Genomic DNA, 144179 nt, shown 5'->3' on the forward strand with positions numbered 1-144179 from the left:
GTTGAAGACATGCCCGGAAAAACGGGCAAATCCTCAAATGTAAAAACTTGGAGATAAGGGTTTCCATCTGTTGCTTGGTACGGGAACTATCAAAATTGACGTTGATCTCATCCGTAATTTTAACACTTTAAGCTTTTACATTTGAAGGTTAACCCGTTTTTCCACGCATGTCTTCAATTATAGTCGAAATAATTACTATGTAGACACTTGATGTGAAAACGCCATCTTCTTCTTCTCTTGATTAGATTTCTATATGAAGACCACTCGTAGATGACGCAGATAATTAGTCGTAATGGACAATAAGAAAAACAGCACATTCACTCTTGCCTCTGTACTAGAAGCGTGTAATCATTTACGTGCAACAATTGAAACCGAAAATCTGTGGCCAGTGCCTTAAGTTTTGCTTATCAATCCAGAAATCACTTGAGCATGAACATTTCACCTCCAAGCTCATATTCAACGGCGAAGCAACCTTCATTTTGTGGGAAGGTTAATCGCTACAACGTGAGAGTGTGGGGCATTAAACTTCCTCATGGAACTGTGGCACTTGAACGAGATTCGACAAAGATTAATGCTTCCCGTGCAGTGTCACAGACGAAGCTCTATATGGCGTTTTTCTAGTGTGATAGGACGGCGACGGGTACCTCTGACCTTCATACGTTGCAGTCATGTTTGTTTCCACAGCTGACTAATTTGAGAATTTTTGCTTCCCAACAAGACAGGGTACCCCTTCACTGCAACACCGTTGTTCTTCGCAACCTATCCGACGGCCTTCCGCATCGCTAGGATTAGGCGTAATGATGAAAATGATAAGACTCTGTCCCTTTGCCGGCCCAGGTCCCCTGACGTAATGCCTTGTGACTTTTTTTCCTTTGCGGATACATTAAGGACCGTGTCTACGTACCACCACTACCAAGAACATGGGAACAGCTCAGAGCGCACATCAATAGTATTTTGATGACACTCGAACTTAATGAGTTTACCGTTCTGTCCTTCATCAATCATATTTGTACACGTAATGCTCCGGAAAATATAATGCTTTCGAAACGAATGAATCATTCATAAAAACTGAACTAAACTCCTTTCGAACAGGCCATGAAGGCCCAACGGTAACGACCGTCCGCCGTGTCATCCTCAGCCCACAGGCGTCACTGGATGCGGATACGGAGGGGCATGTGGTCAGCACACCACTCTCCCAGCCATATGTCAATTTCCGACACCGGACCGGCTACTTCTCAATCAAGTAGCTCCTGAGTTTGCCTCACAAGGGCTGATTTCACCCCACTTGCCAACAACGCTCGGCAGACCCGATGGCCACCCATCCAAATGCTAGCCCAGCCCGACAGCGCTTAATTTCGGTGATATGACGCGAACCGGTGTTACCACCGCGGCAAGGCCGTTGGCGTGAATCATTCATAGTAGCTCTGTAATTATCAGTGGGCCACAGAACCTCTTTCCGCCTCTGTTAGATTAGAGATTAGATTAGATTAATACTTGTTCCATAGACCATGAATACGACACTTCGTAATGATGTGGAACGTGTCAGGTCAGTAAAAGATGTCTGTACAAAGTATTACATTACACAAAATATTGCTTGACACTAATGTTTAAGTTTTTTTCTCCTTAATTTATATCTAAAAATTCTGCAAATGAGTAGGAGCTGTCATCTAGAAATTCTTTTAATTTATTTTTAAATGTTGTTTGATGCTGTTTGGTAGGTGACCAAAGACTTTTGTGGCAGCATAATTTACCCCTTTCTGTGCCAAAGTCAGATTTAACCCTACATAGTGAAGATCATCCTTTCTCCTGGTGTTATAGCTGTACGCACTGCTATTACTTTTGAACCGTGTTGGATTAATAACAACGAATTTCAGAAGTGAATATATATACTGTGAGGTTACTGTGAGGATCCCTAGATCCTTAAATAGATGTCTGCTGGATGACCATGGGTGGGCTCCAGCAATTATTCTGATTACACGTTTTTGAGCAAATGAATACTTTTCTACTCAACGATGAATGACCCCAGAATATGATGCCATACGAAAACAGTGAATGAAAGTATGCATAGTAAGCTAATTTACTGAGATTCTTATCACTAAAATTTGCAACAACCCTAATAGCATACGTAGCTGAAATCAGTCATTTCAGCAGACCATCAATGTGTTGCTTCCAGTTTAACCTCTCATCAATGGACACACCTAAAAATTTTGAAAATTCTACTTTAGCTACAGACTTCTGTTCAGAGTCCATATTTATTACTTGAGTTGTGCAATTTACTGTACAGAACTGTACATACTGTGTTTTATCAAAATTTAAAGAGAGTCCGTTTGCTGAGAACCACTTAATAATTTTTTGAAAAACATCATTTACAATTACATCACTTAGTTCTTGGTTTTTGGATGTTATTGCTATACTTGTATCATCAGCAAAATGAACTAACTTTGCATCTTCATCAATGTGGAATGGTAAGTCATTAATGTATATCAACAACAGTAAAGGACCTAAGACCGAACCCTGTGGGACCCCGTACTTGATAGCCCCCCCCCAGTTTGAGGAATCAGCTGTTATTTTAACATTACATGAACCACGCACTAAGGTGACAAAAATCCTGAGACACCTGTAGTGTCCTACAGTCGGCAGGAAAGAACTAACAGTCAATCTGAACACACTTTATTACAATTAAAGAAAAACGCGTTCTTGGCATTCACTAAGTTTTAAATGCAGAACAAACAAACAAAAAAACACATCTCTATGGTAGCAAAACAGATAAGGAAACAAGACAATGGAAGGAAATACTGACCAAAACTGCTCTACAAAATACAACGTGCTACTACAAGACTACAGTGAGCTATTTCATGGGTAGAGTGGGCGTAAGTACTGGCCGGAGTTGTTACTAGCAGTTTGTAAACACTGCCGGTCTGACGGTCCATGCGAACTTGTAAAGGCAGGTCGGCGGAGTGCTACAGCAGTCAGATGACTTCCGATTGGTGGAACACTGTCACATGTTGTCTGGCGAAGTAGTTCCATTTTTATTTTGAAAGTCTGTTATTGTATCTGTCCTCTGGCGATATTTCTCTCCGCGCTCCTGAGAGGGGGTTAGTAATCCATCTTGCGTGTCGGTTCTGTGGGCCTCTAACAATAAAGGGCCGCTACGACAGTTTCCCCCTGCGAAAAAAAAATTCACAATACCACAAACGTCCGTAGGCATAGGGGTGACCTGGTCGACGTCCATGCGATCGTGGCCGGCAGGAGCAGAAGGTAGCGACGCAGCACGGGCAGCTGGCGGTGGAGACAGTGGCTGAGGCGGAGGCAGAAGCGGAGGTTCCGCCACAGGGCGGTCAGCAACAGGCACTGGCAGCTCCCCCGGACATCGTGGCCCACCAGATGGGGGCGGAACTGGTTGAGGTGCCGGTTGGCAGCAGAACCGTCGGCCCACCGTAGAGACGCCATCGTCCGGCTGCAGAGCTCGGTGATGACAGGCTCCCAGCGCGCTTGTGAATGAGAGAAGGCTCGCACCCAAACCTGCTCGACGCGAAAGGAGTGCGTCGGCGTGCGGGCGGGAGGCTGAGAATCGTCGGGAACCAGGACAGACAAGGGGGAGCAGAATGGTCGACTTTGAAGTATGTCCGCTGGACTTTTACCGGCATTAAGGGTGGTTCAGTATGTAGCCAAGGAACGAAGCACAGCCTCCTCCAGTGGGTGATGGCTCACCAGCTTATCGAGCTGGGTCCTGAATGTCCACACAAATCTGCCCAGCCGTTTTATGCAGGGTGAAATGGGGCAGTATGGACGATGGAAAATCCATTGACAGTATAGAATTGCTTAAACTCAATCGAAGTAAACTGTGGAACGTTATCCATAACAATCGCTTTCGGGAGTCCCTCGACAGCAAAGAGGGGCCAGAGAATTTTTATAGTCTCAGCAGAAGTGGTGTTCATCATGTGGGAGACATAAGGGTATACCGACCCAGAGTCGATCAGTGTGAGCCACTGGGAACCACGAAATGGCCCTGCGAAATCCAAATGGAGACGTTTCCATGAAGTGGCAGCATCTGGCCACGAAAAATACTGGCAGGGGGGTGCTACCTGACGTGTTTGGCACGTGGTGCAGGGTGACATGAGGGAGACAACGTCTTTCTCCATACTGCGCCAATAAAGCTGTTGATGGGGTAGCTGTCTGGTGAGGATGATGTCCCAATGGCCAGCGTGGAGAAGGTCAAGGACACAGTGGTGCAACGCATGCGGAATGACCACCAGGGGAACATCGGTATCACTCTGCAAAAGTATAACGCCAGTGCGGAGAACGAGATTGTGCCGATGATCCCAAAAGTGCTGGACCTCTACATTGCGGACACTACGACAGCTGGTCGGCCAACCCGCAGTGATTCGGTGGCGGAGAGCTTGCAGTGTCTCATCCTGAGCGGCGGCAAGCCGAACCGCATCAGCATCCAATGGAAGGGCCTCCAGCGCTGCGTCCACCTCTGGGTCCACATGAAACCAAACCCAGGATCCACCCCAGCAGGCAGCTGTGACAGAAAATCGGCGTTTGCGTGCCGTTCAGAGGAGCGGTAGACAATATCAAAGTGGAACATCACCAGGAAGAGCGCCCAACGCTGGAGGCCGCGAGCCGTCCTGGTGGGCACTGCAGCAACCAGGTGAAACAAAGAACCAAATTTTTGTGATCGGTCTGCAGCGTGAAAGGACGATCATACAAGAATTAGCAGAACTTCGTCAGATCAAAAACCTGCTCCAACGCTTCCTTTTCAATTTGACTATACTTGGTTTGAGCGTCGGTCAATTTTTTGGACGCAAAAACCACCGGCCTTTCAACACCGTCGACCACTTGTGAGAGGACCGCACCCAGGCTGTAGTCCGAGGCGACGACGGCGACGACGAGGGGCAGGGAAAGATCGTAAGCGGCCAGACAAGGAAGGTGGGAGAGGGCTGACTTGGGACATGTGAATGCCTGCTTACACACCGTGTCTCAAACCCAACGCGCACCCTTGCGCAGTAACCCGGTCAAGGGCGCCGAAATCTCGGCGGCGTGGGGTTTAAAACAAGGATAATAGTTGATTTGACCAAGGACGGACTGCAGTTGCTTCACGTTGGTGGGAAGAGGTAGATTTTGAATCACCTCAACATACTTCTTAGAGGCTTGTAGGCCACGGTCATTAATCGTGAACCCGAGATAGTTTACCTCTCTGGTAAAAGGTCATACTTTTCTTTCCGACAACGCAGGTTAGCCACGGAAAAAAACGTGAAACAGCTGCTCCAACTTGGCGGCGAGGTCCACAGCGGACGAACCACAAACGATGACATCGTCCAGATAATTGGCCGCCCTTCCAAGTAACGTTGGAAAATAGCGAAGGCTCTGACAATACCAAACGGAAAAGGCGACATGGGGTATTGATGACTAGGATCTGCTGCAATTCCTCGTCCAACGGCAGCTGCAAATAAGCATCGCGCAAATCAATTTCGGCGAAAACGATCGAGCCCGCAAGACGTGAGAGTATGTCCTCCACCGATGGAACAGGATAGGCGCCGATGACGGACTGAGAATTGACGGTGACCTTAAAATCGCCACAGATGCGTAAAGCACCGTTTGGCTTCTCGACTATCACGGTAGGCATCACCCAGAGACTGTGCGACACAGGAGAAAGGATGCCTTCATTCTGTAAGTGCCGAAGTTCCACCTGGAGCCTGTCTCGGGGAGTAAAAAGGGGACCAGGCGGGCCTTAAAAACAGTAGAGGGAAGAAGCTGAACATTCATGGTGAAACCCTTCACCCCTGGTGTGGAGGATGAAAACAACGTGTCGTATTTTCTGAGCAAAGGGATGGTATCCGATGAGGGAATCGACACCACTTGTACCGCCTCCTGCACTGATAAACCCAGAAGATTAGTAGCTCCAGATGATCCGACCACCAAACACAGAGCGGTGAAGGGACGACCGTTGTAAGAGATTTGTGTGGAAAAAACACCTTCGACAAATATAGAGTGGTTACTGAAATCGCGCCTTGCGATTTTACGCGGATAAAGCTGGCGAGCCCAAACTTTGGTATGTGGCACCATAATAGAGACGGATGATTCAGTATCAATTTGAAAGATCGCCGGAATATGCGCGATCTCCAAGGTAATAAGAGAATTCTTGGCAGTTAATTGAATGCTAGGCTTCCAGCTTCTGAGGTGACGATTCGTGACGAGTCAGTGCGTCCGCAGGAAGCGTGGCATCAACGCGATGTTTTTCTGAATCCTGACACACCTCGGCGATATAGCCTGCTCTGCTGCAAGCCGTGCATCTCGCTCGCCGCTGGGAGCACTCCGACCGCTGGTGAGTCCGGAAACAGTCAGGACAGGATGGAAGCTGGGTCAAAGACTTCCTGTCACGGAGTGTGACAACGGATCGACGAGGCTCCCGCTCGGTGCTAGGCAGCTGGAACAAGACGCAGGGGTTGTAGCCGGTGAGACAGGTCAAACACACGAATGGGCGGCAGACAGATGTCGAGGGATGGGTCCTGTAACTTCAAAATATCAGCCCAAAGACCCTTATCTGGCGTGTGAAATACCACCATATCGCGAATCAACGAAGAGGCTTAAGACTGCTTGCAGGCCACGTTGGCGCATTGGAGTTTATAATCACGGGAGAGACCCAGCAGCGTCGTGATCCATTCCCGATAAGTCTGACCTGGACACTTTAGACAAGGAAAGAAAGTATGATGGGCGGAGGTGGGGTGTATTTATGCGTCAAAGTACTCAAAAAGGCAGCCCTTAATGTGAGTAAATGAGAGATCTCCAGGAGACTGCTCAGGATTAATTAAGCGATGCACTTGGGGCCGAATATCGTGGATCCCAAGTGACATGTGCCAGTAAAAGTTGTTCCAACCGCTCGACATAATTTGACCATGGTTCGACAGACCTATCGAAAGCCGGAAACGTCGGTGGAGCCATGTGCAACGTGTTCAATTTACCTGCAGTGGAATCGGCCCTATGGGCTAATTCTCGCAACTCTGGCGAGTGAGAGCGAATTTATGAACGCCTGAGCGTTGCCTGAATCTGCTGTAGAGTTTCCACCAAGGACCGAAGAAGCTCCTCAAAGGAGGCCAATCCATTCGAAAATGAAAGTTTTATCCTCGTCACCAACAACTGTAGTGTCCTACGGTCGGCAGGAAAGAACTAATAGTCACTTTGAACACACTTTATTACAATTCAAGGATAACACCTTCTTGGCATTCACTAAGTTTTAAACGCAGAACAAACAAAAAACAACACAGCTCTGTGGTAGCAAAACAGATCAGGAAACAAGGCAATGGAAGGAAACACTGACCAAAACTACCGTAAAATACAACGTTCTATTACAAGACAAAGGCGAGTTAATGCGAGGCTAGGGCCTGCATGGGTACTGGCCGGAACTGTTCCTAGCGGTTGGTAAACACTGCCAGACTGACAGTCTATATGTGCTTATAAAGCCAGGTCGGCGGAGTGCTACAGCAGTCAAATGAGTTCCGATTGGTAGAACACTGTCACATGTTGTCTGGCAAAGTAGTTCCGTGTTTATATTGAAAGTCTGTTACTGTTTCTGTCCCCTGGCGATATTTCTCTCCACGTTGCTGAAAGGGGGTTCGCAACCCCTCTTGCGTGTCGGGTCGGCGGGTCTTCTAACAATAAAGGGCCGCTTCCACAACCCTCCTAATGGCGTCTCGGACCTCCATTTGCCCGGCGTAGTGCAGGGACTCGATGTGACGTAGACTCAGCAAGTCGTTAAAATTACCCTGCACAAATATTGATCCATGCTGCCTCTATAGCAGTCCATTCTTGCGAAAGCGTTAGCAGTGTCCGATTTTCTGCACGATTTGACCTCTCGATTATGTGCCGTAAATGCTCAATTGGATTCACGTCCGACGATCTGGGTGCCCAAATCGTTCGCTCGAACTTTCCTGAATCTTCCTCAGACCAATCGCGAACAGTTATGGCCCGGTGACATAGCGCATTGTCATCCATACTAATTCCATTGTTGTTAGGGAGCAATTAGCCGAACATAACCATTTCCAATCAACCAGTTCATTTGGACCAGACGACCCAGTATTCCATGTAAACACTGCTCACACCATTATGGAGCCACCATCATCTTGCACAGTACCATGCTGACAACTTGGGTCCATGGCTTCGAGGGGTCTGCGCCACATTCGAATCATATCATCAGCTCTTACCAACTGGAATCGGAACCCACCTGACCGGGCCAGGGTTTTCTAGTCGTCTAGGGTCGAAACAATATTGTCACGAGCCTAAGAGAGACGTTGCAGGCGGTGTCGTGCTATTAGCAAAAGGCACTCACGTCGGTCGTCTGCCGTCATAGCCCATTGACATCAAATTTCGTCGCCCTCTCATAATGGGTACGTTCGTAGTACGTCCCACATTGAATTCTGCTGTTATTTCACGCAGCATTGCTTGTGTGTTAGCACAGACAACTCTACGCAAACGTCACTGCTCTCTGACGTTAAGTGAATGCCGTCGACCACTGCGTTGTCCGTGGTGAGAGGTAATGCCTACAATTTGGTATTGTCGTCACGCTCTTGACACTGCGGGTCTCGGAATACTGAATTTCCGAACGATTTCCGAAATGGAATGTCCCATTCGTCTAGCTGCAACTATTATTCCGCGTTCAAAGTCTGTTAATTCCCGTTGTACAGCCATCACCGCCTCGGAAACCCTTTCACATGAATCAGCGGAGTACAAATGACAGCTCCGTCAATGCACTGCCCTTTAATACCTCATGTACACGATATTACCACCATTTATATATGTGCATCTCGCTGTCCCATGACTTCTTTGTCACCTCATTGTCTTTACTTTCCGAGGGCCCATGTCCTAAACAGCAGTTCATAACCTTTCTAAGACCATTGGCTATGAGTGAGTGAAAAATTAGCTAGTAACATCATCCTCCAACCATTATCGACATTAACGGTGACTAAACTTTAGAGTGAAAAAGAATTTCCTCTGAACACTTCTACGAGGGTAAGTCAATTATTATCCGCAAAGTAGTTACAAAATTTTATTGTAATCATATAGGAAACTTACGAGAACATATTATTCGACATAGTCTCCTTGCGTTTCAACGCACTTGGTGTATTGTTGTACAAGCTTGTTGAGATGCGAGCCAGGAATGCACCGCTTCTTTCACTGCTTCGTCCGAGGCAGGTCGACGGTCCCTTAATGTCTGTTTGAGTGGACCAAACAATGATAGTCAGAAGGATCATGATCGAGGCTATATGGAGGATGATTCAGTACTTCAAATTTGAGTTTTTGGAGCGTTTGAGCAATGTAGACAGCAATATGCAAACGGGCATTGTCGTGCCAGAACACAACACCTTTTGACAGCAATCCTCAGCCTCTGCCTCGAATTACAGGATGTAGCCTGGCAGTAAGCACCTCACTGTAACGTACACTGTTTATTGTTGTGCCCCTTTCCCCATAATGTTCTAGTACTGGACCTTGTGCGTCCCAAAAAACCGCAAGCATCTGTTTTCCTGCGGACGGTTTGGTCCTGAACTTTATCTTTCACAGCGAATTCGGATGGTTCCATTCCACACCATGTCGTTTACTCTCCGGCTCGTAATGATCCAAGTTTCGTCACCAGTAATGATCCTGTCTAAGAAGTTGTCCCTTTAGTTACCATAGCGAACTAAATGTTTTTTGCAGATGTCCAAGAGTGTTTGTTTATGCAACTGTGTGAGTTGTTTCGGCACCCATCTTGCACTGTTGTGGATGATTTCGTAAGCAGAACCGTGACTAATTTGCAGACGATGTGCCACTTCGTCAATAGTTAATCGTCTGTCTAAGAGAATCATTTCGCGTGAACACTCAATGGTTTCTTCATTTGTAGTGGTAAACGGTCGTCAGATTCTTTCATCGTGCGTAACACTTGCGTGACAATTTTGGAATTTTTCAATCCATTCGTAGACATTCCGTTGTGGGCAAAACACTGTTCCCGTACTGTACCGAAAGTATTCGATGAATTTTAGCCCCTGATAGCCTTCCGACCACAAAAAACGGATCACTAAGCGTTGCTCTTCTTTTGTGCAAATAGACAGCAGAGTATCCATGATTAACAGCATGGTAGTGGTAACGAAACTAACCTAGCAGCTTGAAAACCGCAAAGATATAACAACAAATAAACAAAGCATGCGTCATCAACGTAAAACGACAATACCTACAAAATAAACAAACATATAAGTAAATTGCGGATAATAATTGACTTACCCTCGTACTTTTAAAGTAAAAATGAAATGATATTTAGTTTTTTCAGATGTTTTATTTAACCACGAATTAATGAGTCAGAGAGACAGTTGGTGCTGCTTCTTTCTAACAAACCATCCTTTAATAGAATGATGAAGCAGTTCAAAGTGAATTGAGTGCTACCTACAATTCCTCCTCAAAAAAGAAATCTAACTGCCCACATTGAAAGTAGACACTTGTTACAAAACATGCTTCCTCTGTATCATTGCTCTCCCTTGTGACACTCGCTTCCCCCACTTCCAGCACCAATTTAAAATCAACGTAGTCAACGTTGTGCATCAAACTGTACTACAGTCTGTAAATCACTTGAGTGCTGGACTCTTTTATTCTGAGTTGGCAGAAACTGTAAGGCTGTAGGCTGCCAATGCTTTATGTCTGACCACCGCCACTAACAATAATAATAAAGTGTAGGCAGTTTTATAGCCATTACATACTTTTTTCGTGCCGTGCAGTCACTTTATTCGTTTATTGTTGCGAAGTGCATAATAAAGCAATTTCTGGTCTCTTGTGGGAGCTACCTACAAACTCGAAGAAGTCATTTTCATGGTATATTCAAGCTAATGCAATACATATGTCTCAATTGTACTGTTATATATGCACAGTATGAAGTATTTGGGGGGGGGGGGGGGGGAGTGAGTGAACTCCGTTCATCCAAAATATTCCGACGCTGATTTTATTCCTGGCATACAAGCGACGTCTGTGCAGTAACTACGATGGCAGACAGAACTAACAACCAATCCGACCAATCAGTTGTGAGTAACCAGTGTTATGTAGTCGACGTGCGATCGCAGTGTGTCAAAACTGTGCCATACGTCGCAATGAAATGTTCTGTAGAAGAGACAAATATGTGGAAAGTTTGCTTCGCACGCCTTGACTCGCGAACGAAAACTAGATGCGGCTTAACTGAAATGCAAATATGATCAAGTCTTTTCTGGAAAAAAATCGTCACAGATGGCGAGACTTGGTGTTAGCAATACGAATATACCATAAAAAGACAAAATGCTGAAATTCGTATGAAGAGTCAGCACTTTGATGACAGAATCGACGTTCTAACCAATGTAACGTGCTAGTTTAACAACTTCCTGTACAAGCACGTTTCTGGCTATTTCGCATGGTTGTATGAACATTCTGTGCGATGTACTCAAGTGTGGAGGGGAGGGGAGGGAGCCTATGTAGAATACCTGGAGCATTAAAACCACCATATTAACGCTTCTCTATTTTTTTTATTAATCCAGTCTCGAAACTTTTTGAAGAGAGAGGATACGGCACATTAGTTTCACAAGCTGTTATCTCCGCTACATTGAGTCGTCTTAATGCCAGTATTTAAAAAAATTTAATTATTGATGTCTTTTGTAATCAGTATTCCATTTTTACAAAATAGTGACAATAGCTACTATCTTTAAAGAATAATTTAGTTTCCGTGACTGAAACTCACTTGAACCGACATGTTTTCACCCCTCCCCAAAAAAATTTCGTTTTACTCCTCGCGGGCGAGAGAGAAACTGAAATTGAAGGTAATAAAGCAAATGTAGGGCGACTTCACTCCATTGTCTAATGCTCCCTCACAAAGGAAAACCCAGGAGAACTGCCACAGTTTAAATATTTCTGTCAAGCGTGTTGAGAAACAGCTGAAATCTTTAAAATTGTTCAAAGCTCCAGGGCCCGATGAAATCCTCATCAGTTTCTGTACTGAATTTGCGACTGATTATCCCCTCTTTCATCTATAATCTACCATAGATTCCTCAAACAAAAATCGTATCCAGTAGTTGGAAGAAAGCACAGGACGCACCCACTTACAAGAATGGTGGTAGACATGATCCACAACGCTCTCGTCCAATATCCTCGACATTGATTTATTGTAGAATTTTAGAACATACTCTGCGCTCAAATATAATAAGATATCTCGAACAGAATGACCTCCTGCACACCAACCAGCAAGGATTCCGAATGCATCAATCATGTGAAACACAACTCGCACTTGTCTCAAGTGACATACTAAAAGTAGACAGCTAGATACAGTATTTGTTGATTGCTGAAAACCATTTGAACCAGTACCACATCTACGCTTATCTTTCCTTAATTCACTTTTTGTTGCTTCAATTTTACCACGTCTGTCAAAGTACTCATCTAAAAAGTTTGTGAGGTTTTCAAATAAATTGTTGTAATAATAGCGTAAAACTCATCAATTTTATCGTTTTGCTGTTCCCTTTTTAGAACTTTGCGAAACACACAAATAAAAAAATAAATCACACGACCTATCCACTGTTTTTGCTACGCCACAGAGGCAATCACAGTACTTTTCTCTTTTTTATGTCCACGATAACTTTGTCCCACAAAATTAATCCCATTCATTCACTTCATCACATTCCTTGTCTATTCGTGTAGTTACATTCCTAGCCCATGATGCTCTTGGTGTCGTCTATGTTAACAGTTTATAGAATTTGATTCAGAATTTCCCATGATGCATACGGATGTGAAAATTAATTGTATAGAATGTCTGTCCTTACCTTTTCTGCTTATCCCAGCTCCTCACACCATGTTAAAATGTTTCTGTGTGTCGATTCTTACGTACACATTGAACAACACTTAACTTTTATCCTGCTGTTTGTAATCTCCCCCTCCTTCTTTTTTCCATCTGTTGTCTACATTAAACAATTCCCAGTCCAAGTCGTTAATAAGCAAAATCTTAAAATCTTTTCTGAAGATCTGAGAGGAGCGGAGATTACAATAAACTTTTAGTTGGTTTGAACTAAAAAAGTTGGAAGATTGTTGTTGCAGAACTTTTTACGTAAATATATTTTCCACTGGTTTTCTCACATTTTAGTATCTCATACAGAATTTTGATTTTTCACATTAACAACGATGATTTTATATTGTTCACACCTATTACTCAAAAATACGTCCTATCGCATCAGGGGCAAGCTTACGACTCTCACACTCTGCGGAAATAACGATATCCCAAAGGGTTTACAATTTTTCATGACTAATGAATTCCTACTAGTTTTGTAAGTAGACTGTTTAGGTTTATATATTGGTAACGCCACGTAGCGCTCTGTATGAAAATCACTGACTGTGCTGTGTGCAGTCTGAGGCTGGTCGGCATTGTTGCAATATATGCTATTGTAGTGTTGGGCAGCTGGATGTTAACAGCGCGTAGCGTTGCGCAGTTGCAGGTGAGCCACCAGCAGTGGTGGATGTGGGGAGAGAGGTGGTGGAGTTTTGAGAGCAGATGATCTGGACGTGTGTCCATCATAGACAGTAAATTTGTAAGACTGGATGTCATGAACTGATATATATTATCGTTAATTCCCCATTAAGGAGAGCGTTAAAACACAATCAATATTCACAATGACAATATGGTACATAAATTGGTACATTTCAAATTCATTGCACTTTTTTCTGTCTCTTTCTTTTCTCTTCCCAAAAACCTCTCATAAATTCACTGTGTTTCTTCTTCCTCTCTTATGTCCACTTATTTCCTGATTTCTTCTCTTTTGGTGTTTGTTCGAATTTCTGTTTGTTGATTTTTTCTCTGTATTTTCCTCTGTTTGATATTTCTTCTGTGGAGATGTTTAGATTTTTGAGGTCTTCCATGGTTTCCTTTATCCAGTTAGTTTTCACCGTATTCGTCACCACTATGTTAAAAATCTTCTTGGTCAGCCTATTTTCATTCATCCTATGAAAGTGCCCATAGAATTTTGCCCTTCTATTTCTGATATTGTCTATATATATATATATATATATATATATATATATATATATATATATATATATATATATATATATATATCTTATGACTTTTGAACACTATTAAGGTAAATAAAGAGTTTGTTCTGTATCAAAATCTTTCATTTGCTAACTATGCCTGTCAGTAGTTAGTCCCTTCAGTAGTTAGAATCTTTTATTTAGCTGGCAGTATTGGCGCTCGCTGTATTGCAGTAGTTCGAGTAACGAAGGTTTTTGTGAGGTAAGTGATCATGATAGGTATTGGTTATTGTTAGTCAGGTCCGTTCTTTTGTAGGGATTACTAAAAGTCAGATTGCGTTGAAATATTGTGTGTCAGTTTAGTGTTGATCAGAATAAGTAAATAGAGTAATGTCTGAGTACGTTCAGTTTTGCTCAGCTGTTTGAAAAGCAAATAATGTAAGAGGTTTATCAGCATAGTCATTCATTAATTTTTCTAAGGGGACGTTACAGTTTTGGTTACATTGTTAATTTCGATTATTATTTCATAAATGAATCCAGAAGTGAACGGAGTAAACAGTACAGGATTGCGTAATTAATAATAGAAATTCTAAGTGTGCAAATAATTCGAAATTTCAAATGTTTCTAAAAATAATTTTAAGTATATTCAGAACTAATACTTGTCGATTATAACATAGAAATTAAAACATTTTATAAAGAATTCCTTTTCCTAAATTTTAATTTGAAATATAACATGCTGTGTATAAAATTATATGGAAGTTTTCAGGAAAGCAACTGAGGTAATACTGACCTGTCCAAAACTAGAAAAAAAAATAATACTCGTATCAACAACAAGTGTTGAGGAAAAGTAATGCTAGAGGAGGCTGTCCCGTTACATGTTGCTTGTATGGATGTAACTAAGATTCTCGAAATATGTAAATGATTTCATTTAAAAACTATTTGGTTCTCTCAAGATTGCCCAGACGATTTTGCTGGATTTTGATATTTAAGTCATGCACACGACACTGTTTTTCGTTTGTTAACGAATTTATTGGCATAGCGACACACACTGACGAAACGCCAGAAACCTAGAACCAAAACCGACGTAATGGCTTACCAACGTGGTTACTGCTGCTGGTGCTTATTGCAGCCGCGACTTAATATTTTGCCTGAAAATCGTTAGTTTTTGACAAAGTAAGGAGAAGTAGTGTGGAAGCGCCACACAGCGTTGCGTTAACAGTCGCCTGTCAGTAGCCGCCATTGCGGCGAGATGTGGGTCACAGTGACACACAGCCAGTAGATAGCCGAGCTTAGTGGTAAATGGAGCCGCACAGCGGTTACCCGTAGCATGTGGCGCAGCGTCACCATACGCAGGGGACTCTCATGTTACGGCAACCTAACTGGGCGCCGGATTTTAGAGAATTAAGTGGTGACCGGGGTAATATGCACTACTGGCCATTAAAATTGCTACACCAAGAAGAAATGCAGATGATAAACAGGTATTCATTGGACAAATATATTATACTAGAACTGACTTGTGATTACATTTTCACGCAATTTGGGTGCATAGATCCTGAAAAATCAGTACCCAGAACAACCACCTCTGGCCGTAATAACGGCATTGGTACGTCTGGGCATTGACTCAAACAGAGCTTCGATGGCGTGTACAGGTGCAGCTGCCCATGCAGCTTCAACACGATACCACAGTTCATCCAAAGTAGTGACTGGCGTATTGTGACGAGCCAGTTGCTCGGCACCATTGACCAGACGTTTTCAGTTGGCGAGAGATCTGGAGACACTGCTGGCCAGGGTAGCAGTCGAACGTTTTCTGTATCCAGAAAGGCCCGTACAGGACCTGCAACATGCGGTCGTGCATTACCCTGCTGAAATGTAGGGTTTCGCAGGGATCGAATGAAGAGTAAAGCAACAAGTCGTAACACATCTGAAATGAAACGTCCACTGTTCAAAGTGCCGTCAATGAGAACAAGCGGTGACTGAGACGTGTAACCAATGGCACCCCATACCATCACGCTGTGTGATACGCCAGTATGGCCATGACGAATACACGCTTCCAATGTGTGTCCACTGCGATGTCAGCAAACACGGATGCAACCATCATGATGCTGCAAACAGAACCTGGATTCATCCGAAAAAATGACGTTTTGTCATTCGTGCACCCAGGTTCGTTGTTGAGTACACCATCGCAGGCGCTCCTGTCTGGCATGCAGCGTCAAGGGTAACCACAGCCATGGTCTCCGAGCTGATAGTCCATGCTGCTGCAAACGTCGTCGAACTATTCGTGCAGATGGTTGCTGTCTTGCAAACATCCCCATCTGTTGACTCAGGGATCGAGACGTGGCTGCACGATCCGTTAAAGCCATGCGGATAAGATGCCTGTCATCTCGACAGCTAGTGATACGAGGCCGTTGGGATCCAGCACGGCGTTCCGTATTACCCTCCTGAACCCACCGATTCCATATTATGTTAACAATCATTGGATCTCGACCAGCGCGAGCAGCAATGTCGCGATACGATAAAGCGCAGTCGCGATAGACTATAATCCCATCTTTATCAAAGTCTGAAACGTGGTCGTACGCATTTCTCCTCCTAACACGAGGCATCACAACAACGTTTCACCAGGCAACGCCGGTCAATTGCTGTTTGTGTATGAGAAATCGGTTGGAAACTTTCCTCATGTCAGCACGTTGTAGGTGTCGCCACCGGCGCCAACCTTGTGTAGCAAGTCATCTTCGTGGTGTAGCAATTTTAATGGCCAGTAGTGTAGTTTAGACAAGAAGAGAATAGAAGCTTTCGAAATGTGGTGCTACAGAGGAATGCTGAAAATTAGATGGGTAGATCGCATAACTCTCCCCACTAACCTTTCTGACACTGCAAAAAGTGATACATCACCATTCATTGGTCTTTTGCAATATATTTAAGTGTTAGCCCACTCATCCCCTGGCTCCCATACCTACATGATCCACATCCCTGTAATAAGACACAGTAGCAATTCTCATCTCATATTAATCCAGACCTCATACTGCAGCCCCATCAGAGTTATTTGCAATGCCACCAAACATACAATCACCTGTTTAAGTAGCCACATCATTTCCAAGTTCCACTTAATCACTTCCATGTATCCTGCTTGCACATGAACACAAAATCAAGTATCCACCTAAAATCTACCAGATCCAGTCATCGAATATTCTCTCCCTAGTGTAATTGTGTAGTTGTGACACATTATGGACACAGAATTGGCAACAGATGATTTTACTGTTTCACCAATAACTAGCAGTTCTTAATGCCTATGTTATATTAGCAATCAATTTCTCCTTTTGTTTGATTATACACTCCTGGAAATTGAAATAATAACACCATGAATTCATTGTCCCAGGAAGGGGAAACTTTATTGACACATTCCTGGGATCAGATACATCACATGATCACACTGACAGAACCACAGGCACATAGACACAGGCAACAGAGCATGCACAATGTCGGCACTAGGACAGTGTATATCCACCTTTCCCAGCAATGCAGGGTGCTATTCTCCCATGGAGACGATCGTAGAGATGCTGGATGTAGTCCTGTGGAACGGCTTGCCATGCCGTTTCCACCTGGCGCCTCAGTTGGACCAGCGTTCGTGCTGGACGTGCAGACCGCGTGAGACAACACTTCATCCAGTCCCAAACATGCTCAATGGGGGACAGATCCGGAGATCTTGCTGGGCAGGGTAGTTGACTTACACCTTCTAGAGCACGTTGGGTGGCACGGGATACATGCGGACGTGCATTGTCCTGTTGGAACAGCAAGTTCCCTTGCTGGTCTAGGAATGGTAGAACGATGGGTTCGATGACGGTTTGGATGTACCGTGCACTATTCATTTCCCCTCGGCGATCACCAGAGGTGTACGGCCAGTGTAGGAGATCGCTCCCCACACCATGATGCCGGGATTTGGCCCTGTGTGCCTCGGTCGTATGCAGTCCTGATTGTGGCGCTCACCTGCACGGCGCCAAACACGCATACGACCATCATTGGCACCAAGGCAGAAGCGACTCTCATCGCTGAAGACGACACGTCTCCATTCGTCCCTCCATTCACGCCTGTCGCGACACCACTGGAGGCGGGCTGCACGATGTTGGGGCGTGAGCGGAAGACGGCCTAACGGTGTGCGGGACCGTAGCCCAGCTTCATGGAGACGGTTGCGAATGGTCCTCGCCGATACCCCAGGAGCAACAGTGTCCCTAATTTGCTGGAAAGTGGCGGTGCGGTCCCCTACGGCACTGCGTAGGATCCTACGGTCTTGGCGTACATCCGTGCGTCGCTGCGGTCCGGTCCCAGGTCGACGGGCACGTGCACCTTCCGCCGACCACTGGCGACAACATCGATGTACTGTGGAGACCTCACGCCCCACGTGTTGAGCAATTCGGCGGTACGTCCACCCGGCCTCCCGCATGCCCACTATACGCCCTCGCTCAAAGTCCGTCAACTGCACATACGGTTCACGTCCACGCTGTCGCGGCATGCTACCAGTGTTAAAGACTGCGATGGAGCTCCGTATGCCACGGCAAACTGGCTGACACTGACGGCGGCGGTGCACAAATGCTGCGCAGCTAGCGCCATTCGACGGCCAACACCGCGGTTCCTGGTGTGTCCGCTGTGCCATGCGTGTGATCATTGCTTGTACAGCCCTCTCGCAGTGTCCGGAGCAAGTATGGTGGGTCTGACACACCGGTGTCAATGTGTTCTTTTTTCTATTTCCAGGAGTGTAGATGGAGGAATGCTCAAGATATCTATGTGTACCAGCCAGAGACCATCTGAAGGAAGCTGACGTTAAGAAGCTCAGATATTACCACATTAATAGAGATTGTATATAAATGAATATCAGGGTTGTAACGCTGTATAATATTTATTACGTTAAACTTTCAGTTATAAATGATGTGTCAAATGAAAGAGCAACTGAAATAGTTGTGTTTGGCACCAGTGCGCATGCGCAGCGCGCAATGTTTCTGCCGCAATCTGCTAGACAGCAGTAGTAGCGAAGATGACGACTAGTGAACAGAAAGCGTTTCATGTTTTGCAGTTTGCAAAGGTTGAATCTGTAGTTACTGTGCGACGTGTGTTCCGGCTGAAGTTCGGTTGTGATCCTCCAAGTGATAATAACATTTGTAGATGGTATTATCAATTTGAAGACACTGGCTGATAGTACAGGACAACCAAACGTTAGTGAAGAGACTGTTGAGCGAGTGAGAGAGTCATTCACTCGTAGCCCAAAGAAATCAGTCTGGAAGGCTAGTCATGAATTACAAGTTCCTGTGTTGGCTGTTTGGAACGTTTTAAGAAAACGAGTACAACTACGTCGTTACCGTTTACAGGTTCTAAAGCTGGCAGACCATGGATTACGTGCCAACTTCGCAAACGAAATGTTGTTTCATGAAGATTTTCTGGATATGTTGTCTTCAGTGATTAATCGACCTTTCACCTTGGAGGACGTGTTAATACAACGTCCGCATCTGGGGCTCATAAAATCCTCACGATGTGGTAGAAATGCAACAAGACTCCCCTAAAGTGACTGTTTTTTTATGCCATCTCCCAGGGAAAGTTTATGGGCCTTTTGTTTTTGGTGAACCTAACGTAACTGTAGTCCAGTGCCTTGTATCAAAGAGGTCCTACTCTCTTTTTGTCATCAGTCCTCTGACTTGCTTCATGCAGCCCACCATGCATTCCTCTCCCATGGCAACCCATCCATCTCAGAGTAGATTTGCAACCTAGTCCTCAGTTATTTGCTGGATGTATTACAGTCTCTGTCTTCTTCTACAGTTCTTCCTTCTACAGCTCCCTCTGGTACCATTGAGGTTATTCCCTGATATCTTAACAGATGTCCCATCGTCCCGTCCCTTCGTCTTGTCAGTGTTTTCTATATATTCCTTTCCTCTCTCATTCGTTACCTTCTCAGTTCACCTCACTTCTGACATTTGTCTGTAACACTACATTTCAAATGCATTGATTCTCTTTTGTTCCTTTTTTTCCCACAGTACATGTTTCAATAGTAGAATTCTCTTGGCCGGGAATGCATTTTTTGACAGTGCTAGTCTACTTTTGATGTTCTCCACACTCCATCCGACATGGGTTATTTTGCTTAACTCCATCTACTTCATGACTATCACTCCCAAATTTAAGTTTCACCCCGTTCCATCCGACGTGGGTTATTTTGCTGCCTGTGTAGTAGAATTCCTTAACTTCATGTACTTCATGACCATCGTTCCCAAAGTAAAGTATCTCAGTGTCCTCATCTCTGCTACTTCTCATTACTTTCATCTTTCTTCAATGTACTCTCAGTATTCTGTACTAAGTAGACTGTTCATTCCATTCGGCAGATCCTATAGTTCTTCTTCACTTTCAATGAGGATACAATGTCATCTGCAGATCTTAACATCAATATCCTTCCACCTTGAATTTTAATTCCACTCTTGAAACTTTGTTTTATTTCCTTCGTTGGTTCTTTTATGTATAGATTGAACAGTAGGGGCAAAAGACAACAACTTCTTGGCTCTTGTACATGTTGTATATTACCCATATCTCCCTGTAGCTTACCACTGATTTCCTCATAATTTTGAACATCTCACACCATTTAACATTTTCGAATACTTTTTCCAGCTTGATAAATCCTACAAACATGTCTTGATTTTTCTTTAGTCTTTTTCGGTTATCAAACACAATGTCAGAATGTAAGGATTGCCTCTCTGATGCCTTCATCTTCTTTAAAACCAAATTAGTCATTTAACACATCCTCAATTTTCTTTTCCATTCTTCTGTATATTGGATGCATGACTTGTTAAGTAGATTGTGGGATAATTCCCACACTTGACAGTCTTTGGAATTGTGTGGATGATGTTTTTCTGAAAGTCAGATGGTATATCACCAGACTCATACGCACTGCAAGCCACTTTGAATAGTTTTTTTTTTTTGCCACTACCCCCAACGATTTTAGAAATTCTGATGGAATGTAATCTTTCCTTTCTGCAGTATTTGGTCTTAAGTCTTCCAAAGCTCTTTTAAATTCTAATCACATGGCCTGAACACTGAATCCCCTATCTCTTCCCTACTGACTTTTGTTTCACCTTCTATGACATCAGATAAGTCTTCCCTCTCATAGAGATCTTCAATGTACTCTTTCCATATGTCTGCTCTCTTCTCTGTGTATAAGAGTGCAATTCCCATTGCACTCTTAACGTTACCACCCTTGCTTTTAATTTCACCAAATAGTATTTCGACTTTTCTATATGCAGAGTCAGTGCTTCTGACAATCATTTTTTTTCTTTTATATCTTCACATTTTTCATGCATAGGCTAATAGAAAAATGCAGCAACTCGTTTCTGCTCCAGTTCATAGATAGTATCACAATGCTTGTGACTCAGTGTTGCATGGACATACTGGGTATTGAGAAAGGATATACTTGCGTGATGCCATATTTTTCATTGATTGTGGGAATGTGTTGTAGCTATAAACTACGTGATGAAACATGTAAATAATTAATTTAGTAAAATATGCACAAAGCAGCAAAAAGACTTGAAGGAGACAGTTTCGTTGAGCTATATCAGCATGTATAAATCAATGAAAAGAATGGCAACATGACAGATTAGCAACAAAAATAAAACAAAGGGTACTTCAAAACCTATTTACACAAATTTATTGTAATGAGAATATTTTGCAAATATCTCTCAACATGAGACTTATTTACTAAATGTGTTGAAAAAGAAATCCACTAGTGTACCTGTATAGCTACACTATTAATGACAAATCAGTGGAAACAGTATCTGCTGTAAAATATCTAGGAGTAACTATCTGGAAGAACCTTAATTGTAATGACCATATGAAGGAAACACTGGGAAAAGCAGATGCCAGACTCAGATCCATAGGAAAAATCTTAAGGAAGTGTCACTCATCCATGAAGGAAGTGGCTTATAAGTCACTTGTTTGACCCATTCTTGAGTATTGTACATCGATCTGGGATCCCTAGCAGATAGGACTGTTAGAAGAGATAGAGAAGGTCCAACGAAGAGCAGTACATTTTGTCAAGGGATCATTTAGTTGTACATGGGTGTTGCAGAAGTGCTCAACAGAATCCCTTGGCAGAGATTAGAAGAGACACATTGTGCATGACGGAGAGATTTACCACGTCTCGTGTAATGGCAATGAGGAGAAAATTTGAGAAATTAGAGCCAGTACAAAGATTTACCAACAATCATTCGTCTCACACATTATTTATGAGTGGAACGGAATTGGATGGCTTAGTTAATGGTACAAAAAGTACCCTCTGGCACACACCAGTAGGTGGCTTGCAGAGTATGATGTAGATGTAAGTGTAGATGAAAATATTCCATTCCATTTTGTATATCTACTGTGATGTTTCTTCATGTTTACTAACTAATTAACCAGAGTAAGCCCTGTAAAGTTCATTCACAGTTTGCGTCCAGGTTTTCCTATATTTGTACCTACCTCCCAACCAACACAAAAGTATTAGTTCTATCACTGGCCTTTTTTGTTTTACTTTCACTCCGTAAAAATCTAATTTGCATAATGACATATACTGTGAATATTGAGTTTGCTAAGGTAATTTATATAAAACAAATATACAGAAGATATGTCAGGTTCACAAAAAGTTTTTATTTCTCAATAAATCAGCATAAACTACATGCTATAGTACATGAAATCTCATAGTTTGTTCACAAGCAAATCTTCACATCACAAGACTTTTTCTATGGTTTCTGCTCACAGTCTGGACAAACCTACAACAGATAAAAGTAAAAACATTTAATTAGATACAAGAAACAACTTTTTGTATGCAGTTTTAGTTTCTTGACATGGTATATTTTTGCAATGCGACATGATGAAGATATATGTGTTGCACCTTCAGACAGGTACCGTTCACCTGCAGGATATGCAATAGAGAAGCTTGCGTCAGGTGGCAGAGTGGTCTGAAGAAAGGAGGGAAGGAATGAAGAATCAGAGTCTGACCACATATACAGCAGAATAGGCTTCGTCTCTTATGCATAATAACAGAGATATACAATTACAGATATACTTAACTGTAAATTTACCTGATTACAAACATACAGTCATGCATTTTGAATCATAAAATTTCATGTTATCACTACATATATAAAAAGTTCTGTTATGAGTTTTCAGCCAATCAGTTATAACATTTACTGTGAAACTGTTTCCAAGACATGGACCAAGGTAAGGATGGAAATTCATTAAAGATATTTATGGAGCTGACTCTGGGTGAGTTTGCTGCATTTATTGGTCTGTGTTGTGGAATATCAATTTTCATTTTTCCTCTAGTGTATTGCTGGTGAAGATGCCACAGATAGGAATCTGCATCCAGTCTAAATCTGTTTAAAATTTCACTATACAGTCCAGTTTTATGCCTTTCTACCACTCCACCAGCACCATCCTTCATCCCTAGCAGTACTAAGGGTGAGCTGCCATATTTTTTTTCAGGAAGTGCTTTGTATATAGAGTAAGTCTGGTTAAAACTGATCCCAGCACTCCAGGATTATACTTACACATCACACCTTCTTACTGCTATTTCCAAGCCCTAGCAGTGAAATAGCTTCAGATCTGTTACCAATCAGACCAACAGTAAAAACTATGAACTTGACACTAATACAGTTCATTTCCAATTATGTTAACATATCAGCAACATCAAAATAAAATCCCATTACTAAGAGTAATAGAGGTACTTTATGTCAACTGTATATTTATTTCAGATTTAAGTATAATATGTACCACCAGGTGCTCCAGAGATATAATTACATGTCACCAATTAGCCTGCTCCCTCCCCCTTCCATAAATACAATGTTGACCAATAACTATATCAAGGAGATGACATCCAAAACCTGTCAAAGTGGCATGAAGTGTGCTACATGTTTGGGTAGGCAAACGGTTAGTGTTTCAGGGCAATCACACAAACCATTAAGAATAATGCCATTTACATTCTTTATATAAGAAAAGGTTACATAAGCACATGTGCATATGTACACACACACACACACACACACCACCACCAATGTAAAAGTGTAGAATTCCACAGTCAGTGTCAGTATCACTAAAAGCACTCTGGATATATAGTCACATTATCTTACAATACACTGCAAGTACTAAAATGTACTGATGTTTCAACTTAGTTGCAATGGCTTTCCTCAGGACAAAGGCTGATTGGCTGGGATATGTTGGCACCAACATCTTGCCATTCGAACACTGTCACTAGACAACTGTTGTTACATTCATTAGATATTATTAGCCATCAAATAACATTTGAGTGGGAAAGGGAAGAGGGAGGGGATATCTGGCTCATTATTTGTGGGTTGCATGGCTTGCTGTCATTTGGTAGCCCACTGTGAATCAGTGACAAGCATCTGGGTGCTGGACTTTCGTGCTGCTAGTAGTGGAGAGACGATGTCAGCTGTGCAAATGCTGTTTGTTTGACCAATAGCAGCTGTATTCAGTAAAGCTGCAGCCTGGTGATCACACTTTGCTGACTGTACCAAAATTGTTGGCAGCAAGGACGCTGAAAACCTGTAGCTGTCTTTCCTGTTGGTGTTGCCAGGCTGCTTCAGGATTTCAGAAGCCTCTTATTCTTTGTGTGCCCATCCACAGCTGACTTGCCAGTACTCTTGCTTGTTGTAACTCAGTAGCCTACCCTGAGTTGTAATAGAGCACAACTAGTGCTGATCGCTCCAACTAAATGTAACACTTGTGTTCTGTTATATAAGTGTTAACAGGCCATGTGATTTCACCGATGTAGGCAGAACCACACTCACACTGTATCTTTTATACACCAGTGGTGTTCACAGATTTTATTGCATTCTTAGCGGATCCTGACAAATCCTGGATCCTGCAGCAACTCCAGAAGACTGGTTTGATGTCTGCTCAGTAAAGCATCCTCCCTACTCAGTCACTAATACCTTTGGCTTAAGGTAAGCATGGCAGTGGGGACTGTTTTTTCTTTCATTTTCTATATCTGGCTTCCTACTAAACTTGGTTCCTCTTCTTATTGTTTTATTGCCATATCTGCTGGCTGATAAGTTGTTAAACAGCTCTTTTAATTTTTGTTTCACAACGTTTTTATCACTGATGCGTTGTGCTCAAGCAGTTAACATTTATGGGATGGAACACTTCTGTGCCAGAATGTCAGGGATCAGGGCTGGTTCAAGAACATTTTTCCACACAAGTGACGTTTCATTGGACCCACCCCCTCCCCTCTCCACATTTCCCTCGTATGCTTTACACATGGCAGTTTTTGATACTAATTCTGATTTCACTTATACAAATCTTGCACTTGGGCACGCATGGTGGCCTTCTTAGCTTGGCACCTCAAGCAGCCAATACTACTTGAGATACATCCTGTATAAGAAGTCTCACATTGCAGTGCCTCTCGCGCTGCTCTAAGTTTGTCATCCCTCTCAGCTTGGCACCCCAAGATCACAAGATCTGTCTTGTGTTGCATGGCCCTTAAACTGGCCTGCGGATCTGCAGATGATAATGGGGTTTGGTGTGTAAGTACTAGCTGGGAGGGTAGGTTTCCAGTAGACATTGTGTCTCTGTTTGCAATTGGGAGTTCTGTAGACCTCCACATACAGGAACAGAATAATTTTGTTACTTTCTTGTTCTAGTGATAACAGGATGTTATCATGCAGGCTATTAATATCCTGACAGAACTATGCAACTCTGCTCTTCCATGCAACCAAATGATGAATGTGTCATCCCTGTATTCCGACCAACAGCGTAGGTGGAACTGTCTGCAGCTTAAGCCAGTTTGCTTACATGCTTGCTTAAAGATGTCCACTGCATAAATTTGGTAAGCATATTACCAGCCTGCATAAAAACATCAAATTCGAACTGGAACAAAGCAGTCCATTTCAGGACGTGCAGGTCTACAGAACTACCAGCAGCAAAATGGGACACAAGGCCTACTGGAAAACTACCCACACCAGCTACTCCCTAAGTACCAATCTGCACCATTATCTGGCAGAGAAGTGAACCATCCTACACATACTGACCACTGCAGCCTACCACATCAGTGATGTAAAGAATATCAAACAAGAATTGAAAGAGCTGTGTAACATCTTATGAGCCAATTGATATGATAATTAATGCAGTAAGAACAAGCATGATGTTGTAAGGTGTCAGGCAAATCAAACACCTTCCATGAAAACCCTGACATGATAAGCAAATCCAGCAGCATGTCACATAGCTCCGAATAAATCGTGACATTAAATTAACCAAAGTAATATGAGTAACGAGTGAGCAAATGGAATACCACAGACTAACACAAGAATGTCTAAATGCATGTCATACCTTCCCACCGTGAGACAGACGCAGTTCCGAGGGGAGAAACGAGAACAGAAGCCGAGAGCTCAACCGTGTTAAGCTAGAAAGCCCTATGATAAGGGACGGACTGGACACCCACGTTGCCAGCTAACCACTAGGACAACCCCAGCCGCAAGTTTTAGCGTGAGACTTTTTCGCATCTCTGTTACAAGGGGAGAAACGAGAACAGAAGCCGAGAGCTCAACCGTGTTAAGCTAGAAAGCCCTATGATAAGGGACGGACTGGACACCCACGTTGCCAGCTAACCACTAGGACAACCCCAGCCGCAAGTTTTAGCGTGAGACTTTTTCGCATCTCTGTTACGTTAGGACTACCCCCTATCCCATGTTAAAAGATAGAGCCCTCCGGAAGAACAGTATAGATCTTACAATAACGCTAAAAGGACTACACCAGCTGCAAGTTTTAGCGTGAGGCTTTTTCACATCTCTGTTACGTTGCAAACTTTAATAACATCGCACCACCACGAAAAGTATAACGTTTCTCATTGGATAGAAAGAATATTTGTAGGCGGAGCTTAAGGTTAACATTGAGACCCTGATTGGTCAGATGAAAACACAACCAGATAGTTTTTTTTTTAAACCAACTTCGGTAAATTGTAGTAAGAAGAAGGTAGGGGAGAGTTGCTTGCGAGACGGCGAGGTCAGCGGAGCTGTGCTCCCCGCCGCCCCCTGACGAACACCGACAAGGTAATGAACGCACGCGATGCCGCATAACAGCGCATAAAGCTTCACTCAGAACTGCAGAAGTTTCATCTGTTACACCCCCTTTTTGCGTAATACTAGTGTCGATCGTCAATTAAAGCTCATGGTGTTCACATTTGCCACTTGAAGTAAAAATCTGAAACGCGATGATTTTTCTGTTATGTAGTTATTGAGAAGGCACATCAGCCACTGTAATTTACGACAAGTTAGATAAGTAATTAATGATAATTGAGGGTCACTGTAGACCATTTTGATAGTTTTCTCTTTTGTGAAACTTAATTTAAACCTAGATTATAGATGTTATATGGCATAGGTCATTCTTCGATCCATTGTAGAACTTGAACACCCATTCAGAGAATATTCGTTCACATTTTTGTTGAAGGCAGTTGGTTTTTAATGTTGAAGGCAGTTGGTTTTTACCATCCTGTATTGAAACATTTTCTTTTATCAATAGTGCAATTTATAAACGATGTTTTGTGATTAGAATAAGATTTCCAATGGTAAACGTAACTGCTTTTTCGACGTTATTTTACCAGCTAACTAAAAATAGGAAAGCCTTGAACCCCTTCTATTAAATTTAGTTAGTATTAAGATTCTTTTACAGGGGGTGCAGTGGAGCTGACGCTGAAATCATTAAGTATTTGGTTATATCATCGCTAGTCTCACTGAACTCTTATGAATTCTACATGTCATGTGTGGTCTGGCGTCTCCTTACCAGCAACAGGTCCCAGTTTCAAACTAGTCAATTCCCTAAAAAAACACGCTCAGAGCGTCGTTGCGCGAAAGTGGTACGGAGACACGATATAGAACAAACAGACACCACGCAGAATGTTTAGAATGTAAGGAGCGCATTACTTCATAGAACAACAGGTAAGATACAAGTTGTGCATAGCAATGTACACCTTGCCTGAGCGGAGTAATACAGCTGAGCACTCGTTTGTGGTTTGTGATTGCTTAAATCATGCTGTTCCTTTGGAGGCTCACCAGAGCCCAGGGGCTTATCCCAGTAGCCTCTGTAAGTGGGCCTGTGAACTGTACAGACACTTACTCTCTGAAACCGCGCTTGTCATGAGTGAATATACATCAGTAATAAAAAGCAAGAAGAGTTACCAAGTTCAGATGGAAAGCGGATACAGAAAATGAAAGAAAAGAACAATTCCTGGTGGTACACTTACCTTACATCAAGAGCGTCAGTGGCCAAGTAGGGAGAGCATTTCTTTGAGGAGATGTCAAACCAGTGACCATCGGATCCAGAATTTTGTGTAGTCCATTAGGAATGCAACAAAAATCGTGAACACCACTAATGTATACAAGATTGAATGCAGTGCCACTTACATTGGTGAAACTAGAAGACCTGCTACGACCTGCATACCACAGCATGATCATTATGTTCTGTTGGTGCAATACAACATATCAGTACTAGTGAAACACCATCACAGTTGTGAGCAGGCTACCAAGTTACAAGAAGCGTGAGTGCTGGCAGGACGGGGTCGTGGATGTGCACACGAAAAATGAAAGAGGCAGTTGAAATCCTGAAGTATCCTGACAACATGGCTGTGGCCCTGGCTGCCTCCAATCCTGGTATGGCAGGCCATGTTTGAGCTCAGGGCATTGGCATCCCTGGACACAGCTCCGACTGTCAAAACAAATATTGTTGTCATGACTGGCCTTGTCTCTCCACTACTAGCCCAGAAAACCTGACTCCAGACGTTCGTCGTTGATGTGTAGCAGGCTACCAATTGCCAGCAAGCCGTGCAACACACAGAGAATCAGCCACATATACCCTCCCACTTTCTTTATATCATCATTGTTATTTAATGGCTAATAATCTGTAGTAAATGTGACGTCAATGATCTAGTGACACCATTAGCAAAGCGATATATTCATGTGACCATACGCCAGTTAAGCAGCCCTTGCCTTGAGGAAGGCAGTTGCAACTCGTCAAAAAAATCGGTACATCCTGGTACTTGAAGTATCCTATAACAGGACGCAACGGCATTCCCACAATGATTTTAGTGATCCTACGACCACTGCCCACACCGACTCATAATATCTTCTGTTGGTGCTGCGGCCATGTGAGGCGGTAGGCAAAGTGTGCAATCAGAACAGAGTTGATTGAATAATCACTGTAGGAACGACACGGCGTTCAAATGGGGAAATCCACTAACATAAGCGACTTTGACAGAGTGCTGATGGTTATGGACCATCTCCCGGGAACAAGAGTCTTGGAAACTGCGATGTTGGGCTGTTGTTTATGTGCTATTGGTTTCGGCATCTGTGGAAAATGGTTGAGGACAACGAAACCACAAATAGGCGAGAATGTGGTGGATGTCCACACTTCATCAAAGAGCGTGGAATTTGGAGGCCTACACAGATCTGTGGCAGATTTGATGTCAGAGTACGATGACGGTGCTGGCACACTTATTTTGGAGCTCGCCATTCACTCCAAATTGTTGAACATGGGACCGCCTTAAATTTTACCATAATGACCCAATGACGGCACAGAGTGGGGCCGCGGTTTGAGGCATCATGTCACGGACTGCGCGGCCCCTCCCACAGGAGGTTCAAGTCCTCCCTCGGGCATGGGTGTGTGTGTTGTTCTTAGCAGAAGTTAGTTTAAGTTAGATGAAGTAGTGTGTAAGTCTAGAGTCGGATGACCTAAGCAGTTTGGTCTCTTAGCAATTCACACATATTTGAACATTTTGTTGACCTGTGACACCGTTAATTACAATAGCAGTGGACAAGGGACAATCGAGATTGGGTCATGAATAAATCGATAAGTGTCGCCTGGTTGGATAAATCACATTCGTTGTTATACCTGATTGAAGGTTGAGTCTGGATACACCATCATACGAGAAAATGGTTGCTCGAAACAGGCACCTCTCCACTGACAAATAGCGGTGATGACATTATTTTGCTATCTGGACATTCACTTGGACTTCCATGAGACCAGTGGTGATAATCGAATGCATAATGACAGCTGTGGTCTACAAAATGTAACATAATTGGGATGCTACCAGTTACCAGCTTGGTGCCTGAAAACCACAGGCTCATATTTTATAGGAATTGCATAATCTGTTTGTAGTCTTAGCAGAAGAGCCAACACCGTGTTACAACTGCAGGTCGAAATGCACACGTTTTAGCTCACGCAGGCTGGCGTGAGGAGGGAAGAACTATACTGACGTGAGATCTGGAACATGACAAGGAATTATTCAGAAAACGGACGATATTAGTTTGATACTTAACTTTAATCCATTAATGATGAACGTCGCTCTTTACGGTAGATGAGTCACAATATTATCTGCTCAGAAGACATAGTAACTGAATATGGCGCCTTGCTAAGTCGTAGCAAATGACGCAACTGAAGGCTATGCTAAACTGTCGTCTGTGCAAATGAGAGCGTAGGTAGACAGTGAACCAGTCGCCTGTACAACTGGGACGAGTGCTAGGGAGTCTCTCTAGACTAGACCTGCCATGTGGCGGCGCTCGGCCTGCAATCACTGATAGTGGCGGCACGCGGGTCCGACGTATACTAACGGACCGCGGATGATTTAAAGGCTACCACCTAGCAAGTGTAGTGTCTGGCGGTGACACCACACTGTTTATAGACATCTGGTGCCATAAACCACCAGAAACCTACCAAGAACTTGATTTTGTATATATGCAGGATATAATGGGTATAAGCACAAACATTGCATTAGTATTTACGTCATTTGTAGACTAATAGCTATAGCCATGGCAAGCCTTATGTTCTTAGCTTGGTTAGTAGCTCCAAGTACATGTGGCAACAGTAACCCATTAATGTTGGGTAGTAGGTCAGCTGTTGAAGTGTGGATGCGTGTACACAATATGGGCAGTCTGCACTGACATATGTAGTCCACTTAGTGGTGCAGTGTGACCATGCAAAAACATCAGGTTGTTAAGCACGTTGTGTGTTTGTGGAGAGACTCTTCGATACAGAGAACAAACAACCAACACACTGATGTGTGTACATGTTTATGTACCACATACACCCTCTGTGTGTGTGTGTGTGTGTGTGTGTGTGTGTAGAATACCAAGTATATACTTAGCAGGTGAAATGATACTCACCTCTCCAGGAAGCTGGGATGAACAGTCGTTCATGGTACATGTGGCAGTCGTCCCATCTGGGTTACAGGTACATGTGGTGCAGCCATCAGAGAGCATAGTTCCAGGCTTACAGGGTTTCGCTGTATCAGAGAACAAGTAGCATTTTAAAACATCGAGAACAACAGTTCCCAAAATTTTCTGAGGCTATAGCTCTTGAGTGAGATTAGAATTCAGCCAGTAAACCCAATAAAGGTTAACACCAAATTTACTTACGGTTTGGAAAAAAGTAACAGTACTGTTCTTAACAGATAAAAGATAAATAATATATAGTTAGCATATGTTTTATTAAACAAAGAAACGATGAACAATTGGGGCGGTTGGAACTGCTCGATCCTGATAATTTTCCTATATTCAGTTTGGTCTTAGTCAGTGCTCATAGTGAGTCTTGCTCCAAGCCTATCATATTACTCACATTTCTTTGCTATTCCTACCTTATTCGAAGACTAGTTTTCACATGTGTAACTTGTCACGAATGGAGTGAATATCATAAAACATTTTTCGATAACATGTCTTTATGGGTACTTGCCACTATTCTCTAGCGAAAATGTTGTAATCTCCGTTATATCACAACATATTTCATAATATTGCTATTCGGCGTCCAAAGAATTTAGTTTGGCTCGAATTTCACTACCTGAAAATATTCTTTCACACTCTCGAGTTGATGTTATCTCCGGGCATATACTTATCGGTTTGCCAAATTAGGAAAATACTTTCTAATTCAATAAATGCTAAGTGATCTATCAGCTCATATTTTACATTATCTGAGTTGATGGTCATTCTCAGCTATAACAGTGAAACGTCCTCAGGCCCAGTTTGAGAAGAATCAGCTGACCTTGACTTAAGCTATTATATTACGTATCACAGTTCCAGGTTAACGTCGACAGGGCATGCCAATCTGAAAATTAGAAAAAAAATAATTAAAAAACGCTATCCCTGACTCAATTTGTGAACGGACAACATTGCTGACTGGCGAAACATTCAACGGCAAATCAGAAAATAGCTCAGTTAAACCACTGGAAACACCATGCAAACAAAACGACCCGGGAACTCAGCTCAGTTACGCCTCCCACTCTTTTAGTAACTCCTTTCCGTGGTACAGGTTCAAAAATATGGACTCGCAAACTGGGAGGAAAACGTGGCTCTGAGTGCAAGCCGAACCAAGTTCTCAATAGCGGGAATTCTAAAGTCCAAAGAGCTAAAGCAGTCAAAACCGCACACAAGCGAGAAACGTCAGAAGCGCACTTAATATGACAACAGAGCAAGCAGAAAGAGATATCCCTGAATAAGCAAACGTCCAAGAATGGCAGAATATCAGCAGGCCAGGCTTCTAAGCTAACAAACACGCAAGTGACGACTCAGCGGCAGCCAAAACTTCGCGCCTTGGAAACCAGAGGCTTTCTCAAATACACACGGCGCAGACGCTTCACGTCGGAGGCTACAGTAACCAACTATCTCGCTGGCTGCACTGAAGATTCCTTCGTTGCCGGTGCATTATCGGCAGGGAGGCATAACAAACACCCTCCCCTGCAGAAATGTTATGGCCATCAACGACTACACGAGGATTTGAACCCATTTCAAAAGCTATGGATTCCACCTTACGCGTCAAGCGGTAATACTTGATTATAGGTAAATAGTGGTTATTTGCCCAATAAATATTAAATCCTAACAATGCTTTTGTAAATAACTTAATTCAGAAATTCAAGAACTGTTTTTGCTTTTATCCCTCAGAAAAATTTATTTTACACCCCCCCCCCCCCCTCCCTTCACAAGGGAAAATTACTTGCAGGTTGCGAACCAGTGATCTATAGCGTGAAACAGAAATAAAGGATCACTTTTTCGAAATCGCGTAATTGTCTCACATTCTGGCGCATTCCTGTGTAAGGGGGAAAAAGCGTAGCTCCCTGCGACATCACCCTTGGGTTCACCGATGTTTCAAAGAGCAAAGTGGCGATAAATTCGAGAAAAAGACCAAAGCTCAGAAGTTCATGAGATGTGTAAGGTGGGTTGATCATGAAACTTCCTGGCAGATTAAAACTGTGTGTCGGGCCGAGACTCAAGCTCGAGACCTTTGCCTTTCGCGAGCTAGTGCTCTACCAACTGAGCTACCCAAGCACGACTCACGCCTCGTGCTCACAGCTTTACTTCTGCCAGTATCTCGTCTCCTACCTTCCAAACTGGCAGAAGTAAAGCTGTGAGGACGGGGCGTGAGTCGTGCTTGGGTAGCTGGTTGGTAGAACACTTGCCCGCGAAAGTCAAAGGTCCCGAGTTCGAGTCTCGGTCGGGCACAAAGTTTTAATCTGCCAGGAAGTTTCATATCAGCGCACACTCCGCTGCAGAGTGGAAATCTCATTCTGGGTTGATCATGTCACATTGACACCAAATTTCGACTCAATGCCCAAAGCCACCGTGGACGTCTCACACGATAATCAGGTCGTCACAGCCCCTCTTACCTACATTTCACCCCTTCTTTTTACGCCTCTACGATGGAGATCAGAACTGCGGCGCCAAAGGTTGAAATTATGCGGCTTTTAATAGCGGCCAAGGACAACATTTCAGACACACCGCCGCTCAGAATCGGAACGTAAAGACCACAGGTGACGGCATAAAGGGCGTTAATGAAACCAACCTTTCCTTGGGACGGTGACACCTACGCATTTCTTGGTGAGAAACAACAGTTCGCAGTGCTATGAACAAAACGATGACGTTCTCGACAGTCTTTGACACTGTTACACCTCCTGGGCGATTCACCCCTTACCAACGGACATGACAGCGCTGCAATTCCATAGAACGCGATCTGATGCTTTCGAAATGCGTGTGATAGCAATTTTTGCTCTAGTGTAGAAGATGGAACCATTACGCACCGCTCAAAACCATTCGACGAACTCTGAACGTGATCTGAAGTAGCGGAAGGTCCTTATGCTTTTCAGCGCGCTTGTGCCACTCTCTCTTATGTGGTGAGCACGGAGAGTGTGACATTGATACATGCATGAATAAAACGGCAAAGGGCTCTATAAGGGTTACCCAGTTCGGCAAAACCCTCTGTGCCCCCCCCCCCCGTTTATTGAGTATTTCAAAAACGTGTCTTTACAGAGAAAAATCTGCGAAATACTCTTAGGCACCGGCAAGCAAGCAGCTAGCCTTGCACTTGTGTCAAGTGGTTGTCTGTCTGCTTGCACGTCGGGGATATCATTTCTGCAACCTGGATCCTACCCAAATGGTTCAAATTGCTCTGAGCGCTATGGGACTTAACATGTGGGGTCAACAGTCCCCTAGAACTTAGAACTACTTAAACCTAACTAACCTAAGAACATCACACACATCCATGCCCGAGGCAGGATTCGAACCTGCGACCGTAGCAGTCACGCGGTTCCGGACTGAAGCGCCTACAACCGCTTGGCCACCGCGGCCGGCGATCCTACTCATATCCTTTTACATGGCAACTAATGTTTCAGATCCATAGCGCAGAACAGAAACTGCATGAACCCGTAAATCACCAACTGTGTCCCTTTCGTGTCTTTTTGTATGTCTAATTGTTCCACAGACTGTGCTAAATTTTAGCATCTTTTTGTCAGTTTCATTGGCTTTAAGTCACGTGCAAAGTGAAATTCTGAACTCTTTCTCCTTTTTCCACTTCTCTCCGTTCATTATTGTATTTGATAAATTATATTGTTAGCTTTATTGTTGAAAATCTTTGGGCTCACGATTTTATGATTGTATCAAACAGAAAGCTTTTCGGTTCAAACTCCGTAAGATACTAGAATTTTTAGGAACGAAGCTTATACTGGGCAATGGAGTAGACGCCGTTATGGGTCTTCATGAAACTCAAAACTCCATCGGAATAGGGCTCGAAGTCCCAACTGTCTCGACCAATTGCTATGTCCTACTGGAAATGAGACCATAAGGGACAGGGGAAGATGCTTCGGCTGTTTCAAAGAAAGCAATCTAGCTTTCACATTTCCACTACTGACCATTAAAATTGCTACACGACGAAGATGACGTGCTACAGACGCGAAATTTAACACACAGGAAGAAGATGCTGTGATATGCAAATGATTAGCTTTTCAGCATATTCGCACAAGGTTGGCGCCGGTGGCGACACTTACAACGTGCTGACATGAGACAAGTTTCCAACCGATTTCTCATACACAAACAGCAGTTGACCGGCGTTGCCTGGTGAAACGTTGTTGTGATGCCTCGTGTAAGGAGGAGAAATGCGTAGCATCACGTTTCCGACTTTGATAAAGGTCGGATTGAAGCATATCGCGATTGCGCTTTATCGTATCTTGCTGCTTGCGTTGTCGAGATCCAATTACTGTGGGCAGTCCGCAGCTCGTGGTCGTGCGGTAGCGTTCTCGCTTCCTGCGACCGGGTTCCCGGGTTCGATTCCCGGCGGGGTCAGGGATTTTCTCTGTCTCGTGATGACTGGGTGTTGTGTGCTGTCCTTAGGTTAGTTAGGTTTAAGTAGTTCTAAGTTCTAGGGGACTGATGACCATAGATGTTAAGTCCCATAGTGCTCAGAGTCATTTGACTGTTGGCAGAATATGGAATAGGTGGCTTCAGGAGGGTAATACGGAACGACGTCCTGGATACCAACGGCCTCGTATCACTAGCTGTCGAGATGACAGGCATCTCATCCGCATGGCTGTAACGGACCGTGCAGCCACGTCTCGATCCCTGAATCAACAGATGGGGACGTTTGCAAAACAACAACCATCTGCACGAGCAGTTCGATGACGTTTGCAGCAATATGGACTATCAGCTCGAAGACCATGGCTGCGATTACCCTTGACGCTGCATCACAGACAGTAGCGCCTGCGATGGTGTACTCAACGACGAACCTGGGTGCACGAATGGCAAAAGTCATTTTTTTCGGATGAATCAAAGTTCTGTTTACAGCATTATGATGGTCGGATTCGTGTTTGGCGACATCGCGGTGAACGCACATTGGAAGTATGTATGACTCGACGTGATGGTATGGGGTGCCAATGGTTACACGTCTCGTTCCCCTCCGTTACGTGACACGGCAAGGGATGTATATAAGATGAGCAGAGACGAGTGGAAAATCAATCTAGCAATGACATGGCCTGAAAATGGGGAGACCCTCTGACATAAGTCACTTTGACAAAAGGTAGACGTTGGCACCGAGGAACGGGCGGCTCATAAATGATGAAGCTGGTCGGCCGTTCTCACGCTATTGTCGTGAATGTCTGAAGGATGGTGAAACCACGAATAGGCATCAAGGAGCTGGTCGTAGGTTGTGTTCCAAAAATGGACAGCATAGAGAAAGAAGTGGTGACACTTTCTGCAGGACCTGACCATCATTTTGCAGGACAATACTGAAGCACGTACAGTGCAAGTTGTCACTGATTTGTTTGACTCATGGGGCTGCTAAGTGCTATACCACCTACTGCACTGCTGGTCGGAGTGGCCGTGCGGTTCTAGCGCTACAAAACCAAATGGCTCTGAGCACTATTGGACTTAACATCTGTGGTCATCAGTTCCCTGGAACTTAGAACTACTTAAACCTAACTAATCTAAGGACATGACACACATCCATGCCCGAGGCAGGATTCGAACCTGCGACCGTAGCAGTCGCGCGGTTCCGGACTGAGCGCCTAGAACCGCTAGAGCACCGCGGCCGGCCCTAGGCGCTACAGTCTGGAACCGGGTGACCGCTACAGTCGCAGGTTCGAATCATGCCTCGGGCATGGATGTATGTGATGTCCTTAGGTTAGTTAGGTTTAATTAGTTCTAAATTCTAGGCGACTGATGACCTCGGAAGTTAAGTCGCATAGTGCTCAGAGCCATTTGAACCATTTGAACCTACTGCACTCCCCTGACTTAAGCCCTCGTAAGTTCAACTCGATTTCTAAACTGAAGGAAACACTTCACTGCATTCGCTTCAGAACTGCTACAAATTCGTCGGGCAATAGACCGCGCCACTCGAACTGTCAACACAACTGGCACTGCTAAGAGTATCCTACGACTTCTACATCTCTGGCAACGGGTTATACACAACGCTAGTGACTACTTTGAAGGTCAGTAAAACTTTTAAACACATATATATTTTGTACGAGATGTAAATGAATAGTTGCCACTATTAAAGTTCCAACCTTCATATATGTACTGTAACTGTGACAGATTTGTAATAAACTCTTCCTGTAATAAATCGATTGCTGGTCCTACATCAACAAAATCTTGAAACTTCATGAGCCAAAGATAGACGAAAATAATGAGGAGTAACATAAATGTGATTATCAGTAAAATTAAACTCAAAACTGGGGACCACGAAGTAGAGGAACTGAAGGAATTTTGCTCCCTAGTAAGCAAAATGACCCATGACGGGGAAAGCAAGAAGAATTTAATAAGCAGATCACCACAGGCAAAGAGAGAAACCTTCGTCAAGTCTACAAATATCATAGGCCTTAACTTGATAAAGAAACTTCCGGGAATATACTTCTCGTATACACTATTGTATGAAAGTGTTCCTGGATGGTCTAAAAACCGGAAAGCAGACAATCAATGTGTTTGAGAACTGGTGAGTGTTGCGGAATATGTTCATATTAGATAACCTGGTAACAGAAGATACAAGGAAGTTCTCCGCAAAATCGGAGTACAGAGTTACAGATGGAAAAACTAAATAGTAGAAGGGACGTGATCATCAGACATGCGTTGAGACACCAGAGAGCAGTTTTGATGGTACAAGAAGGAGTTGTAGAAAGCAAAAATTGTAGATGAAGACAGAGATTAGGGCGTATACGGCAGTCGCACGGTTGATGATCCCAAAAAAAGAAAAATACAGTTGGAGTCGAAATGCCCCACAGTTACAGTGCATTTTCAGCTCTCAGCTAGCTTCGACGAATTATTATTACTTTTTTCCCATGCTAAAATTTTAATCTCATGACTTTAAACACAGTGTGCTCTTTCATTAATAACTGAAACTGTAACCCCTCCTGTTACGCAATAATTCACATAAACTTATATCCTTGTGCAATCAAATATTGTCAGCTACCTAAGGTTCAGAAAGTTCGCAGTTCAAAGCAGATTCCAGTAATGTATTTATATCTTTCTTTCTTATGAACAGAAGCATCGTTATGACCCGAGACAACAGTCCCTCCCTGAAGTACCAAAAATGCGAATACTAAGTTTAACACAGAAATATGGAAAATTGATCATACTCGTATATTCCGTGCTCACACCGTGATTGCCCAGTCTTGCAAACAATGATTCCCACGATTCAGGAAACTCGAGTGCCAATCAGCCCCCTGCTACATAGTACGTAAACCCCCCATTAATTCCTTGGATTCATTCCTTGCTTTTTATGTGTGATTTCTCACAACAGTGGAATATTCAGTGAAGAAGCAGTAGCTCATTTGGGAAAGAAAGTGTTGTTACCTGTGTATCTTGCATACTCACATGTTTTCTGCTTAAAGCAGGTGTAACTGCACTCCCAGTAGCCCTCCTCAGCACAGATACAAGTGCTGCAAGCGTCTTCCTTTTTTTGCCCAGGGGAGCATTCTGGAATAGAAAAGTAAGAGCCCTTTTACGACATTATATTGGAAAATCTACGTCCCCTCTATCGAAAACCACAACACCATGACGACTTTATCAGAAACGATTTAAATTTAATCCAAAACTGAAAATTATGAAGAAATAACGTATTTTTAAATTCTCAAAATCCTAACTGAACGAGTTTCCGTTATTATTCATAATTTCTTTTTCTTGGTATTGGTCAGTTACTTATTTACCGTGACACGTCTACCGACATTAGCTGAAATTGCTCAACTCAACTTTGCTGTTTAAGTTAAGTCACCCTTTTTCTACTCCACTGGATCCTCCTCCTCGCCCCCTCCCCCTCACACACACCCACACACCCTTACGAGTTATTTGCCATTAGTACTATCATCAGTTACTCATCAGTTACCGTAGCAACTCGAATACAATGTCTTTGACATGATCTTCGTTATTTACGGTTATGTCGAGCTCACGGTTGTGTCGACCTAACGGTTGGTGGTATCCTGAACATAAAAGTATATGTGCTGTAGATGTGTTCAACGTCTGCAGAAACTCGTGTCATGTGTCATCAATGTTAACTTCCAGTCTATCCTGATTTCCCGATATCTGTTGTCCTACATTTCATCATAATGCCACTATTGCCAGGGAGTAGAATTTCACCCTAAATGAAATCTTTGTGTCAGAAAGTAGGTTGCTTAAGTTTTATTTTATTAAGAGTCTCATATCATTAGCTGCGAACAGGGAACTGATTCCCTTCAGTATATTATATGCTTTGTTATTCAGTTCTTCCTTGTATATGTTACAATAATACACGTACGGTATCTTCGATAAATAAAGGTGTAAACAGCAAAAATTAGTGATGCAAAATCAATGTTAATGGTAAGTTTTAGTCGATGATTTATTAGTGATTACCAAGGCTAGAGAAGAAAAAATAACATGCTCTAGAAAAACTGCACAAAATAATAGCAAAGGTAAATCTTCAGACATCTTATGAGAAAAGCCATTACAGGGAAACTTAGCTTACATCAAAACGACAGGAACTGAAGCTAAAATATGCGACGAGTTTACAGGCAAGCAACTTAAATACTTTGGAGAGACCTTGCTGTCGTCATAGATAGAGTTGTGCAAATCTAGAAAGAGCAATAAAACTTCAAAAGGCTTTCAGAATCACATGGAACCACTATAACAATATACTAATATCGCGCAGGCGAAATTGCAACATCACAGGACAGTTCTTTCACAGGAATTACTATATGCATTAGAGACCATAACTGCAGGAGGGCAAGTCAAAGTTGGAAAAACTGAAAAAAGGAACCGCAAGCTCTTAGGAAAATATTTCACATAAGAAAATGAAATTTTAGTTGAATAGGAGGAGATCTCACCTCTACAAGCATATATTTAAGTTCAGTAACACCCTGCGCGAGAGACGCTTCAAATGCCATAGTCATATTTACAAAATGAACAACTGCAGTCTAGCCACAACACTACTGAGCGCTTTTAATTCAAAGATAAAAATCAGCTGATTAGAAGACTCTAGGAAAGTTTTACAAGGCATGGGCATTACAAAGAAAACATAATATATCGTCTAGCTTTTTGAACACTAGTACCGAAGAACAGATTCACAGTGGCATTTAAGAAGACTCACGAGAAGATTCTGGGAGATTAATAAAGCAGAAATCAACAAACGAACTAACAATTTTAAACGCGCTTCTTAGACAAAAGAAAGAAAGAAAGAAAGAATAGGTATTAGATAATAAGAAGTCGGAGTCATAAAAGACAGAAGTAGCCGGAAAGAAATACAGGCTTAATTTTTAGTAATGGAGGAAGATATTAAAAAATCAAGGCACTCTCACGTCATTTATATACTTAAATAACGTCTTCGATAACGTTGAGAGGAGTAAGATATTCGGATGTTTAAGTGGAATAGGGATGAAGTACAAAGATAGACAATTTAACCACAACATATCAGACAAATCAAGACATAAAGTCGAAACGTAGAAGAGACACAGTTGTATTAAAGCTCACGCAAAACAGGAACAAGTCTATAGTTTCCCATCAATTGATCGCCAACAGCAGCCATTTAAGTGACAGAAGGGAATAGAAGTATCAGGGAAAGGCTCGTTGATGACCCTTTTTTTTATACTAGGCTACAAAGAAGACTTGGACCTTGCAGTGCTAACAGTAATGAACAGAAAAAGGAATGAGGATGACCGAGAACCAAACCCTCAATGAATTCTACTAAACAAGAATTCTGTTTTCCGCAAGATGATGGAAACAGAAAGACAGCTTTAGAAAAGACTCTTCAGGGAAACATTGTCTCTGATTGTCAAACTCTGGCCTAGAATTGTGGAGGTTAGTTCGAAGCAGAGCGCTGAACGGAAGTCGAAGTTGATTAGGAAAAGTGATAGAAAAAAGACCCTGGAGGCATTAGTAGGAATGAGAGTTATAAACGAAAATGTGTGGGTAAAAGTACAAATTAAAACACCATGGAGGCTCCGTTACAATAGGCTTCGTGCACTATTCTCTGACTAAAACAGCTTGATAGCTCACACTTCATGTGTTGCAGCTGGTTTCCTCCAAACTAGAAACATGACATGTCTAATATCAAAATGACTGAACTGGAACTTAGAACTACTTAAACCTAAGGACATCACACACATCCATGCCCGAGGCAGGATTCGAACCTGCGACCGTAGCGGTCGCGCGGTTCCGGACTGAAGCGCCTAGAACAGCACGGCCACGGTAATACACAGACATCATTTTCCTATCAAATATAAGGTTGGGATAAATAAGTAAACGGACAACGGCGGAAAAGTGAACGAGTACGCTGATAAAATGTGGCATCGCTATTTTGCAGGACATCAGCTATACAAGAAATACTAAAAAGTTGCTTTATTCCAGTATTCTGTCGCTCATTACCGCAAATGACGATCGGTTACATTCCGTGGTCATGATCTTCAGATCTGTCTGCATTTGAGCACAAAGCTCGGAATACCGTCATCGCCAGCTGAAACTGGTTGTCATTTCATGCTATCTGCGGTCGAAGACTGGAGTAAAGAACCTTTTCAGTATCAAAGACGTTTAAGATGGATCTGATTCTGACGTGGAAATCTCAAGGAGCCTCTGAGCTCTATCGCACTCACCGGTTTGCAAAGGAACTGCCACCACCAGATAAACCAGCACGAGGCCGGCGGCGGTGAAGATGATGGCGACCTTCATGGCTGGCGATGTGTGGTGTCAGCCAGGTCAGCCGCGGCGCCTTATGTACTTAACCGTCCTCTCTCTCTCTCTCTCTCTCTCTCTCTCTCCCTCCCTATTTCCCCCTCCCGTCCTCACCAACCAGCAGTGGCGCTCGGTACAATCAGCTCTTAAATCAGCAGATATGTTTCCAGGTACAATAACTGTTTCAGTGCTCTGAAAGTTTTGCCCGTATCGTTTATTCCCATTTTGTTCCTTTGTATTCCTGTTAGCCCTCGGACAACCTATACCACTGGCCGTTAAAATTACAGCATCGTAATGCGAAGCCCGACAGGCATCAAATTAACATGAAGTCTAGTAACATACGAATTATTGGTATTTTAGTGCAACCGCACAGAGTAGGTCGATCTGTCGTAAAATTATGAAACATGTTTTATGTTCAATAATTATGTCATTTTTGGGGAACAAATATCAACATCTATTCCGTGAACAAAGATCTTCGGAAACTCAGCTGGCTCTGTTTCTCCGTGAGATCCACAACGCTGTAGACAACGGCGCTCAGGTTTATGCCGTGTTCCTTGACTTCAGGAACGTGTCTTACACCGTTCCATACTGCCATATAGTGAAAAAAATGAGCTTGCCGAGAATTGGACAAGATTTGCGACAGGATTCAATACTTGCTTGCAGAAAAATGGTTCAAATGGCTCTGGCCACTATGGGACTTAACATCCGAGGTCATCAGTCCCCTAGAACTTAGAACTACTTAAACTCAACTAACCTAAGGACATCACACACGTCCATGCCCGAGGCAGGATTCGAACCTGCTACCGTAGCGGTCGTGCGGTTCCAGACTGTAGCGCCTAGAACCGCTCGGCCACTCCGGCCGGCCCTTGCAGACAGAACGCAACACATCGTTCTTAACAGAACAAACTCGACAGACGTAAATTTAATTTCTGGGGTACCCAAAGGCAGCGTGTAGGGCCCTTGTCATTTACAATCTATATAACTGATCCTGTAGAAAACATCGGAAGCTCTTGAAGACAGATCGCAGCCCGGTATCGATTTGCAGAATGACCTGCAGGGTTAATGAATGATGCAGACTCTGGCAGTTGACCTTGAACATAAACAAAAGTGACATATTGCACGTATACAGGAAAAGGAATCCACTACTGCACAACTATATTGTTCATGAAAAGCTGATGAAAACAGTAACTACCCTAAAATATCTAGGAGTAAGTATCCAGAACGACTGTAAGTGGAATGACCATAAAAACAAATAGTACAAAGAGCAGATCTCAGACTCATAGTAAGAATCTTAAGGTAATATATCTCATCCACGAAGAAAGTGGCATCCAAGGCGCTTCTTCGACCAAACCTTGAGTATTGTTCATCTTTCTGGGTCCCTATCAGGTAGGACTAATAGAAGAGACAGAGAAGATTCAACAAAGGGTGGCGCGTTTCGTCACGGGATCGTTCAGTCGGCGTGAGAGCGTTACAGAGATGCCCTACAAATTCAAAATGGCAAACGTTACAATAGGCACGTTGTGCATCACGGAGAAGTTCAAAGTTCACTACTGATACTTCGAGAGAGCACTTTCCAGGAAGAGACGGACAACATATTATTTCCTCTCACATACATGATGCTAAATGAGCACGACGAGAAAATTCGAGAAATTAGAGCTAATACAGAAGCTTCCCGACCCATTCGCGAGTGTAACCGGGGAAGGGGGATCAGTTGGTTTAACCAGAAGTACTGTCCGACACACACAGTTAGGTGGCTTGCGGATTATGATGTAGGTATAGAGTAATGTTGTCTACCTTCTGAATCTACGGAAATATTTAGTAATCTCAATAGAATGTCTGTTGTTTGCGAAAAGGGTGTGTTATTCCGTCTGCAAGGATGAGGAACATTTACCAGTTAGAATGACTGGATAGTTGCCAATCGTGTTCCCTTTATCATTCCGCGATATTGTTGCTCACTTTGGTTGGGATCCTATGATTGTTAGGCAAATGTGGAACTAATGTGTTCAGGAGGGCGATACTCAACCGCATGATGGTTCTCAATGGCCCCATACGACTAGCGCTCGAAAGGCCAGACATATTGTTCACTCAGTCATGCAGAATCGAGAACCCATGACAGGAATAAGGAAATGGTCTTTTTTGTAGAAACACAGGTATCCATATGCACAGTGCGACGACACCTGGAACACCACAGACTGTCAGCACAGCGAGCATTGTGGTGATTTCCCTTGGCGTGGCAGCAAAGGGAGACACGCCGACAGTGTTGCACCCAACGGCGACACTGTACGTGGCAGGAGCCCCACCTTGTCTTTATCATATGAGTCCTGATCCTGCGTACTGCACCATGGATGTATTCGTGTGTGGTGGTCCAGATGATAAGGACTGTAGGAAGATATGACTCCGTTCTTGTCGCGATGATATGGGGTGCCATTGGGTACTCAACGCGAACATCCCTGGTTCCCACCGCCGGTAATTTAGACGGCAGTCGTTACGTATCTGCGTATTAAGGCCAATGGCTCTGCCGTTTAGATTCTTCGTGGCGTTGTCTTTCAACACGATGTACCCTCAAAGGCAAAGAAGCACAGTGAAGGAATTATCCAAATGGCATGGAAATAGATAGATGTCGTTTACATGTACAGGAAAACAAATGATCATAGTTTCAGAAAAACTGTACAATTTTTCAAGGGAAATAGCTTCACAAATTTAGCAAGTCATTACCACACTAGTTCACCTCTGGCCATTACGCAAGCATTCGGCTTGCCATTGAGTTATAGAGTTATTGGATGTGCTCCTGGAGGACGTTGTTGTTGTAGTCTTCAGTCCTGAGACTGGCTTGATGCAGTTCTCCATGCTACTCTATCCTGTGCAAGCTTCTTCATCTCCCAGTACCTACTTTCAGAAACGACTTCCTGACACTTAAATCTATACTCGATGTTAACAAATTTCTCTTCTTCAGAAACGCTTTCCTTGCCATTGCCAGTCTACATTTTATATGCTCTCTACCTCGACCATCATCAGTTATTTTGCTCCCCAAATAGCAAAACTCCTTTACTACTTTAAGTGTCTCATTTCCTAATCTAATTATCTCAGCATCACCCGACTTAATTCGACTACATTCCATTATCGTCGTTTTGCTTTTGTCGACGTTCATCTTATATCCTCCTTTCAAGACACTGTACATTCCGTTCAGCTGCTCTTCCAAGTCATTTGCTGTCTCTGGAGGATATTGTACCAAATTCTGTCCAATTGGCCTTCAGATCTGCTTGTGTCTGTGTATGTGCGGATGGATATGTGTGTGTGTGTGCGAGTGTACACCTGTCCTTTTTTCCCCCTAAGGGAAGTCTTTCCGCTCCCGGGATTGGAATGACTCCTTACCCTCTCCCTTAAAACCCACATCCTTTCGTCTTTCCCTCTCCTTCCCTCTTTCCTGAAGAAGCAACCGTCGGTTGCGAAGCTAGAAATTCTGTGTGTGTGTTTGTGTGTTTTATTTATTGTGCCTACCTACCGGCGCTTTCCCGCTTGGTAAGTCTTGGAATCTTTGTTTTTAATATATTTTCTCATGTGGAAGTTTCTTTCTATTATATATATATATATATATATATATATATATATATATATATATATATATATATATATATAACTTCTGCACGTTTATTACCTTATACATAAATAAAATTATTTTAAATTCAGTGCATTAGTATTTGTAAAATGATTCTTTCATACAGCGTTCCATAAAAAGTGACGTCCATGCTACTTGGTACCTGAGGAATAGTACATTAGCTTATTTGTTTGAGTTGTAAAATAATTTTCTACATCCTGGAGGACCTCCTCACTACGGATAAATTGGAATGAAAATAAATCTAATCTAAATCTAATCTACTGTGTGCTATTGTTAGCAAAACTTCATACGAACTTATTAGCTTATTTGTTTTAGTTGTAAAATAATGTTCTACATCCTGGAGGACCTCCTCACTGCGGATCAATTGGAATGAAAGTAAATCTAATCTAAATCTAATCTACTCTGTGCTATTGTTAGCAAAACTTCATACGAACTTATTGGGGAATGCAACTCCCAATACCATTAAAGAAATACAGTCACTGCGAAATACATTCAGACCCTTAGGCACTGAATCGTCTGACTCTGTTCAAAGCTGATAATTTTGCTCCCTGTGCACATAACAAAAAATTAAACTGTCTTACCTCTACCAAGAAGCAACTGTGAAACGCGCTATATTCTGGTCTCTCATAAAAAAAAAAAAAACGAATGCTCGAATGCTAGCTTCAGGCTCAACAGCATCAGTGTACATAATACTTGAAATGCACATGAAATTCTTTTGGCTAATAGACGAGAACATTTCAGAAAAACCAAATTCTTTGAAAAATATAAGATCTGGACAGCGAGCAGTACTGACTGTGGTGAACTACTAACACTGATTTTTTTGTGAGTTTATATCGCAAGTTAAGTTCGGCTTTTCAAAAACATTTGACAACTGAAGTAACATTGATAAAAAAAGAACATATCATATTTACCAACTTACCCATAAACGATGAGATTTTTACAGCAAGTATTATGTAACCTCACTAATCCAGGATAAATGCAAATCATCAAATTAAATATAGCTCTGGCAACAAGTCTTAGAAGTATTACAAAAGTGAAATATCTAACTAGCCTTTTCATCAGTCAGTTTATGTACTTTCTGTGGTTACTCAACAATTACAAATTATCAGCCAACTCATCTATACTAACGCATTGGCAAAACGAAAATCATATCTATTTAACATATTTACCTCGCTTGCATGAAGACTTCTGCTTCCATGTTCTCGTAATTAAAACATTATTCTAACACTTGGTGTCTTCACAGAGCACACCAGCACTCTCTTACTCCAACACTATTATCTCAGACCATAAACAGTATCTTTGGCTCTGCAGTCGTGCACAGTCAGCGATCCACATTGTAAAGCCTATCAGAGACATACATCGTTTATAAAATAATAGTTTCAGTATAGTTCACATGAATAATATTATCAGTTAAGTCCCATAGTGCTCAGAGCCATTTCAATAATATTATCATATTGGGTTGCCACATACAAGTGTGCCCTATTAGACTGACAGATCGTTTATAATACATTAGTTGCACTTTAGTTTACATTAATATTATTATCATATTCGGGTGCCACATACAAGTGCGCCCCAGTAGATTCCTTTTAACCTAGTGAGTGGAAAATTGCTTTTCCTTTCTCGAAGCAAAGTAATTAGCTAACTACTGGGTAACTTGCAATTATGGCAAATAAATTTTGTCACCAAGTACCGATGTCGAACATTAAGTGGAGGTCCGGCAGTTTCTATTAGCAAGGCGTTTGTTGGAGTTGATCGCATTGCTCGGAGATCAATTCGCACGTATCGGAACAGTACCGTGTCAAGTATACGAAGAGCACGATTAGCAGCCGTTTGATATCAGAAGCATTCATAGCCGATGAATAGATCAACAGTGGCCTTATGCATAATCAAGAGAATGTAAGAGTCTGCAACTCCAACAAGTTCCAACGACTGATCTGATTGTGTTAGTGCTGTTTTCCGTTCTTTGTTTATTTGAGATATGTGATCAGCGCATGTGAAGCGCATGTCAAATACCTTACCTAAAAATTCTAGCTTTAGCCTCTAGCAGGAAGGAGAGATGTAACAAAATACAGAAGTTGGTATACTATCCTTCTGTGGCTGAAGTGAACTTCCGAAGCTGTCCCAGTTGAGGATTACATTCCGCCCTCTGGGTCAAAATTGGATGAAGTCTGATTTTCAGTGTTATGTGTGGTGTTCTGCCCTGTTTCAATAACACAATATAACTATCTTACGACGAAACCACCTCCTTAGTGCAGGTTAACTAACTGCACCACTTGGACTTCTAAATATACTATCTCAACTACTGACAAGACTAAAACAAATAACATCATAAGAGTTTTCCGTTTTACGAGATTATCTTCGTCTCTTCGTCAGAAATAAAGACATTTATAAACTCTTGAACACTTTTTCACCAAATAATAACAACAATATGGCGTCTTCCGCATATCAGCTACGTCTACAGTGCTGCTAAGAAGACTCTGATTTGCAGAGGATTCACATACATAGATCCTGTATGCAATTCATGCGGGAACCAAGGCACGTCTTCCAAGGTGAAATAAATTTATGACTTTGTTAAAAGCTGTCTGCCTAAAAGAAAAAAAAAGAAAGGCTATTGATAGCGGTGCTTACGAAATGGAACATACTAAATATTGTCAATGAGTAATTATCTCTCTCTTTCTCTCCGTGTGTGCATGTGTGCGCGTGCGTGCGTGCAGGTGCGTGCGTGTGTGTGTGTGTGGGGGGGGGGGGGGGTGAGTGCGTGTTTTTTGGATCTATTCAAAGGCACGAGTATATTGTGGCCCACTGTCATACAGCTTCATATGTGCTTCCCAATACAGACTTGAGTTGCAGGATTCTCTTAACTGGGTCTGTAGTGCATTTATGAGATCATAATTTTTAGAGTGCAAGGCCAGAGTGGTCGAGCGGTTCTAGGCGCTTCAGTCTGGAACCGCGCGAGACCGCTACGGTCGCAGTTGCGAATCCTGCCTCGAGCATGGATGTGTGTGATGTCCTTAGATTAGTTAAGCTTAAGTTGTTCTAAGTCTTGGGGACTGATTACCCCGAAAGTGAAGTCCCGTAGTGCTCAGAGCCATTTGAACCATAATTTTTAGACAAACAGACTACCCCCAAGGTGCACTCATTTCCAGTTTTATGACAGCTGTTATTTTAGCATGACATTTGCTGCAAAAGAATATTACCTAAAACGTTATCTCGATATTTCAGATCTGCAGGCAGCCAACAGACTATATCTTCGAAAGGTTTTGATTATAACTAAAGGGAGACTGGTTTCAGGATTTATACTAAGAAGTCTTTTTATTACCGCTTGATGCACGCAAGAATTGAATTTCGTTGTTGTAAGCTAATACCTACGTTAACTACTGCCTACCTTTGTAATGTCCCCCCGACACTTACTTTCTTTACAAGTAACCTGTCGTTTCCAGTGTTTTATCTACGACAACTCCACAGAAGATGACACATTTACTTTGTCCTGTGATTAAGACAACGAACTAGCATGTAGCAGAAGCGAGTCAGAACTAATCACCTAGATTTACGTCTTTCTAGTTTCTAGATTAAAAGTTATCTTCACTTCTATAAAAACCCGACTGCCTTTACAATGTGTGAAAGGACATACGAAAGAGAGGCGGCAACTGAGAATCTGGAGAGACAGGGTTGTATCTCACACTCCAAGTTATTCAGTGTGTGCTAAGACCAAACAGTAATAGAAGCCAAGAAGATATTTGAACAAGAATTAATGTAGAAGAAGAAGGGATTAAAACTGTGGTGTCACCGCCAGACACCACACTTGCTAGGTGGTAGCCTTTAAATCGGCCGCGGTCCGTTAGTATACGTCGGACCCGCGAGTCGGCACTATGTGATTGCAGACCGAGAGCCGCCACACGGCAGGTCTAGTCTAGAGAGACTTCCTAACACTCGCCCCAGCTGTACAGCCGACTTTGCTAGCGATGGTTGACTATCTACATACGTTCTCATTTGCAGAGACGACAGTTTAGCATAGCCTTCAGCTACGTCATTTGCTACGACCTAGCAAGGCGCCATAATCAGTTACTATAATTACTTCAAGAATGTATTCTGAACAGATAATATTGTGAACAATCTACCGTCAAGAGCGACGTTCATCATTAATAGATTAAAGTTAAGTATGAAACTAATTACGTTTGCTTTCTGAATTCTCGTTCCTTGTCATGTTCCAGACCTGACGTCAGTATGGTTCTTCCCTCCTCACGCCAGCCTGCGTGGGCTAAAACGCGTGCAATTCAGCCTCCACTCGAAACACGATGTTGGCTCTTCTGCTAACACAAAAAACTTTAAGTTTACCAGTGACGTAGTCGGCGAAAGAAATGGAAAATCAGTTGAACTGAAAGCATAATGTCAAGATGAGTATAAATGAATACAAATAAAGTAATACAAGGATAATGAAGTACAGGCGAATTAAGTCAATTGATACTCAGATAATTTAATTAGGAAACAAGACGCTAAATGTAATAAACAAGTTTTGATATCTGGAAACAAAACTAACTGACAAAGGAAGAGTAAAGACTATATAAAAAATGTAGAGTGGCAATAGAAAGAACAGATTTTCTGAAAGTAAATCAAATATTTTAACACTTTGTATAAAAAAGAGAACCAGGAAATCTTTTCTGAAGTATTTGTCTAGAGTGTAGCTTTATATACACTGCATGGCGCTATTAAAGGGTTACATTTTTGAAATACGATAGTTGTCTCCCAATGAGACACAGAAGTACGAAGTTTGCCTCAAAGATACCTACAATTTCCCTGCCGCGCGGGATTAGCTGAGCGGTCTTAGGCGGTGCAGTCATGGATTTAGGCGGAGGTTCGAGTCCCCCTCGGGCATGGGTGTGTGTGTTTATCCTTAGGATAAACTGTCAATTCAACTAAGTACCTGGGTGTTAAAATTACGAACAACTTCAGTTGGAAGGACCACATAGATAATATTGTCGGGAAGGCGAGCCAAAGGTTGCGTTTCATTGGCAGGACACTTAGAAGATGCAACAAGTCCACTAAAGAGACAGCTTACACTACACTCGTTCGTCCTCTGTTAGAATATTGCTGCGCGGTGTGGGATCCTTACCAGGTGGGATTGACGGAGGACATCGAGAGGGTGCAAAGAAGGGCAGCTCGATTTGTATTATCGCGTTATAGGGGAGAGAGTGTGGCAGATATGATACACGAGTTGGGATGGAAGTCATTACAGCATAGACGTTTTTCGTCGCGGCGAGACCTTTTTACGAAATTTCAGCCACCAACTTTCTCTTCCGAATGCGAAAATATTTTGTTGAGCCCAACCTGCATAGGTAGGAATGATCATCAAAATAAAATAAGAGAAATCAGAGCTCGAACAGAAAGGTTTAGGTGTTCGTTTTTCCCGCTCGCTGTTCGGGAGTGGAATGGTAGAGAGATAGTATGATTGTGGTTCGATGAACCCTCTGCCAAGCACTTAAATGTGAATTGCAGAGAAGTCATGTAGATGTAGGATAATTTAGGTTAAGTAGTGTGTAAGCTTAGGGACTGATGACCTTAGCATTTAAGTCCCATAAGATTTCACACACGTTTGAACTTTTTTTTTTTTTTGTTTTACAATCTTCCTTCCTAATGGTGCAAAACTGTGGCGCCCTGCGACATCCTCGGGCTCGGCAATGCTTCCTATAGCAAGGTGTCGTCACGTGCGAAAGAAACGGCCAGAGCTCAGAAGGTCATGTGACGTGTAAGGCAGCTTGGTGATATCACATTGGCACCAAATTTCACCACAATTATGCCAAAGGCCGCTTTGGACGTGTCAAACGATGGAAAGGTCATCACACCCTCACTTAAGCACACAGCACCCCTTCCTCTGACGCCTCTTCGATGAAGGCCAGAACTGCGACGCCCAGCGTTAAAATTACGCGCCTCCCTTATAGATGGCTGAGGAAAACCTTCCAGACACACCAAGCTCAGGATCGACACAATAAGGCCTCAGGAGGTGGCATGAACGGCGCCAATGAAACAGTCCCTCTCCTTGAGACGTTGATTCCCAAATTTTGCGATCGGGAACGACGGTTCACAGTGCAATGAGCAGCACGACGACGTTCTTGACAATGCGCTACACTGGTGACACCCCCTTCACGATTCAGCCCTTTTCTGACCCCTTTTGAGAATAGTAAAACAGCAATTTTTGCTCTGGTATAGAGGGCGGAACAATTAGGTATGTTTCAAAACCATTCGACGAAATTTGAACGTTTCCTGAACCAACGAATGGTCCTTATGCTTTCTCAACCCTCCCGTTTAGCGCCTTCCCGTAATCATGGCGAGGTGACCGGGCAACACCCTGAGTGCCACCCACGCACATTTGTTGAGCACTTTGAAAACGTGCCTGTAGGGAGTCTGCGATATCCATTCAGCTGAGAGGCATTCCGCTGCCTGCTCTAGCACCTGATGGCAGACAAACCATTCGACATCCCTTAGATAGCGCCTGCCTGCTCAAAAAAATAGTTCATGGGTGGCACCAAGGGTGTTGCCGAAATGAGAGAGTCTTAGAGGGACTTTCGCCGTTTTCACACGTGTGTGAGTGTTGGCCCCTCCCTCTTTCCCCTTCCCCTCCCTTCTACCCCCGCCACCATCCTCATCATGATCACGCCACATGAGGAAGCGAAACAGGAAGGTTGGAAAAGCAACAATACACTTTGCTGATTTGGATCAAGTTCAGATTTTGTTTATTGGTTCTGAATGGTCCTTAGTGGTTATACTCTGTACACCAGAGCAAAACTTGTGGTCGTCCTACACTTCAAAAGCGTCAGATCACGTTCAATTGGGTTGCAGCCCCATGATGTCCTTAGAAAAGCGTTGAATCATTGTGGAGAGGCAGTGTCAGCAGCGTTGAACACTGTCAAGAACTTCATCCTGTTGCTCAACCCACTGAGAAGTATCATGAAATGTGGTAAGATCCTATGGGACCAAACCGATTAGGTCATCGGTCCCTAAACTTACGTATTACTTAATCTAACTTTAACTTACGCTATGGACAACACACACCCTTGTCCGAGGGAGTCTCGAACCGCCGAAGGGGGAAGCTGAGCAGACCGTGAGAATACGCCTCAGACCGCGCGGCGAAATGTGTGGGAATCAATTCCCCAAGGTAGAGGGTGATTTCCTTGACGCCCTTCATTCCACCTTCTGAACCAATTTCGTATTGATTCTAAGCGGCGATGTGTTTGAAATGTTTTCCTTGGCCACCCATAAGAAAAACACGTAATTTCAGCGTTGGGCGTCGCGGTTCTGACCTCCATCACAAAGGCATGAAAAGAAGGAGGGAAGTGTGACGACAATCGCTTCCTGCGACACGTCCGCAGTAGGGTTAGGCAGAATTGTGGTGAAATTTGGTGCCAATGTGACATCATAACCCATATTACACCTCTCATGTACTTCTGAGTCCTGGTCTTTTCTTATACACGTATCGACACCTTACTGTTTGGAGTATCGCAGAGAGCTAGAGTGACATAGCAGGAAGCCATGCTTTTTCACCACTTCAGAGGAAGGTTTTAGGGTCCCTTTAAGCCAAATTTCAAACTCCAATGGGAGGCGATTACAGGAATTAAAAAAGTTACCTTTTAAGTGAAAAGTGGGCTTTGAACTGTACAGACAAAAATAAAATGTAGTCTTTTGGAACGTGACGCTACAGAAAAATGTTGAAGATTAAATGGAGAGATTGGATAAAGCTCAATTGGACTAATAGAAGGGTTGGTTGATTGGACAGATCCTAAGGCATCGAGGTATTGTGAAGTTGTTAAGTAGGAAAATGATGTAAAATTCATATATAAAACCAAGGATTGAACACATTAAGATGTGTGACACCCCCGTTCAATATTATCTACTCCTCCTCGTCTCTCCAACTCCATTTCTCGGTTACTATTTTGCAACTGGTCAATCACAATAAGTAGATGTATTTAATTAATTGCTTTATTCCAATACTGATTTAAGAGTTCGTTAGGAGGAGGATTAAAATAGGAATAACAATGTATTTCTTGAAGTATTCCAGCGGAGGCAATATTCCATCATCTCTTGAGCGTACGGGATAGTACGAGCACTATGTTTTCTTCCGACGTCTCGGGTGAGTCGTTGTACGGTTATCAGGCGAAATACCTGATAAAGAAATAATACTACCACGGATGCACTCCTGAAAGATGCTGCAGTAAACGACTAAACAAATATCTGTAACTGACAAAAAGTAATTACGGATCATAAAATGTATTGCTTATGGTTTCATTTGTTTGGTCTCCAGAACATTCAAGCGACACTTAAATTTAAGAAAGTGCTATATGCCACAACATCACAATGAATTGCAACACTCTGAAGGTTGAGATAGCCCTATACCACAAACGTAATGCTGATGATTAAACCGAATATCATCTAGGGACATGCTAGAACACACGCTGCAGCGCTCACATATCTCACGAGTGCTGCTGACGAAATTGGAGGTATCAAGGGGACCTTAAGTGATGCGTATTTCCCCACGTGGCGCCGGAAAGTGTCGTACGTTATCCTATTAGTGAAAAGTAAATTGTAGCAATGTAATTTTTAACAGATATTATGTTACTGTGGATTATCGTAGGGAATTCGAATTATGTTGCATAATTTAAGAAAAAACGGTACGAAGGGTTCCCAGATTGACACTATTTTTGTTAATTTATAGTTTAATTTAGAAGAAACGTCTGGAAAAGCTAATATTCTTTGCGGTTTCATAGTTGAAGATGTTTGTTATTTATGTGAATTCAAGATTTCAGTTGTATTATCTTAATAGTTCTGGAGGAAAAGTGGCATTCCTTGTAGCAAACTGTTGTATCTCTGAGACTGATCTTAACAACAGTTAGATGAGTTTTAGAATTCACTGGTGATTTAAAACTGCCGGCTGTGTATAGATTGTCGTCTCCAATTTTAGTTTAGTACATCTAAACATCTGGCTTGCATCTTTTGTCATAACTGTCACAGACTTTTGGCATGCTGCACTCTATAATGACGAAGACGCAAGATCACATTTGTCTCGTGAATAATCCCTAATTCTTATAGTACCTAACAGTTGGGAATATTTCCATCGTCATATTCAGAACAGCATTGCGGACACCTGTTTTAAACGTCTGCATACCTGCATACACGGATTTTGGTAGACGGTTTGAACTGTGGCAACTTGATTATTTTCATGAGTTGGGCTTTCGCATAATCTTATTTTTCACACTCCCTTTCTTGTCCATCGAATTATCTTGGTATTAACATTCATGCTGGAAGAGTATACACTACCAGATCAAAAGCATCTGAACGTCTGTTAGTGGACATTAATATGGGCAATGTCCACCCTTCGCCTATATGACTGCTTAACCTTGTCGGGTCACTTTCAGTGAAGGCGCCTGAATGTCTGTGGAAGAATGGTAGCTCGCCCACTCTCGAGATACGAAACCAAATGTGGGCTGTGGGGCGAAGTCGACTTTCTGACTCATTCCAAAGGTGTTTTGTTGGGTTCAGGTCAGGACTCTCGGAGGGCCAGTACATTTCAGGAATTTTATTGTCCACAAACCATTACCTCACATATACATCTTTTTGACAGGGTGCATAGTCATACAGATGCAATCGTCGTCTCCGAACTGTTCCTCTACCGTACGCAGTACACAATACTGTAAAATATATTCATGTCCTCTCGGTTTATAGTTTTATTAAGTGCAATGAGGGGAACACACACTAACCACGAAAACACCCACATATCATAACACCACTAATTCCGTACTTCACTGTTGGCACTACACGTGATCTAGTGTGCTGTGGCGTCCCTCCTTACACTACCTGAAGTGTCGCATACCACCGAGTACAGAAATGGGTGGTTTGCGAGCTGCTCGACTATTGCATCGCGCTCTTCTTTACTCCCTATGTACAGCAAAGTGCTAGCTGGATAGCTGATAGCACTTTCTAAGTCGTGAATCACTCCTGCTGCTGATTTAATGCGATATTTTCCAACCACTCTCCGCGATGCCCGAAGGCCCTTGACCATCATTACATGAGGTCTGCCCCGTATTGGATTAGCTGTAGTTGTTCCCTTGTGTTTCCACTTTATAGGCATCATCATCACTTTCATTGGGCCTTTTCCCACTTCAATGCGCAGTCGTTCTTGTTACTGTGGATTTGGCGATTTTAGTGCAAGAGGGTGGCCGGATGCCCTTGCTGTCGCCACCCCATACCCCCCCTCCCCCAGGACGGAATTAGTGTACTGTAGCTGTCTGTGTCTAGTGTAAGCCATGAAATAGTGCAGACGTTTGTCAGATGTCTTTGAGTCTTGTAACTGAGGCAGCACGTGTGAACCAGCTCGGTATTCACCTAGTGGGATGTGGAAAACCACCTAAAAGGCACACCCAGGTTGGCCAGCACACCAGCCCTCATCGTTAGTCAGCTGGGTGGCGCGCCTACCCGAGTCCAGGAAGCAGCGCATTAGTGCCCTCGGCTAATCTGGCTGGTGTGTCCACTTCACAATCATATCACCAAAAGTCAACTTGGGCTACTTTAGAGAGGTTAAAACGTCGCCAGTGGATTTGTTACCCTGATGACATCCAATGACTCCCAAAGGGGAGGAGGGGGGAGGAAGGGAAGGGCACCTGGTCACCATCTTTCACAGACATTACCAAATCCAGATTAAATTGTCACATCCAGATTAAATTGCCAAATCCAGATTAAATGGCCAGACCTCATGAAGGTACAGGATAAGGCAATGAAGAAGAAGAAAGATTAACTTATGCAACTACATTGACAGTGAAGTTTTCAAAGTGATATGAAGTTGGTATTGTGGAGGCAGACCGTCGTTTGCGAATATGGTTCTCAGTGAGGTGGCGCCAAATTCTACTTCCAATGTGACACTTGAGAGATCCAGCAGAAGAGGTCGATAGAGGAAGTTTGTTGAGTGCGAGACTGATGAGAAGAGAGGGCACCTCTTGGAGAAGAATGGATGCTCGCCATACTCAGGCAGGTGAACATCATTGCAGTGCAAGAGGGGAAGAATAATCTGCAATTACACCTAGAAAACTAAAAACTCATGTGGAAGAAAGAACAGAGACTGAGGTAAACTGAAGATGATGGTATATACATGGTTCTGCAGATGTTTGTATTTTTATACTTTAAATAAAGATATTGTATTGTATTGTATGTTAACCGGGGAGCCTAGAAACGAGACAGAGGCTCCATCCCCGCCACAGCTACAGTGGTCGACAACCCCACGACGACTACCGCAGTCCACTTCACCCCTCCGCCACCCCACATCGAACCACTCTTTCAGGGTTATTGTGCGGTTCGGCCCCCAGTGGACCCCCCCCCCCCCCCCTAGGGAACGCCTCACACCAGACGAGGGTAACCCCTATGTTTGCGTAGTGGAGTAATGGTGGTGTATGCTTACGTGGATAACTTGTTTGAACAGCAATCGCCCATATAGTGTAGCTGAGGTGGAATAAGGGGAACCAGCCTGCATTCGCCGAGGCAGATGGAAAACCACCTAAAAGCCATCCGCAGACTGGACGGCTCACCGGACCTCGACACCAAGTCCGCCGGGCAGATTCGTGCCGGGGACCAGGTGCTCCTTCCCAATCCGGATATATCTTTAACTAAATTGTTTTCAGTCAAAGTATTGTTGGCAGCAGATTATCGGCTCACCAGCCATAGGTAAACTAACAGACTGTTTAATACCGCCCTCAGTGACCGAATGGTTCTAACAGGCACAGTAGTCCCCAGTTCTAGTTAGTCTGATAAGGGCAGTTATGTACAGTTTTGCGTTGACAATCTCTACCTAGTGTCTAAGAATTTTTTTTTTAATTTGTGGTAGATACATCGTTAGCAAGTATGCCACGACATACAGCTCCTCACTCTTCTGTGCTGAGACACCTCTGCGGTGGTTTATGGAATTGCGAACGATGTCCCACACCCGGAATCACCGTTTGGGTTTCTGAATATCAAACCATTACTTGTGGTCAAGTTCCGCCTGGTTCCATCTCTTGTGAGTACTTGAGCGCATCGCATCATTGTTTGCCTCTCAGCGTCTCGTATACGTTGAAGCGATTTCGACGTGGCGCTGTCTTGCACCGTGATGTCGTCCTCCCAGGAACATTCTACATACGGATACCATCTCTTTTAGATTTGACGAGCCCATGCGGCATGTGCAGTCAGATTCGTTAGAAATTCGTGACTGGCTTATAACGACGATCGAGATAACTTCGGAACAGCTGCGTACAGCTTACTTCGAGTATGAATTGCGTGGGTTTTATGACAAGCTTCTAGATCTGCTTCAGGATGACAGGCCCCTTCTGTGGCATACACAACAAGTCCGTTTCACTCATTACGATGGTTCTAGCAGTATGGTTATTCTGACAAACACGGATGTGGAATATGCAAAGGCCAGGGTTTTTAACTCCCCCCCCCCCCCCCCCCCCGAGGTTGATGACAGTTTCCTCAAGACCATCTTGCTTCCATTTGTGGACATACGGAATATATGACGGGAACACAGGTCCGCTCAACATTCTTTACAAGTTCGTAGTGGTGTTCACTCCGTGTACTTTGTGGTAATATCCCCTCTCATTTTCCGTTTTTTGGATACCAGGTACATATAATTTAAACAGGGCAAGTAGGGAACTCTTTTATGTGCAAGAAGAATGGACGCCTCTGCGCAGATTGCCCTAGTGAATTTCGCGAACTGACTTTGACACTGTACCTTCCACTTGAGAATCAGCATACATAAACACTAGATGGTGAGGAATCATACGATTCCTCTTTTCTTCACCGCCCATCTGAAAAGATTCCGTCGGAGGAGCTGCTGTTCAAGACTTGAAAGCATCCAGCAACCCCTCCATTGTACCTTCTGAGAATGAGACCTCTTCTTCGGGATCGCATGAAGATGGAGCTGTTCTGGAGCTCTGTACTGTATCGACGGACTTGCTGGGTATCTCTGAGTCTGCAGCATATTCCCACCCTTCTTCCGCGCCCCCGTATAGGGAAAGCACGCTACAGGCCACTGCTGCTCAGTTACAGATCGGCGCAAGTGTACCAGTGGAACACGTGGTGACGGTCAAAGACATACCGCCGGCGTTCGTTTCCGTCGATTCCCAAGAGCCACACCGACCACCTGTGGAGGAGCGGGATGTGACAACTCCTTCCTCTGAATCTGATACTCAGTTTCCGCAGGATCCCTCCACCTCCCACGTCACCGCATGATGCAGTCGTGTTCTCTCAAAGCGGCAATAAACAGCATTTTCAACCTGAATGTGCGCCATCGCAACAAAATAAAACACATAAAGAGGGTGGAGGAGAGGAATCCAGCATTTCACATTCAGCTTTATCCATAGACTCTGCCATGGACTGTGACACACGACCATAAAGATCACTTGCAAGTAATCATCTGAATTGTTCTGGTAATAACGGGGAGGCAGCCCTATACTTTTCTTTCTTTGAATGTAAACAGAACTAGTTCCGATCTTAGACCTGCGGCGCTGCGACAATTTATTTACCATTGAAGTGCAGACGTGATACTTTTACAATAAGTGTTATTCGATCATTTTTCTGTTCCTGGATTTGGTATCTTGTTTAATGTGGCGGCTAAACTCTTTACCGGTAATGCGTTATTTTACAGAGAGGGAATACCAATGGCTAATTTCGAAGTTCTTGATAAGGGCCTTACTTTAATTTTTCTTCCTGTACTTTTATGATCTGGTCATTCCACAGATCCAGCACGTTTTTACAGACAGGGTATAGCTTATTTGTTTCGTAAAACTACACAGAAACTTCTTTTAGTGGGAGATATTAGTTCTCTTAGGCATCCTGTGGATCAGAGCCCAATTTCGATTTAAGTAAGGAACTAGATAATTCGGAGCACTCTTCGCAAAAACGTGATGCATGGAACTTGCACTAGCCCACTCCTTTTTAACTACTTCCAGCAGCAGACTTGACCGTTTTCCTCGTTCGGATTCTTTATGTGGTCAACAGTTAGCGATAGATGTGATACACTTATTTAGCTGCTCACTATTTTATGACTGTAACCTGAAAGCATCTTTCTTAAATGACCCTTCCCTCGAGATTATCTTTCGAGAGGTTTGGATGAATAGCTTGCGTTCGCGGGACCTGTACTCTTATGGAATGGCGATCAGGCCATGCAAAACCGTTGCTCCGGAAAGCGTTAATGCGTTACGGCACTGAAAGGGCGAGAGATATCCGGCAGACCCAGGTATTTTATTATTCCGTCTTACGACAACTTTATAAAGGTGCTAGACAAGCTCTCTTACGGATTATGGATCGTGGCCTTGTTAAAGAGAAGCTTTTTCAGTTGAACAGACAACAAACTGAAGGACTCAGTGCGCGAGCCAAATCCCGCTCAATGCTACAGGATGAACTGACCTCGAGCGCTCCGAAAAAGAACATGTATCGTGTCCCTCACTCACACCGATCGTCACGTACTGCCGTAATATTTCTAGAGTGATCTATAATTAGTTTACCCTGTTGCATGCCGGCCGAAGTGGTCGTGCGGTTCTAGACGCTGCAGTCTGGAACCGCGAGGCCGCTACGGTCGCAGGTTCGAATCCTGCCTCGGGCATGGATGTGTATGATGTCCTTAGGTTAGTTAGGTTTAACTAGTTCTAAGTTATACGGGACTTCTGACCTCAGAAGTTGAGTCCCATAGTGCTCAGAGCCATTTGAACCATTTTTTACCCTTTTGCATTTATTCCTCTCCTGGATTCCATGGCTACCCCTGCACTGAATGACGAATTTCTAAATGATTTTGCTTTACATTATATACACTGAAGCGCCAAAGAAACTGGTAATACGCATACTTATTCAAGTACAGAGATATGTAAACAGGAAGAACACGGCCTTGCGGTCAGCAACGCCTACATAAGACAACAGGTGTCTGGCGCAGTTGTTAGATCGGTTACTGCTGCCACAATGCCTTGTTATCAAGATGTAAGTGAGTTTGATCGTAGTGTTATAGTTGGCTCACGAGCGATGCGACACAACATCTCTGAGGTAACGATGAAGTGGGGATTTTCCCGTGCGACCATTTGACGAGTGTAACGCGAATGTCAGGAATCCGCTGAAACATCTAATTCCCGACATCGCTGCGGCCGGAAAAAGATCCTGCAAGTAAGGGACCAACGACGACTGAAGAGAGTCGTTCTACGTGACAGAAGTGTAACCCTTCCGCAAACTGCTGCAGATTTCAATGACGGGCCATCAACGAGTGTCAGCGTGCGAAGCATTCAACGAAACCCCATCGATATGGGCTTTCAGAGGCGAAGGCCCATTCGTGTACGATTGATGACTGCACGACATAAAGCTTTACGCCTCGCCTGGGCCCGTCAACACCGCCATTGGACTGTTGATGACTGGAAACATGTTGCTTGGTCGGATGAGTCTCGTTTCAAATTGTATCGAGCGAATAGTTGTGTACGGGTATGGGGACAACCTCATGAGTTCATGGGTCCTGCATGTCAGCAGAGGACTGTTGAAGCTAGTGGAGGCTCTGTAATGGTGTGGGCCGCGCGGGATTAGCCGAGCGTCTGAGGCGCTGCAGTCATGGACTGTGCAGCTGGTCCCGGCGGAGGTTCGAGTCCTCCCTCGGGCATGTGTGTGTGTGTGTGTTTGTCCTTAGGATTATTTAGGTTAAGTAGTGTGTCAGCTTAGGGACTGATGACATTAGCAGTTAAGTCCCATAAGATTTCACACACTTTTTTAATTTATTTATTTTTATTTTATTTCATTTTATTTGTTTTATTTTTTATTTATTTATATATTTTATTTATTTATTTATTGTGTGTGTAATCGTGTGGGACGTGTGCAGTTGGAGTGATATGGGACCCCTAATACGTTTAGATACCACTCTAACAGGTGGCACGTACGTAAGCATCCTGTCTCATCACCTGCATCCATTCATATCCATTGTGCATCTGGCGAACTTGGACAATTGCAGCAGAACAATGCGACACCCCAAACGTCCAGAATTGCTATAGAGTGGCTCTAGGAATAATCTTCTGAGTTTAAAAATTTCCGCTGGCCACCAAACTCCCAGACATAGCATTATTGAGCATATCTGGGATGCCTTGCAAGCTGCTATTCAGAAGAGATCTCCACCCACTCGTACTCTTACGGATTTATGGACGGCCCTGCAGAATTCATGGTGTTAATTTGAAATCGCTTATCAATAGCACTCAACACTTCGTGTGTGTAAAGTGTTACTTGTTTTTCACAAGAACGATATTTTCTAAATCCCTTTTGACTGTGTGTCAATTGATTGTTCTCTTCGAGGTTATTCATAATGTTAGAACACAATTTATATTCCAAATCCTGATACACATCGACGTTAATAATATGGACCTGTAATTTAGTGGATTACTCCTAATACCTTTCTTGAATATTGGTGTGACCTGTACGACTTTCCAGTCTTTGGGTACGAATCTTCCGTCAAGCGAACAGCTGTATATGATTGTTAAGTATGGAGCTATGGTATCAGCGTACTCTGAAGGGAACCTAACTGGTATACAATCTGGACCGTAAGACTTGCTTTTGTTACAATCTGGACCGGAAGACTTGTTTAGTGATTTAAGTTGCTCCACTACTCCGAGGATATCTGCTTCTAAGTTACTCATGCTGCCAGCGATTCTTGATTCTAATTCTGGAATATTTACTTCGTCACCTTTGGTGAAGGAATTTGGAAAGCTGTGTTTAGTAACTCTGCTTTGGCAGCACTGTCATCGATAGTGTTTCCATTGCTATCGCGCAGAGAAGGCATTGACTGTGTCTTATCGTTAGCATACTTCTCATACGACCACAATCTGCAAGGTTTCGAGACAAAGGTTCTTTCTGGAAACTGTTACAAATATCTCGCACTGAAGTCCGCGCTAAATTTTGAGCTTCTATAAAAGATAGCCTATCTTGGAGATTTTGCATCCGTTTAAATTTGGCATGCTTTTGTCATTGTTTCTGTAACAGTGTTCCGACCAGTTTTGTGTACCAAGGTGGATCAGCTCCATTGATTGTTACTTTAATTGATGTAAGTCTTTCAGTTGCTGTCGATACTATTTCTTAGAATTCAAGCCACATCTAGTCTACATTGTTAACTTGTAAGGAGTGGAGATTGTCTCTCAGGAAGGCGTTTTCGAATTGGTATATTTTTCGTTTGTTTCTGGAGAATTTGGGGGTTACAATATTCAATCTCGCTATGACAACCCTGTGTTCACAAATCCCTGTATCCGTTTTGATGCTTGTTATTAGCTCAAGATTATGTATTGTTAAGGGGTCAAGTGTGTTTTCACAGCCATTCACTATTCCCGTGCGTTCTTGAACTAACCGCTGGCCAGTGTGGTTGAACGGTTCGAGGCGCTTCAGTCTGGAACCGCGATACCGCTACGGTCGCAGTTTCGAATCCTCGGGCATGGGTGTTTGTGATGTCCTTAAGTTAGTTAGGTTTAAGCAGTTCTAAGTTCTAGGGGACTGATGACTTCACATGTTAAGTCCCATAGCGCTCAGAGCCATTTGAACCATTTGAACCATGAACTAACTGCTCGAAATAATTTTCAGAGAAAGCGTTTAGCATGATTTCGCATGATGTTTTATGCGTACCTTCGGATTTAAACATGTATTTTCGCCAACATATCGAGGGTAAATTAAAGTCACCATCAACTATAATTGTATGAGTCGAGTACGTGTCTGAAATTAAACTCAAATTTTCTGTGGACCTTTCAGCAACTGTATATCAGAATTGGGAGGTCTGTAAAAGGATCCAGTTTTTATTATTGCATTCCGGTTGCCAAGAATGACTTCTGCCCATGCTAACTCTCAGGGATTATCTCGTTCAATTTCTGTACAAGATAAACTACCTCTAATAGCAACAAAGACGCCACTGCCCATTGTGTTTAGCCTATCCTTTCGGAACTCCGTTAGGATCTTCGGAAAAACTTCGGTTGCACTTATCTTCGGCTTTAGCCAGCTTTCAGTGTCTGTAGCAATTTGAGCATCAGTGCTTTCTATTAGCGCTTGGAGCTCTGGTACTTTTACAACACAGCTACGACAATTTACAGCTTTTTTGCAGATGGCTCCTGTTTCTACGTTCTTCCTGTGTTTGGCCTGCTCCCTTTGAGACGGAAGCCCTTTTTGTGTTCTGCCGAGAGCCTCTATCCGACAAAACCACCCAGTCCACTCCACACAGCCCCGCTACCTGTGTAGCCCCCTTCTGTGTGTAGTGGACTCCTGACCTATTCAGTGGGATCCCAAACCCATCCACCCTATGGCACAAGTCGATGAATCTGCAGCATGTGCGGTCGCATAACCGTCTGAACCTCTGACTCAGGCCCTCCACTCGGCTCTATACCAGAGGCCTGCAATCTGTCCTGTCGACTATGCAAGCAACTGGCGACCTTTATCGCTTCTGTTAGCCGCTCGAAACCAAAGAGAATCTCTTCCGATCCAAAGCGACACCCAAGTGAGTCACCACCTGCAGTTGGCTGCATGATGTGCTGTTCATGCCATCTGGAAGGATCCGTTCCGTGTTTGGAACGACTCCACCTGGTATGCACATGGAGTGCTTATTGGCTTTCTTCCCCTCCTTGGTAGTCATTACCCTTAGGGGTCCTATAACGCGCCTAACATTGAAGCTCCCATCTACCAATAATCCCACCCTCTGTGACTGCCCAGGTATTGCAGGCAAAGATGTTTCCTCTGAAACATAAAAGGGGACTGTATCTGGCTGAGCGACAGTGTCAGCCACACACAACACCTGAAACCTGTTTGGCAGACTAACCAGGCAGGCTTAACGTGAGACCACCTGGGAAGTCTTTCGCCATCTGCCACGGTCCAAGGTGACCTCCCACTCGACCACGAGTGAGAAATCAAACTCAGTGTGAGCAGTAACTGAGCTGGCCACCATGAGGATCGATCTGAGCGATCTGAGGACTCAGACGTTCTGGTTGTCCGTTGGATCCCCACAACAACAAAATGGGCTTGAGCGGTATGGGACTTAACATCTGAGGTCATCAGTCCCCTAGAACTTAGAACTATTTAAACCTACCTAACCTAAGGACAGCACACACTTCCATGCCCAAGGCAGGATTCGAACCTGCGACCGTAGTGGTCGCGCGGTTCCAGACTGAAGCGCCTAGAACCGCGCGGCCACACCGGCCTGCAATCCCCACAACAATATGCCCATCCACTGCTGCTTCAAATTGTGCGAACTGAAGTCATTACAGCCTGGAGCTGAAAGCAAATTGTCTCCAACTCGGCTGGTATCTGCGCACAACAATCACAGTCCCTATCCATACGTAAGGTCGTGGAAAACTACACTACTGAGAAAAATGGATTATTGACACATGCTGCGAAACTCAACTGTGGACCGTGACAAAAATGCAAGAGCTGTGTTTAATAAATTAGATTTATACACAGAGATTCAAAAACAGAACTACCGCAGCATTCAGGTGAGACTAGATAATTCGCTCCTGATTTGGAACTTGTCACAAAAAATTGTTTACTTTCCAATGCAAACGAAAATGCGAGAACTGTGTCTATTAGACATTAAACTAACACGCAGAAACTAAAGAAACTAAACTATCAAAGCACATAGATAAAAATATGCACTTTGCTTCTGGTTAGGAACTCGTGAAAGTCACAAAATCGGTACTTTCCTTTTCCTGCTTATTTCTCGTCCAGTTGCTGCTGCCTGACTGGCACTACTTAATTTCGATCACAAATCTGTAGGGCGTTCAGTTAACAGCTGTTTGTCGATAGTGCTAGAGAAAATTCTTGCAGGTCACTAAAGCTAACCAGGCGTGTGGTAGTAGGTTACATTTTTGTTCATTAATGCAGGCCCTGGAGAGAGAATTAAAGGAATTCAATATGTCTGTGAGCAAGAATAAGTCATCGATATAATGTAGGAATACCATAACATCATCCACATATGCTTACAGAGAGAAGATTTTTTCTAACCTCTTCCAGGCCTCTATTATGTTCAAGATAATGACTTTTCTGGAGACTAGAAATCTATTCTGTAGGAATCAGCATGGGTTTCGAAAAAGACGATCGTGTGAAACCCAGCTCGCGCTATTCGTCCACGAAACTCAGAGGGCCGTAGACACGGGTTCACAGGTAGACGCCGTGTTTCTTGACTTCCGCAAGGCGTTCGATACAGTTCCCCACAGTCGTTTAATGAACAAAGTAAGAGCATATGGACTATCAGACCAATTGTGTGATTGGATTGAAGAGTTCCTAGATAACAGAACGCAGCATGTCATTCTCAGTGGAGAGAAGTCTTCCGATGTAAGAGTGATTTCAGGTGTGCCGCAGGGGAGTGTCATAGGACCGTTGCTATTCACAATATACATAAATGACCTTGTGGATGACATCGGAAGTTCACTGAGGCTTTTTGCGGATGATGCTGTGGTGTATCGAGAGGTTGTAACAATGGAAAATTGTACTGAAATGCAGGAGGATCTGCAGCGAATTGACGCATGGTGCAGGGAATGGCAATTGAATCTCAATGTAGACAAGTGTAATGTGCTGCGAATACATAGAAAGCTAGTTCCCTTGTCATTTAGCTACAAAATAGCAGGTCAGCAACTGGAAGCAGTTAATTCCATAAATTATCGCATTAGGAGTGATTTAAAATGGAATGATGATATAAAGTTGATCGTCGGTAAAGCAGATGCCAGACTGAGATTCATTGGAAGAATCCTAAGGAAATGTAATCCGAAAACAAAGGAAGTAGGTTACAGTACGCTTGTTCGCCCACTGCTTGAATACTGCTCAGCATTGTGGGATCCGTACGAGATAGGGTTGATGGAAGAAATAGAGAAGATCCAACGGAAAGCAGCGCGCTTCGTTACAGGATCATTTAGTAATCGCGAAAGGGTTATGGAGGTGATAAGTAAACTCCAGTGGAAGACTGCAGGAGAGACGCCCAGTAGCTCGGTACGGGCTGTTGTTAAAGTTTCGAGAACATACCTTCACCGAAGAGTCAAGCAGTATATTGCTCCCTCCTACGTATATCTCGCGAAGAGTCCATGAGGACAAAATCAGAGATTAGAGCCCACACTGAAGCATGCCGACAATCCTTCTTTCCACGAACAATACGAGACTGGAATAGAAGGGAGAACCGATAGAGGTACTCAGGGTACCCTCCGCCACACACCGTCGGGTGGCTTGCGGAGTATGGATGTAGATGTAGATTTAGATTTAGAAAGCTGTGCGCCTCGGCGCACGATCTTAACTACTGTAATCGTATGAAGGCACCTCTTCTCGGTGGCTGCAGCTACTTCCCTTCCTGGAGCCTTACTTTTTATTGATTTTAATAAGGCATTTGACCAGGCCTGGAAGAGGTTAGAAAAAATCTTCTCTCTGTACGCATATGTGGATGATGATATGTTATTCCTACATCATATCGATGACTTATTCTTGCTCACAGACATATTGAATTCCTTTTATTCTCTCTCCAGGGTCTGCATTAATGAACAAAAATGCAATCTACTACCACACATCAAGTTGTCAGTCCATGGGCAACGGTATTTGGTCGTCTCATATCGTTTGGGAGTACTGTGGATCGTTGCCCGCCGTAAGTGGCTGCACTCAATTAGCGAGATGGGACAGATTTAATTCAAGGGGCAATTCGCGAACATAAACGTCATTTTCTTAATCTCTCTCTCAAAGTAAGTATCTTAATTTCTTACATTTGCAGTAAAGTGTATTATGTTGCACAACTAGTACTGCTCCCCGCGATGGTGAACAAGTTGAAGCAGTTATGGCCGTTTCCTATGGAAAAGTCATATTTTTCGACTCTGGTAAAGAGTGGCAACAAGGCCCCGTCCCCTTGGAGAGTTGCAGTCTTCCGGTATCACAGTAAAGGCTTCACTAATGTTTATACGGCGTAAAATCTTAACTCATACTCGAGCTGCTCATTCCATTACATCTCGCTTATTTACGAGCCTTCGGTCTGCCAGTCAGGCTCCCCCTGCAGATATTGCCTGGATCAACACGAAATTGCGGCACATACGTGAATTTTATATTATAATAAGTTTTCTGAAAGCTGCGGAATTTATGTCCATCAATTCAAACTCTACCATCTGGTGAGCAAGATGTATGAGACAGGTGAAATACCCTCAGACTTCAAGAAGAATATAATAATTCGAATCCCAAAGAAAGCAAATGTTGACAGATGTGAAAATTACCGAACTATCAGTTTAATAAGTCACAGCTGCATAATACTGACGCGAATTCTTTACAGAAGAATGGAAAAACTGGTAGCAGCCGACCTCGGGGAAGATCAGTTTGGATTCCGTAGAAATGTTGGAACACTTGAGGCAATACTGGCCCAACGACTTATTTTACAAGAAAGATTAAGAAAAGGCAAGCCTACGTTTCTAGCATTTGTAGACTTGGAGAAAGTTTTTTACAGTGTTGACTGGAATACTCTCTTTCAAATTCTAAAGGTGGCAGGGGTAAAATACAGGGAGCGAGAGGCTATTTACAATGTGTACAGAAACCAGATGGCAGTTATAAGAGTCGAGGGGCACGAAAGGGAAGCACTGGTTGGGAAGGGAGTGAGACAGGGTTGTAGCCTGTCACCGATGTTATTCAATCTGTATATTGAGCAAGCAGTAAAGCAAACAAAAGAAAAATTCGGAGTAGGCATTAAAATCCATGGAGATGAAATAAAAACTTTGAGGTTTCGCGATGAAATTGTAATTCTGTCAGAGACAGTAAGGGTCTTGGAAGAGCAGTTGAACGGAATGGACACTGTCTTGAAAGGAGATTATAAGATGAACATCGACAAAAGCAAAACGAGGATAATAAAATGTAGTCTAATTAAATCAGGTGATGCTGAGGGAATTAGATTAGGAAACGAGACACTTAAAGTAGTAAAGGAGTTTTGCTATTTGGGGAGCAAAATAACTCATAATGGTCGAAGTAGAGAGGATATAAAATGTTGACTGGCAATGGCAAAGAAAGCGTTTCTGAAGAAGAGAAATTTGTTTACATCGAGTATTGATTTAAGTGTCAGGAAGTCGTCTCTGAAAGTATTTGCATGGAGTGTAGCGATGTATGGAAGTGAAACCTGGATGATAAATAGTTTGGACAAGAAGAGAATAGAAGCTTTCGAAATGTGGTGCTACAGAAGAATGCTGAAGATTAGATGGGTAGATCACATTACTAATGAGGAGATATTGAATAGAATTGGGGAGAAGAGGAATTTGTGGCACAACTTGACTAGAAGAAGGGATCGGTTGGTAGGACATGTTCTGAGGCAGCAGGGGATCACAAATTAACATTGGAGGGCACTGTGGAGGGTAAAAATCGCAGAGGGAGACCAAGAGATGAATACACTAAGCAAATTCAGAAGGATGTAAGTTGCAGTAGGTACTGGGAGATGAAGAGGCTTGCGCAGGATAGAGTAGCATGGAGAGCTGCATCAAACCAGTCTCAGGACTGAAGACCACAACAACAACAACAATTCGTATTTGCAGAAAAAATTCAGTAGTATGAGTGGAACCAGCACGTCGAGAGCCGTGGTCGGGCCTCAGGATTCACTCCTACCCACTTTGTCTTCACCCAGTCTGAAGCTGACTATGTCCGTCCTTTTCTGCCGATACAGGCATTTTCTGTTTCATGAAGAAAAATAAACAATTGGGCAGTAATGCGTACGCGGCTTCTAAGGTGGACATACCCCACCTTGAGCTCCTATTCCAAGCAGCCAAGAAAGCAACATTCTTGTCTGGAAAGTGCTGCATCTATTTTCGCAGCCGATGTAGAAACTATCATAGTCGTTCTGGGACTTGATATTGATGTTGTCCTTCTAGCCATTAACTGCCTTGACTCATGTACCCATGGAATTTTATATCTCCTGTTTCTAGATATCGTCTTTAATTAACCATCAATCTGAACCCCAGTCATCGTATTCTATTCACTATTGTTATTCAACTTATATTGCTAGGCATCATCTAGAGCATTTTGGACTTTTACTATATTGAATAAAATATGGTTTGGAGTTCCAGAACTGTTTCATCTACAAGATGTGTATCATTATACAAGTACTACATTCACTCCTGGAAATTGAAATAAGAACACCGTGAATTCATTGTCCCAGGAAGGGGAAACTTTATTGACACATTCCTGGGGTCAGATACATCACATGATCACACTGACAGAACCACAGGCACATAGACACAGGCAACAGAGCATGCACAATGTCGGCACTAGTACAGTGTATATCCACCTTTCGCAGCAATGCAGGCTGCTATTCTCCCATGGAGACGATCGTAGAGATGCTGGATGTAGTCCTGTGGAACGGCTTGCCATGCCATTTCCACCTGGCGCCTCAGTTGGACCAGCGTTCGTGCTGGACGTGCAGACCGCGTGAGACGACGCTTCATCCAGTCCCAAACATGCTCAATGGGGGACAGATCCGGAGATCTTGCTGGCCAGGGTAGTTGACTTACACCTTCTAGAGCACGTTGGGTGGCACGGGATACATGCGGACGTGCATTGTCCTGTTGGAACAGCAAGTTCCCTTGCCGGTCTAGGAATGGTAGAACGGTGGGTTCGATGACGGTTTGGATGTGCCGTGCACTATTCAGTGTCCCCTCGACGATCACCAGAGGTATACGGCCAGTGTAGGAGATCGCTCCCCACACCATGATGCCGGGTGTTGGCCCTGTGTGCCTCGGTCGTATGCAGTCCTGATTGTGGCGCTCACCTGCACTGCGCCAAACACGCATACGACCATCACTGGCACCAAGGCAGAAGCGACTCTCATCGCTGAAGACGACACGTCTCCATTCGTCCCTCCATTCACGCCTGTCGCGACACCACTGGAGGCGGGCTGCACGATGTTGGGGCGTGAGCGGAAGACGGCCTAGCGGTGTGCAGGACCGTAGCCCAGCTTCATGGAGACGGTTGCAATGGTCCTCGCCGATACCCCAGGAGCAACAGTGTCCCTAATTTGCTGGGAAGTGGCGGTGCGGTCCCCTACGGCACTGTGTAGGGTCCTACGGTCTTGGCGTGCATCCGTGCGTCGCTGCGGTCCGGTCCCAGGTCGACGGGCACGTGCACCTTCCGCCGACCACTGGCGACAACATCGATGTACTGTGGAGACCTCACGCCCCACGTGTTGAGCAATTCGGCGGTACGTCCACCCGGCCTCCCGCATGCCCACTATACGCCCTCGCTCAAAGTCCGTCAACTGCACATACGGTTCACGTCCACGCTGTCGCGGCATGCTACCAGTGTTAAAGACTGCGATGGAGCTCCGTATGCCACGGCAAACTGGCTGACACTGACGGCGGCGGTGCACAAATGCTGCGCAGCTAGCGCCATTCGACGGCCAACACCGCGGTTCCTGGTGTGTCCGCTGTGCCGTGCGTGTGATCATTGCTTGTACAGACCTCTCGCAGTGTCCGGAGCAAGTATGGTGGGTCTGACACACCGGTGTCAATGTGTTCTTTTTTCCATTTCCAGGAGTGTATTAAACACGTTGTGGCTGGTAAAATCAACGGAAGGCCATGTACATCCTTACACACGGCGTTTCAAAAAGAATGACCCTATTTCAAAACTTCCATCAGAATCGACAGCAAACCAACACAGACAACAATACATCAGGTATTTTTGTCGACGTTGTAAGCAGAAGATGAAGAGATGAAGTATATGAGAACACTGAACGGGTAATTTAGTACGTAAGGAATGATGAAAATCTAATAGTCATGCAGGATTTGAAAGTAGTTGTAGGGGAAAGAGTAGGAGAAAGGGTTACGGGAGAATGCGAACTTGATAGTAGGAATGAGAGAGGAGAAAGGCTAATTGAGTTCCGCAATAAATTTCAGCGTGGAGTACCGAACATGTTCGGGAATCACAAGAAGAGGACGTATGCTTGGAAAAGGCCAGGTGATAAGGAAAGATTTCAGTTAGATTACAGCGTGGCCAGACAGAGATTCAGAAATCAGATATTGGATTGTAAGGCGTACCCAGGAGCAGATATTGACTCAATTTAGTAATGATAAAGAGCAGGTTGAAGTTCAAGAGACGAGTCAAGAAGAATCAATACGCAACGAAGTCTGATACAGAAGTGCACTTGAAGTTCATCGATGCTATAGATAATGCGACAGTGAATAACTCAGTAAGCGGTTCAGTAGAAGAGGAGTGGTGCTCCCCATAAAGGCAGTTACAGAAGTTGGAAAGAAACGCGTCGATAGAAGGAAGGTGTGTTGTTGTTGTATGTTAACTGGGGACCCAGAAACGACGGAGAGGCTCCGTCCCCGCCGCAGCCGCAGTGGTCCACAACCCCACGACGACTACCGCAGTCCACTTCACCCCTCCGCCGCCCCACACCGAACCCAGGGTTATTGTGCGGTTCGGCCCCCGCCGCCCCCCCCCCCCCCCCAATCAGGGAAAGCCTCACACCAGACGAGTGTAACCCCTATGTTTGCGTGGCAGAGTAATGGTGGTGTACGCGTACGTGGAGAACTTGTTTGCCCAGCAACCACCGACGTAGTGTATCTGGGGCAGAATAAGGGAAACCAACCCGCATACGCCGAGGCAGATGGAAAACCGCCTAAAAACCATCCACAGACTGGCCGGCTCACCGGACCTCGACACAAGTTCGCCGGGCGGATTCGTGCCGGGGACCAGGCGCTCCTTCCTGCTCCGGAATGCCGTGCGTTTGACCGCTCGACTAACCGGACGGGCTAGAAGGGAGGTAACTGCGAGAAAACCATGGGTAACTGAAGAAACACTTCAGTTGATCGACGAAAGAAGGAAGTACAAAAATGTTGAGGGAAATACAGCAATACAGAAATGCTAGTTACTTAGAAATGAAATAAACAGGAAGTGTAAGGAAGCTAAACGAAATGGCTCCATAAGAATTGTGAAGAAATCGAAAAAGAAATGACTGTCGGAAGGAATAACTAGGCATATGAAAAATTAAAAACAACCTTCGATGATATTAAAAGCAAGGGTCGTAACAGTAGGAGTACGATGGAAACTCCACTGTTAAATGCAGCGGAGAGAGCGGATAGGTGGAAAGAGTACACTGAAGGCATCTATAGCGAGGAGGAACTGCCTGATGACGTGACTGAAGAAGAAACAGGAGCTAGTAGGGTAGAGAAAAGGGAGTCAATGTAAGAACTATAACTTCAAAGAGCTTCGGAAGACCTAAGATCAAATTAGGCAGAAGAGATTGACAACATTCAATCGTAATTTCCAAAATCATTGAGAGATATGGCAGTACACCATCTATTCACGTTAGTTTGTAGGATGTATCAGACTGTGGAGGTACAATCACTGTCTCGAAAAATAATCAGGCACACAATTCTGAAGATTGCAAAAGTCGACAAGTGCGAGAACTGTCGTACAATCTGCTTAATTACTCATACACCCAACTGTCTGACATGAGTAGTATACAGAAGAATGTAAACGAACATTGAGGATCTGTTAGATGACGATCAATTAGGCTTTAGCAACGGTAAAGGCACTATGGAGGCAGCTCTGACGTTGCTGTTGATAACGGAAGCAAGACTGAAGAAGAAACATGACACGTTCATGGCATTTGTCGACCTGGGAAAAAAGAGCAAGTTGTAGGGAAAGACGGGCAATGTACAGTATCTACAAGGACCAAGAAGGAACAGTAAGATTGGATGAAGATCAAGAACGAAGTGCTCGGATTAAATAGGGTGTAAGACAGCGTCTTTCGCCCCTACTGTTAGATCTATGTATCAAAGAAGCAATGACGGAAATAAAAATAAAAGCTTAGGTGTAGGATTAAAATTCAAGGCGACAAGGTTTATTGATTGTGAGTGAAAGTGAAGAAGAATTAGAGGATCTGTTGAATGGAATGGTCAGTCCAACGCGTTCAGAATATGGGCTGAGAGTTAATCGAAGAAAGACGAAAGTAATGAGAAATAGCAGAACTGACAATAGCCAAAAGCCTAACACCAGTACTGGTTATCACGAATTAGATGAAGTTTAGGAATTCTGTTACCTAGGCAGCAAAATAACCCTTGATGGACGGAGCAAGGATGACATAAAAATCAACTTGCACTGGCAAAAAGGACACTCCTGGCCAAGAAAAATTTACTAATATCCAATACAGAACTTAATTTGAGGAAGGAATTGCTGAAAACGTACGTTTGGAGCACAGAATTATATCGTAGTGAGGCATGGACTGTGGGAAAACCGGAACAGAAGAGAACTGAAGCATTTGAGAAGTGGTGCTACAGATGTTGAAAATTATGTGAAGTGGTAAGGTAAGGAATGAAGAGGTTCTCTTGCACTATCGGCCATAAGAAGAATATATGGAAAACACTGACAAGAAGAAGGGACAGGAAAATAGGACATCTTTTAAGACATCAGGGAACAAATTCCATAGTACTAGAGGGAGCTGTAGAGAGTAAAAACTGAAGAGGAAGACAGAGTGGAATACATGAGCAAATAATTGAGGACTTAGGTTGCAAACGCTGCTCTAAGATGAAAAGGATGACACGGGAGAGGAATTCGCGGCTGGCGCCATCAAACCATTTATAGTATCGATGACTGAAAAAGAAAGGAAAATACTGGTCTCTTCCCAGTCGGTGGAGGGGTTGAATCGCCGTTGAAGTGGCGACTGACGTGGCTCTTGCGACGCAGATGTTTCTTGTTAAGGAGCTGAGCTACGGGAAGTATTATACGAGTTTTACGTTATGGCTCACTTTTATTTATACTACTCTATGTGTCTCTGATTCAAATATTATTTCCAATATGCGCATGGTGCAAAAAATAACGATAGTTTATAAAACATTGTCGCCGGGGAAGATGATGAGTAGAATTTAACGAGGTGCTGCAGAATGTCTACGACTATCGATAAATTACGGCTAAAGAAATGCACACGATAGAAAAAACTGAAGCTAAATGACAAAGAAATAGTAAATGACTGTGACGTGTGATATGTATCATCCTCACAACAAGCTGAAATAATGTAACAGTTATGCATAAATGGAGAATTGGGATAGAGTAGTGCAGAGATCAGCTTTAAGCTAGTCTTTGCACTCAAGATTATAAGAATAATAACTATGTTCTATGGGTCACGAAGCAGAAGAAGTTAAGGAATTCTACTACCTAGGCAGCAAAATGACCCATGATGGACGGTGCGAGGATAACATAAAAATAATCTCGCACTGGCAGAAAGGGTGTTCCTGGCCAAGAGAAATCTACTAATATCAAGTTATGGTCGGAGCAAGGAGGACATCAGAAGCACACTAGCACTGGAAAAAAGGTCATTCCTGGCCAATAGAAGTCTACTAGTATCAAACATAGGCCTTAATTTGAGGAAGAAATTTCTGAGAATGTACGTTTAGCGCATGGCATTGTATGTTAGTGCAATATCGACTGTGAGAAAACAGGAATAAAAGAGAAACGAAGCATTTGAGATGTGGTACTATAGACGAATGTTGAAAATTAGGTCGACTGATAAGGCAAGGAATGAGGAGGCTCTACGCAGGTTCGTCTAGGAAAGGTATATGTGGAAAACACTAACAAGGAGAAGGGACAGGATGATAGGACTTCTGTTAAGACATTAGGGAACGACTTCCATGGTATTAGAGGGAGCTATAAGTGGCAAAAAAACTGTAAAGGCAGACTGAGACTGATAAATGCAGCAAATCATTACGGATGTAGGATACAAGTGCTACTCTAAGATAAAGAGGTTGGCACAGGAGATGAATTAGTGGCGGGCCGCATCAGATCAGACAGAAGACTGATGACTATAAAAAAGCTATGTGTAAAAAAAATCTTTCGTGATTACCTTATTTTTTAAAGGAAATATTTTGAGTCTATATGTTATGTTATATCATGGTTCCTGTAAGCAACGCAATTTTCACGATCATCTACCCCTACATATTAGCTCCAAGATGTTAATGATATATTTCGCTGTTTAGTCCATAAATGATTAAGGGCGACAGTAGAAGACAGCCAAGTAAGTTAGTAAAAGCTGAATCTTATCAAGGCATTTTCCTTTAGTCTGTTAGTGCCAAAACAAGCAATCGAAAGGAATAATAACTTCTTGACAATCAAAGACGTAGATGGTCTCATACCCATCGAAGTTAACATTTGAGGGAACAGTAACAGTAAGATAACTGCGGTTAGTAATCACGACGTCCCCAAACGACACGTGGCTTGAAAACCTCGAAGTTTATTATTGGTGTTCATGGAATAAAGCCATGTTGTAGAATAACTAGTTCCTGTCATAAGAGAAGGTCGTAAACGATTTACGCAGTGGAAATTTGTATCGCCTGCAGAGAACAATAAGAAAATGTGATCTCAGTTCGGGTTAGCCAGCACGGTACGAGTTTCACGCAGTGCAGCGTAATTCCCAGGCGACGGATTTATCATCAACGGCGTACAGCTTTACGGGAACTTTATCGCTGTTGGGCGGTAAATCTATAATAGCTGGGAGTTCCAAAGATTATGTTAGACGGTAGCGTGACTTTAGTTAAAACAGCAGTTTTCAGTTCCAGGAGCTGTTGTGAACGTGGCCGTCGTAACACGAAACACTAATCTAGTTGATAACACCTATCGGCTCTGTACCATACGCAATGACGGAAACGAGCGACGCCATTCGAGTAGTTTTTATAGCATCGCAAAGCATTCTGAAACAGCAGAACAAACGACCAACGCAAGAGGGTGTGAAGCAGAAATCAAACTACTCTCGCATTCAGGAACAGCAGCGGAAAATTCTCAGTCCGTCCATCCATATCTAGGTTGTCCAATGTTCACTGAAAACAAAGAGATGATTCCATTGAAAAGGCCGCTGTCGAATTAACGTCACTCACCAAAGATGCTATACAACCGAGAAACTTAGATGGAACAGGAGTGCGTAACGGAAATAGCGAGCTGCTTTAACCATCAAGTTGTCTCTTTTGGTGATGGTGATACCATCTAAAGCGTGTTTCTCTTAACATCTTGCCAACTGCTCTCACCCCTATCCGTTCCCTCTGATACTCGTGTTTCATGTAAACAATATGGTCCAGTCTTGTGGCACCCATGAACCGATACAACGCTTTCATTTCCATTCCATGCAGAGATTTTCCACGTTTTGTTTATATTCCGAGGACAGGTGAGCGGATATACAGTGGCAAGGATCGGACAGTGACTTTAGGACACATTACTAACAGGAATTTCGATACAGAGACCAGAGTTTTTTGATGAATTGGGTCTTCATCGAGTAGGGACTCTTGAACAAGAATTAAAGAGCTGAGCACAGTAACCAGTCACCTTAAGAAGCAGAAGAACTCGTAGAAATTAACAGGAGAATTGTGAGACCTCCCCATTGACTACCACTTTAACGTTGATGGAGAGGTTTGTTTGGCTCAGTGATCCACTGTGAGCTGGCAGCGGTGGTCTAGCGGTTCTAGGCGCGCAGTCCGGAACCGCGCAACTGCTACGGTCGCAGGCTCGAATCCTGCATGGATGTGTGTGATGTCCTTAGGTTAGTTAGGTTTAGGTAGTTCTAAGTTCTAGGGGACTGATGACCACAGATGTTAAGTCCTATAGCGCTCAGTGCCATTTGATCCACTGAGCTATGCTGGTGCGGGCAACGCTCCTGCTAGGCCGACCCATTCCACACTGGTTAGTTGGTGAAGTTCCAGACAAATTCCTAGGGTACTCCCTTCTTAGGAGTAAGTGGGTGGCAACCACATGGTTCCTTATCTACGTCTGACATTACTTCCACTTACTTGTATCACCCTAGTTCTATTTTTCTTTTCTGTCGGCCTCCCTTGGCCAACCCTTGTTTTTTTTCGACTCTTTCAGTATTGGGTTTTGACGCCTGAGGGTCTCTTTCACTTTTCTTTTCTGTCTGTAATGGTCAAAGATTGGCAAAGGATCTTAGAGTCTGTTCAGGCTGCCGACACCTGTTCAGAATCAAAACTCTGAGGCAAGTCCACTGAAATGTGATGAATGAATCAATCCTTGAAGAATTCAAGGCAGCTCTGCTAACAAACCCTACCCCCAGGTCTAAGAAAACATGAGTCGCGTGAGCTCTGCTCAGTGCATGGCGTACACTGGCTGTACGTTATGTAGGCAGCGGGAGAGGTTGAAAGGTGAGTTTTTGGGAGTCTTTAAATAACCAGAACATATCGGCTAAGGGAGATAACCCCGGAAGAGAACCCTGGTATTCCTGGAAAAGGGGTTGAGTAGATGGCTGGTAACCAGCTCTTCGAAAACACTCACTACTCCTAGTATCCCAAGGGCCCGCTGAAACACGATGATCTCAACGACAAAACTACGAAAAAATACAATCGAAAATGGATCAGCGGACATATCAAAGTGTCAACCTGTAATGACAGAGAATTTCCCAGAAAGAGACAGAACTAACAAATATGCTAAAAGACCTGAATATCGATGCTGAAGCAATCACAGAAACGACAATGAAAATGAGAAGTAATAAATATGTAGGTATTACATTTTGTTTTATAGTGGAGCCTAACAAAATGAAAGAGCAAGCAGATAGGTGGCACTACTACAACATAAGAGATGGGAAAAAGAGATCAAAGATTGTACATACATAAGCGAAAGAGTACTCGAAGTTAGACTGAAACTGCGAAGAGGCAACGCCACCATTACAAGCCTATATGCATCAGAAGGCGGATAAAAGGATGAGTCTAGAATCCTCACGAAGAACTACAGAAGAGCCTGAATGGTTACGATGCTTCTGATTAGACTATTATGATGGGTGGTTTCAATGTCAGAATAGGAAATATCCCAGCAACGAGAATTTTTAGAGCCTTTGTGTAATGAATATGGAAAAAAATTAAGATATTTTGGCATCCAAAGTAATCTAAAAAAATAAAATAACTTTTTAAGAAAATATGTATAGAAAAGAATACTTGGGCCAGTAGAGGTCTTAGATCAATAACTGACTACATTATAGTAACTGATAAACTAGCGACTCAAGTAATGGATCCAGCGCACACTCTGCTTCAGAGTGAAAATCTCATTCTGGAAACCTCCCCCAGGCAGTGGCTAAGCCATGTCTCCGCAATATCCTTTCTTTCCGGAGTGCTAGTTCTGCAAGGTTCGCAGGAGAGCTTCTGTAAAGTTTGGAAGGTAGGAGACGAGGTACTGGCAGAAGTAAAGGTGTGGGGACGGGGCGTGAGTCATGCTTGGGTAGCTCAGTCGCCGGCACGGTAGCTCAGCGTGTTCGGTCAGAGGGTTAGCTGCCCTCTGTAACAAAAAAAAACTGAGTTAATGGATCAATGATGAACTGAAACGGGTGTCTTGCGACGTCCACCCCGAGCTGATACAACGAACAAAAACGAACAGAATGAATTTAAAAAAAGGTTGGTAGAGCGATTGCCCGCGAAAGGCAAAGGTCCCGAGTTCGAGTCTCGGTCCGGCCCACAGTTTTAATCTCTCAGGAAGTTTCAAGGGATCCAGGAGTTTATGGAGGAAGGATATAGGATCAGAGTATTTTCATCTCCGGAATACATCTTTTTGTGAAATGGAAAAAAAGTGACAAAACAAATAAACAACCAAGATCAAAGGGTTTATAAAGTATACTTGCTGCAAGAGGACAGCATCAAACTTCTTTACCAAAACAGATTGAATAAAGAGCTGGCAACTTACAAACTAAAGATAATACAGGAGAAGAATGGCAAAATCTAAAGAACGTGATAGTAGCAGGAGGAGCTCTCGATAAAAAGGAGAAAATACAGGATAGCAAGGGCCTAACAATTTTGAATGAGAATACAAGAAAAACTGTTTAAAAAACAGGATATAAAACATAAAAACAACACTACAGCTGAAAAAAATGGTTCAAATGGCTCTAAGCACTATGGGACTCAACTGCTGTGGTCATAAGTCCCCTAGAACTTAGAACTACTTAAACCTAACTAACCTAAGGACATCACACACATCGATGCCCGAGGCAGGATTCGAACCTGCGACCGTAGCCGTCGCGCGGTTCCAGACTGTAGCGCCTAGAACCGCTCGGCCACTCTGACCGGCACAACTGAAAAGATGCAATCTTATAGGGAAGGAAGAAATATTGCTAAATGTGTAGTAAGAAGGGCACACAAAAATTAATGGGATAAGCGTATTTCTAATGTAGAGAATGATGTTCAAGGGAGGCAGCAAATGGCCCATAAGGATTTAAAAACTTCGAACTTAACATAGAAAGAAAAGATACAAGTAAACAATGTTGAAGACTGTCGTAAATTATGGTATGATAGAGAACAAGGAACTGAAATTGAAACAACAGATGGCAAGGAATTAGATGAAATACAGCCTGGCTAAATAAAACTTGCCTTAACATCAAATAAGAACAGAAAAGCGATAGGAAGAGATGGTATTAATTCTGAATTGCTAAAATATGGAGAAATGATGCTACATCTACGAGTGTTACGTCTCTTAAACGAATGTTGGAAGAGCAAAAGTATCCACTAATTAGCACTCGTCCTTTCCTGGTCATTTCCTCAGCTCAAATCCCGACTGAAAGAAGAGTGTAAAATGATCTTGGAGGGTGAAGGGAGACTGGAGCATAACTACTTCATAGTGGTTCGTCAAAATACAACACTCCTTAGTAAGAAGATTACGTCTCCGCTTGTTGCAAACTCCGAGATCACTGTCGGATAAATTGTTTATGAAAATTTTGAGAACAAATGAAAAACATGAGTGTTTCTAAGGTCCTCTTCAACAATGCGGATCCTAAGTCCTTGCTCCCACCTATTTCACTGTTGAGACCTCTCGTAGGCAAATGTGACCAACAATTCCGGAATTCAGGGGACTTCACAGGTCACCTGAAAACACTTAAGCTACAACTTCAGATATTTTCGTTAGCTTTAAAGTTGCATCTTTATTTACGAAAGTTCCTCTGTAGGACTGGTTAGAGCTTATTAGCAGAAAGTCTGAGAAACAGAGTGTGACATTATTTAAGCTTGCGCTTACCTCAACTTACTTCTTGTACAATAAATAATATTTTGAACAAGTAGACGGTGTCGCCATGGGAAGTCCTCTGTCTTCCATAGTGGCAAACTATTTTATGGAAGATTTTGAGGAAAAAGGACAGAAGTCGGAAACTTTCGAAACTTCCTGCTTCTGGCGGTATGTAGACGATACATTTGTGGTGTAACCTCACGAAACAGAGACATTATCTCGGTTTCTCCGGCATCTGAACTAGCTCCATCCGAATACACCGTTCACCAAGGAAGCATAAAAAGGAGATGTCTTACCATTCCTGGATGTCATGTTTAGAACAAAAGCCTATGGTGCGCTGGAACATAGCGTCTACCGAAAACCAACTCACACATAGTTATATTCGCAGGCCACGAGCTGTCATCATCCTGCGCTGTGCAGTAGTATCTTACCCTCCTCAGTACATAGAACTACAGCAAGTAAGAATGGTGTTCCAACAGAACGACTATTCTGACTGACAGGTATGACATTCATTCCCTTCAAAGCAAGTTCAGAGCAGGGATGTAAATTAAAATGCTTAGTCACCTATTGCGACGGCGTACTTGCCGCATTTTGGCGCCGTATCTTCAAGAATAGAAAGAAGGGCACGACATCAACTACGTTTGTCGGCCACCAGGGAAATTGAAAAATTTCTTGTGTTCGGTCTAAAAGGATCTTGGCCTTAGGAAACGTGGAGTATGTAAGATCCCAAGACAATGTTGAAAATCTTATTATCGCCATAAACGCCTAGGGCAATCTGATAAGTCAATGGTAGCAGAGCACTGTCTGGACGCACGGGATTACATGTTTTACGAGAAGACTGAAGTTTTATCTTCAGCGCCATCTTTCTGGGACTGCGTTCTTAAGGAGGCCATACACATCCATTCGGCGGACAATCTCATAAATAGAGGTGCAGGTTTCCAGCTAAGTGCCGCCTTCAACTCGGCACTGCTTTCCATTAAATTAAAACAGAAGAATGAAGACATGACTCGGCGCAGCGCACTGCTAATCTTTAATTCCATTTTTAAACACAGGACAGTCGGCAGCATACTGTTTGCCCACAGCGCACGCTTGGAAGGCCTTTCTGCGGATCATGGCAGACTACATTATGAGCGCCGCGTTTCACCAACTGCGAGCGTCTCATGCGCACATGTGTTGCCTGCTCCTGGACTGTTAAATTTTTACACCACCATTATTATCAGCCGCGCCTTTTAGCGGTGATGACAGCATCAACCGCCCACCTGGTGATGTCTAACAGTTGTATCGACGAAATATTGTGGGATTCGTATATTATGATACGGCCGCAAACTCGAGTATTGTATTTGAGACTTCTTTTGTTTCATCATTTTGTCAGGGTTGTAAGCGAGAAAATTTTCGTAAAGATCTAAAGTTTGTTGCAGGCCACCTGGTGCTATCGTTCTCAAGTACTGGAAGAATAAAACCTGAATATTCGCGCATCATGGTCTTCACTTCTTGGGCCCACAACGATTATTTTCAGGCAGTAAGTGATATGTATACCAAGTTTGGCTTTGGAGAAGATGTTGAACTTATATAAACACATTTTTATATTATGTATTGATATCTTTTTTAAATAATGCCCGTACGATCCCCAGCTCTTTTCAGTTTACCTGCCAAAACTCCGTGAAAATTCGTCTAACAGTTTTAAAGAGTAACGTTTTCAGGCAGACAGACAAAAGAGTTTTAGCAAAACTTTAAATCATAGTATCTATTTTTTCCTGATACGATTTTGATGGACTAAAGCCTGGGTGATGCAACAAACTATGCTCAAGTTACCTACGCAAAACATCTGAAAATTCGTCTACTAGTTTTGGAGCTTAGAGTGTTCACAGACAAACAGATCTATTGTTATACGGTGTATTATTATAGGCATTGCTCACTTCCATAATCACAACCAAGCTATCAGTTCAGTTATATGAATGCTTGGTGTCTGTTCTTTCAGACATTAATGTAACTGATGACTAACTGAAACCCTCAGCTGCCGTCAGGTGTTGTTGATATACCTCGATGTGGACAGCTGAAAATGTGTGCCCCGACCGGGACTAGAACCTGGGATCTCCTGCTTACATGGCAGACGCTCTATCCATTTGAGCCACCGAGGATGCAGATGAATAGCGCGACTGCAGGGACTTATCCCTTGCACACATTTTCAGCTGTCCACATCGAGGTATATCAACAACACCTGTCGGCAGCTGAGGGTTTCAGTTAGTCATCATTTATTCCAGGGAAAAGCTGCATGGTCATCAACAGTATTCTGTTCTATCGAAAACAGTTACTGTCTTCGTATATTAATATAACTGATTCAGCTAGATGGGAAACTGATCCATGTTCTGCAGTGTGGATGCACAGGTTTGTGTGTGTGTGTCTGTGTATTGAACTGAGGACCTAGAAACGATGGAGAGGTTCCGACCCACTGCAGCCCTCAGTGGTTCACAACCCCACAACAAGCCGCAGGAGTCCACCCACCCACCATCGCCCCACACCAAACCCAACCCAGCATTATTGTGCGGTTCAGTCTCTAATGAAACACCCCCCTCTCCTCCCCCGCCCTCCTCCCCCCTCCCCCTCCCCCCTCGGGAACCTCTCATACCAGACGAGTGTAACCCCAGATGTTTGCGTGGTAGATTACTTATGGTGTATGCATGCGTGGAGACAGTGTTTGCGCAGCAATCGCCGACTTAGTGTAACTGAGGCGGAATAAGGGGCACCAGCCCGCATTCGCAGAGGCAAATGGAAAATCGCCTTAAAAACGATACACAGGCTGGCCAGCACACCTGGCCTTGACACCAATCCGCTGGGCGGATTCGTGCCAGGGGCTGGCACGCCTTACGGCTTGGGAAGCAGTGTGTGAGACCGCGCGGCTAGCCGCGTGGACAGGATGCACAGGTACTGTATGTCGAACCTCCTGCATGGATACCAGAGTAGCGAGCATGGAGGAAATGGACCGAGCCTGCAGATGGATCGACCTCGGTGGGAGTGCAGGCCGGCCATCAGGCATGCTGAGATGGTCCATGTAAGTGTGACAACCATGTGTCGCCGGCTGGTGTGGCCGAGCGGTTCTAGGCGCTTCAGTTTGGAACCGCGCGACCGCTACGGTCGCAGTTTCGAATTCTGCCTCGGGCATGGCTGTCTGTGATGTCCTTAGGTTGGTTAGGTTTAAGTAGTTCTAAGTCTAGGGGACTGATGACCTCAGATGTTAAGTCTCATAGTGCTCAGGGCCATTTGAACCATTTTTAACACTGTGTCTCGGTTGGCGCAGTGGTTAACACTCCTGCCTAGTAAACAGGAGAGCCCGGGTTCGAATCTTGGTCCAGTATACATTTTCATTCGTCGCCGCTAATTGCGTGTAATGTCCTGATGCAGCTGTCTTCAGTAATCCTTTCCTCCCCCCCCCCCTCCCCACCTTCACTTTACATATAACTATCATTTCAATTAACACTGGAAGCAAACAGAGCAAAGATAAAGCATCCTTGTGTTAACAAATCGATAACGCCCAGGTTTTCTGAAATATCCGAGGTTTGAGAATTTTATGACTGGTGAGGATTTTTTTAAAGTTAGACCTGTGCGGTCGATATAGTGTCTTTAAACATTCTCTGACGGCCGTGTCTCTCTCAGCCAACATCCGAGCAAGCCCTGACGTCGTTGGGAAGTAGGGACTAGTGCTCCCGCCACAAGTTTACAATTACTTTTTGTCATTTGGCACCACAACAGGGGCAATGTATTTATGTTATTTTCGTGTATGATTTAAGTCATCTATACGTTTTTGACGGCTTTATGTCTATTTCGCGACGGGATCACAAATTTTTGGAGATTTTGAAATTGTGTTACGACATTAACAATGAACTTGTTTACTGCATACTATGTGCTGAAGAATTTTCTGTTGCTCAGAAAAGGGAAGTTTGATAATAAAGACCATGTGAAAACAGCTAAACACAGGAGTGCTATTAATGCTACTGCTTGTATACACATATGAGCCTTTTTTAAAGTCAAATATGGGACCTGCGATGTGATGTGCGCTGGTGAAGAGGCTACATTCACTGCTAGACACGAACTCAGTTTCAGGACATCGGATTGCACATCTAAACTTCTTAAAAATTTACATGACCCAAAATTTTCGTCTGCTAGAGCGAAAACCGAGGCAATTAATGTTAACGTTATTTCACCCGTTTCACTTGATAATGTGTTGCGTTCTAAAACATTAATTATGTGGCAGTAACGATGGATAGCTGTAACTCCTCCAGGATTTCTGCTTGTTCTTGCCAACAGAAACATTCCCCTTCTCCTTTCACAAAATTTTTAATTCCTCTAGCATCCATGGTTTTTTACATGGCTGTTTAATGTCATTTCTGATTAGCTTATGCAGATATGAATTTAACTTGGGATAGATTACATTTTACGTCAGCATTTGGTTCACTAGAAATTTCATCCCAAGTTATGTCTTGTAAACTATTCTTAAAAACATTTGTTATAGAGTCATTAGTTATTCTAACTAACCACAAGTCGCTATCTTATTTATTCTAACAAACTGTATCACGATCAGAGAGAGCCTTTGTTACTGGGTATATAATTATTTTCTTGCTTCGAGTTTCACCAAAGAAATCAGTATCAATTAAGGTCCTACTGTCTTTACAAGCCCCTGTTAGAAAGTTATTACTGAGATCAAATTTCACGATCCAGTATCCTTTAGAAAATCTACATTGAAGTAACCACAGACTATTAACTGCTTGCTGCTGTCTAACATATAACACAGTAAGACATCCAAATTCCTTATATGCAGTTCAAAATTTCGCAGTGGAAATATATATATACAGTTACAATTAATACAGAAATATTTTTCAGTGTTATTTCATAGGCACACAATCTATGTGGTGATCATTACGAAATCTACTTTTTTATTTTTTTAAATTTTTTTTTTGAACTCGCTTTCATAATACGTGTAACGACTCGTCCTTTACTGGTCATGGTGCTGCAGGACCTCCACAAAACTCCTGTTTCATCCATGACACCCATAACACTGTAACCACTGGCCTTTGCTCGCCTATTCCCATCTCCAGTTACTATAGTAAGTTGATCCTTTCTTAAAATCTTTGCACGAATTCCTTATGTCCTTACGTGCAAATGTTGCTGACAATTGGGCTTAGTAGTGACAGCCACAATAATATAGGCTCTGTCACTGGTAATTCGGGCGAAAGTCTTCAGTTCATCTGTAGGATATTGGCACATCAGCCTACAATGGAAAATTCTAACAAAAGCTCATGTGACACAGCCTAGAATGTTGCTCAGGTATCTGAAATCCACACACAGTAGGGCTTACAAGCTATATGGAAACTAGACAAGAAAGGGCAGCACAGGCAGTTACTTCCTTGTTTGACACATGTGAAAGTGTCACAGAGATTCTGAAAAACATAAACTGATCGACGCCAACTATACAGCGATAGTACGCTTACTGAATTCCAATAGCCATCATTCAGTAAGAAGTCCTCGAATGTACTACAACTCTCGACCTATTTCTCCCGTAGGCACCACAAACAGCTTTCACAGGGAAGAGATGCTCTGCATACTCAATTCCACATAGTACCATCAAACTTAAATTTAAAGATAACAAAATTAGAAATCTGTGGGAATTACTCAGACACATGTAATAATAACAACCTATTTAATGAACTTCAGATCACATTTAACAACTTCTGAATTAGCAAAAGAAGATTATTCATATGACAAACACATGTCATAAACAGGATAAAAGATAAAATACCACAGAGTTGCCAGTGAAAAAGAAAGTAACATACTGCACTAAGAAAAACAATGCAGTTAAGTGCTTGGAATTGCAACCCTCAATACTCCTACTCAATTCAAATATGCTTTGATAACATTTAAACGATCTCATAACTTTTACGTATTTCTCTGGGTAATGGCTTATTTTTGCAAGTCAGCAAGTTTTTACTTCGTATTTTTACAACAAGCATCAATAATTCTCTTGCTACATAGTCCTTGACAAAACTGTATTTAATCTCTATATGATACATCCATCAATGCTCCCATCTTACAAGCGACTGAATTCAAGACTTGTTTTCTTCGAGGATCCATATTGGATAGCTGACCTTGAGACCCAGGTCAGTTAAGAATAAGAATAAGAATCTTTATTAGCCATTCAGTATTTTCTCATACAATGGGCTTCGTCAGTAAGTTCAATTACAGTATGAAGATGGTTATATTCTCATAACAATGTATATATAAATCATATGAATGTTAGTGAAATACAATAGCACACATTTGTTATTTTATATATTGTTAATTTTACAATAAAAAAGGAAACATTATACAAATTTATACTTAGCAGGGAGTATTCCTGTTGATGACACTGTGTCATTATCATATAGATGTTGATAACACTATGTCATTATCTTCAGCTATTGATACAAATATAGAGCACTCGAATTAGGTCTATTATGCCTATGTGTTACATATTGTTTTTCCAAATTTAGGTCCTACTACAGGCAGAGGTACTTTTCTCTATGTTAAAACAGCAAATCTGCCATATTACAATCTTTATATTCGTCAACTGAGTAAAATGCTTTACCTTTGAGCCATTTACCCAATGTTATCTTAAATTTATTTTTAGATATTGTTTGTACAATTTTAGGGAGCATATTAAACAGTTTGAGGTCTACATATTTATAACTATTATGTATCTTGGACAATCTAGAGTATGGCAGATCTATTGTGTGGTTTTGTCTTGTATTGTGGGTGTGGACAGATGACCTAAGGGGACATTGAGCTATGTTTTCTTTTACGTGTAATAAGCATTAATAGATGTACAAACAAGGAACTGTCATGATGTTAAGTTTTTTGAAATATTCCCTGCATGTAACCCTAAGAGATAAACCCACTACACATCGAAGAGCTTTTTTTTGCCATCTGAAAATTGATACTGAATTGAGAGAATTTCCCCAGAGCAGAATACCATATGAGAGATGGGGGTGGATATAAGCAAAATATGAATGCAGCAGTACGTTTTCGCTGACATTACTCCTAAGCTTATAAAGTAGGAATGTAGCACGTGCAAGTTTAGAACAGACATATGTGATATGTTTATCCCAGCTTTGTTTCTGGTCAATCATCATTCCTAAGGTCAATCATCATCCAGTTAGCATCTGAATTACCCACAGCTGTTTCTGTGGCCAAGACTACACAGTCACCTTTAGTTGAAGACAAAGAAACTCGGTTTTTATGCTTTGTCATCAAACTAGCAGTATTTCCATGATCTTGTAAAATCAACCCTGATGTAGCTTCTCCACTGCCAAAATCTGCATCTGCATATCGCAAATCCATCTCTGCTCTTCCACTTCCACAGTACAAACCGAAATCCAGTGTTCCTTTAAAGTATCTTAGAACTTTTTTAAGTCCCTCTCAATGGCTCTCCATTGGATTGCTTTGAAAACTGCTGAAATAATTTAGCTCTACACTAAGATGCAGTCTTGTTGTAGGCCTATCGTGCAATCAAACAACCTACCATATGACAAAATAGTTTGAATTCGTCTATGTAATCTTGATCGTTATTCAGCTCTGATTTGTTCTCCATGGGAGAGTATTAACTGGGTTATAATTTTTCATGTCAACTCCGTCTACTATTTTTCACAAATACAGTATACAGGTTGACTCATAATCATTCCATCATGTGACATCTTAAAATCAGTACCAATAAATAATTTAAGCTCTTCCATATCATGCATTACAAATAAATCTGCAAAAGAACTTTAAATCTTGATCTCATCAGAGCTACTTGCGTCAGTTATAATATCACTGACACATAATGGATGATACACTCGCTTATCATTCGAACGGTCCAGGTTTGACTGTCTATGTAGACTACTTCTAACAAAGCTATAAAATGTTGCATACCAAATATAAGGAGCCTGGTTTCCTGGAATGATAATGGGGACGTGATGGAGGTAGATGCTGGCTGAAGTGAATGGACATTTCCAGACTAAGGCACGGGTGCCACTGAGCTCCCCAGAACCTATCAGGCCAGGTGTGAGTGCCCTGATGACATAACCATGTCACCCTCTGGGCAGATGAAAAGTGAACTAATGCTGAGCATATGCTGGGCAGTCTTCGAAATAACATAACTTTCGAGTATTCTCCTATTTTTATGTGGAGATTTGAGAATTTTTGATACAGCGAGTGTTGGCACTGGACATATTTTAACATCCAAATTCCTACCGCTCCTATATTGTGGGACAGCTTGGTCAGATGGTTTGAGCTGCAGATGCTGCAGATGGAAGAAGCCACTTGAGATGGGAGTTTTCTGGCAAAGAACGCCGCCGGGAACAAAGGAGACAACTGTGCAGTGACCTGGCAGCCGGACAGCTACAAATAATGTAGCATGCGGCTGCTCTCGTGGATGAAAGAGCTCTGGCTGCTCAATAAGCATTGTGTAGTTTCAGTATTGATTGACAGCCTCTGTACAGTCAACGTGCTAATACTGGGAGATTTGTGCCGCAATCTTGAGTTGTTCAACCAGGACGTCTTCTTTGCCAGATATGTTTAGTGAAACGTTGTGGTGGAGGAAGGTACTTGTGTACTCAAACTTTTGGTGCATACAAGACCTCAGATATATTTAGTCCTACGATCTATTTGTGGCAGAATTTTAATTACTTGATTTGCACAATGTTTGCATGTGATTTTCAAACACTGAAAATATGTTTTATTACTATGAACGATCATATGAGTGTTGTAAGCGATCTGTTTGATTCCTGTAGCGCAAAAGGACTACTTCCCGCCATTTTTTTATCACAACTGAGTGAGCTCTCCCTTTGTCCTTAGCATTATCCAATAGGATCACAATATTTTGAGGAGGGATGAAAACCTTCATCGTCTGCAGGCACTAGTTTATTCATAAACAGGAACTTCAGACACCGCGGAGGTGGTTTCCCAGGTACTAAATATCAAATGTTCGCCGCCACCTGAAGCTTTCGTTTGGGAGATTATCCTCACTTCTGGTCTGCGCACCAGCGAGTTGACTCTGTGTCCAAACCTCTCTCACAACTCTGCGTGCCGTAACACATGCTGTTACATAGTGTGGCCAGATTGACAGTGAACAGCATGTGTTTCACGATCAGAAAGGAATTTAGCAATGTAATTATGTGCTGTGAGTTATGTTGACACCGATTTTGTGACAGTATGATAGGAAAAAGAGATTTATTTAATTACTTCTTTTTGATTTATTTTACAAGAGCTGCATCTTCCTACCCAGCGGAGAATGATGTGCTTTCCCCGCCAAGAAAAGAGTGATCTAACTCCAGCAAGCTGAATTTTATAAACAAACAATATATTATTATACCCTCTGCTAAGCAGCTGTGTTTTAGTGGGACCCTTTCAGTCCACCAACTTAGCTATTTTTCCAGCAAAATTTTTTTGGGGGGCATTGTGCACTAGTTCAGAAAGTCCTTGCACCTCAAAGTGAGCACAGATGCGAAAATTTTCCAGCAAGAAAATGTCTCAAATCTGTAGTAGTGTCATTACATAATTAGGAAATGTAGTTGCAGGATAGGATAATACTTGCACCTTCTATACCAACAGTTCTGCACCGACAGAGCGATTTTCCCGCCAGTTTTTTTTTTTGGGTGGGGAAGGAAATTGGGGCAGGAGAGGGGAGCGCTGTGGGAGTTCTCATCAGATGGAGACGGTAATTAATTGATCAGTTTAATTAATTAGTCAATTAATGTTATATCAAAAGTGTACTTATATTGAAACGTCCCCTTAGAAAAATTTTTACACGACTGTGCTTAAACTGAAACACAATATTTTTGGCGCAACGCAATCTGACTTCCAAAAAACCCTACGAAAGAATGGCTCTGACTAACATTAACCTATACGTTTCACAAATAACTTACCTTACAAAAATCTTCGTTACTCAAGCTACTGCAATACAGCGAGCGCCACTACTGCCAGCTAAATAAAAGATTCAAACTACTGAAGGCACTAACTACTGATAGGCATAGTTAGCAAATGAAAGATTTTAATACAGAACAAACAATGTATAGTCATAATATATATATCAGTTCATGACACCAATTCTTACAAATTTCAAAACTCCGCCATCTCTCTCCCCACGTCCACCACTGCTGGCGGCTCACCTCCAACTGCGCAACGCTACGCGCTATTAGCATCCAGCTGCCGCTGACCGACACTACAATGGCAGACAACAATGCAAACTAGCCACAGACTGCGCACAGCACAGCCAGTGATTTTTCATACAGAGCGCTATGTGGCGTTACCAATAAGAAAACCTAAACAGCCTACTTACAATATAGGTGTGGGTATGGAGGAGTGTATGGGATTTACCGAGAGGTGGGTGAGAAGAAGAGGTAGAGGGATGGGTTTGGGGTTTCTCAGGACTAATTATCGCTAAGTGGTCGTAAATCAACCGCCAGGAGGTCATAAATCAATTAACATAACAATAGGTTAAGGTCACAAATGGATCAAGTTTGCCCCTGAATGTATGCTTGCCCTTGAACGTATGCAACCTGTACAAACAAAAGGTGCCAAACAGACTTATACCACTGTTAGAATTTTCAGCTTCACAATGCACTTCATCTCTACACGTGCCAAGAGTAGTGAGCAGATCACTGCTGAAGAGCAGCTCATCACAGCAATGAATTCGGTGATACATGCACCATGGCTTGGAAGATAGGAAATCCTTAACAATGTATGACTAAAGTTCAAGTTGTTTGATCACAGAGTCCTTTACTGTCAGTGCCAGTCAGGATGGAGGCTTTCTTAACGTTGATACTAATCTGTATCTATCACTCAATGTTCTGTTGTATAAACAGGGGTCTGATTTCGAGTCATGTCATAGAAGTTTTGCCAGTCTCATATTTAGAGTAATGAATAGGAGCTACCGTTCTGTGTCTATACTTGTGCACTTTGCACATATTTCTTTGGTATTTGTTTTTATAATAACCATATTACCAGTGACCAGTTGTACTACTGATCCTAGACTTAGACTCCAAGTACCCATACTGATCAAGTGGAGTATTGTAACAACTTCAGTAATTAACTCACGCATTACTTCCAGTTGCAGGTTGCCAATGGCAGCACTGATTTATTTCACCTTTTAGGCATGACCACACCATTACAAACACAATGCTGACAACCATGGCACATTGACTCACACAGTTTGAGGGTGTGGTTTGGATATCATGACTCTGAGCAGGATCTGGCGTAAATAGGAACTTTGAGAATAGCCAGATGGGATACTATCGGCTCCTTTTTGTTGTATGAGTACATTCAGTTGATAAGAGTACTAGGAATAACTAGCTGAGTGTAAAGTTAGATTATCTGGAACTTCAACTATTTTGCTGAGATGTGGAATTTGTAATTTTAAATCCACACAATAGAATAAATTGTATATATGTATTATTCTGCATACTAATCGTTTTTCTCTCTCTAGAATATTTTTCGTTGGGTTCTGCCCCACACATTATTGTTGTTTTGTTGTCATTGTGTCTTGTTGTTTTGTTATATCTGTAATTATATGTGTGGTGACAACAGTATTTTGTACAGAGCGTTAGTACAGTGTATATGTTGGTAACTTATAGGCACCATCTGATACAAGTCAAATTCAGTTGATGTGCAAGAATTTTCATACCTTTTTGCAATGACTTTTCAGTTAGAGTGGATTGTGGTGCTCAGGTTAACAAGTATTAATGTGCATAAAGTGAGTGACTCTGACAAAATAGCAGAAAGCAATGAGGTATGTGAAAATATTTTGTGTGGCACAGATAGCATCATTCCAGCTAGACAACCCAATCCAGACCATGAATTACCTTATCTTGATGATACTAGCTACAGTAAAATAATTGGAAATCTGATAGATAACGAAGAACAGAGGAGTAGGCACGTAGGGGCTGTAGTATCAGTTTGGATACATCATAAAACGAATCAGGCAGTCTGCAAGTACAGAAAAGACAGTTTAGTGGATCAGAGTTGTGGTGGGGTAAGTGCAGTACCACCAATATTTTGATATCAAATTCATATTAAAATTAATTAAATTGATCAATTAATTACTCCAAGCGTCACCCCTGGATGATGTCATGTGTTTACCCTAGGTGGCACTTGGGTCCCCAGACTTGCCCATCCCCACCTACCCGACTCGGGGAAATTTCGAATTTTGTAATAAATTCCTAAAATGGCGGAAATTTCTTTGTCCCAGGGCAGTGCTGATGTCCTATCCCACCCCCCACCCCCCAACCCGCCCCTCCCCACGCACAGAGGAATTGGCAGGATTTTCAAAATGGCAATGCCCTTTCTGAGACTCGAATGAAGGCCCTCCTTGCCGGAAAGCCCTAGTGCACCCACAAGACATGGAGACTGTCCAGATGCAAGAGAGGAAGGTTAGTTTTGTGTACCTTACATATTTTGATTTGGAAACTGATGTAAAGATGGGTCCTCCACAACTATATGCACAGCATGACACGAGGAGCGCCTAATATCGCAATACAGCTGAGAAACTGACAATGCCATGCAGCTGGTGTTTCCTGCCGGGAAACAAAATTCACAACACCACTCAAAACTATTAGCACACGTACTCAAACTCTACAAGCTGGTGGGAGAATAGGTGAAGTGGATCTTTATTTTTTTGTGGGAAATATATTCAACTGACGAGATGCTGGTGTCGGACAGAGAGAAGTATAGTAAGTGATTTAACAGTTAAGCATACAGCTGAGGACTGTGTCTATCACTGTTTGACGTCTGAGATCACTACAGATGCCACCCGCTGCATTGCTCGATAACACCCAGCAACCCATGTATTCGAAATTACACATCAAAATTGTCGTTAAGAAAAACTAGCACTCGTAATCAGTGGGTCATAATGCAACACATGTACTAGAGATTGGGGAAAATCGTTGTAGGGGTGGCAGTAGCACATGTGTTCTCAACAATGTGTGATCACGAACTAACCAACTTAAAGCCATTCTTATCACTCCTCATCCTTCCCTCTCTGTCCCTCTCCCCACTGTAGGTGTGGATACACGCCTGTTCTATCTTGTTGCTGATTGTCCACAAAGAGTTCCGTTTCCTGGCAATGATATACTGTCTCTGGCCTGTGGCACTCAGGCATCGTGCACACCATTAAACGTATTGTTTGGAAAGACTGCAACAACAACAAACAGATCGCTTTTTCAAATAGACAGCTGATACTGCTTTTGTGTCCTGCCTATGCAGACTGCCCCTGTCTGTATCAGGGAGTAGAGTCTTCAGTCCAATGCGACCCAGGCGGAGCACATCGCTGTGTGGTCCATGCGTTTCGTCTGTGCTAACTACGTTGGCCTACATAATAGAGCGCAACGCCAGTGGGCTACTGAACAAAGTGAGATAAATGACGGTTACCCTAAGCAGGACTTGTCTGTCTAAAATGGTGCTGCACTGCTCTATCTCCCACACCACTCTTGTAAGCGCCTGCTTTTCTGCAACGGAGAATGCTTGTATTTAACATCAATGCTGAGGACTGTGTCTATCATTGTTTGACAGCAGAGTTTGCTACAAATGCCTCCCATTGCATTGCTGCATCTCGTGAGTTGGACACATTTCCCACCAAAAATAAAGATAGTACCTTCCACTTCAGCCTTTGTTTCCCACCAGCTGATAAGTAAAGGGATCATCCTATGTAGAGTTTGAGTATGTCTGCCACTAGTCTGGAGTGGTATTGCGATATTTTTTCCCAACTGGATAACACCAGTTGTGTGGCATCATCAATTTTTGAACTGTATTGAGATTTTAGGCACTCCTTGTGTGTCACTATGCACATAGTTGTGTAATTAGGACTCTTATGATTGATTACATAATTAGGATAGATCTTTACTTCAGTTTCCTAACCAAAATAAATAAAGTACACTAACTTAATCTTTGTCTCCTGCATCTGGACAGTCTCCACGTTTTGGGTAGAGAACTAGGGTTCGAGTATGAGAAAGGAAATCACCATTTTGAATTTCCCGCCAGTTCCCGAGAGGGGGAGGGGGTTGGGGTTGGACATCATCACAGGTCTGGGACAAAGAAATTCCCGACATTTTTGAAATTTCGCCCAAAATTCGAAATTCCTGCCAATAGGGCTTGTGGGAGAGGGAAGGAGGAGAGGAGAGGGGAAGGAGGAAAGGGGGGCAAGGGTGGGGCAGTGACCCGATGGCTCGGGAAAGTACATGACGCCATTCAGGGTTGTGTGTTTGGATGTGGTAATTAATTGATGAATTTCATTAATTCCCATATTCATTTGGCATCAAAATTCAGGTGGTGCCGCCCTTACCCCTCTACTCACCATCATGTGCATCCCACCAAGAGCAGAATCACGAGAAGGGAGACTCTCGCACGTCGATATGAATGAGGAAGAGAAACCAGATGCAGGATGAATAATGGGGTGTCGTACATACTTGATTGCCTGAGAGAATGGAAAACACAAGTACAGACAAACAACGGTAACACACGAACAGAGATCGTTAAAACATGGAAGCAGGAAGAGAAAGTAGGAGAGTGTAACCTCCCCCTCACTTATCGACCTTATCGACGTTAACAATTAATTGGTGTTAATTAGATATTTGAGATTTGGGGGAAATTACGGTCGCCGGTCCTAAGGACAACTACTATAATAACTGAAAATGAAAGATTAATGCACATATAATTAGCATTAAAAGCGTGGCAACTGAAGGTTGACACGTGTTGTGTGAAAACTGAGTGTTTGTCAGAAGTAATAAATTTCGCTACATTCTGTCTTATTTTAATAAAAGAATTAATACAACCGGAAAACTGAAAGTCAATTTAGTGAATGAAATTAATAGTGAGCTTTGTTTCTGAAGCACTACGAAATTTGTTTCTGAAGCACTACGAAATTCAGTAAAATGAATTTGGTCTTGGGACGCCTCAACAATCATTTCAAAAGCTACTTGAATCTACGCAATTTAGAAATAAAAAATTTAACTTTGAACTTGAATTAAATTATTCTGAACAATTAACAATAGTAAAATTTAGTACGTACCAAGCTGAGCTGTAGTCACAGGTAGGCTAAAATATGGTAACAAAACTCACACTCTTAATTTGTGCTTGTGTAATCTAAATATTGTAGCCAGCTATGAATACCTTAACTGAACTTTGAAATTAAAGCAGTGAAATGGAATGATATTACTTTAATGCTCGCGTATGAATTTCAACGACGCTCGGGTTCATTCCGGAAAAGGAAGGGACCCTGCTTGATAATGCAATTGCGACAATGAGCAACAAAGGTTCATGCTACGTTGCTGTAATTTTGTGAGATAAATTGAACAGTTTGAAAAGCTGAGGTCTGCCATACAGTTCTAAAACTTTTCGTGCTTCCAGTCTTCCTTGTTGGCTGATTGAAGGTTTGAAGCCGTCGATCGAGGAGGTGGCGACAGTCACTCATTGTCGGCCGTCGCTGTTGCAGAAGCTGGATGTTGGCGCGCCTTCTTCTCGACACGGTCACCAGGCGAAACGGGCTCTTGATGTGCGCCAGCTAATGCTTCCCGTCCGCGACACCGTGTCAGAAACTATCACAGCAAGTCGAGCGCAATTACATGCTGCCAAACCCCGAAAGCGCGGCAACTCGCGAGAGCGTCACACAACACACCTGCTTCACCGCCCTACTTCAGCCAGACCCCTTCTGCCCGCGCTCCATGCGGCAGAGTTAGCAGAGTTAACCCTACCAAAGATCCTAAATACTTTGGTTCTCCACACGACTTATCGATGTAATCGTTCGATTGCATAGTTTTCCCTAGACCAGACCCAGCGTAAAAATGCAAATAATATTTACAAAACAAACCAATTATACCTCGTAAAACAATTATAATACATAAAGACACAGAAATGTCATATCCTCAGGTAACAAAAATAAGGAAAAAAATTTATAGTACAATAGATGGAAAATAGAAGGATATGCATTTCTGGCGTTACAAGAGGAAACAAAAAAAAAATATGAGCTGGAGAACCAAATGTTGGTACTCCATGCGGAATTGAAACATGATGTTCCAGATGCAAAGAAACAAGCGAAAGAGACTAGAATAATAGCAAGATGTGCATAAAGTATTGCACAGGAAGCACAAGCGGTAACACAAAGAACAGCAAAAGCGGGAAAAACAATTCTAAGCAAAATTCACAGTAGATTAATGAAGCTAGAACGTTAGAAAGTACGACATTTAGATCATTTAACGATTGAAGTGCGGAATGCAAACTTCGGAGATATAGAAAACGATCTACAGCAGATGCCCCTACAGCTTTTCAAAAAGACAAAAATAGTTCTCTGTCCATTCAGTACTGAATGCGCCGGTGACGGACACATGCGGGCGCGGAGTCACGTGTACAGAGTAGGCGAGCGTAAACAGGCAATAAGGAGAAGGTGTACAAAATGGGGTACGTAACGCAACAGCTGTGCGTGATAAGAGCGCTGTTCTGCTACCAACGACAAAGAACTGGCCTGAATCAAGCACACAGAGACGCAGTTCCCACTCCACTGCGTCAGCAAGAAACGGAACCCGTGCGTGAAATCAGCGCAAGTCAGGAATGGCAGCAGTACAATAACTGCATTCTGTTAAGGAGATTCGATGCTCATATCGTGAATGTGAGCTGGTCAGTAGAGACAGCAAGACAAGAACACGCGTTCGTGTGAATGAAGTATGATGAGGGAGCGGAACAGAAGAGAATCGGAAGTTGCATTTGACTTCGAACGGTATCTCCCCATCAGAAAATTCCAACACTGTAAAGAGGACGGGAACACGTCACAGCCCCGTACTTTTATTGCACAATATGTAGATGAAATACTTTCGTACTGGGCAGAACACAAGAAGCTTGATTTTGTGTGCAGTCGCAGAAACATAGCATAAGATGACCAGATCTTGTAGGATACAGGAAGAATTTCCAAACGCGTTCCTGAGTCGGTACTGGTCGCTGGCTATGCAAGATCGAATAAAACGTGCATTAATGATGTACAGAGATATAGAGTCGTCTGGTTTTAAGAGCCCGGTGAAATTCTCTGGCTTGATGACCTAGGAAAACCAGTACTTCATATGCCTTACAGAGACAGTGCAATAATTTGCATATATTTCGCGAAACTGCCGCTGTCGTGTCAGCAGGTGCTGGTAGATGGGTGCGGAGAAGGTACTGAGACATTTCGAGGCATCTTGCAGGAAGCAGAGTTTGTAATGAACGATGATCAAGTGGCAGACAAGACATGTCAACTTGATGCAAATTCTGAGAAGCCCCGTTACGGTAATAACAATGAAGGGAATGTCTAGAAGTCGAAAAATTGGAACGATAAAGGAAACAGGCCACAGAATAACTATGAGCAATTCCGTAACCACAATAATAGCGAGAGGAACTGGAATAGTTACCGCAGGAAGAAAAAATCACGTTTTCAGTGGCAGGTAAACGTGAAGCAAAAAACACATCTGGGGGTTCCGATGGTTGAGGCCCGTCCACCGAACCCAGGTCTTGACAGGGAGGAAGGAGGTGCGCAAACTAAAAAGACAGCATAGCATTTAGGATTTGTAAATAAAAATAAGATAGGATAGAATGTAGACGTTAAGTGATATGAAAGACTGTAATCCATTCGAAGGAGGAAAAGGTGAGTAACAAAATTTTCCAACAAGGTATTCATTTAAAGCGCTAGGAAACCTGGAAAAATATGGCAGAACTCAAGCAGCCAGTAAAAAGTTTGATGGTCTGGAATGTTGTTCGTTCGAACGATGAAATTTAGGTAGAAAGGTGCGAAGCAGCACCGCAAGTCTAAGGCAATGAGCAGTAAAGTACCTCTGATGCGACTAGATCTTCGTCAGAAGTCAAAATACACTGCGATCTTCAGTATTTTGTTGGGCGACAGAAGATAATGATTTTCCATTGAAGGATGACGAAAAGACATTTGGCGTTTCCTGGTCAAGTCAGTGCGACTTGAATATTGTGGTACTTTCTGCCTGTCAGACAGACATAGAAAGCCATTTGTTGAGAGGTTTGGTGGGCTTCTCGCGTTGATTAATTGTGGCTGTGAAAGAACTTGACGCAATGTGCCCGAGCGGAATCACGTACAGGAACACACGATGGTAGTCAAACGAAATATGAGAATATTTCCATGATGTTGCAACGCAGAAATAAATTATACACTGAGCGTAGTGACAAAAGAAGAAAGGAACTGTCATAAATTGTTTTATTTAAGGAGGTTCCTACGGTTATTATTATTCGATGTTCAATAGGTAATCAATGACATATACAGAACAGGAGGTCGCACATAAGTGGAAATGGCAAGGAAAGTAACAAACGTACGTAACTCTTTTGCATTATTAACTAATAACTTCGGATATTTAAGGACAGTCAGGGTTAAGTCTTATCTGTGTTACAGACATTTCTATGCGGATCCTTGTTTTGTGGTATGTTCTCAGATGCTGGTGATAGCCTTCCTGCAAGATCGGTGTAGCCGAGTCTCCGAGATGGGCAGCAGACTTCAACAAATTTACAAGAAGCTATAAAATATTTTAACTAATCTTAGGTTTTGGAACTGCGCGACCGCTACGGTCGCCGGTTCCAATCCTGCCTCGGGCATGGATGTGTGTGATGTCCTTAGGTTAGTTAGGTTTAAGTAGTTCTAAGTTCTAGGGGACTGATGACCTCAGTGCTCAGAACCATTGAACCAATTACCTCGAAGAAAACGGTCTATTGACACACAGTCAACATGGGTTTAGAAAACGCCGTTCATGTGATACACAACTAGCTCTTTATTCACATGAAGCGCTGAGTGCTATTGTCAAGGGATTTCAGATCGATTCCGTATTTCTGGATTTCCGGAAGGCTTTTGACACTGTTCCACACAAGCGGCTCGTAGTGAAATTGCTTGCTTATGGAATGTCGTCTCAGCTATATGATTGGATCTGTGATTTCCTGTCAGAGAGGTCACAGTTCGTTGTAATCGACGGAAAGTCATCGAGTAAAACAGAAATGATTTCTGGCGTTCCCCAAGGTAGTGTTATAGGCCATTTGCTATTCCTTATCTATATAAACGATTTGGGAGACAATCTGAGCAGCCGTCTTCGGATGGTTGCAGATGACGCTGTCGTTTATCGACTAATAAAGTCATCATAAGATCAAAACAAACTGCAAAAGAAATATCGAAATGGTGCGAAAAGTGGCAGTTGACCTTGAATAACGAAAAGTGTGTGGTCATCCAGATGAGTGCTAAAAGTAACACGTCAAACTTCGGTTACACGATAAATCAGTCTAATCTAAAAGCCCGAAATTCAACTAAATACCTAGGTATTACAATTACGAACAATTTAAATTGGAAGGAACACATAGAAAATGTTGTGGGGAAGGTTAACCAAAGACTGCGTTTTATCGGCAGGACACTTAGAAAATGTAACAGACCTGCTAAGGAGACTGCCTACACTACGCTTGTCCGTCCTCCTTTATAATACTGTTGCGCGGTGTGGGATCCTTACCAGATAGGACTGACGGAGTACATCGAAAAAGTTCAAAGAAAGGCAGCACGTTTTGTATTATCGCGAAATATGGGGAAGAGTGTTAAAGAAATGATACAGGATTTGGGATGGACATCATTAAAAGAAAGGCGTTTTTTGTTGCGACGGCCTCTTCACACGAAATTCCAACCACCAACTTTCTCCCCCGAATGCGAAAATATTTTGTTGACGCCGACTTACATAAGGAGGAACGATCACCAAGATAAAATAAGGGAAATTAGAGTTCGTACGGAAAGATATAGGTGTTCATTCTTCCCACGCGCTATACGAGGTTGGAATAATAGAGAATTGTGAAGATGGTTCGATGAAGCCTCTGCCAGGCACTTAAATGTGATTTGCAGAGTATCCATATAGATGTAGATAGTTGTAGATGAATGCGTCAGAATGGGAGACAATTACGCGATTTCGAAAAACTGATCCTTTATTTCTGTTTCACGCTGTAGATCACTGGTTCGCAACCTGCAAGTAATTTTTCCTTAGGAAGTGGGGGGGGGGGGGGGGCTAAAATAGTTTTTTCAGAGTGGCCGAGCGGTTCTAGGCGCTAAAATCTGGAACCACGCGACCGCTACGTTTGCAGGTTCGAATCCTGCCTCGGGCATGGATGTGTGTGATGTCCTTAGGTTAGTTAGGTTTAAGTAGTCCTAATTTCTAGGGGACTGATGACCTCAGACGTTAAGTCCCATAGTGCTCGGAGCCATCTGAACCATTTTTTTTACTCTTGGGTTTCACGTACAGTGGACGCGGGCGTCTTTCAGACTAAAGCCCACAGTCGGGAGACAAACAACCTCACGGGGTGCAGTCAGGGCTCGTACAGTACAGCCGACGCCGATTAACGGGACGAGAGCGGTCGGGGCAACTACCCGCGAAGGATCTGACCCGACCACCGTGTCTGCTTCAGCATCAGTAGTCGGTCCGACTTCGGAAAGTGCAGTGCAGGCTTTAAAGGAGAATTTTCGTCCCAAAAAGGATAAAATTCCTTTGATAGAACTAGTGCGAAGTGAGTGATCAATTTGGAACCACTGTGATCTCAAAAGGATGGGGCCTCTCCACGCCCACACCAACGTGGTGACCAAACCAAAAGTTCTACTGTCATCTCCGTATAACGTGTTAGTTTTTGAATCAGGAGTCACAGGATGCGGGCTGTGATGTTATCCATGCGTCTGGGCAAGATTACTCATTAACGTGGCCCATCAGGAGATAGAAAGTGGACGAAAGCGATCGAAGGGTAGCGTTTGTAAGGGCAGAGTAAAAAAAGTGCCAAAGCAAGCGCCAAGGAAAAAAAAACCTCTGCGACAGTAGGACGGGTAGTAAGGGCAGTAGCGGCTTGCTATCTGCGACAGTGCATGCAAGGTGTGGTTATGTCAGTGCGAGGTATCGTGCATCGTTACCTTTGTCGTTGCTGGAGCTCGTTGCGGAGCTTACTGCAGTTGCTCCGTCCCTGCAACAGTTCAAGGTCGTTGTACATTAGTGGGCGATCGGTCATAGATCGGCCCACAGACAGTGTAGGGGGGTGGGGGGGGGGGGGAGGGTTGGTTTGCGTACTGTGTACAGTACGGTTTCCCTGCGGTTGCCTGTTTTTCGGCTGGTCGAGCATCTGGGGTTACCAGTAGTAGCTGCGTTGCAGGGGCTCGCCAGTACTGTCGTGTTTGCGTGCCTGTGGGCCATAGATGTTTAGTTCCTAGCCAATAGTGTCTTTGGTTTGTTATGCTTCCATCTATGGTTGTGGTCGTAGTTACCCAGAGAAATGATAAACGGGTTGCGCGAATGTCTCGTGTTATTGTACAGTCGTGTGGAGAGTTTTTGGAATACCTGCAAGATGGTATCTAGCCGGTATTACCGGTGAAGGTCCGCGATGCGTGTGTAGCGCGGAGCGTTGCTTATGATTTTGAGTATTTTGTTCCGTATGAGCTGCAGACGGCGCAGGCGAGTGGGCGCAGCGTATCCCCAGACAGGGGCTGCGTACGTCATCAGGGGTCGAATAAGTGTCATGTACATGGACCTAGACACCCTCCTATTCAGTGTGCTACGCCTGTTAAGCATAGGGTAGAGTTTGAGCCTCGCGTTTGCTTTGTTGGTTACGTGTTGAATGTGCCCCCCCCCCCCAGAGTAGTTTCCTGTCCAGCCAGACAGCGAGGTATTTGAGCTTCTCGCGGAAACGTATTGGGCGTGTGTGTAGTGTTATTGGGTTGCAGTGCTGATGTTTGCGCAGTTGCTTCGGTCTTCTAGTGAACAGAACGGCTTCGCACTTGTCGACGTTTACTCTAACACGCCATTTCACCAGCCAAGGCTCCACCGTTCTGAGTGCGGTCTGTAGTCGTGAGTTAATGTTAGACGGCTTCCAATCTTGCGCAAGGATGGCGGTGTCATCCCCGTAGATTGCCACCGTCGTGTTGTGTGTAGCTGGGAGGTCGTTAATGCAGAGGTCAAACAGTAAGGGCCCTAGGATGCTTCCTTGGGACACTCCTGCCTGGATACCATGTCGTGTCGATTGTTTGCCCTGCACGTCGGTGTTGAAACTCCTGTCCGCGTGATCTCAAACCAACTCTCTGGGAAAATACAGGACAGCAGCTAAATGCATCAGGTATGTATTTATCCTTTATCAAATACAATAATGCATTTCAAAATAGCCATGTTACAGTTTGAAGGTCTAACTTAATGAAATTGCTTGAAAATTAATAAAAATACTAGGTCTTAATAGTTCAACATTGGATCTGCTATGAAATTGAACCTTGCAGGCCACTGAAATAACTCTTGACATCTCACACCTTGCGAGGCACGTGTTGGTCGATTGAACATTCTATGACCTTTCGAGACATAGTTTTTCTTCCTGCATTCGTTGAAAGTCGTCTGCATTAATGACATTGATAAACTTCCTTCTCAATCAGTGTATATGTTGTGTAATAAACAGATCAGATGCATTTCACGATCTTCTCAGCTTTTTCAGCAGTGGTTTCCATGGCTTTGGTCAATATTCTTCATTTAGACATCAGAATACCTAATCCACATTCAGTGGTCTCCCTGCCTCTTCAAAGACGATAATTGTATATTTTATGCTTATCTGAAAGCTCTCGCTTAGAAAACGGCTGCATAAGACACGGTTTCAGTGGATATGCATCATCAATTAGTAAAACAAAAGCCATGTCAGCTAGAGTCCCTGGAAAACTATCAGGCAATGTCAATGTATTTTCGTAGTTTTCAACGAACTCGTACAGACTGGAACCGAAAAAGTGCCTGCAACACTTTACTTCTGAATCCGCCAACGTCAATGAAAGTAAATCCACAATTGTGGTTCAAATGGTACAAGTTACTCTGAGCACTATGGGACTTAACTTCAGAGGTCATCAGCCCGTAGAGCTTAGAACTACTTAAACCTAACTAACCTAAGGACATCACACACATCCATGCCCGAGGCAGGATTCAAACCTGTGGCCGTAGCGGTCGCGCGGTTCCAGACTGTAGCGCCTAGAACCGCTCTGCTTCAATTGTGGTCTGTGACAGCTTGCAAAATAAAAGAAAAAAGTTTTTGTAGTTATAGTAGTAATACATACTTCCTCTGTTAGTAGGGTCATTAATTCTAATGTGCTTCCATTTATTCTGACGGCTCCTCTGAGAAATTCCATTTTTCTTTGTAGCCATCTGCAATTTCTGTCCATTTTTTACCGTCTGGTATCGCTAGATGCTCGGCAGAAACCTTCTCCGAAACAACGTCGGTAATCTGTCTGACTCGTTTTCCTGCAGTTAATTGGTGCATTCTGAACTGTTTTCCAAGAGAACGAAATGACAGACCAGTTGCAAAAATCTGGAATGGATAAAAATGTAGCAACAACTCCCATTCATATTGATAATGAAACATATAAACTTTGTTTTATGATCCAGTATGTATGAAAATTAGTTCACATTTACATGTTTTGTCTATAGGTAAGGAAGGTCAAAAGCGTTGGGATTCTCTGAGAGATGTGTACAGAAGGAAGCTAATATATGGATTTTTTATATGTAAATTGAAGTTTGAGGAGAGAGAAAGAAAACGAAAGGAAAGGAACTATTGATGTCAGCTCAGTCGGGACTAGCGGAATCAGCGGGGATGACTGAAAATGTGTGCCTGACCAGGATTCGAAGCCGGGATCTCCTGCTTCCTAGGCACTTGCGATAACCTTTCCTGCACTTTCTATCTTAGCACACTGACCCATACTCCCATGTAGCGTGACCCATCTGCAGCCCCTGTCCATGTACTCCACGCTAGTTACTCGGAGAGTCCCGCCGGAGGTCAGGATAACTTGAGCATTCGTCCTGAAGAAGGTAGATTCGTTGCATCATTCATACAATTCATCATTCAAATAACAGAAGCTAAACCAATCGAAAGAATTAAAATCTGGAACGCAAACAAAGTTTCGAAGTAAGTCGACGTTCTATGAAGACATGGATTTTTTGAGAGACACTATGATTTCTAGACAGGCATCTGGAAACCTAGAGTTCCAGGAATCGTCTGCTTTCCTATCTTCAGCAAGTGCTTCATGCCATCCTGATAATGACTCTGAAGATCGCTCTTTGTCAGTAGGGACGAGCAATGACGAGGCAGAAGATACAAACGACGTTGATAGCATTTATATCCAAGAAGGAAGTCTCAGGGAACAATATGAAAAAGAGGGAGATTCATGGTGCAGTTGCCAAAAAGATGAAAGAAAACGTCAGTGGGATGCAAAGTTTTCAAAATGACAATTCTACATCACCAGCATAAGGCTGCGGAGCTACTAATATAATGGCTCCATCACTGAACTTAGTTCCAGCAAGTGTAAGTATTGAAGAAACAGGGACAATTGCCGCATTGTCCAGTAGTGAATGCATATGAACTGTGATGCTACAAAATAAATAACTTTAACCATATATGTGCATAGAAGTTATGATGAAAACTACAAGCGGTTCTAGGCGCTTCAGTCTGGAACCGCGAGAGTGCTACGGTCGCAGGTTCGAATCCTGCCACGGGCATGGATGTGTTTGATGTTCTTAGGTTAGTTAGGTTTAAGTAGTTCTAAGTTCTAGGGGACTCATGACCTCTGATGTTAACTCCCATAGTGCTCAGAGCCATTATCCATTAAAACTACATAAAATTTGTGTTTTGTAATTTTTATTTATCACTTCATTCATGCGCTTTTCTGACAGTGTGTAAGTCTTGCCTTATCTGGATGGGGAACGTGGACAGTAAACAATATATTATATCTATGGCATAAGTTGACTAAAACAAGTGATAGTAGGACTCATCCTGAGAAATAAATGAATAGGTAATCTGATAATTTAGAAGAGCGTATGAGGTACAAGATAAGCTAGCGTGGCCATGCAAATATTTCTGCTGCTGGACCTATTGCAAATATGTGTTTCGTGTTGATAATAATCTTGGGAAAGTAAACAAGACCTGCTTACTTTGCAACCACTCATACGATATGTGGAAATTCTGGCAAGGGCTTATAAATCCAGATAAGGCAGAAAAAGCAGCAGCAGAGAAATACGAAATTAACAGTTTCCATATCATGCTTAAATTGTTCACTGGAGACGTGGAAGCTATAACAGTATATATTACTGAAATAATCCTACCTCAGTGGCACCGTCGGCTCCTTTTCCGTTAAAATGCGGAAGTCACATCTTGTTTCACCTTATCTTAAATGTAGTCGAATGTCTCCATTTGAAGCCTGTAGCTCTCGCAAAATTTTACAACAAATTTTCTAAGTGGCAAACATGTGAGCCAGGTGCTGTAAAACAAAACCTTTTGTAAGTGAGGGGCTGTGAAAGACGCCAAACTCTCGTGGGTAGCCAATTATGGTCATTGGAGTCATGAAATCTGGAGAATGATTTTCTTCAGGTAATAACTGTGTAATGGGGCTGACCCATCTTATTAGGTGTGGACCTATGTGTGGCGGCATGGCTACCCATGCGTCAAGATCAGAGTATGGCCCACTCGGTGCACCACAAAGGGTGCCCCTCATTTTCGCCTTTTGTAGCGAGGCAAGCAGGGTTTCCGGAACGTGGGCAGCGTCAGACCTTGCACCTCGTTAATCGTTTTAGTGCACTGGGGCCCATTGCTCACCTACCAGACGCCACCTGAAGGCTGCATCATCCATGTTAGGTCAAAGAATTTTAATGTCTGACTTCAAGATGGTCATCAGTATAGGGCACATAGACCACTGCCATCCAATGGCCAAAGGCAGTTTCAGTCCTATGCTTTCCCGCGCATAGGTCGAAAAACGACATCTGGTTGTGGACCAGTATGACGTCTGCTGACGCAAAAGAGCGCACTCCGAATTTGTCGGGACAACCAGCGAGTGGAGGGAAATTTGTTGTAATGGTCTGGAGGGGAAAGGAGCAGCAGAATGTAAGAGTATTATTGGCAGCTGTTTCTGTGCCCTCCCACGATTGGAGATTTTCCTGCGTGGTCGGGACAAGGAGTTAGTCTTTCGGTGTGAAGGCGAAGCGAGGAGTTCAGAGGAAAGTTGCCTCTGGATCGCTGCAGAGACTGTTCGTGTTTCACTTCTGGGCCAACAGAATGAACGCTAGGGATCTTCACTTCTGATCAGCCAGAGTGAAGGTGATCACAAGAGTCATAAGTATTACTGTTACGTTAGTCTGGGCAGAGCATGTCTGTCACCAATTGGTGATAACAGTCTGTATTGTTTGTCGTTTCGCACTAGCACTATTTCACTTGGGTCTTCATCCATGGGCGCAGACCGCCACTGAGAGCAACTGCAACATCATCCCTGTGCTCTGAGCTTTCGGCGCGCTGCCAATCTTGCAGGTGGTAATACATTCACAGCACTGGCATACTAGCCTAATTAATTTGACCCCTCCCAGCTTACGATGTCACCTTTTGGCTATATACAGCCAAGGCTTGCATGGGTGATTTGCATCAAGGGCTCTGATTCCCGATCGATATTGTTCTTAATAGTCAGGGGTAACATGTTAAGGCCTACTCCCACTCACAAAGCTTACAGGGCTCTATAGCGTGATAGCTGATTCCACTCCTGTATACGAATTCAGTCGTCATCTCATTACCCAAGTTAAATTGTGCCTATTTACATCCCATTCAATGTTTGTGTCTTGTAATTCTTTAGGAATTCTCGCAAAACATCATCGTATTATTTAGTAGTTTGTTCTCGCCTTTATTATCAGAGCCATTTACCAGATACAAATGATCAGCTATTAAATTATCATAAACATAATTATGTTTAAGGCGCAACTCTTTAACTGACCACAAACAGGGCCATTACATAATTTCCTCCATAAATTGGCTGTTGCATCATAGAACTGTGGTAGTTAAAGGAGAGAGGGGGGAGTGAGTGTATTAGACTAAATAATAAGGACCCAACACCGCCACCTAGCAACTTTATTATTTCTAATGCGGATATAGGAAGATAGCTGGGTGTGGGGAGCAGTTCTCTAAAACGACAGGGGCTGGTGCAGTGACAGAATAGCTGATGACTCTGCATTCCATTTAGACTGATTCCTCATATTGCAATCACGTACGCGATCACTGTTTCGGTGCTAGCCATCCCCAGAAGGTGTTGCCCCTCCACGAAAACTCGTTCTCCATCTTAAACAAGCGATATTAGTCAATCATGTGGTAACCAACAGCGTACCAGTGGACCGATGGGGGTGGAAAAGACACTGTCGATTTATTGTAATAATACGGATCACAGTTGATAGTTCGAACAATTTTAGCAATTTTACAGTATTCAACGCTGACCAATGGTGTGACAGCATGCTTCCCTATTTCCGTATAATTGCTAAACCGCCTCTACTCTACTTTGCGAGTATCATTGAAAACGTAGATAGATGACTGTGCAGTACATCCATTCCATTGTTAATTCTCGGACATATACATTATCAAAGTATACCAGACAGCGCTCTACATATATCTAGCACCTCGAGCATAGTGCATAATTTGCGATCTATCTCTAAGTGGATGCGAGTTCAAATGGTTCAGACGGCTCTGAGCACTATGCGACTTAACGTCTGAGGTCATCAGTCGCCTAGAACTTAGAACTAATTAAATCTAACTAACCTAAGGACATCACAAACATCCATGCCCGAGGCAGGATTCGAACCTGCGACCGTAGCGGTAACGCGGTTCCAGACTGAAGCGACAGAACCGCACGGACACACCGGCAGACCGAAAGGATGTGAGTCACAGAGCATTCTCGCAGTCTTAGGATAAAATTAGAGGCTGAAAGACCCCCTCGCACTGTCTTTGACCAAACCACCCTGCAGTACCGTTACCGATTTAATCTGTAGCTGACCGTAAGTTCTCCACTACATTCCACGTCTCGTGAATGAATGGAGCTTGAAAAGCCCTCTCCCATCCAAGTGCATAAGATTTCTCCAGACGCGCCCCTATCGGTGTATTTAGTAGATTTGAAAGTGCTGTGATGTAATAGCAGATGGTTAAGAAGAACAATACGGGTGGTTTTTCTGCATGATGGAGTTCCAGACACATAGAGATCGAAGCATTTTACGTAAATCAACTACGCTATCAATTTTAAAGTATTGTTCTAGTGTCTGGGATCAGTACCAGGAGGGTATCGGTAAGGGGCAACATAAACACAAGCACTCCTAAGGCTACACGGTTCTGAACTTAAAACAGGCTATAATGTTAGATCGCTTCAGTTCCATACCTATCTGTCAGGTGGAATGCAGCGCTGTTATTATTCCAAAGTAAGAAATATATTTCCAGCGCATGACATACATCCCTCCTGCAGGCTTCTCTACTATGGTAACCAACTATGGTAACCAACCTTAAAACGAAAAAACCACTTCCTTAAAATAACGATTCTGTGTGATACGTGCACAGTGTAGCTTTCCAGAGATGTATAGCGTCCACTGTTCACATCCCATCATGGTTCAGAAATTATACTATGCTCGCATCAGTCCTATATAAAATGATCGTTAGTAACAGAGAATACATCTTACAAGGAAACGGATAAACGCATAGAGCACCGGTGTCCGACATGTGAAATTACACGTAATGCCGCCACTAACTCTGTAAACAGGGCATCAAATGGTTCAAATGGCTCTGAGCACTTTGGGACTTAACATCTGAGGTCATGAGTCCCCTAGAACGTAGAACTACTTAAACCTAACTAACCTAAGGACATCACACACATCCATGCCCAGGGCAGGATTCGAACCTACGACCGTAGCGGGCGCGCCGTTCCAGATTGAAGCGCCCAGAACCGCTCGGCCACAACACCCGGCAAACAGGACATCTGTCAAGCAGATGTATACATGGGGATTGCAGTGTCTCACAACCACCTATCGTTAACTTAGAATCATCTTAGTTATCAGACTGAAATATCAACTTTATACCCAAGATGCAACAAGAGAATGGAGTACAACGAATAAATCTTCATTCGTTTAGAGGGCTGTCCATAAGTCCTTAAGTGTTTGAGAGAGTGTCGAAACAGAATGGTCCCGTTTCATCACACATGAGATGGAAGTCCTCTGATGACGGAGAGGTTTGCTGTTAATGATCGCAAGTAGACAGTGCTCTAAATCAAATGCAGAACACGTGATTGTATACGAGTCGAACGCAGGCTATGTCACGCAACTGATGCATCCTGACAAAACAGCGGAAAAAATGGTCAAATGACCTAGAATGCATCATCAGTCTGCCATTAAATCGTACCTCGTTACAGCTCCATCTCTATCGATCACCCCGTCTGCTCTCTGTTATCCTTTAAAGCAGATGCATGTAAGTTTAGAGGCAGATGGTTCTTTGTTTTCCTGAAAAGCGTCAGATACAGTAGTCACATCGCGTGTATCACTGTTACCTCAATAGACATACAGTAGAATGCTGCCTCGACGGAATAAAAGTGACTATTTCCCTGGCCCTCTTCGCTTCCATGTCGACGTTTTCTCGGATTCCTATTGCTGTCGCTTGCTTGTTCCCATGTATAAGAATTGTTCAGCGCCAACCAGATGACACGCAATTACTTCCTCCATTTCCCCGCATTTTAGTGTATTTTCCCTCAATTTATACGTATTTTCCATCTTTTTTTCGCAATTCAATAGAGTTTTTGATATCACTTCCACCCATGTGAGCATGGCATAACTTCTCGTTCCGTGATCTAAAACTGCTTGTAAATGTAGCACAGCTGCTAACATCTGGAGCAAATTCACTATTTTTCTGATCAGGAAGTGTAGTATAGCACTGCACTCCATTGCATCCCGTCGCCTCCACCCGCATATTCCACATTTGAAGTGCGTTTGCTCTGTCTGTTGTATGTCTGTGTATGTGCATATGTCGCGGATGGCAAATTCAGAATCGATAAACGTCTGTAGACTTTGGCATCCAACAATAGGAAATATAACTTTTGCCAGAGATGTATGTGATGAAAGAATGTTTCCTGCAAAATTGAACAAATGTGCTGCGAAAGTGAGTGATCTGCGGACCACAACCTTCACAGAAAATGAAGAAGCATTACCGAATGTGGTTGTTATGGAAACAGGAGAAGCACCTGAAATCGAATGAAGTGAAATGACAGTAACAATCGTGCCTTCCAAAAACGTTGGCGTAGAAAATGAGACCGAAAGGGGTGGCTGAGAGTGCTGACATTGATTACTCCATAAAACTACAAAACACATTCTGGGCCACAAGTCAGTCCACCAAAATGGATGATGGGGTAAAAGGCAAAACAAAAGAAGAAAGCATTTTCAGTTCAGAATAAGAGTACACCAAGAGAAAGGGACCCACAAATTGTACAGGAAGCCATATCAGCTGAAGATAAATACAAACGGCAAGAAGCGATGTTAAAATAATAGGAATACCTCATGCAAAACTGAACTTAGACGTTTGTACCATGTACCAACAACTCGAAGAATTCTTACAGTCCACTTGTAAAAGTGAAAAGTATGTGACAACTTACAGGAATAGCAGTTGAATGAGGTTGGATCGTTCGTCATTTAGATGTTGTTGCAGCATATTTGATTACTGGTATAAGAGGTGGAGTCAATGTGGAACTACCTATAGATTTCATAGATGCTACTGTCAAACTAAGTAGAAAATTCAGTGATGTACCACACCAGGAATAAATGCACAATGGTGAGTGGATCTCCGAAATTGAAAAGTGCATCTGTGGGCTACATCAGTCCAGTAGGAGATGGACTGAAACACTCGATGAATTCCTGTACGAGCAAGGGATGCTGTGAACAGAAGGTGATCTTTGTGCTTACTGCTATATACAGCACAGTAACCGTGTATGTAGAATATATAATGTTGTACAGAGACAATATTGAAAGAAGTAAAATGTAAAATATTTTAAGTGCTGAAATTTGAAGTAAAAGACCTTCTAGTAGCAGGACATATGCAGTCAGTATGAGGTATGAGGGAGGATGGAACAATGGTTTTAGATATAATAGCAGATGCAAAGGATATCTTGAAAGAATTCAAATGGAACACTGTAAATCTATGCAAACTCTGTTCATCATGAATGTAAAGATACAAAATGCAGTAGTTGAAGACAAACCTAAACAAATTAAATGGATCAAGGTTCAGAATAGCACTCAGAAGTCTTCTTTGCTTGGCAGTGGGTACAAGATTAGATTTAGCATATGCGGTGATATATCTTACCCAGTTCAGCAGCCGTCAGAGTGAGGAGAACTGGTTTGCTGACAAACATGCACTACATTATTTGCAAGGTACAAAGAACGATATGTGTGCATACCAGAAGATTGGTAAGAAAACTGAAATGTATACTGATGCAGATGATCCAAATCCCAGTAAATACCTTACTGGATACCCGACAGTTTCTGAGGGTGCAGCTGTAAGTTGGAGCAGCTGGAAACAACGAACTGTGGCGCTAAACACTGCTGAAGCAGCTTGTTGCACTGAGTTAAACTGAAAGAGAAGCAACGTGGATGAACAATTTTCTCAGTGAGATTGATCAAGATTGTTTTCTGTGCCATCCTATGAAGATTTTCATCTGTAACAAGGTATGAAGAAACATGTTGAAAATTGTGAGGCTTCAGAAGGAACCAAACATATTGATCTAAAAACGTTCTTAGTACAGGAGGAGATGCACGCCAACGACATAAGCCGGGAATATATCGTAAGTGAGGATAATGTTACGTACTGAGAAACGCAGTCGACAACCTGAAGTTGGAAAACCATCAGACTTTAATTGGTGTCGTGGACCTAGGGGGGAGGGGCGGAGAGTATCAGTGATGTGGACTATATTTCTTGTACGATATTTCATATATCATTGATCCTGTTATTATGTGTTGAAATGGTGAGACTGTTCCTGTAAGTTTGTCATGTCGAAATAAAATATGTTCTTCCAACTGTAATGTTCTGTGCATTTATGAGTGTTCCCTGCCACTCTCAAAAGAAAATAACACATATTTCTCTGCCACATCAACCAACACCAGTAGTGAGACTGAAGCAACCAAAAAGTGGTTTTCTTTCGCCACTTTCAAAACCGCCCTAATGTGAGCCGGTTTACTGCCATGCCCACACACTAAGACCAAGCTGTAGCCACACGTGACGGTAATTGAATACATGTGGCTATACACCAACCATTTATTCATATCAATATACGCTGAAGAGCCAAAGAAACTGGTACACCTGCCTAGTATCGTGTATGGCACACGTGAGCAACATGACATGGCATGGATTCGACTAATGTACGAAGTAGTGTTGGAGGGAATTGACACCATGAATCTTGCTGGGCTGTCCATAAGTCCGTAAGAGTTTGAGAGGGTGGAGACCTCTTCTGAACAACACATTGCAAGGCATCCCAGATATTCTCAATACTGCTCATGTCTGGAGAGTTTGGTGGCCAGCAGAAATGTTTAACACAGGAGATCGTTCCTGCAGACACTCTGTAGCAATTCTGGACGTGTGGGGTGTCGAACTGTCCTGCTGGATTTGCCCACATCCGTAGGAATGCACAAAGGACACGAATGGAGCATGTGATCAGACAGCATGTTTACGTATGTGTCACTGTCGGAGTCGTATCTAGACATATCAAGGGTCCCATATCACTCCGACTGCCCATTACAGAGCCTGCACCAGCTTGAACACTCCCCTGCTGACATGCATGGTCCAAGGATTCATGACGTTGTCTCCATACCCGTACACATCCACACGCTCTATACAATTTGAAACAAGACCATCGGACCAGGTAACATGGTTTCAGTCATCAACAATCCAATGTCAGCGTTGATGGAGTCAGACGAGGCATAAAGCTTTGTGTCATGCAGTCATCAAAGGTACACGAATGGGCCTTCGTCTCCAAAAGCCCATGTCAATGATGTTTCGTTGAATGGTTCGCACACTGACACTTTTTGATAGTCCATCATAGAAATCTGCGAAAGGGTTGCACTTCTGTCGCGTTGAACACAATGTCAGAGATTTGATGTTTGACCGGATTCCTGATAGTCACAGTACACTGGTTGTACGGGAAAATTTCCACTTCAGCGTAACCTCAGAGACGCTGTGTCCTATCGCTAGTGCGGTGACTATAACACCACGTTCTAAGTCAGTTAAATCTTGATAAACTGCCACTGTGGCAGCAGTAACCGATCTAACAACTGCGCCAGACACTTTGTAGCATTACATGAGTAATCGTCCAAGTAGCCGACGTAATCTTTAAGCAATAATATTGTCGGGATGTCCATTAAAGTCAGATATACTTTGTGTCATGTACTTTAGTTCAAAAAGGGGTCCACTACTCAGGAACACTCAACTTCAATAATTTGCCAACAAACATAAAAAATTTAGTTACAAATAAAGATCAGTTTAAAAGGAGCCTGAAAGACTTACTAGTGGCCTCCTTCTACTCCATTGACGAATTTTTTAATAGAAACAAATGATGTGTTGTATATATTCATACTATTAGTGTTGTTATTTAAGATTTTTAAAAAAATGTGACATGTTCCACATCCACGAGGATCTCCTCAACATGGATCTATGGAACGAAAAACTAATCTAATCTAATCATTTGAGAGTAGGAGAGTCAAAGCAGGTAGTTACGCGTGACGTTATCTCAAGTCGATTTTTTTTTTAGTGCAATCTTTGCTGGGCGATAGACACAGTATAAGAATGAATAGGTAATGAGTTTTTTTTTTGACATAGCAGATCACAATGCTGCATTATGCGTGATTTTTTTTTCTTTGAAAAAGATAATAACTGCTGAGTTGTTCAAGTGCACGGACAAGTTGTAATCGAGTGCGGGTCTTCTTTACATTCAAAGAACTGACAAAAAACTGATAATCCATAATCCGGAGTTGGTTTGGAAAACATTCTAGAGAGCCACTGCCAAACTTTGTTATAAACAGATCGCACTCGGACTCTCAAATAACGGCGCGAAGTTTGAGATACGCGGTAGGCTATCGGGGTTTGCAGTCGCGTGAAGGATTAATTGATACCCCCCTATAATTTCTTGACTTTAACTTGGTAATGATTATTAAAGAATTATTGGAGGTTATAGTAATCGTTCTTGGTGCTTACAGTAAATGGAGTATGAGTTACTCTTTGAATACGACATATATTAATCACGAAATAGTCGATTGATTAATACTTTGGTAAGCAACCAATAAACAGATTATAATTGAATTACCGGAAGAATCATTTCAGTCATTGGTGACCACTACACGCATGCGAGAAAACCAACTACTCTCGTTGTGAATGACATTTGGAACGGATAAGTTTTGTTTCAGCTCCTTGGGCTCAATAAACTTCATCCGAAGTTGGAACTTTATAAACTGTGTCGTGTTCCTTCAATTTAGTTGATCGATAAAAATTATAGTCTACACTACAATTTTCACCTTTTGAAAAAGAGAGCACTTACCTTTTTAGTGAAATGTATCAGCTTTAGTCATCAATATTCCCAAAACGGAGATAAGGGTGACACTCACACATAGCACTACGTCATCGTGATCAACCACATATGTGCCCCCTTCTCCCTCCCTTTTGTCGAAAACCTTGATGTACAGGGTGTTACAAAAAGGTACTGCCAAACTTTCAGGAAACATTCCTCACACACAAATAAAGAAAAGATGTTATGTAGACATGTGTCCGGAAACGCTTTATTTCCATGTTTAGTTTCGTCAGTATTGTAAGCAGGCTGTTTAGGTTTTTTTATTGGTAACGCCGCCGCCACGTAGCGCTCTGTATGAAAATCTCTGGCTGTGCCGTGTGCAGTCTGTGGCTGGTTTGCATTGTTGTCTGCCATTGTAGTGTTGGGCAGCGGCAGCTGGGTGCTAACAGCGCGTAGCGTTGGGCAGTTGGAGGCGAGCCGCCAGCAGTGGTGGATGTGAGGAGAGAAATGGCGGAGTTTTGTAATTTGTAAGACTGGATGTCATGAACTACCATATATATTTTGACTATTAAGGTAAATACTCTGTTTGTTCTCTATTAAAATCTTTCATTTGCTAACTATACCTATCAGTAGTTAGTGCCTTCAGTAGTTTGATTCTTTTAGTTAGCTGGCAGTAGTGGCGCTCGCTGTATTGCAGTAGTTCGAGTAACGAAGATTTTTCTGAGGTAAGTGATTTGTGAAAGGTATAGATTAATGTTAGTCCGGGCCATTCGTTTGTAGGGATTTTTGGAAGTCAGATTGCGTTGCGCTAAAAATATTGTGTGTCAGTTTAAGCACAGTCTTGTATAATTTTTCTAAGGCGACGTTTCATATGTCGACCCTTAGCCAAGGATACCTCACTGGAATCTTCTGATTTTTTCTTGTAGTTGGTGTAGTTAGTGTAGCCTTTGTTTATTGCTAGCACGTAATCATAGAGAGAATTTCCTTTGTAGTTGCAGTCTTTCATTGTTGTACAGTAAAACAGTTGTGGCATGCGTGTAGATTTGCACCAAGTATTTCGCAGCTTCGCTTGCAATTAACTAGATATTATTTTCAGTGCTATGTTTATGTGTTCTCTTATTTTTGCTCTTCAAATTGTGCTTTTATGTGTTATCGTGTGAAATATTGTGACAATAATGGCGTGTGAAAAACGTAACACTAGGCTCCAAAGTAAACTGAGAAATAATAGTGACGACGAGCGACGCTTATCAGCACCACTGTGTAGTGAATTAACAGACATTCGAAGTAGTAATTTGGTAATTGTGCATAGGCAAATGGAGCGGGCGGCAAATAATGGTGTAGACAATGAAACAAGTAGTGAACAGGGAACAATTATCGATCGAACAGTCGGCAACAGCTCGCCTCAGGAATCCGAAATGACAGAACACAATATTGTAAATACTGTAGACTTAGGTTATGGGTCCTCACCGTTTTCTCAAATGAGTCAAGACACATTTTGTGCCTGTCAAAATGTAAATGTTGCCGGTGAAAATGCACTGCCAAAAAGCATAGAAAAACAGATTCCAGACACTGATACATTATTATTGCAATTAATGCAACAAATGGAACAAAATCAGAAACAAACACAGCCAAAGCTTCAAATGTTAGACACAATGGAACAAAATCAGAGACAAACACAGCAAAAGCTTCAAAAGTTAGACGCAATGGAACAAAAGCTTCAAAAGTTAGACTCAGTGGAACATGCACTTGAACAAACACGTGAAGATTTAACTACTGAATTACATAAAATCGAATCGAAATGTCAAAAAGTCTGTAATGACGTAAAAACACAAATTTGTGAGCATTTCCAACCTATTTTTTCGCGGCATGAAAATGCATTACAGAATCACGAAGCAGCCATAAAAGAACTGCAAACTATTGTTCATGAAAATCATGAGACCTTGCAAGCTAAAGTTGACTCAGTTGCATCTACCGATTCGGTTACGCAACTTGCAAAAACTCAAGCGAACTTAAAGGACACAGTAGATTCGATTTCAACACAAATGGACACTCTGAAACTTGGTTCAGAAAAACACACTGAGGAAATGTGTTCACTATCGGAGAAAGTAGCCGAACTTTCGGATCAGTTCACTAATTTATCTGCAAAGGTAGATGACGATCTGAATGACACAAGACCTGTAGCCATCACTGACACAGAAGAGTATGAACAAATTAAGAAATTCAAACAAAATCAGAATCAAATTAATACGCAATACAAAAGAGAAATCCGGAAAGTACAAGATCAGTTGACGCAGGTAATACAAAAATTACATATTTCAGAGGACACTCGCGCTCCAACACGGGAAGAGGGACTTAGAAATACGGAAAAGCCACAAAATAATAACACAGGGCATTTCGGAAATTATGAAAGAAATTGGCAAGGTGCACCGAATTTTGAGATGGAACCGCCGACACGACGTAACAATGACCGATATGCTACCCGCCGACACGATGATTTTGACTATAAGCTGTTCATTACTGCACGTAAATTCAAAACATTTAAGAATTCTGGCAACGACATTCATCCACAAGCGTGGTTCCATCAATTCTCTCATTGTTTTCCTACCAACTGGTCATTAGAGCACAGATTAGAATTTATGTGTGGCTACTTAGAGAACGAACCAGCTGTAAGAATGCGATCGGTCATTCACGATTGTCACAGTGAAGGAGAATTTTATCATGCCTTCCTCTCAGCATATTGGTCTCAAGCTACACAAGACCGAGTAAAACATAGCATCATGATGATGAAACACTTTGAACAATCTGAATTTTCCAGTCTCGTCAAATATTTTGAAGACATGTTACATAAGAATCAGTATCTTTCAAACCCATACAGCCCCACAGAACTCATCCACATTTGCTTAATGAAATTGCCTGAACATTTACGAGATATGATTTTGGCGGGACGTTGAAAAGACGACATTGAAGCTTTTCAGGGACTCTTACAAGAATTAGAAATTGACAATCGCGGAACGCGAAAACAGGAGAACAATCACTACAGTTCACATCCGTCACAATTCCGTGACGACAGAAACAATAACTGGACACGACAAGTCTATTCTTATAACGCAAATTGTGACCAAAACAGACACCACCCATATGACAACCACTGGCGGAATAATAATAGTTACAGAGAAAGATCGCATTTCCGTAGTAATAACTATCACAGAGACAATCAGAGAAACAGACAATATGGAAACCAAAATAATTATTATCAAGGGAGACGGAATAACTTCAGACGCAACAGTCCAGCGCGCAGTTACGATTCAGGGAGAAATTCTCCACCACGTGACCGACAAGAAATTAATTACAGAAATTACCGACATGACGACAGACGATATGATCGTAACGACAGACCTGAATTGCATCAGAACTGGCGGGATTCAAACAGAACAGGGCCCTCTCGGCAAGGTGAATTTGTAGAAGTTAGGTCTCCTAATCCCAATAACGACGCGCGCCAACAAAAAAACAGACAATGACTCGGACCGCAGGCAGCCGCGTGCGCCGGCTGGCTCAGAGAAAAATAACATAAGCTAACCTTGAGCAAAATTCCAGTGTTCCTTACCGACGTAATCACATGATAATTGCTTTTCAGTTGAAACTCTGCGTACTAGGAAGAGTAAAGGTTTACACCACATTTCACATGTAAAACCGTTTATTGAAAGATAATCTGCTTTTTAACTTTGTCTTTGCCATAAAATTTTTCACTTCACGCTACTAGTACAATTTGTCAGACTTAGAATCTGTTAACATGCAACCATGTTTGAAGTTAAATATCCAGTCAAGAACCAAGAGAAATTATTTAAACAGAAATTACGATTGCATTGTTATAGTGAACAGACGTCACAGTGTTATTGTGCGTGTACATTCTTGCTTGTTAGTTGCACGATTACGTAACGCCTATAAGGCTGACATACTTCGAACAGTTACCAGTACTGCTAATGAGATTTTAATGCAACATTTTGGTTTACTTGAAAATAAATTCTGGATTTAAAGTACTTTCTGTGAGATACCAGATGACTCAATGGTTAGTTTATGTGACAGCTACACGATTTTATCACGACGCTACTAATGAGTGACAATTTACAATGTTGCTTTTGCACTGTATCTGTTTTATATCTGCACAGTTTTTCTGTATTATTCTGGAAAGTAAAACATGTTTTAGTAGTAACTTTGTGGTATAGCTACAATGAGACAGCCTTTTCTGTAGCACAACAATACGTTACAGTACAGTACTTACTTCATCACAGCAATAAGCGTAGTAACTACGATATCTATACGCAAAGCATTACACTTTTGTTTATCATGAGGTCAGTACATTGACTTCTGCAGAACTTAGCTTTCGGAGGACGATAACTACGGCACTTCCACAGAGATTATCTTACAACAAGACGCACAGTTTAGTGCTACAGTACGCGTATTTGAGTGACTAATCTTGTACTTGAAACATTTATTTTTAAAGGTATTTGAAGTTCAATGATACAAAGGTTTTCCGTGATACATTTCATTCCATTGCTGTAATCTGTAACACCTGAGGATATAATTACATTAATCCTCAGGGGGGTACACGCCTACTTTGTGTACCATGTGTTTGGCAAGCACAAGGAGCCCTAGCTAATATGGTATTTGCTTATACAACTTTACACATTGGTACCATATTTATCTAACACATAAATTACACAGCTATCTGATCATTTAACTGAGAGACAAACATTTTTTTTACTACATCAGTGATACATGTTTACGTAATTACACTGTTGGATAACTTCACACTTACGAAATTGTATTTTGTCTGTACTTTGTGAACTGTTCATACATTTTCGGAACCATTGTGATACTATGAGAGCTTTGAATGAAATAATTGGGTATGAGATCATGATTTTTAAAGTATGGTTGAGGTATATGACACTTTTGACATGAGAAGAGAATTTTTTTAGGTTTTGAAATTATTGGAAGAAGCTACGACGATTTTGAGATTTGGCTGAGGTTTTATGATGTTATGATTACGATGTGTATTACACTGTTGCAGTATGTTTATGATCAATAAGCTGATGCTATATGAGTTATTTGATTAAGCTACTTATCTGTTATGATGGAATATTGAAGAAGTGTCAACGAATAAGGTAAGAAATAATGAGTAGAGGTTAGGGACTCTGGTTTGTGAAAAAGGTTGTTGGAAACCAAGAATCGTACTTTAAGTGTTATGAAATGTATGTGAATGCGTGAATGTATTACAATGCCGACGAAAATTTTTGGACACTGTTATATCAATAGGATTTTGTTTCTACTGATGTGTAACGCAAATACTTGAACTGTGAATTTTTTTATATGAGACTGCCACTGTAGCGGAAACTGGTGTCGTAAATATTTCGATAAGACAGTTACGTGACCACCTGCACGTAATGCGTCGTGGGCATCCAGCTGCGCGACAACCACCTGACAAAAAGAAAGCCATTAGTGTGTCCCTTTCAGAGACACAGGTAAAAAAAAAAAAAGAGGCCATTATCCTCGCTATTGACATTCATTCCTATGTAGAAAGCATCGCAAATACGACACGCTCAAACTTGAAAACATTTGATTATACTGTGGAGCTCTTAATTTATGATATTTACTAAAATGCCTAATGAAACGATGAGAAACATTACACGGCTATTGTCTTGCTAGTTGCGAGAAATGCCATATGGATTGCTTTATATATTTATTTACTCATTTTGTTTAATATCTAGTTTCTATCTGCACTGCAGCATTGGTTAAAATACAATTTAATAGATGTACTAATATAGTTATTTTATGCCTAGAGCTGCAGTAAATAATAACTTTATGATGTACTTAAAAAAAACGAAGGAGCACAAAAAGACTTCCCTTCACAGGAACTGCAGACATAATTTTCTTTTCAAGTACTTGGTAATTTTTATGGTAGGATAACTTCTTGTGGTGCACCACTTTAATGACATAGATATTTATATGTGAATAGACATTTCCCTTTTCTGCATTGTTGTCTTTACTGTAATATTTTTTTCTGCTTGAGCTTTGTCATGTTTAGTTATAAGCTGTTGCATTTGCTGCTGCTGTGTGCCAGGCGTAATGTTACTGAATTTGACTTTGTATTACTCTGTTAAGCCAGTTTTACTAGGGATTTGTTTTTCTTGTTTGCTGCACAGCGCCTTATATTACTTGAAATATTGCAATTGCTTTACCAATTTCCATTTTTTGGGACATTGCTGTTTGTATTAATTTGTTTTGTGCTGCTGCTTTGCCTCGACCCTTGGTTTAGCATCTGAGCTCAGTAGATTTAAGTTAGCTTAAGAGGGGGTAGACTATATAAGAATCTAACTATGATGAATTGGAAGAAAAGCATTGAGAAGCTATAAGAAAATGGTTTGGCTAAAAAAGTAGTGTACAGTGGAGAAAAACTATTTTTGAAAGAGGATGTGAACAGAATACAGAAAGCATGCTTGGATAGGATTTTTTTGGAGGAAACAAATGTTGAGATACGACGAAAGATCTACAGAATGAAGTTTTGGGTTGAACTGCAGTACCAAATGTTACCCTGAAAACAAACCCTGTCCTTTCCTTTTGTGTTATCCCACTATGTGTTTGTGTACCCTTGTGTATTTATTTTCTTCCTGTCTCTGTGTACCGTTTTATAGAATTTTTTCTGTTCTAATACTAAGCTACATTCACTATGATGAGGAATACTGTTATCCTCAAATATAATTTGCATCAATAATATGTTATTTACTTTGTAAAGATGTTTAGACATTATTTATTCTATTTTGTTTTAATGCTCATGTGTGAAGTTGATGTTTCGAAATTTATTCTGATTTTTTATGTATGTGCTCCTGTCATAATTCCTGTAACATTGATGTATATGTTATTTCGATTATTTTGTAAAGCCTGTATTACTGCAAATGTTATCTGTACTACTATGTTCTTTAATGATATATTTTGTACCTTTGTTATTGTATTCTCATGTTATAAAATTGTAATTGACACCTGTTCATCAAATTAAGTAACTTGTAAGTTACATTTCACTGCACACATTTCTGTTGGTCGTAGTATATGGACAATATGTGAGAAGTAGGGACTGATAGTGTTTGCACGTGTGTTAATAATTCAGTAAGGGACTGGATAACAGCATTGCTGGTTCTAAGGACATTTCAAAAACAATTTTTGTGAGTGGACAAGTGGTGGTTTATGGACTTGCTGTATTCTCTGCAAGCCTCTTCAATGGTGATTGTGCACCTGCACAGTTGCAACAGATGGCTGCTGGTCGTCTCTACAAGGACTGCAGTGGGTCAGCACCTTTGATGACCCACCAATACCATTATTTCTAAAGGACTGCAGCGGGTCTGCAACTCTGATGGCCCACCAATACCGTAATCTCTACCAGGACTTCAAAGGGTCTACTCTGTGACGACCTACCTACCAATATTCTTTAAAACTTCGACTGAATCTGCTGTGGGTTTGCTCTGTTGCGGCCCATTACCTGTCTGCATGTCAAGAGTCAGCACTGTCTTTCCGTTGAAAGGACAACACTACTTCTTCAAGACTGCATGGAAATCCACTACTTCTGTGTGCATTTTCTTTTACTACTCACACTTTGAGAAAAATACTGCAATTTTACTTTGATGAATGATCAGGACGGTCTTTATGGACTGTGAGAAAATTTTAGCTTTTGACCAACATTCTATCGATAAGTGTGTGCATTTCATTTCTTTGTCATTGTAATTATGAAAAAAATTTTCAAATCTGTATTGGCCACTGCCCAAAACAATTTGTAAATTTTGTATGGGGAGCATGGGGGCTATGTAAGTAGGATGTTTAGGTTTTTTTATTGGTAACGCCGCCGCCACGTAGCGCTCTGTATGAAAATCTCTGGCTGTGCCGTGTGCAGTCTGTGGCTGGTTTGCATTGTTGTCTGCCATTGTAGTGTTGGGCAGCGGCAGCTGGATGCTAACAGCGCGTAGCGTTGGGCAGTTGGAGGCGAGCCGCCAGCAGTGGTGGATGTGAGGAGAGAAATGGCGGAGTTTTGTAATTTGTAAGACTGGATGTCATGAACTACCATATATATTTTGACTATTAAGGTAAATACACTGTTTGTTCTCTATTAAAATCTTTCATTTGCTAACTTTACCTATCAGTAGTTAGTGCCTTCCATAGTTTGATTCTTTTAGTTAGCTAGCAGTAGTGGCGCTCGCTGTATTGCAGTAGTTCGAGTAACGAAGATTTTTCTGAGGTAAGTGATTTGTGAAAGGTATAGATTAATGTTAGTCCGGGCCATTCGTTTGTAGGGATTTTTGGAAGTCAGATTGCGTTGCGCTAAAAATATTGTGTGTCAGCTTAAGCACAGTCATGTATAAATTTTTCTAAGGGGACGTTTCAGTATGTACTGTGTGTTTTCATGATTTCATACGGGATACTCTACTTGTGCTGCTAGAACATGTGCCTTTACAAGTACGACACAACATATAGTTCATCCACGATGGAGCTCCTGCACATTTCAGTCAAAGTGTTCGTACGCTTCTCAACAACAGATTCGGTGACCGATGGATTGGTAGAGGCGGACCAATTCCATGGCCTCCACGCTCTCCTGACCTCAACCCTCTTGACTTTCATTTATGGGGGCATTTGAAAGCTCCTGTCTACGCAACCCCGGTACCAAATGTAGAGACTCTTCGTGCTCGAATTGTGGACGGCTGTGATACAATACGCCATTCTCTAGGGCTACATCAGAGCATCAGCGATTCCATGCGACGGAGGGTGGATGCATGTATCCTCGCTAACGGAGGACATTTTGAACACTTCCTGTAACAAAGTGTTTGAAGTCACTCTGGTACATTCTGTTGTTGTGTGTTTCCATTCCATGATTAATGTGATTTGAAGAGAAGTAATAAAGTGAGCTCTAACATGGAAAGTAAGCGTTTCTGGACACATGTCCACATAACATATTTTCTTTCTTTGTGTATGAGGCATGTTTCCTGAAAGTTTGGCCGTACCTTTTTGTAACACCCTGTATAGCCACGGTACGACGAAGGAAGAAGGAAGAGGGTTTGGACAGCCGAAGAGGAAAGAAGAAAACGACGACGACGGAGCAAGAGAGTTAAAGAAGGAGAGGGGAGGCCACAACTTGTTGCCGACCGCAGCATCGTATTCTGCCTGTTTACATACCTCTGCCTTTGATGATGCATGCCTATACCAGCTTCTTTGACGCTTCAGTGTGTAGACACCGAAAAACTCATAATAATCACACTCGAAATGTCCATGAGGGGGATCAGGTCATAGCACTGAATGCCTCAATCACTGATCCTGTGGGATACCACTCCTCAGTGATCAAGCATGCAGCACAGTCTCGTGGCTGTGGGAGGACAATGTACGCATGACCTTCCAATTTTTGAAACAGTCTCGTGCCTCATGGATACCTTGTAATTCATACATGTTAGTGAACGAGTGGCACCTGTCCAGTTTGCATACACAGTGGTGTGGAGCATGTGTTGTGTTCAACTTATGTGGACCACAGCTCATGAGATCGAGAAACAGCTTGGGCATCTATGAGGCATCAACTGCTAGCTTGTGTCCTGTGCCCCCATGGACCCTGTATCATTACTGACCTTTGGTTTAATGGTACTTCTGGAAGGGTTCACAAATGGTTGAATGATGGTCGATTGGCTGCATCATCTGCAATTGCTGTGCTGCCATCCACAACTGTGGTAACAGCTGCCACACAGATCCCCCTTTGGGGAGCAGAGCTTGGTAGATGTGACAAGTGAATATGTTCCATCTCCAGCTAGCATGTGTTTGTGCCTCATGCCTTTGTGGTGACATCAGTGCGAGTGTAATGGTAGCAGAGTGTGATGTCAGCATGGGCACTGTGCTGGTGGTGGCTGACGACACGCATGACTGGTAAGCGCAGGGGGGGGGGGGGGGCGGCGTGCAGGCTGCTGCATCCAATGTGATGTTATTATGACCCAGCACAGACTTTTTAAGCAGACACGATAACTGGTACATGTCATGTAGTCTACTGGCCTCTGTGGTTGGGCCGGCAGTGCACCTATGTAGAATGCAGTCCAGGTAGCTATCTGGGCCAAGTGGGGATTGGCTGGGGTGCATGTGGCTGCTAGCTGCTATACTTGATCTTCAACATCTTCCCATCATGCATTATCATGTGGTGCAGTCCAGTGTAGGGTTGCTGAAGTGGTAGCTGTACTGAGTCTAAGTACAGTATGACATGTATGCAGCACTGTAGCTCTGTGTGGACAAAGACTTTGCTGGCGCCATGTTGTGTCGGTGGGTGTGGTCTGATGTGATTGCAGAGGTATTTTGCAAGTGGAGGAGCCAAGTCATTGCACAGTCGAAGTGGCGGCTGGTGTCTGTAGTTATGTGGCTGGGACAGCCAAAGTACGCCACCCAGGTCTCAACAAAGGCAGTAGTGACTATCTCAGCGGTTATGTCCGCTATGGGCGTCATGTCCAGTTAGAAGGTGAAGCAGTTCATCATCATAAGGAGGTAGTGGACAAATGTGAAGCAGCATATTGCATCGAGGAAGGCTTCGATGGGCGTGTGGATGTCTCTCCAGTTTTGAGGTGCCCGCATACCAGGCAGGTGCATGCCCACTGATGGCAGTCTTTTCAGAGTCCAGGACAGCAAAATTTGCAGCAATGTGCAACATTCGGTGTTTGCTCCAGGATGTGATAACTGGTGTACACAATCGAAAGTGCTGTGCTGGAATTTCTCCAGGCAATGTGTGCCTGTAGTAACATCCCACCAATCCTTCCAGGAGGAGCCAGAGATAGGCACCAGTTCTAGATATAGGCTGCTGGACGTATTGTGTCAGAAGCTGTCCAGTTCTCCGTCGCCCTCTTATTCTTCCAGAGATCACTGGGGTGAAGTCATGGGACAAGCAGTCAGCAGCAACATTGTCCGTTCTGGAGATGTTGTCGATGTCCGTTGTGAACTGAGACACATCTCCAACTGCAGTAGTTGGCGCAATAAACGGTTGGTATTGTTAATCTGGAAAGTGCGCCTATCATTTGATGGTCAGTGAAAATAATGAAGTATCAGGAACAAAAGTGTTTCACCGCCTGATACACGGTCAGCAGCTCATAGTTGTCTGCACTCCAAGAGCATTGCGATGCCAATAACTTTGCAAGAAGACCAGTGGCTGCCAACTGCTGTCAACGCGTTGTTGCACTGCGCCAATAGCGGTCTGGTTGGCGTCCGCAACAATAGCCAAATCTGAAAGGTGTATTGGATCGCCTATGGCAAGGCATCATGTAGACTCGGTAAAGCTGTGCTCCATTTCATCAGTCCAGGTAATGGGAGCCCTTCCTTTTGCAGTGGGGCCACGTTGCACTGTAGTCAGGAGATCGAGCACTATGGCAGCATTATGGGAATGGCGCTAGTAGAACTTGACCATCCAGAGATAATGACATAGGCCATTGTGAGTTTGTGGGTGTGACATGTTTTGGAGTGCCTGTACTTTATCTGGCAAAGGCATTGATCCAGTAGGGGTGATTAGGTGTCCGAGAAATTCGATCTCACTGACCCTAAACACACATTTCCAGTGCCAAGTCTGGGCAGTCCTTGTAGATCACTTTCCAGGAAACGGTTACATGCCCACAGCTGCTCCAGTTGCCTCTTGAGATCCTCCATAGTCGCCACTGTTCTATCGCACTAAGTTCTCACGCAAAAGGGAACACATCAAAGTACTGAGACACATGCAAGGAAAATACACACAAAAGGAATAAACTTCAAGACCCAAATATTGTCTGCATGGGACTACGGCGAGTACAGAAACGTTCGATAGTGAGTCCACTCGCGATTTCTGGTCACTCACATCGATCAAGTCCATCACAAGTGTTTTTGCCTGCCAATGACCATGTTGGGGTCATCACTCAACTGTGCAACGAGTGTTTTTTCTTGCCGCTATCAAAACTGTCATAGTATGAGCCAGACTACTTCCATGTCCATCCACTAAGTCCTAGCTGTAGACACAGGTAATGGTAATTGAATACACATGGTTATCCACCAACCCATTTATTAACAGCAATATATATACACCGAAAACTTGTAACAATCGCACTCGAAATGTCCAAGAGGGGGATCGTGCCACAGCGATGAATGGCTCTATCACTCATCCTAGAGGGTACACACTCCTCAGTGATCGAGCGTGAAGTACAGTCTCGTGGCGGCGGAAGGACAATGGATGCATGACCGGCCGAGAATGCAAATGGTCTCCCGTCTTGCGGATACCACTTAATTTGCGGGCAAGAGAAATGTATGCGTTGGTGGGAAGTGTCTATTGTGCTCAGGCGACATGAACCATGGCTCGTGAGATCGAAGAATGAGTAGACCTCCGAGAGGGCGCTGTATCATTGCCAAGCTTTGGCTTAATGGTACTTCTGTGCAGGAGCACACGTCGACCGATGTTGGACCGTTGGCTGTGTTATCTGCAATTTCTATGCTGCCGTCCATGGTTGTGGTAACGACTGTCAGAAAACAACATTCATTCTAAAAAGAAAAAAAAACTGTAAACGATCTAGATATCCTATAAATCAACACAGCTCCAGGACCATAACAGGATAAATTTTGAGAGCAACAGACATTTCTCAGGCACAAAAATTGTAAGTCAGTCGTAATAATAACAACTTATTTAATAAACCTCCGATTACATTTAGCAACTTCTGCATAAGAAAAATAAAAGGGATCACTTTATAAACTAATATCAAAGTACGGATTAAAAGATAATATATCAGACAACTGCCTTCAAAAATGGAAGATACATATTGAAAATAAAGTTGAGAGATTTGAATTGCAACTTCCAACTAAAGGACTTCATCAAAGCACTGTGAATATCGTAAAGTATTTAATGGGTCAGCAGAACAAACTTTCGTTTATAACCTGATAAAACTAACCGAATGTGTTTTGCCAGTTATTGAATTCGACTCCTAAATGGCAGTGAAGGAATACTTACAAAGAAAACATGCTACTGCTAAACAATTTACCTTATTATGAATAGTGTAAGTCATTCCCAGAAAGGCATAATGAACTTACTAGCAAACAGGTGAGAGCCATGTTAGATGAAAATGACCTGAACAAGTGTTTGACCAACCTAGAAATTAAGCTATAAATGGTCCTGGCAACATATGGAATTTTGTTGAGACTAATTTTATTGACAACCCTTGCTTTAATAAAGTGTTATGTGAAAGGAGCAACAAACTATACTGAAACTGTTTGTAGCTTTAACAGAGATGCAACCACCATAATGCTTTATAGCAATGCAGTTTGAGAAATGCTCCATCTACAACGCTGAATATTTGTGATTTACCTAGTGGAAAATTGTCCCTGGGAGTAACAGTATATTCATACCAAATCTGGATGGTTCAGTAGTGTAGAATGTTGCCTCATTTACATCACATACCAGGATCAAAAGTATCAATTATTATAATCTTTCATCTCTTACTAGTACATCAGTTATAAGTTTGTGTCAGTAACATGACATCAAATTTATTAGTCTTCCACCAAATTCCGCCTACCTGACATAGACAGTTGATGCTATGTTCTTTCTCCCACAAGTTTGGCATGGAGAGAGATTCTGAGGTTTAGAAAGTACTCACGTGTCAGTGATTCCTACTCAGTTCTCCCAAAAGTATGTTTCCTACTATGATTTTACAACTGTTAAACTGTTTTCAGCACTTGGAGAAACTCAAGCTGAGAGCTTGAAATCTGGTTGCCAAAAATGTAGGATTTATCCCTTCAGCAAATCTCAGCTTCTTTATTGACTAGTAGTGTTCACAACTATTGAGAGTTTTGTTGGGGGATAAATATATTTGCAGACATTGAATGACAAACTTAGTAGCATGCTGGGTGGCACATCGATAAGAAAATGCAGAATGAAAACTGATGGGACTGTAGGTAAAAGTATTAGACTAGAAGATATAGTACACCATAGCAAAGATGTAGATAGTGATAACGTAAAAGAAATGGGAAGGCCATCCAAGATCGCTTCTGAATCAACCGATTCTTCTAAAAATAAGCATGAACTGGTGCTAGAATCAGATGGTGATGCTAAAAGTGCCCCTGCTTCGCAAGATGATCTACAGTGATATAAAATATTGAAAGATAAATTAGCAATTGGATGATACATCTCAATTTTAGATAAAAAAAGAATATCCTGAAACTGCAACTGAGGTGAGTGATCGGAGTGCTTAAGCGAACTGTATGAAAAAGACAAAGTCCTACTAAAAGAGCCAGAACGAAAACTGAATTATTTTATACTTAGGAGGATTTGATAAGAACTATTAGTCCACCACGATCAAAAAAACGTTTTTATTTTCAAGTATGAGAGCTTAAGTTATTTATGTAATAAGGCTCATATGACTATTATCCTTAACATATAGTATTTTCTATTTGCAAATAGTTATTGTACTGTAACATTTTCTAAACTTGATAATCAGTGAGTAGGTTAAAATTTGTATAGTTTTCTATTTGCTCAAATACTTTATGGATGAAGTTCAGTATTTACTATTATTGCCTTTAAAATTAAATATTTTATTTGTTTCATATAGTCCTGTATGGTTACTATGAGGTATTCATTGAGTTACATGTTTGATAATACTAGACAAAAGTATCTGAAATTTTCTGTCTGCCACTATTCTCTGACAGGAAAATACTGTGCCCAAGTACCCTATTTTTTGGTATCAAAACATTAGGTTTTCATTGACACAGAAATTTTGTTCTGTTATTCACTGTAGATAGTTAAAGAACAAGCCACAGAAAACATTGAAGTCACATTCAAGCATAAGTATGTAAATTTCTAAGATATTCAGTTGTATAAGACACAAATAAGTTACATACAGGCACAAATAGATATATTTTAAGATATCCAGCTGTATAAAGCACAAAGAAATTAACAAAAGTAAACATTATCCATTTTAGGGCATACATATATGTCCTTTGGTGTGCTAGTGGGTAATTTGGAGTACTGTGCCATTATCAGGTACCTACAAAAAGAACATTCCTACATAGAAGAATAATATGTTACTTGTATACAGTCTACAAGACTCAAAAACATGGTAATGGCAGAGTCTTCAATTTGGCACAAGTTATCATCAATTACTTACACATACTGAGTAGAACAAAAGCAAACTAGCACTATTCATATTTTATAATATTTTTCTACCAAAAATCGATGGAATATTCAGTTAACTTACACATACATTAACGGTATGTACCATATTGCATGAACTGTGTTATACAAATCATATTATCAGTCCATATGTGAAGCCACACATTAACAACAATTTGCTCTGTATCGAATTTGAAAAAAATAAAATTAATAAATGTAAATGACCCACATACAGTATTAATTTGAGAATGAAGATTATTCCATTCACTACAGGACCTAATCCTATCATGTGCAAACCACAAGTAATCTACTAATAGCATCAACAAACAGACTGAGGTCATATGAGCTATTCTCATCTCTTGCAAAGATACACCTCAGTAAGTATATGTGTCTATCAGTGTTGTACATCCATGCATATTACACAATTAAATCGTATGCCAATTAGTGATACTTAGAACTTAAATTCTGAATACACTAAACTGACATCTGTTACAGTGTCAAAATTGCACAAATCAAATTACATGAAAGTGGACAATATTTATAAACAGTAAAAAAGCTTTACACTGCATACAGTTTATGTATTACTCTTCTTTGTTGGTATGTTCTCTTTATAGATGCTTGATAATGACATGGTAGTCACAATTGGCCAGCAGCACAATAAATAAATTATATAAATATGCAGTCTACAATGGAAAGACTCTTTCACAAAATATTTTCAGGTAGTCAGCCCACACATATGTGAGGTTAACAATAAAACACATACTCACATAAATATATACATTTCTGAAAAACTCAGCTGAATAAAGCAAACAGTGTTTATTTACATGGCCATCACTTTCATAAAATTTTTCTACATAAAGCCATCAGATAAAGATTACAGTGTGGTACCATATACATAGAACTAATTACATTAGGTTGTCATATTTATAAATACGTGATAACAAAAAAGAAAAGTTACACCTATCAAATGAGACAAATAATAAGATGAAAATTAGATCCAAATGGTACCCCATACATATTTAAAGTACATTACATAAAGTCATTTTACCAAGCATTTACAAATTGATCTACAGAATAAAATGAGTTTTTCTTTAACATTGATTTTATTTTGGGCATGGATCCTTCCTGATAAGACTTCAAACTCCCAGCTAGCTTCTTGTACAGAAGTACTCCCAGGTGCCTAGCTCTACTGAGTCCTTTGCATAGCTGTTGGACAATTACAAACATGTCAATGGAATTCCATATTTGATGATGGTGAATATCTTAAGCTTTTGTAAATATTTGTAAATTTTCATGAATAAAGTACTCTATTTCATGTACACGGATACCAGACACTGGCAAGATAAGGAGCTCCTTGAAGAGATGCCTAGTGTTGAAGGGAGGAGCACTTGTTTCATTGTCTTAATTATTTGTTTGGGCATAATAAATATCTATGTACGGGAGGTGCCTCAAAATAGAATGCAGTACATGATTATTGGTTGCAATAATGTAAAGTAAGTTCATTTTAGTATTTCTCCATCACAGACTTTACTTGAAATACTAAATGCATAAACAGACAGCTCATTCTATTTAATAATTTATCTCTAGGTATGTCTCATTGTACTGTGCAATCTGTGCATACTGTGAGAAACGTGGTGGTTGTGTTTCGATTTTTGGACACATCCTCTAGCCTGATCATCTATCACTAATGATACCTTTTGTGGTGAGCAAGAATTAATATAGACTTTATATCTTTATTCAGCTGTAGTTCGTTCTTCTTTGAACCATTTACCAGGTTGTAGTTACTTTGAGGAATATTGGTGTTGAGATGATGAGACCAAAGATCAGAAAACAATACACTGGTGGCATTAGCATACATTGCTGGTAGACCTTCATGAATATTTTTGGGTAAATCATTAATAATAAACTGTTACATAATGATTTCTTGTGTAGTTACACTTAATTTACAATCTGATACTGTGATGCATGTAAGGCAACTGTACCTTGTAAATTATTTCCAGTCACCATTCTCGAAGATAATTAGTCTTGTAATCCTGCTATGCACTGTCAGGAAACCATATTGTTAGACTTCTTCAAGTTGTTGCACTTCTCAGGTGCTGGAAGGGGGTTCGTATCTGTCCACGCAATTAAATAATTTAAACAGCTCAGTGTCAACTCCTTTGCATTTTGCATGCAATGTTTTTCTTGTACAGCTTCAGTTGCAGTAATGGGTGAATAGATCTAGCTTACTTCTCATCTCGTGACAGATTACAACATAGACATGTTCTGCTTTGACATTTCCAATTGTATCAGCCACAGTTGTTACAAAGATTCTTCTGTCACTTTCATTCTTTCCTACCTTCTTTTCTCTGAGACTTACAAGCCATGAGACAAAAACATAAATGAGCCTCTACAGAATGTGGAGATGCACAATGGCTGTTGTGCCTTGGGGATATCCAGAGCTGGCAAATTTTGCACCCCATCTGTGTAAGTGTTAATAAATTTACCCAGTGCGATATCCTGACACAAAGTACCTAAACTACACTACCGGGCATTAAAATTGGTGCACTAAGAAGAAATGCAGATGATCAATGGGTATTCATTGGACAAATATATTATACTAGAACTGACAATTGATTACATTTTCACGCAATTTGGGTGCATAGATCCTGAGAAGTCAGTACCCAGCACAACAACCTCTGGCCATAACAATGGCCTTGATACGCCTGGGCATTGAGTCAAACAGAGTTTGGATGCCCATGCACCTTCAACATGATACCATAGTTCATCAAGAGTAGTGACTGGTGTTTTGTGACGAGCCAGCTGCTCAGCCACCATTGACCAGACGTTTTCAGTTGGTGAGAGATCTGGAGAATGTGCTGGCTAGGGCAGCAGTCGAATAGTTTCTGTGTCCAGAAAGGCCCATACAGGGCCAGCAACATGAGGTCGTGCGTTATCCTGCTGAAATGTAGGGTTTCGCAGGGATCGAATGAAGAGTAAAGCAACAAGTCGTAACACATCTGAAATGAAACGTCAGTGAGAACAAGAGGTGACCGAGATGTGTAACCAATGGCACCCCATACCAACACGCCGGGTGATTCGCCAGTGTGGCAATGACGAATACACGATTCCAACGTGCGTTCACCGCGATGTCGCCAAACACAGATGCGACCATCATGATGCTGTAAACAGGACCTGGACTCATCCAAAAAAATGACGTTTTGCCATTCGCGCACCCAGGTTCGTCGCTGAGTACACCATCGCAGGCACGCTTGTCTGTGATGCAGCGCCGGCCAGGGGTGGCCGAGCGTTTCTAGGCGCTACAGTCTGGAACTACGCGACAGCTACGGTTGCAGGTTCGAATCCTGAATCGGGCATGGATGTGTGTGATGTTCTTAGGTTAGTTAGGTTTAAGTAGTTCTAATTTCTAAGGGACTGATGACCTCTGAATTTAAGTCCCATAGTACTCAGAGCCATTTTTTTGTGATGGAGCGTCAAAGGTAACTGCAGCCATGTTCTCCGAGCTGATAGTCCATGCTGCTGCAAACGTCGTCGAACTGTTAGTGCAGATAGTTGTTGTCTTGCAAACGTCCCCATCTATTGACTCAGGAGTCAAGACGTGGCTGCACGATCCATTACAGCTATGCGGGTAAGATGCCTGTCATCTCGACTGCAAGTGATATGAGGCCGTTGGCATCCAGCACGGCGTTCCGTATTACCCTCCTGAACCCATCGATTCCATGTTCTGCTAACAGTCATTGGATCTCGACCAACGCGATAAACCCAAATCGCGACAGGCTACAATCCGACCTTTATCAAAGTCGGAAAAGTGATGGTACTCATTTCTCCTCCTTACACGAAGCATCACAACAACTTTCCACCAGGCGACGCCGGCCAACTGCTGTTTGTGTATGAGAAGTCGGTTGGAAACTTTCCTCATGTCAGCACGTTGTGGGTGTCGCCACCGGCGCCAACCTTGTGTGAATGCTCTGAAAAGCTAATCATTTGCATATCACAGCATCTTCTTTCTATCGGTTAAATTTCGCGTCTGTAGCACGTCATCTTCGTGGTGTAGCAATTTTAATGGCCAGTAGCGTACATTCTCAGTTACTATGGTTCATTGGTCTAAGATGATAAAGGCTGAAAATGTTCTGAAAAATCACGTGTTACAACACAGAGCCTCCCCAATTGGACGAAAAATTTCTTGCTACCCAACTAACTTAATTAATGGTAACATTACATAACCAAACTAATTCTTTAAATAATAATATTTCTCTTTTTACAACCATTTTCATTAATTCCAATGCTTACAGTCCTTTAACACAGAACTCAATCTTGTCTTTGAAAATAAATCTTCATCAAGTAATTCAGTGTATTTAGACGTAGGTTAGGGTTACACATAACATACCTCATTCAAAATACACTCCTGGAAATGGAAAAAAGAACACATTGACACGGGTGTGTCAGACCCACCATACTTGCTACGGACACTGCGAGAGGGCTGTACAAGCAATGATCACACGCACAGCACAGCGGACACACCAGGAACCGCGGTGTTGGCCGTCGAATAGCGCTAGCTGCGCAGCATTTGTGCACCGCCGCCGTCAGTGTCAGCCAGTTTGCCGTCGCATACGGAGCTCCATCGCAGTCTTTAACACTGGTAGCATGCCGCGACAGCGTGGACGTGAACCGTATGTGCAGTTGATGGACTTTGAGCGAGGGCGTATAGTGGGCATGCGGGAGGCCGGGTGGACATACCGCTGAATTGCTCAACACGTGGGGCGTGAGGTCTCCACAGTACATCGATGTTGTCGCCAGTGGTCGGCGGAAGGTGCACGTGCCCGTCGACCAGGGACCGGACCGCAGCGACGCACGGACGCACACCAAGACCGTAGGATCCTACGCAGTGCCGTAGGGGACCGCACCGCCACTTCCCAGCAAATTAGGAACACTGTTGCTCCTGGGGTATCGGCGAGGACCATTCGCAACCGTCTCCATGAAGCTGGGCTACAGTCCCGCACACCGTTAGGCCGTCTTCCGCTCACGCCCCAACATCGTGCAGCCCACCTCCAGTGGTGTCGCGACAGGCGTGAATGGAGGGACGAATGGAGACGTGTCGTCTTCAGCGATGAGAGTCGTTTCTGCCTTGGTGCCAATGATGGTCGTATGCGTGTTTGGCGCCATGCAGGTGAGCGCCACAATCAGGACTGCATATGACTGAGGCACACAGGGCCAACACCCGGCATCATGGTGTGGGGAGCGATCTCCTACACTGGCCGTACACCTCTGGTGATCGTCGAGGGGAACTGAATAGTGCACGGTACATCCAAACCGTCGTCGAACCCATCGTTCTACCATTCCTAGACCGGCAAGGGAACTTGCTGTTCCAACAGGACAATGCACGTCCGCATGTATCCCGTGCCACCCAACGTGCTCTAGAAGGTGTAAGTCAACTACCCTGGCCAGCAAGATATCCGGATCTGTCCCCCATTGAGCATGTTTGGGACTGGATGAAGCGTCGTCTCACGCGGTCTGCACGTCCAGCACGAACGCTGGTCCAACTGAGGCGCCAGGTGGAAATGGCATGGCAAGCCGTTCCACAGGACTACATCCAGCATCTCTACGATCGTCTCCATGGGAGAATAGCAGCCTGCATTGCTGCGAAAGGTGGATATACACTGTACTAGTGCCGACATTGTGCATGCTCTGTTGCCTGTGTCTATGTGCCTGTGGTTCTGTCAGTGTGATCATGTGATGTATCTGACCCCAGGAATGTGTGAATAAAGTTTCCCCTTCCTGGGACAATGAATTCACGGTGTTCTTATTTCAATTTCCAGGAGTGTATTTGGGTAGGTTCATCTGTTCATTCCTTTGTTCATTATATTATACAATACAATAAACAATTTTTTCATGTTGCATTTATTGGTGCCTTTGTATGGGATTTCTATGGATAGTGTTTCCTTTTTATAGAGAATAACATGAGAAATAGTCGAACTGCTTAATCAAACCATATTATAGTTAAACAGATCTGACGGCATTCTCCTTACATGGAATTTATTGTTCCTGAGAATATAAGATTTTCATTTATATCAAGGTAGAAAAATAATAAGGTTCATCTTTACCACAAGGAGTTAAATGCTGACATTTTGATTTGCGCCACTCCCTACAATTTCAAATCTCGCATTTGTGGTAAGTTAAACATATGCAAAAAGATGAATGCCAGGAATCATCCGTGCCCAAGTAAGTCTATTAGGCTCTAACTATTTTGGTGTACACTCCATCAGTGTAACTATCAGACACTGTACTGCTTACTATTTCTGTAAGAGCTGCACTTAGTCCACATTCCATGGGTATGAACTGTGTAAATTCCTTTTTATCTCATTGATTTTTGTGTCCTGCTATTCAGCCCCCACCCACTCTTACATAAAAAACGGTTCAGCTCCTTCTGTGGATTAATCTGATCTAGGCATACGCCATCCCTTACATGGATATGCCAACCCTTGATCCCTTCAGTACCCACATGACGTTGGGTTCACCCCACCTTAAATCTTTAAGAGCATGCACAGTCTCTGAACCTTATCTCTACACCTCCCAATGACAAAATTTCCCCTTAACAGATTGATCCTACCTGGTTACTACAATATGTCTCTCCTCACTACTTCCTTCGTAACTTTTGCTTAGGCTTCATGTCATGTTATATATTTCCTTCCCATGAATGTAATCTGTTAATTACTGGTCGCTTGGGTTTTATCCACTACTACTAGATTGTAAAGTTTATTTGTATTTATTGTCGCGTGGTCATATTCTGTCCACAGAGGTGTAATTCACAACGACAGATGACAAACACTGTCACTCATTTTTTTTTAGACCCGTGTTTGAACTATACAGGGTGTCTCTCCTAAGAGTCATCAGGCGTATTTGTCTAGTGTTTTGGTTTATATTCACAATTTCGTTTTTGCAGCATGTAGCTATAGTGAGCCCAAAATATCCCGCTCATCGCTTCTGACTTCATCAGTCAGTATCACAAGTAAGTCAATCTGTTGTCACTATATCTGCAAACTGCTACTGGATTATGGTATGCAACCTTCCATACAAAAAGTTATACAAACCAAACAAAAATAATACCTCATAGTACAGAAAAAGTATAAAACTCTTGTTATACATAACATATATAATATATAATTCTATTTTTCAATATCATATAATACAGCTATAATGACTTCTGATTGTACCCTTGTATTTCCTTATTTCCTCTAAGGGAGAACTGTGGTGTAACAGGATGTGCAATTCTACAACTAAAATTAACATGACACAATGAAAGATATTTTCCAGTTAAAGACCACAAGATAGTAAGAGTAGAAGAAACTGCTCTAGGGAAAATGAAATCTGAAAGTTTTAAATCCGCCTGGTCCGAAGACGTCTAAATTTCATAAGCATATCAATATTGTATAATACTGCCTTTGGATGAGGTATACACAGCAACTTGAAGGGTCCTCTGTAGTGTGGTTAGATTTTGCCCGTTTCCTTCTTTAAATCACAAATAGGATGGAAACCTTTAACTAATAGTTAGTCATTAATCTTGAATGCAATATAATTGCTTTTGCTTCACATTTTCTTAATCTGTTTTCCTCTTATTTTCGTAAGTTTCCCTTCACTACATTCTGTAGTTCTACTGCATTAATGGCAACTGAAGGCAGCCAATTAAACAACTTTAACAGTGATTCGCCAGTGAAAGTTATATTTATAATTCGTATTGGTGATAAACACATAGACATGTAGACTTAAAAAACTCTGGAACTCAGGGATCAATGGAGCCCATGTTGTGCGCTTGTTAGAATGATAGGTCCTACGTAAATGTCCAATTTCCTTCGCTACTTGTTTACAAGGGTTATATTGTGGGTGATATTTAGAAATTGCTACAATTTTAAGCTTTCCCACGCTAAAAATTCCATGAAGTTTATAACTTGTAAACTGTGATCTGTTATCTAAGAGGAGACTGTGAAGGTTTCCTACATCTTTAAAAAGGTCTGGAACATTTTATTCCTGTAAATGTGTTGACTTGTTTAATAGGATTAAGGGTTATGAACATCCATCAAAACTATATGAGCACAAATTTATGTTGCTCTTCTCAACCAGTAGGTAACTGCCCAACAAAATTAGCAACAGCTGAATCACATATTTCTTTTGGTACTACTGGGTATAATTTACATTGTTGATGACTGTTGTTATCTTTAACTTTCTGGCTTAATTCTTAGGTTCGCACTTGATTCACCATTTTCCTGCTTAAGTTCGCAAAGCAATAAAACTTATTCATGTGCCTAATGCACTTGCAAATACCAAAATATGTATATCCCTTATGGATAAAACATGTTAGATCTTCTTCCACACTCTGAGCTATGCATAATTTCAAGTGTTGTTTCATTTCCAGAAGACAAAACAATTAATAATCGTCCATAATTCCTTCTCTGGTCGTAACATTTTTCCCTCTGCACATTGCTGAAATTTGTTGCTAAAATATTCATCTGTATTTATTCCTTGCTTTATTCTTAAGGCTAGGGTCCTTTCCTCAATATTGGTATAATTCAAGGTAAAAAAAGTTAATTGCTTAAATGAGACCAGGATCCTCGGTACAATTCATTTCATGCATACCCACAGGTAATCTTGCAACGCATTGGGAACTAGGTTCTGAGAACCCTTTATCCCTAGAAAATGTCCTAAGAACTTTAGTCCCCCCCCTGCCAAAATCATATTTTGATAGTTTGATAGTAACATCTTTTTCACGAAATCTATGTGGAGTTTTTGTTAATAAGGCACAATGTTCTTTCCACGTTTTGGACACTAATAAGATGTCGCTCATGCAGGTAACCAGTTGCTACCATAATTTTTTTCCCCGAAGCTACCTCTAAGGCACAGATAAATACCAAAACTAAAATATTCATTCCAAAAGACAACACTTTGAAATGATACGATTTTCCATCAAAAAAGAAAGCTGTATAATCTTTAGCAATATTGTATAACTTTACATGCCATTATCCAGTTGTCAGTTCCATTGAACTGAAATATCTGGTTTGTACAAATCTTGTGAGTAATTCATTGGTACACATCGATCTATCTCTTAGAGTTTCTGCATGATTATGTAGAGTATGTGCATCTCAAGACCTCATGCACGCTGCCTGCGGCTTTCTTAACAAGTAATAACCTTCTGTTGTTGACTCTTAAGCTTCATTCAATAATTTTATTTTCTGTCATCTTATTTACTTCCTCTTGTACACAGGTACAGAATATGGTTTACAAAAGAAAGGACTTATATCTTTTACTGTAAATTGACAAATGTAATTGTCTATTATTCCTAGTTTATCAGAGAGCATTGTTCTACACACATCAAAAAAAGTTTTGCATCTCCCCAGTTTCCAGAACTCCTGAAGATAGACGTTGGCTGTGGTTATTGTATCACAGACATAACCCTTTGACTCTTCAGAGGTGTCACTACCCGCCCAAATATGTAAACAACCATGCATGAGCAGCACTTTTTAGACGGATGGGGTCCGACAGCCGATCAGTTCCAGTCACTCATCCAGGAAGGAGGTACACTGCTCGTGTTGTCTGTAGTTCAACCATGCTTAGAGGGTCAGTACCGCGGTTCGATGGCGTTCCCATTGTTTCTTTGTGCCAGGAAGTGCTCTCAACAAGGGAAGTGTCCAGGCGTCTCGGAGTGATCCAAAGCGAGGTTGTTTGGACATGGAGGAGATACAGAGAGAAAGGAACTGTCGATGACATGCTTCGCTCAGGCCGCCCAAGGGCTACTACTACTGAGGATTATGGATCGGAGGAATCCTGACAGCAACGCCACCACGTTGAATAATGCTTTTCGTGCAGCCACAGGACGTCTTGTTATGACTCAGACTGTGCGCAATAGGCTGCATAATGCGCAACTTCACTCCTGACGTCCATGACGAGGTCCATCTTTGCAACCACGCCATGCCGCGTGGTACAGGTAGGCCCAAAAAAACATGTCGAATGAACCGTTTAGGATTGGCATCACGTTCTCTTCACTGATAAGTGTCGCATATGCCTTCAACCATACAATCGTTGGAGACATGTTTGGAGGCAACCTGGTCACCTGGTCAGACACACTGTCCAGCGAGTGCAGCAAAGGCGACGTTCCCTGCTGTTTTTGGGGTGGTATTATGTGGGGTCGACGTACGCCGCTGGTGGTCATAGAAGGCGCGATAACAGCTGTATGATACATGAATGCCATCCTCTGATCGACAGTGCTACCATATCAATAGCATATTGGCGAGGTATTCGTCTTCATGGACGACAACTCTGGCCTCCATGTGTGTACATTTCCATAGAATACTGTATAATTATTTCTCCTGCTCACCATGATCATTGTCGATCTGTACATTAATTGTAGATTCTTCTTGGCTTAAAAATTTCGCATTTACAATTAATAATGTTTACCAACATAACTTGTTCACTCATTGTAGGACTCATGTTAAAAGGTATTACAAACTAACAATCAACAGTTTTCCAAAATAAGAACTCTGTATCAAAATCTAATGGCCCTTTATACTTCAGTAACCAATGTACACCAAATGATACTTGTAGATTAGTATTTGCTACTATTAGTAAGGTTTTCATAAACAGAAAATTTACTATATTTATAGGTATGCATGTTTCTTGTTTAATTAATTTATCTTTACTTCCAGTACTTCCTAAAATACACACACCTGTAACAGGTAGTGTAGAACACAGCTCCTTATCTCTTATTGCTTTTAGAAAATCTTGTGAGATGAAGGAAATCTCACAACCTGAGTCTATATGAACACCTACTTTATTTCCAAACACTTCCCCAACTGTTAGGGGTTTTTGCTGTCTTTAGATATTCTATGTGTAAAAGCAATGAACTGTTCCTTGTGTGCATCTATGGTTGTGCTGTCATGTTCTGGATCATATCCTCTGTCCCAGAGTGTTCCACATTTTCTACTATAATAACAGGGTTATAGGTAGGCAGTGCCGTTTTTGGCAGAAAGTAGGTAAATGATGACATCATCCTCCTTCCCCAACTCTTCTGTATGACATACGCCAATTTATCTACGTATAAATCGTGAAAAATCCATATTTTGGTTGGAAATTCAAATGCTGGCAGGAAATTCAAAAATAGCATGGGTTTTCCATGACTCCTGTGATGTTACTTGGGTGTAAGTCTGTAGTCCTAAGTATAAGAGGGAAACTAAAATATCCAAGAAGGGCCATTGTCAAGCTGGTGAGAGTAGGAGTCATCAGGTTAACCATCCTCCCTCCTACCACTTCCCCCTTCCCACTCTGACAAAGCACAACTGTCTTATGTATAACTGGTAAGGAATTCAAATATTGGTGGGAAATTCAAAAATTGGTGGCAAATTCAAAAAATCGCCCAGCTACGTTCGTGGGTTTCCCCCCTACTCCTGTGATGTCATTATGGAAGTACGTCTGTTGTCCCAAGCATTAACTGGCAGGAAATTCAAAAATCCAATACGGAGAATTGCCATCCAGGAATTCAAGATGTCTGATTTGAAATACTTACACAGCCTCTGTGGAAGAAACATCCTTTGTCACAGAGAAAATTTTCTCTGTGAAAATTTTCTCCAACCCTGTGGGTCTGGAGCACAGGATAAGGTCACCCACTCCTCTCTATGTACTAGTTCTATGACAAATGGTGTTTGTCTGTTCCTCCTCCTTCCCCCCCCCCTTGCTGCTTCTCCAGGTCTGTCTGTTAGACAAGTAGGCCCATCTAACCTGCTTAGCATGCTTCCCCACACTATTATTTACTCAGCGAGTAGGGACTGACAGTCACTGTTGTCAAATCACTTGTTCTAAGCACAGAATTGCAGGTGGCAACAAGTTTTCGTCTAGTATTATGCACTGCCTGCACCAAGTTAAAGTCCACCTGCCTAATTTTTAAACAATTCCCACAACCCTCTGACACCATAGTTTAAACAATTAAGTTTGGAGTTGGCTTACCTTCAATTCCATTCTACTCAACATTCTGCTACCATCACACAGTCCAAGACATCAGTAGCAGGGAGTCATGCCACTATCAGCTGGCTGTGTTTGCACTAACCCTCGCATTGCCAGAAGCACTGGGTGCCATTCGCCCTGGAGTCCAGCCACAATCCACCAGTGATGGCTTGATGCACAGTGATGTTACACACATACTGTCAATTCAGATGCTTAACATGAAGTGGAGGATAGAAGTTCTCATCAACGCCAGTAGTATGTTGTTTATGATAATGCTTCAGCCACAGCCCATGTAATGCATGTTAATGTGTAGTGGAAGTTTGAAAATGTGATGATCACACGTCTGTTTTAACCCATGCTCTCAAATGGTGCAGATAAATTCAAAATTCACCCCAATTTAAAAGGAGCTGTAGCCCACATGTACATAAATTCAAAAAATCAAACGATGCTCATTCATTCTCCTGAGCTGGAAACTTGTGCAGTAGCACTGAAGCCAAAAGAAGCAGATTCAGATAGTATGCTTGTAAAATTCAACCAAAAATTTGTGTGTGGAACGAGCAGTGGCTGTTTCACCAGCAGTAATATATCCAACCACCACAGAACTGTCATACATGTGAACACATGAACTTATACATACCAGACATGTAGCAACAGTACTTGAGAATGAAACACACTTATACATATTTACAAGTCGTATCATAGCCATCAAGAAGAAAAACTGAACTACCATCACCAGCACAACCCCTTGGCATCTACTGGAGTCACACTTATGCACAGGTAGTACAGCACAATAGCAGGACAGCATAGTATGGTGCTGTATTTAAATATGTTTCAGATAGGGTAGAAAGTGCATTATCCAGATGGTATAGTATTGTGTTGTACTCAGTGCGATTTTGGACACTGCAGTACAGCACATTACTTGAGCAGTATGGTATGACCTATATTTGGATGTGATTTTGGATGCACAGTGTATTAGCCAGACAGTATAGCATAGTGCTGCATACAAACTCGATTTCTGATGCAGTAGTATAACACAGTAGCTGCACAGTGTAGTATAGCACTGTGCATAAACACTATAGTGGTATTATGCAGTCTGGGATAGAGTGACACTCGTGCAGGGCAGTCTCCTTTCCTGCCAAAAACACACTGTGTGGTTCGATTGTTCATTCTTTAATTCCGATCTGTCTGATACATAAAATCCCAGTTAAAAATGCGGGCAGCTCAGTCTGATGCTACCATAGCTTGATGCATGTGAGAAGCCAACAGTAGTCTGCATTTTATGTATTCTGTTTTAAAAGTTTTGTGACTAAAGCTTTATCGCTTGAGTCTTAGTTTAATACATGACATGCCAATCTGGAAGTTTTGTTTCTAATGAAGGCACTCATACCAGACGAAACGTAGGTCAAAATACTCTTTTTTTGCAACTGAGTGCTCCTATTCCTATCAATTTCAGATCCAATTATACATGATTGTGATTAATCATATCACATGGTATGGGGCCATACACTAGATGGGTATATATAGTAGAGATGGGGGATCCGCTCCTGAACTAATTCATAGAGTTGAATCTTTCAAAGGAGTGAACAATCAGTGATTCAGAAAAAAAGAACGGTAGCTCCAAACGTTTCCCACAGCAGAGAGAGAGAGAGAGAGAGAGAGACAGAGAGAGAGAGCGAGACGGAGCATATCAGTGGGGCCTCTGCTGGTCAGAGCACACTGCACACCACACAACACAGCCAGCGCCGGCCTCTGCCCTGCTTCTGCCTTGGCTGCCTGCATTGTGCAGTGCCTCGTTCAATTTTGTGTTTCACATATGCCGTGCCGTCTCTGTGCTTCCTCTGCCGCATGCAGTGTCTGGCGCCCCTTAACTTGGCATCGACTCCGTCGGCGATCGTTTCAGTCGCACGTCCTGCCCTCTGGGCAGTTGATGCAAGCAACAGGAAAGAGAGCCTCCTAGCAGAGAACATAAGAACTACTTGCAACAACCTGCTCGCAAGAGAACGGACGATTTGTCTGGCAGCGGATGACTGGTGGCCGTTCACCGCTCCTCCCACTCTCAGAACTCGCCCGCTCAACGCTCACCCCACCGTTCTCGACTCTAGCCAGAGCGTTGAGCAAAGCAGCTCAGGTGTCACTCTGGTCTCTGCGGCCTTAGCTCACGCA

At 42.5% G+C, this 144179-nt stretch overlaps 1 protein-coding gene across 2 annotated transcripts; it reads right to left on the reverse strand.

Moving 5' to 3' along the window:
* Positions 1–22621: 22621 nt before the first annotated feature.
* Positions 22622–46816, reverse strand: LOC126284911 (serine protease inhibitor I/II-like). 2 transcript variants are annotated; one of them, XM_049984173.1, is made up of 4 exons: positions 41858–41944; positions 38616–38717; positions 31161–31279; positions 22622–22763 (listed from the first exon to the last, which is right to left on the reverse strand). In XM_049984173.1, exons 1-4 carry the CDS (start codon positions 41931–41933, stop codon positions 22734–22736), a joined length of 327 nt encoding a protein of 108 aa, XP_049840130.1. In that variant the 5' UTR covers positions 41934–41944; the 3' UTR covers positions 22622–22733. The 2 variants fall into 2 exon arrangements, 1 of the variants encoding a protein (XP_049840130.1); XR_007551570.1 differs by lacking the exon at positions 41858–41944 and adding an exon at positions 46722–46816 and having other exon boundaries at positions 22629–22763.
* Between the last annotated feature and the right edge of the window lie 97363 nt (positions 46817–144179).

The sequence above is a fragment of the Schistocerca gregaria genome, chromosome 8, assembly GCF_023897955.1.
Source record: "Schistocerca gregaria isolate iqSchGreg1 chromosome 8, iqSchGreg1.2, whole genome shotgun sequence".
In the NCBI taxonomy this organism is placed as follows: Eukaryota; Metazoa; Arthropoda; class Insecta; order Orthoptera; family Acrididae; genus Schistocerca; species Schistocerca gregaria.

Excerpts from the sequence above, each read along its gene's own strand:
- LOC126284911 (XM_049984173.1), bottom strand. The coding sequence starts at position 41,933 with ATGAAGGTCGCCATCATCTTCACCGCCGCCGGCCTCGTGCTGGTTTAT. Across the intron at positions 38,718-41,857 it reads GGCAGTTCCTTTGCAAACCG|AATGCTCCCCTGGGCAAAAA; the intron begins GTGAGTGCGATA and ends TTTCTATTCCAG. Across the intron at positions 22,764-31,160 it reads CATCCCAGCTTCCTGGAGAG|GTTTGTCCAGACTGTGAGCA; the intron begins GTGAGTATCATT and ends TATCTGTTGTAG.